At 39.5% G+C, this 144,179-nt stretch overlaps 1 protein-coding gene across 1 annotated transcript; it reads left to right on the top strand.

Moving 5' to 3' along the window:
* Positions 1 to 25,059: 25,059 nt before the first annotated feature.
* Positions 25,060 to 81,042, top strand: UBE2E3 (ubiquitin conjugating enzyme E2 E3). Its single transcript, XM_036386778.2, has 6 exons — positions 25,060 to 25,233; positions 26,495 to 26,697; positions 28,861 to 28,911; positions 75,487 to 75,619; positions 77,353 to 77,500; positions 78,530 to 81,042. Exons 2-6 carry the CDS (start codon positions 26,504 to 26,506, stop codon positions 78,625 to 78,627), a joined length of 624 nt encoding a protein of 207 aa, XP_036242671.1. The 5' UTR covers positions 25,060 to 25,233; positions 26,495 to 26,503; the 3' UTR covers positions 78,628 to 81,042.
* The last annotated feature ends 63,137 nt before the right edge of the window (positions 81,043 to 144,179 follow it).

Genomic DNA, 144,179 nt, shown 5'->3' with positions numbered 1-144,179 from the left:
GTAGGTGGAATAGACAAATTCACAGGATGCATTTGAAACAACTGGAAGTGAACAAGTGACATCTGTCTCCAGCATGTACTTCTTAAATCTGTTTACTAAACTACATTGGTAGAGAACTAAAGTCAAAGATTAAAGCACACTGCTGGGGCATTTACCCATACACAGCCCCATCATGAAGGTGTTTTTCCCTGTGAGATAATTTTAGTTGTGTTCTGTGAAACTCATAATGTACAAACACTATAAAATTTGAATCTGTGTCAAGCTGCAAAATTGTGCAGGGAAGCTGGCACTGAGGGTATGATTTCAATTATTCATCACAGTTGTTCAATTTGCATTGTTTTTGTGCCTGCATTTCCAAGCTGCTGGAATTTGTTTGATACATTAGTTGTCTAACCACTGTATTTAAGTGCAGGATAGTGGCTTTCCACTCCGTAATCCAAACACTACTTGTGTCTCATTTGAACTGTTTACATTTCTCATAATGACTCTGTATTTGTGGGATTCTTTTTTCCTCACTGTTTGTTTTAAATAAAAATTGAATAATCATAGGTGGGCAGATGTGTGCCTTCACTTGCAGGTATAGGATATGCTAGAATGTAAAATCTATTAATTTTTGCTGCTGGTATACGAGAACACTGCTGCTACTGCTTTGAAATTCTTAGAAATGCTAGTATGACATATTTATTTTGAATGTATACATACATTTAATGTCTCACTCAGCTGTAGTGTCCAAACTATACTGCAATATGGAGTGAGTCTGCTTAGTGAGATTCACACTTACCTCCTGAAGTTTGCATAGGAGATTTGAGACTCCTTTTGCATGAAAGCTTGGAGGGTGCAATAAAATATGTATTTTGTGAAAACATGTAACATGGTCTGCAATGTGCATAGCATGGCTCATGATGTTCCAGCAATATAAAGAAGTGCAAGATCTGCTGTAAAAGTGTAATTGATTGTGCTTTGCAATTAATTTTGCACACAAACTGAAACTTAGGTGACTAAATTTGTGCTCTTTCTTGAATGAGCTGAGAAATTTTTATCAGGCAGGTTAAAATCTATTCTGCCTCACACCCTGATGATCTGTTCTCTGTCTATTGGTACTGCATGTATGCTGCTACTCCTGTGAACATTTGTACTTCCCTCAGGTGTGCTGCAGGGCCTGTACTCAATGGTCCACATTGGATATGCATGCTGAGAAATCCAAGCTGCACAATGAGAAAGTTGCACTGGATTTCCTGTGAAGGTACTTATCTCTCTCACAAGGTACTCACAACATATACATACTATGAAATTTTCATTGTAAAAAGGACATCAAATTTTACCAAAACAAAGGTAGCACTGTAGTAAAATCATGCTAAATACACAAAGATACAGATGCACACATAGACAATAAGGTCTTGAAGATACCATAGAATTTTACCAAAACTCTACCTACAGTGGTGGCAAATCTTCCTGATTCTGCATGAAATTGGAAATGTTATTTAACATAAAATATTTTAGGCATATTTTTGTTATAAGCTTTTAATGAACTTGACAATCATAATGAAAGTTTTATAAATTGAGTTTATTCTGAAAAAAATTTACTATTATAATTTCAAAAGCAGTGCTGCTAATCTCCCCAAGTCTTTATATACGTGCTATTTTCATGCAGCCCCAGCTCCCTCCTGCAAACACAAATAGAATCCTTTAAGCTTTAAGTGAATTACTCACGTTAAAATAGAAAAGCAAGAACTGAAAATGCAAGGCTTTATGCACATGGACCAAATAAAAACCAGCCATCACTGGCCACAGAAAACTTTTTTTTTTAATTGTTTTACAGTGACAGAAAAGCCTCTATGGTGGAAATCAGAGAGAAATACTAAATACTAATTTCTCTGAATTAAAAGTCATATTTCTCAATCAAGTTATCCATCTATTCAAAATGATGACTTTAAGAGGATGCTTTGCCATGGATTTTAAAGGGTAAGCTAAAAAACCTGAAAAAATCAAAATCTCTAGGATCATGTAAGAAATGGGTATCAGAGTATATGCAAAATCAGAGTTTAAAATAATGTATATTTTTCCTTACATAGCACTTTGAGGGGTTTGGTTTTGTAAAAGCTACATATCTGAAGCAAACTATTTATTGCCTCTTAATACACTGTGAAATTCTCAGAGGAAATGAGGACATCTAAGTTAGTGTCATATGACAGTGAAAACAAGTGAGCTGTAAGAACTGAATTTACAATTGTATTGGTGAACCCAAGTCTTTCCCTGTACTTGCCAGTGATTTAATTCTTCAGCTTTTATTGTAAAAATTGTTTTTTCTGATTGCTTTAGAATCTAAATCTTCAAATGGTTTTGATCATTAAAACTTGTAAATCTCCTAGAAACTTTTCAAAATATTGATGCATTCTACACTCTCTTTTATTCTGGAGAGTGTAAAAGGTGTGTGTGCAAGCACAGGTGCTTGTGTGTTAACACACTTTCCTCAATGTGTCACCAACAGGTTGAACCGTCTGTCTTTCAAAGTATGACCAGGCTTTTTACAATGTAACTATGGAACAGGAAAGAGAAATAAGATTTTTAAAAAACCCTCTCCCTTCTTTTGAATGCTGTGTATAAACCAATAATTTAGCATGGATGGAGGGAAGAATTTTGATAGATAGGACAGGTTTGGGCAAACCACTTTTTTTCTAAAATGTTTTTTTTTTTAAACTTTTCTTGGCATTATTGCAGCACTAAGTCACCTGTTTGGTATCCAAGACAGAATCTGATCTGGAACATCTCTAACAGTTCATGGGTGAGCATGAAGAGGTGGATACAATGTTCAGCCATGCCATGTCACATTTCTTCACAACGTGCCTCACGTAGAGAAAAGTCTTGTGATGAAATTGAAACATGTCAACGCTGTAGCGGACTGCATGAGTCAAATGGAAATCAGGTGGTAAAAACGTCGTTTAAAGCTGCAAATACACTATTTTTATTTACTTATATTTATTGTGGCAAAACAGAGGCCTCACCAGAAATCAGGCTCACTCTGTGTACGAAACACATTTTCTTGGCTCCAAAGGAGAGGGAGAGCTTGATAGCTTATATTGCATATTCTATAGACAGTTATGTGGACCCTATTGGCTTCTATAATATTTTGAAAATGCATTCACAATAATATTCTATTTCCATGCTAGTAATGTCAGTGGGAGTCCTGGTAGTATGCTATTTAGGCACACTGAGAAAATAATAGGATTTACAATAGCTGGCAATTTGTTTTCTACTGCCACAATGTTGGCTTTTGTTGCAGTCTTTGTAGCTCTTAGAAATTTCTTTCTGGCTATTCTGTTCATCTTTTCCACAGAAACATTTCTTCAGTGTGAATTGCTTCAGTATGAATTGGAGTGGTTTTGCTGCCATGAGTTTTTATTACTAGAACTAATACAAATAGTGCAAATGTTTTTTCCAGAAATAGTCATTCACATTTTTAATGTCTGTGGGGCTGATGGATGGTCTCGCCAGCAGTACTAGCATGCTATTTCAGAAGGCAGACAATATTGCCAAATCCTGGTAGAATGCTTGTTGGTTGTTCTTTTGTCCTTAATCACTTCCAATTATTGGAGGCAGCCGAGCCTCCAGGTCTTCCTTTAACCATTGCCAGGCCATTTTGAGGAGTTGTTTTCATATGTGATAAATTAAGAAGGAAGGTAAAGGGAAAAATAGTATTTGTATATTATATGGAGAATTGTAGTCCTAAACTTCTTTTTGAAAGTCCAGTCCAATCCCATAGCAAACTTACTGTTGCTCTGGTCACCTGCCACACAAGGATGATAATAATTAACTTTTTAATTGCTTACCATTTTCTTCAGGTTGATCAGTCAGAGCTGTCTTTCTACATAAATGGCCATCAGAACTCAATCCAACACTAGGACCCACAGACCTAGCTAGTCTCAAACCCAGACCTACCCAACTCCATCTACTGACCAAAAGATGCTTGCAGCCAGTGCCTGAATCCTAAAGGAGTGTTTCATTCTGTGGCCTCATCACCTGACTCAGCAGCCAATTTTTTCTGATGGACAGGGATGAGTCTAGAAGTGTGAGGCTAGACTCGGGGCTAGCCTAGTCAGATGGCACTTGGGAGGCTCCTAACTGAGCCAGCACCATGGGACACAGCCTTTGGTCCCAAGGCCAGGCTCCAGACAGGGGGCCCAGTGGCACACAAGTCTCACAAGTGCCCACTGTGCACTGGAGAAAGTGCATTTAAATATTCTGTCTTTCCATACTCAAGATAGAAACTCATTTAGTAAAAGATGATTATTAGAAGTCAATTTGCTGTATTTTTTTCTGCCAAATTACCAATTAATGTAGCTGGAAAGAAGTATTTTACAGATGTATAATCAAGCCTTGAAAGGAGAGCTTCAATTGAAGCCTCTAACTATTAATGTATTAAATTATCATGATGTATCTTCAGCTGATTATATCAAGCACTCTTCTAGAATTTGAGGAAGTAGTAATAAATTAAATGATAAATTACTATTGATTATTTTTTAACTTATTATCCTCTAGATTTTGATATGAATATTGCTAGCTGACGGTGAGATATAGTGAACATAGGCAATGGTTTCAAACAGATACTTCTGCAAAATAATTGTGTATTAGGGTTGCATTTTTCTCTATGCTCCATTGCTAGGTCATGATGATTTATGGCAATCCTTTTCAGGCATGAATGTATGCATATGTACACAATAGCAAGTTCTCTTCAGATGGAGGAAGAGAGCTAACTACAAGGTTTTAGTTTAATTTTGTTTATCCAAAACCGCTATTAACACTAGGTTTTATTTAATGCCAAAAATTACTAAGATAGCTAACAGGTTCTATGATACCTAAAAAGTCATATTTGTATTACTACAGTAATTCTAATAAATATTTAACTTATTAATTTTTGGCATAAAAAATTCAATAATTTTACAGTACATAAGGGTGCTTTATTGGTCATTACAAAACACAATTTCCTTTCAGATAGCTCCCTGAAGTTTTGTCTCTCAATCACAGAAATATTTTTGAATGCATTTTTAAAGAGTCACAGGTCAAACTATTTAAAAAGACCATTTAAAAACTGACTTTTGAAAGTGGCCAGCTACATGATTCTGTTTTCCTTAGCAAATTAAGCCTGGAAATGTAATCACAAATCTAGGTTTCACAGCTTGGTGGAAAAATACCTCTGCATGCTACTTATCCTAGACTGTCCATATAATCAGCTTTTAATAGGGAGGGAAAAGCACATGCCGAAGATTATTGTGTCTTGAAATGTCCATATAAAACAGAGATGAAATAATACAGAAAAATACACTTTTCATATGTATGTCTAGATTAATATTTGTATCTTCTTAAATTTTAGCAAATATTCAGAAACTGCATATACAAAGACTAGACAAAAAGGTGAAAGTAAATGCACTGTAGTGTTTGTTGCTTAAGTCAATAATAAAGACCTGTTTTAGCTATAACCCTAAGAATTTCACAGAGAAAAAGTCATGTAGTAGAAGCATTAAAATGTCACAAAAGTAAGGCAAAAATGGCATTGAATATAATTAGTAACATTTGGATTTTAAAAAAGAAACATCTGAAATATTACTTAATTTTATGTAGAAAGCAGCATAAAAAAATCTTCATGAAAAAAATGAAGGCAGCAGAATACAACTCTGAAAAAACTTTATTGAATTATTAAATTATCCAGGAATGCTCAACTTGTAGAAAGCTCCTAAAGTAAATCGGAAGAGTAAACATCAAAAACCACCAGAAGTCCTTCCTTGGTCTCCCTGTCAGCCCTTGGTTACAAAGATACATCACCTTAATGATCTCAGTCATCATCAGTAAACCTTAACTAGCACCTCTCATGATTATTTTGAATTTTAGGTGGGAAGCCATGAATGTAAAATCAAGTATTGTACATACCAGCACTGCTTTTTTCTTGCGATGTGTGATTATCACCTTCAGAAGCCATGTGAAAATGTTCTGGCCAGAAAGAGAAAAAGTAAAGCTAAATGACAATTCCTTAAAAAAAGGTTTGAGAAAAGCAGAGGAGTGATTCTAGTAAAAAATTAAAAGTATGGCAATTTTTAAGAAGTCTGATGAGTCAGAAGAACATTCCTGAAAAGGTGTCCTATTCTACAGAAGAGATTAAAATATCTTCTGGTTAATGTGTAAAATCTTGCAAGGCAAAATTGAAGATATTAATCTTATTCAGTGCTTATTAACTTTTAAAATAATAAGTGGATTCAATGACTATCATCAACACTATAATCTGAATTCCTATTTTCAGTACAGAAAGTGAAAAATTTAATTTCCCTATACCAAAGAGCTTTATGAATTTGGGTAAATCAGTGAATCATGACATCAACAGTTCTTGTCATTTCCCTACTTTTTCCTGTTTGCTATACTCTCTTACACCTTTCACTAAGTATGAAACAGTGGAAGAAATGAAAATCTTGAAAAAGTAGCCTGGCTCACAAAATATTATAATCTAATGTCCACATCAATAAAAATCAAGATTGCAATAGTTCCTGTGAATAAAAGCCTTGTGGGTTATGGAATTAACTCTAAGGGCTTGGGACAGGCTGTTTTTCTGGTCCCAGTGGCCTTATTTCCTTCCTGAAGGAAATTACCTGAAAGCAGTAGTAGACATTCAAAAGGTTTTTGCAAAGAGCATGAAAAATGTATTAACTGCTCATGCAATGTGACACCTTACCTGCTGTTATTCATTATTATGTTTAGGAACATGAATAGGAAGTGCTGTAATTACAAGCCCCAGCCCCCAACAGACCCTTCACCCAAAGTTAGTGGAATATTTTTGTGTTCAATGGTTTGTTTTTGTTCTGTTCCAGGGAGTTCTGTAACCATGAGCACACTGGGAGGGATAAGAATCAGAAAGAGGAAAAAAAGAGCACACAGCATGGAGAATCATTCTGCAGTTGACATTCTAACAAGGGGATGACAGCCAGGCACCATTTAAAGCAACAAAACTGTTCAGGAGATATTGTGCACAGCGAAGAACTGTGTATGTAGTTGATGCATGCAAATAAGAACTGAAGATTACACCCTTTTCCATTATCTATAAAACTTAGATAACCATTTCCTTTAAACAATTAGATAAAATCAGGATGATCCATCCTGGCTTGAGGCAACCCAAAACAACAGAGCTAATGTCTACAGAATTATTAGCTTGTTTCCAGCACTGACATTAAAAAATATTGCACAAATTTTTACAGAGTTTTAAAGGCATATTTAGGTAGTTTTCTATTAATAAGACATTATTACAACATTGCTATAGCAACCTAAAAGTTATAGTTGAAAGAAATTTTTTAAGCCTTTCTACCCAGGTACTTCTAATTTTCAAAGCTTTTTGAAAATCCTTTAAATTGCTCACTGGTTTCGTTTAAATATTTCAAGTCTGTTGTTAATAGCAAACACTATAGAAAAGTTTTTTGAGAGGATTGTCTTGCTTGAAAAATCAGAGTGTATGAATATCACACCTTGCATTAAGAGGTATATTCGGAAGATGAGGCAGTATTCAATGAAATGGGTATAAAGGCAGATATTGAAATTATAAGTAAGGCTGTAACTTTATGTCACCCTGTTTTTTTTCAGATTTTCTAAGCCTTCTGATGTTGACATTCTTGTAGTGAACTTTCTCACACACTTTCTGTAAAAAACTCATTGTTTTTCATTCCTTTATGGAGGAAGAGAGAGTTGATGGACTGTTGGTTTGACCAGTGTCATTGGAGAGGTGTCACTGTCACCCTCCAATCCACTGTCACTTTTAGAAAACTATAAATGTTGGAGTCAGAAAATAAACTTCCCTTTTTTTCTTCACCTTGAGAATAGTGGTGAGCTTGTGTTCTTTTGTGTCCTATAGTGACAACTTTATACAAGAAGTCAGTAAATTAAAACTGTTAAATCCTTAACACCTGCAATACTGTCCTAAGCAGAGAGGTTAACACAGTACAGAGGGCAGTATTATATGACTAAAGCAGGCAGCATACACAACAATACAAAAGACTATGTAAGCACAGGGTTATTTTGGGAAACAATTTCTCCACTTGTGTGTACAAGCCCTTATGCTGACATAGGGCCAGATTTACTGTGGCAGAAATGCAGCAGAGATGAGAAAAAAAGCCCACAAGCCTGTCAGTGGGAAGTCTCCCCTTCAACAAGTAGTTTTCACTCAAAAGTAACAACAGTTTTCACCTACAGACCTGTATGCAGGGCCAAGAGCTCAGCTCTGTGGCTACCAGGTGAAACAGCTGTGCCTTGTCTGAAGGCACACCTGTGTGGAGATTTCTTCTCCTCCTCCATGAAAGGATCCATAGGCAAGGCGGAATAATCTTGAAAGCCCATTATTTTTGTTATCTGCAAGTGTACCTTGAGGACAAATTGGTCATTCTAACACTGTCATTTTCCTTTCTGGCTAAAAGAGAAAAATCTAATTTTCTCATGGATGTCAAATGCTTTAATTTTTCCAATCTTTGAGCCAATGTTGAATTGTGCTCTTCTGGCCACAGGGAGACAATCATGACTGGAATCACAGGAGTATATCTCCCTACTCCAGAGCAGAACTAACCTATTTCTGATAGATGTTTTTCTCTAGCACCTTCTCAGACACAGTCCATGACTTACATGCTTTATTGTTGCATTGCACTTAGGAAGGTGTGGTAATCTTAGGGCTAGGAAGTTTTTCCTGATGTCAAACATAAATCTCTCTTTCTGCAATTATGCTGAATTTATCTCTTGAAGATAAACTACTGTGTTCAGCAGGAGATGATGTGTGGATGATGATGTGGTGACTTGTGAAAAGACATCATCACTCCTCAATGTGCTACTCTTACAAGACAGGTGGTTTATATTTTCACTAGAGATCATTCAGTTGAAAAGACATATTCATCTGAAGGAAATAGTCAAGATTTCAAAGAAATATAATTTGCTACTACTGATTTCTTTTTCAGTTATACACAGGATATATTATACAGTATTGTATACAGTAAAATACAAATAAACAATCTCATGGAGGATTTTGTAGGGAATATTATCTGTTTGCACAGAATTAAAATTAGGTCTTGAAGGAAAAATGCAAATTTTTCTTTACACATTTAAAAACTTTTTTCCATATGTACTGAACAGCCTACAGAAAAAGTCCCTTATAAGCAGATACATGCTAATAGACAATAAAGACTGGAGTGTTCTCAAACATCTGAAAATTTTCAGGGCGTAAGTTCCTTGATTCTTTCAGAATACACCTAGAAAAAATACTCCATTCATAGCATTTGTTGACAAAAAATGATGATTTCCTATTTTAGATAAATAAAAATTTTACATTTCCTAAGGTTAAAGGTTTCTAAACACACCTGTTTCTGGCATAATCAGAAAAGAAATAGATATGGAAGAGACACCAACTAACATATTCCGTTTATTTCTGCTAAGTGAGTAGTTTATCAAAACATCTGACTTCTTTTCTTCAGGAAAAGATGACCACATTTAATTAGTTAAATGCTTTCTGCACAGCTTGTACTTGCTGGATTTTACACCTCTGGATATTGATTTATACCTCTGGCAAATAATGAATGAGAAATGTAGAGAAGAATATACAGGCTAGCACTGTTCATCTGTGGACTGGAAAAGACTTCAAACTTTGGGGACAGAAGGGGACTTAAACTTAAGTAAGCTTTTACATCAGAAACAGTGAGTTCAATTTGGAAATCAGTCCTCAAAGAAAACAGTAACACAGGTTTGGCTGGGATAGAGAGGATGTGATCAAAGACATCAATATGTGATGGATGTGGACTGCAGCAATGACAATCTCATTTTTAATAAGGGTACTGAAGCTGCTGTTGTTGAAGGTCTAAATTCAGTCATTGTCTCAGCAGCCCAAAGGGATGATAGCAGCATGCAACACTGTGAATACAGTTAAGAAAATTAAAGGAGCTATTACATCCCAGAATCACAGCTACATTTCTGCATTGAGGCAATTTGGCAATTTAGTGACACCAAAAGCTGACAAAGCAGGAGAGGCAACTGACACACACTGACACAGAGAACCATTGGCAGTACAACTGCTCTTGGCAGGGAATGTGTATCCAGATCCAGACCTGCTGCAGTGTAATTGCAACTCCATGGCAATCAAACATTTAAACTGTGCAAATTGGGTCTGAATTCAATCTTTCAGGTTTTATACCAATTTTAAATGAGCCTCCTCATTTTTTTTTCCCCAGGATAACAGTATTTGGTCTAAGTACTACCAACAGCATGGAAAGATGACAGTAACAGCATCTGGGATTCTTCGTGGTTCTGTGCTGCTCAAGGAAGTGCTCAATTCATAGAATCATAGAATGTTTTGGGTTGGAAGGGACCTTAAAGTTCATGTAGGTCCAACCCCACTTAGCGGGTCTGTCACAGACATCTTTTCATTAAAAATCTTTTCTTAGGATTTTTCCTTCTGAGAAGCTGAGAGGCTTCAGGAACAAAATGTAAACAATGGTTATCTGCTGCTGTGGAATGTAACAGGTGCATCTGTGATTGGTCACATCTGCTTGTTTGTAATTAATGGCCAATCACAGCAGAGCTGACTCGGACAGAGAGTCTGAGGCAGCTGCCTTTGTTATCATTCTTTTCTATTCTGAGCTTAGCTAGCCTTCTGAGATGAAATTTTTCCTTCTATTATTTTTAGTATAGTTTTAATGTAATATATTTCATAAATAAATAATCAAGCCTTCTGAACATGGAGTCAACATTCTCATCTCTTCCCTCACCTGAAAACCCCTGTGAACACTGTCACAGAGGTCCATTAGACCAGGCAGCTCAGGGCCCCCTCCAACCTGGCCTTGAACACTTTCCAGAATGGGGCATCCACAGCTTCTTTGGGAAAGATGTTCTTTTGCCTCACCACCCTCATAGTGAAAAATTCCTTCCTCAGAGCTAACCTAAATCTCCCCTCTATCAGTCTGAAGCCATCACCCCATCTCCTGTCCCATTATGCCCCTGTACAAAGTGCCACCCCAGCTTTCTTGTAGGCTCATTTAGGTACTGGAAGGTGCTCTAAGGCCTCCTTGGAGCCTTCTCTTCTCCAGGGTGAACAACCTCAACTCTCTCAGCTTGTCTTTAAAGGACAGGAGCTCCAGCCCCCAGATCATCAACTGGTGACTCAACAGGTATCATCATTACATTTTTTTCCTAGCTAAAATAAAAATTCCTAGGGATTCGGCTTTCACAGTAATCTACAAGGAGCTCCATAAAACAGGAATATGTTGTGGGTTAATTTTCCACATGGAATATTTCACACAGCTTTTTACCTAGAGAAATAATCTTCAAAGGAAAAGCAAACTAATGACTGAAGATGCTGGCTGACAAGGGCAGGTTTGTAAAAACAAACTGGTTTTAATTGAAAAGATTTATATTAACCATTTAGTTAACACTGACTCAAAATACAATACATGGGTGCCCCCTCATGATAATCTAGTCATGCCTTTTCCCCTGCAATCCTGTCCATGAAATTCTATGGTGTTCAAGAATTTTAGCAGAGTCAGAGGCCAGAGAGCAATTAAAATTAATAACTAGTCACTTTCTGTGAAGAAGGTTATATAGGAATATGCTTGCTGTCATAAGTGCTAATTTATCACTTACATGACACCTAGGGTATGCTAAATCATGAAAACACTGCACTAGAGTTAAAACATATTTTTTTTCTTCCTTTTCTTCACTCCTTCAACTAAGATATATGATGTTACTACTGAAAACCCATTCATATTTGGAACCAGATCAAGTCTGAAATACATTTAATATATTCTATCTGAGGAAAAAAAAAACTAAATAAGAAAAGTAATTTATTTACCAAACCTATGCAGCCATGGTATAACTTAAACCAAGGCAAAATGTTATGAAATAAGAATTGTGACATTCCACACAGGTGTAAATGAATAATTACACAAGTACATAGAGTGTACAACAGACTGCAGAGGATGCAAAAAATTTTCCCATTTTTGCTCAGATCAATATTTAACTGTCACTAAATCCACCTAAGTACAATTTCTATATCCTTGGTTTTAGTTAAGGGTCTGTGTGTATATGAAAATATCTCACATGTACTCACTGCTCCTATGCACATCAAACAAAATAGGGAGACTTACACAGGTGCATCAAGAGTCCTGCAGGAATGTTTGTGAAAAATTATCTTTATGAAACCCCAGCTTTTTATTTTTAACATGTTTTCTGGTGTTTTCCAACACATATTCCTTGCCAGGAGTGATTCTCCACCATTTTTGTAGGACCTGGGCTCATTCACGGCAAGTCCATTCTACTGCAGACCACAGTGATTTCTCATCATTATGCACTGCACAGCTACTTTACTGTAATTCATGTCTTTTCAAGTGATTTAGGTATTTTCTGCTTTGATTTCAACTGGTATATTACTTATTTTTACTCATTATTTCTAACAAGTGTTTCACACTTGTAAGTTCTATATTCCTGGGAAACGCCTTTATTAAGGATTTCATAGCACCAAGTTAAGACTGAAATATTCCAATAATATGTTAAGGAATCTTCAACTTGCTACCGTCAAAAGCAGTGCAACTGAAAGCATGTGTTTTCTTTAATCTTCCTAAAATATAGGTAACATACAGAAATGTTTAAAAACTATGGGAACCATATTTATAACTATAACCATTGCCTAATGTTCCACTGCAATATAGTGATCAAGAAACCCCAAAGATGATGCCTTTTCCAAAATATTTATTATCTAAACAATACAGTAGATTAAGAAACAATTCCTCAGCAATTCTGTGAATATCAGAGTCCATTAAGTCTTCTTTCTATTAGAGTTGCACAATATGGCTGACTGGTTTTGATATCAAATTTGATCAATAATATTAATGATCTACCATAAGTTCACTTTTTATTGGACACCAAAGAATACCCACAGGAGAAAAAAATTTCAAGGCTGCACCTGTGGAAAAGCCCCAAATGAAACTCTTTATGAAGAGTCCACAGAAGAGAGAAACACAGACTAAGACTATAATCTCTGTAATACCTAATACATTGAGTCCCTCAGCTCTCCGCAGGGATTTTCTACTATCTAGTAAAAATAAGATCAAACTGCATTCTTTCTTTTCAGATTAATATAAATTTTTTTTTTCTGTGTGGCCATCTTCTTTGATAAAACTTAAAGATGCTTTAAATCCTTTATTCCTCTTCCAAGTTTTGCCAAAGGCTTAAAATACATTTGTACAGTATAATCACAGACATTTTGTTTCAAGAACCCAGTCCTAAAATCAGATGACAGAAGAGTTAACAAGGAGCAGTTGGTTTATTATGTTGAGAGGTGACAAGGCTGGACAAGCAGGCACTTAAATGGAAAGAGCTGGAATGAAAGGTCAAATGAGACAGTGAGGTAGGTGGCCAACCTGACACATATGCACTTAAGAATATCAAAGCAGACAAACACAAAGAGAAAGTAAGAAAGATGAAAAAAATCAGAGAATAGAAAAATAAATAAATATATAATGGATGAGAATATGAAAATTAAAAACTAGCTTTTTGGGGAGTAAAGATTGACACTACTTAACAACTAGACCCTCTGGAGGATATAATCTCAAATTATTTGCAAGAACGTTCATTCATCTTCACGCAAATTATGTGAGGAAAAAGAGGAGGGCATCTCAGAGGAGATGTTATCCACTCAGTCCTTCCACTTCTCTGAGGAAACAGCATCTGCTCAGCACTTCCAAAGCAAAGAAGTGAAAACTAGATTTATATAACAGCTGCAGATGTAGTCTGCCAGGAAGTCAAAGTAGTTCATTGCTTCTTCAAGATGTGAGTCTAAAAATTCACAGCTCCTGTGATCCACTGGGAGCATGTTGGGGGCTGTAACAAACAGTTTGAAGAACTCTCCTGTGGAGAATAGCAATTGTGGCAGCACAGAAGAATGATGCAAGCAATGGAACCTACAAAAGGAAAAAAATCTTTCTATTTCACATGGCATAAGAGACGGCAGTTATCAGAGGCTCTGGATGTCATTGATATTCTCTAAGATGGAGCAGAGAGGGCAAAAAGAAAGAATGTTGCACACACAAACTGCAAAAATGAGAAGCTGTTCAGAATAGGTATTTGAACAATGCTGGAAAATAATCTTCAATTAAAGAAGCCTCATGCTCCAGAATTGCTTTGGAAAAGACATCATGGTGAGAGAAGTTAGGGAGCTCTCTGACAGCTGATGAGTAACTATTAATCAGTAAATATAAATAGTCACTGGCACTATAGCTAGTTTGGAAATGTTATAAAAATGTGAATAATTGTAAAGATTACAATTAACCTGATCTAACAATGAAAAGGTCTTGGTTTTATTTAGTAATTTATTGTGAGTTTAATGCTAATTTAAAACTTAAAAATGCAACTGATTTATTTTAATCCATTCCTGACATTGGTTTGATGAGGGCCAGAACATCTCATCAGCTCTTCAGTCTCCTTGCTATTTAAGAACATTGTGGTGGGTAGTGCTGAACACGATGTAAAAGCAATGCTCTCCATAACTGCCCGTGCCCACCGTGCTCTTCACAGCCACGTCACTGGTGCAAGGCCCACCCTGCACAACTGTGGAAAGGCAGACATCAAGAGAAGAGCACAAGGGCTGCAGCTCTGTTTGCATCACCTACCCCTACAGAGCTGAGATCTCTGTTTCTCTACTGCACTTTTCCAGAAAAAATGGCATAGTTTGACCTTCCCTATAACAGCAACAATTGAATAGTTCTCTTTTGGTGGCAGGACAAGTACATGATACAGAGGGAAGAGGTAAGGCTGGCATCTCATTTTCAGCTCTTGAAAAGAAATGAACCCTTTCCTTCAAAAGAAAATGTAAATTTTATTTCCAGAAAATAGTCCCACAAGGAGCCTGGGCAGTCAAGTCTGAGGCTTGATTGTGCTTCATGGAAATGGGGAGGGAGGGTATTAGTAGTGCTCCCCTGACTTAAAATTAGATGTGTTTCAGAACAATCCTTTCTTCTTCTAATTTTAAAACTGATTATTTTCCAACAAACTTTGAATTTTTAAATTCTGTACCTGTTTCTAAAATTACTTTGGCTAGATTACATAGCCATGCAAAAGACAGCCCAGAAGACACAGGTTATCCTGTATTTCCAACTGGTGGTCTCAATAAGCCTTAACAATATGCACTGATTAATGGTTCCAAGCACCCTGAAACATAAATAGGAACTATTCTTATTTTACAGATGAGGGAACTCAGACACAGAACGGTTCTGTGACTCTGGGGTCAGAGTGCAGCAATGCTATCTATCTCATCTGTCAATCTCTGCTGCCCTTCCCACAGTATATGATCTTCTCTCACAAATTAATAACCAATATTACAACAGGCCACAATTCTAAATTCGCTCTTTCCTTTCCCCAGACAGGGTTTACCTGACTTATTTCCTCTTCTCAGTCTCCATTCTGACCTTTTCTGCTTTCCTCTTTTCTTCATTGATGCTTTAAGCTGAGTACACTGTGGGGCTAGCAGAGCTAAAGGAACATGTTATACTCTAGGGTAAGGGCTTTGAATGTTGTGATCATTCCTCTCTGTTTCTGCAAGGGCCTCAGAAGTCTTCAATGTCTTCTGCTGTCATGAGACTTACCCTTGAGTTTAGGAGAAACACTCTTCACAATGTAAAGTAGATGGCAGGAGAGAACATTGAAAATAAGCTGTTCCAGGAAGTGACTAGAAAACAAAGCTTTTAAATTCAATAATGATATTCTGAAACTGACCCAAATTCTGTGGAGGGCCAGCCTACAGAGGGAAGCAAACCTCTTAGATTCCAGGCAGCAGGGTAACTATTAGTGAGCAGGTACACCCAAAGACAGAATAGAAATCTCCCCTTTCTAATGCTTGGCAGAAAAGAGCTATTTATTTTTTAGTTGGAAGCTCTGTTCTCTGAGGAAATGTTTCTAACTTGAGCACGCTTCTGAACAAAATACAAATTTGCTTCTTCAGATATGATCCTGGAAATCTCTCAGCTCCTTTGGCAGGTGCTGAAGCATTCTGTAACAAAGGTGGACAGGCATCACCCCAAATCAGAAGTAGGCATTTTTTACATTTCCATGGAGTGCCTTTTCCCAGAAATCTGTCCATTTCTTTGAAATATATTAAGTCCTCTGAATGCTGCATGGTTACTGCCCACCAAAGAAAGTTGACCTATTCTGCTAAGAATGCTCAGGTCTCCCTACAGTACAGTCCTTCCAGTTTCACTGCAAGTTCTCCCACTCATTTCTCATTTTTGTTTTTTTTTACAGGGGGCAGAACCAGAGATTATCACCTGCCAGCCCTGAGCCTCAGGCACAAAAGAACTTCCTATTCTGCTGGATATTGCTTGTATGAACCACGCCTTTCGATGGTTCAGGATGACCCCAGCAATAGCATAGTAACTGCTAAGAAAGGATGTAAAGAAAAGAAGTTGTGTTGCACTTTTAAAACTCTTTTTCCATTTACACGTTTACTTGCTGTGTAGAATTCTGTGAAAGATAAATTTGTGAATGTAAAGACTTGGTACAAGAAGCCAATGAAAAATAATACGTAATTAAAAAGAGTTTTGTTTGTTTCAGGATTTCTTTATTGAAAGAGATATCAAACAAGTGTTTCAGCCAGGGCTATATTAGCACCATAATACTTCAATGTGAAGATTGAGAAAGATAAGCAAATAGAAAAACATCTATTTTTTTCCAGAGACTTAAAATGCACATTGCAAAATTATTAAATGGATATGCTGATACTTCTGATTAACTGGATCATTTTGGTTCTATATCTCCTTCATCCTTGATTTTATACTGAGACAATAAAGTACCACACCAATGCACCAGATAACTATATATTGAGTATTAGGTGATATCATAGGTAAAGCATTGAGGGGAGTTACTGGCTTTTCTCAAAATAATCTGGCCATCTATTTATATGTTGGCATTTAAACACTTAACTTTAACCTGTGCTCCAGTTCAATGCTAAATTACATTAATTTGATTGACCAAGATGTTCTCTCTTAAAATTTTCACCAGTAGGATTAATACAGTCTGCTAGGAAGAACATTACTATTTAAAATCATGATCAGCCTGACAGCAAAGGCCAGAAGTTCATTCTCACACATGGCTGACAGAGAGACAAAAATAAGCAGACCTCAGGAACAATGAGTTCCATTTAGCTAATTAATTAAAACAACACAAGGTAACTTAGGAATAAGAACACCCCTGAGAGATTTTTGGTGGCTTTCAAGATCATGGATACAGTACAAAGTAAAGCCATCTTTTGATGTTAGATGAGTGGAAGCAGCTTCATTGGCGTACTTTTTCTGCTGTTTTGAAGTTAGCACCATGTTCTTATTTGTTCTGTCATAGCACAGTCCTCTCTATTTTTATTTAACCCAAAAGCACTCATAAAACCACAGTATGTTAATATTCATGTTAAATATGAGTGAAAACATAACAAATGGTAGTAAATAATAACTGTTAGAAATTCCAGTATGAATAGGCAATACTACAGGTAGTCTGATCCAAGCAGAGCTGGCATGAATTGAGCTTGCATTTCCTACACTTTCTCACCAGTGTTGCACAGAACACAGGGGCATCATTTCAGCTCAACTCCAGTTGGAGACATTAAAATATTTTAAATTTAGGCTTTAACTGACACTTTCATTGGGCTAATTATATTTTAAACTTCCACCTCAAGTTCCTGCCTCACTGTGCCATCTTCATGAATAGCATAGTCTGTGATACACAAGTGCAGACATACAAGTCTCCTACCTAAAGAGATGGAGTAGGTTAATTTACATATATTTATTAAACATTGTAAGTAAAAGCACAAACTGCAGTACCACACTGCATTGTGAAGGAGGACTCCAGAAGCAGTTGGGATTACTGCACTGGAAAACACACAGCAGTCAGTCTGCTGACATACATGTGAATAAAGGTAGAGAAATGACACAATGGCTATTTAAGACCAAAAGAATTTGAGAAATACCTTCATTCAGCAGCGCAGCTGTGCTCCACAGGGGCACAGAGAACATCCTTGGTCTCTCATTCTCTGCTGGGAGCTCAGGAGAAACAGCACAGTGGCTGGCCAGGAAGGACACTCATCTACCAGCTGGCACCCAGCCACATGAGCAGTAGTGAAGGACTCCAGAGGACTCCAGTTCTCACTCAGAAAGAGGGTGCTGCTCCAAATTCTAAAACAGAAATTCTCGTTACAAAAAGGAACAAAAGCTCAAAGAAGAGTTTGTTATTGAAACCACGGGACAAGACTAAAATCAGACTGGTCTCACACCTGCTAATCATAACTTCTTTCCTGTGCAACGATTTCTGGCTGGTGATAGTAAATGAGCTACTTGAAGACAGTCACATCTTGACATCACACAGACGGGGTGATAAAAATTACTGTAACATTAAAGCAGCTCAATTCTAAGTTTGCACCACTTCACCACTCAAATACTTCAGAGAAACATTTCAACATGCTGAATGACAAACAGAAGGCCTCCACTTGCCCTGAGGATCCAATCCTTTCTTGATCTTGAGTTTTGCCAGTATATTTCCAGTGCCTGACTTTCCATCTTAGATGGCTTTAGCTGCAATTATTTGAGACCTCACCACTCAGGCTCTCCACTTGTATGCAACTGCTCCAGCACAGGAGGCAGCAGATCAAATATGTGGGAATACTTTAGCTGAGGCTGTCCTCCCCTCGCAGCACCACCATGGGTGGAGATCCATTCTCCCACAGCAACTGGAAACACTGGACACAAGTCCCCACTATGGGAACAAGTCCCACAGGGCACAAAAGAAACTGCTGGGAGTGCAGCACCTGCTGCTATTGCAGAGACTGCCCAGCATGCTCAAGTCAGGGCTGTGGAAGACCAGCCCTGCCCAGTTTTTTGCAGGGGTGATTTACCATGATAGGGCCCTGACCCGACTTTCCTGTCCCTTTGTGGGAGATCAGGGCTCCTGTACACGAAGGGAGTGCAAAAATGCAGATAGCTTTTTTGTTCCTAGTCAAAAAGCAAGATGCCACAAAGCTACTCCACAGGAGTCTTTGGTAATCCTGATCTCCATAAGCTAAAGAAGGTATTGCTTTTCTTTATTGCACAACAACATCAGTCAAGCCAGTCTTTACACAGTGCAGACATGATAATGGGAACTATGTAGAGGCCTTACCCTATAATTAGGGTGCTTTCAGAAGTGTCCCTGGCTTTCCAGGCAGGCAAATGTAAAAGACTGTGACTCATCACTAGAAGGTGTGATGGCTCTCAGGAAATTTGTAAGATCTTATTTAAATGCTGATAGGTCCCTTCCTCGATGGGATGTCAGAATTTGAAGAGCCTGATGGGGACTGAAGTGCCAAAATGCTGATAAGCTAGATAAAGCTATTTGTGCAATTGTCACCAGCCCTAAAGGCTATGAAGGAAATCTTTTACTCACCTAATGCCAGGGAAATAAATAGGTTAGTCAGACTGAGGCATTAAGGAGCTGTCCAGGATCTTTTTTCTTAATAACACACTCAGGACGGGCCAATTTAGTCATGTACTTTTTAATTATTATTTTCTATAAAAACATCCATCAGCTTATGAATAATGTCTGCCTCATGTGTATGTTTCTTTGTGACCTCAACTTGGTCAGGTGAATTTGACTTTATAATTATCTTGCCTTCCCTTGGCTGGCATCAATGAGGATATCAGCTCAATTACTACCAGCCTATTCACTTTCTGCTTTCACTCAAACTTTGGTCTTCTGGAGCCAGAGCTTTTATGGAGCCAAAGGTTTCCATTCTAAGCAGTCTGTAGATAGCACTAAGACATATGCTTGTGTGTAGACTTATACATAATTCAATCTGAGATACTTTAGGAGTGGAATGTCTCTATTTGTAACAGGGAAATGTAACTTTCACTAGGCCTTCAACATTATTCACTATTACAGCTTTGAAAGCAGATTATCACACACCAAGAATGACAATACAATTTTACTGCACCCCGTGAGAAGAAAAGGGGCAGATTTCATACCGAAAGTTTTCAAGAAATGCTGATCTGCCAGGGTTGTATCTGTAGAGCCATGCTCTCCCTAGCTTATGATTTACACACTGTACTGATGAATATACACCACAAAATAATTTTATGGAATTTATAATGTTACTTATAGATCTATTGTTCTCACGCTTTGGTACAGGTGAAGTCTGTATTTACATTTTACTCTACTGTAGTCGAATATTGAAGACACTGCACTAAAAATGAAATGCATTAAAGCAACTGTAACTACACATATCTATACATCAAGGAGAAATTTACAATTAAAATTTCAAGGGAAAAAATCCTCTTGCTTACAGATGGAATAATGCTTATTTATTGAGGGAAATATCCTTATGAAAGTCAAATTACTTTTGTCCAGTAGCCAAGAACAATTCCACTTGAATTTTTCTCTAATTTTTCTTGTTTTTCCTGAAGCTTTTCAAGTAAAATGAAAACTATAGCAATTAAAAGTTGTGAATACAAGCTGCTTTCCACAAAAAATAAAGTATGGATTTTTTTGAAAGCACTGATGCTCATTTGACACACACAGCACTGAATTCATATGAATGACTACAGGAACTCCAAAGGAGCCACCGTGTTTTTTCCCTTGCATCAATGATCCACACACAAGGAAAGAATTTACAAAACAGAATACAAGAACTGCATGTGAACACATACAAACATATCCACATAACTTTGTGCTTTGAAAACATGCATTGATCTGTTATGTTTTTAAGCACCTACTGCTAATCTGCCCATTAAAAACCAATAGCCAACTGACCATTCAGTTTTCCAGTGAGTAAAATACAACTGTCGAATACAATGTATGCTGAACAGAAGGACTTTTGGTCTACTTCTTAGGATTATGATGAAGACTAATTAATACAAGCAGTGCTTTAGTTCATGCTAAGTATTTTTCCATGTATTTAGATACAACAGTATTCAAAGTTAGAAAGAATCCTAGCTAAACAGCTAACTCCTGTGTTAAAAAAAGTCATCAAAATTCTCCTCCTGATTCTATTCAAGCATGCAAGGAATTCAGAGAAGGAAAGATATCCTGAAAAGTCCTGTAAGAATCCCAACTTCCAGGCCTCAGGACAGGCTGCATTACAGTAGTCTTGAGATTATTGCTGAGCTACAGCAGCCTCCAAAAAGTTATTCTTCAAACAAGAACAACTGAAGCACAGCAGTGTTCTGGCTCTTGCCTTCATTTCTTCCTCCCAGCCCCCTTCCCATCCTTCCTCCACCATATTCCCATGCCAAACTTTCTAAGGTGGCAATACAAAACCAACAGATGGGCTAAACACCAGCTGACAAAGGCACCAGGAGGTGGCTTTCTAATGATTGCTTCCTGTCCGTTGTCATATAATTGCAGGGGTTCCATACTGTTGTCTCCTTATCACAAAAGTTTCGTACCCTCTTGGCATTTTCTCATGGGCAGCTCTCAGAGCACTGACTCTTCTTCTTCACAAAGCAGCCAACTGACTCCAGTTCCCTTCTCAACCAGCCACCCCACTCTTTCATAGCACTCTTCCTCTCATTGCTTACAGCTGTGGCCTGTTAAAGTCAGGCCTGTTCCTCATCTTTGATAATTGGCCCAGCTGCAATTCCTTAGGGGTAAGATTACTTTCTACATTATCTTTATTTTCTTATATTCTATCCCCCAACAACTGTCCACTGCCACGTTGACTTTTTTTTTATTTCTCAAAAAACTTACCTCCGCTGTTCTTGTAAATTCTTGAGAACACAAATGAAGTAGGGGGCTTTAGTTCTTTAGGGGCTTATTTTTCTTTCATAAACCCCAAAGAGTCCACAGCATCACAATGTAACAATAATCAAAGTTATGGTGAAGGCACAACAGGATGAGTTGCAGCTACTGTGGGCTTTCTGTACTCCCTTCTGTAAGTCACTACATCCCTTCTTGGCCCAAGATTTTTGCATCATCATCTGCTTTCCTACAACTCTCTGTTAAAAATGTTAATTATCTTGGGACAAGACACACTAAGTATTTGAGAAAGAGCTACCTTACAAGGAGCACTAGTTGTTACTGTGACATTACCCACAAACAAAAACACAACCATAATTTTACCCCATCCACTTAAAAAAAATAAAAATATTAATTTCCTGGTTCTGCAGCTTGTCCGCATTTATCTGTAGCACTGTGGTAGGGTGCTGTAGCAGGGGTCCAACAGGGGCTTTAACACAACCTAGAATGGAACTACACTTAGGACAGAAAGATGCATTTCTAGGTGTCAGGAAACCATGACTTTGTAATTAAAAAAGATCAAGTACACAACTGTAAACATTAAGCAGAATTTTCAGTTGAGCTGCTCTTAATCATGAAAAATGTATGCTGGCCTTTTTACCACCTGTCTGCCCTTAAAATGACTGGGGCCAGGAGATCAAAATGCTTTTCACCTGGTTTTGGTCCCATCATTTGCCATCTAAGAGCTTCACGTCAATGGAGGAGACTCAACTCTAAATTCGTAAACCTAGAAAAATATGTTCAGATGTCTGTGCAGTCCAAGGCAGCTGTTCAACCTCTGTGTGCTAACAGAAACGTCATATCTGTGCTCTGACAGAACAGGGAGGGAGACAGATCCAAAAAGACACTGGGCTTCTGAAATAAACACCTACTTCTGAAACAAACATCTAACCATCTACCACCATTTGCAAACAGGGCTTCTAAACAACATAACCCAAAGAACACAAAAGCAAAAAAACAACAAAGGCAACTGATTGGGAAAAAAATGTAGGCCTGAGACTGAGTGCCCAGAACTTCCTTGGGAAAGCTCTGCAATGCCAGCTGCCCTTCCACAATTTGAGTACACAATAAACTGAGAGAGAAAACACATTCATTATTCTGTACATCAGTTAAAATTACACTGAAGTCAGATTACGAGGGATATGAAAAGTCACAGAGATGTAGATTTGTAACAATGGTTACTAAAATTGGCATTTTTCCCTCTCCTTCAAACTGTACCTTTCAGTGCAGCCTTCTTTCTGTGGATGACAGCACAGAAAGAAAGAATCCTTTCTCTCTGTGGATTACAAACATACCCAAGGAACATACAACCTCATAAGAACAAAGTGTCATCCTTTGAGGCCTGATGTCAAATGCATGAATATTCAATCAAATAAATATCTGTTATGTCCACACATTGCTGTAGTAAATTCATTTTAATATAGCAAAAAATGCTGGGAAAAAATAAAATCTAGAATAGTTTTTCTGTTAGGCTCCATTAAATGGGCTTTCTTAATTTTCACTTTGTATCCTGAAAGCCACAAAAGCCACACATGTAGTAGCTGATGTGGTGTACAACTCTTGGCCAATCTACTTTCATTCTGTAGATGTACTTTCTTCTAGTCCTTTTTTTGGTATGACTGCAAATTTTCACCTGAAATAATTTTAAAGACTTAATCCTGACTTTTAAAGTTCCAGCAAGCTTTATCTTGAGCATCATCAACAGAATGGGAGGAGGGGAAGGGGAAAAGGCTCTCAGTGCTGACTGATAGATTTTTGATATTGCTGTGCTTCCCTTTTACTAATTATGCCCAGATTGCTCATCATGCCAGATACTGTTTGTGCTAGGAATTTTCTACAGCATACCTCAGGGGCAAATTGCCTGTAGTGGTGAGCTGGGAATTCTCTATAGCCTACTTTAACAAACAAACCTCCAGTATTCCTCCATGTCATATCATTCAACCTTCCTGCCAAATCTTCAGCATTCTTTTCAACGGAGTTAACTTCAACTAACTCCAGTGAAGGATATTCCTTGACACTCCAATTGTTTATTCCCTCTAGAGCATGGTATATGCTCTCTGAGCCCTTGATCTTGCCCAAGCTAAGAAAACACAGTAGTTTTAAGTCATTGGGCTGTTGATGATGAAAGCTATGCAGGCAAAAGCCCTTGTGCTGGACAGCAACTGTTAGTCTTGAGATTTCACGTAAATTTCACAAACATTTCTAGTAATTGTTAATTTCTTCTCTGCAGAAACCAGTTATCCACCACCTCAACCTCGTCTACTTTTCACAGATAGAGAAGATCTTTATATTATAAAGAAACTGGATTTTAATGCCAGGGTGATCAGACCCAAAGATTGGAGTATTTACATTCTCTAAATTGGTGGATTGCTTTGGGCACAGTGTGAGAAGCTGTTCCAGCGCACACCACCACCGTGCATTTGGAACGGGCCAGAAAACAAACTACATCTCCATACCACACCACCTTTCTGCGACACCACAATTGCTATCAATTGTCCCCTTTCCTCCTTAAAATATGTGCGATTTGGTGTGCTGGCTGCTCGCGGAACAGCTAACTCTGGTTTTGATGCCGAATACTTCTATTCGGAGTGGTGAGGCTGTAGGGTGGCCGGTATTTTTCCAGTTCCCATGTGTGACAAAGTGCCAAGGGCAGGCGTTTGTGGCGGGGTAAGAAACCACCACGGGTCCCGTACCTGCGTGTCCCTGCCCCGACCCGGGGCGCGAGGCACGAGGTGTGAGGCCGGCGAGGCCGAGGGCTCTGGAGCCCGCACGCCCCCCCGGCATCGCCGTTGCTGGGCACCGGCCCGGCGAGTCCCGCGGCGGCCCGGAGGCTGGAGCCCCTCGGGAGCTGGCTCAGCTGACGGCTGCAGGTGACGCCGGGCCGGGCGGAGCGGCCATCGAGGGGCGATCCCACCCCCCCGTTCCCGGGCCGCCGCTTTGTCCTTGCCCGGCCCGGAGCAAGCGCGCCCCCGGCCGCGGCGGGAGCGCGCCTGCGCGCACCCCGGCGGCCGGCAGGCGGGAGCGAGCGCCCCCTCTCCCCTCCCCCGCTCGCCGGGAGCTCCGCCGGCGGCCGCGGGCGGGCGGGGGAGCCCGGGCGGGGCGGGGAGAGCCCGGGGGCGGCCGGGCCCCCTCCCCGCCTCCGCTCCGCGGCGCGCGCCCGCCGCCCCCCGCCCCGGCCCCCCGGCCCGCCGCGGGAGCCCGCGCCGCAGAGCGGGGCCCGCCAGCGCCACCCGCCGGCCGCGGGGCCGCACCGCGCCTCCCCCCGTCCCCCCCTGCTCCGGCTCTCAATGTTCCACACTGCCCGGCCACAGAGCCGCCGCCGCCGCCGTAGAGCCCCCCGGCCGCCTCCGTCCCCTCCTCGGGCGCCGCGGGCCCGGCCCGGCCCCCCGCCATCCCGCCCCTCCGACCCAGCAGCGGGACAGGACGCCGGCGAAGGTAAGGGAGCGGCGGGCGAGGCGGCCGCCGCGGCGGCTGGGCGAGCGCGGTGGGGGGAGGCGGGGAGGAGGCGGGGGGGCTGGTAGAGGAGCTTTGTTCTTGTTTTCGGCGCTCGCTGCCTGGCGGCGGCCGGGGACGCGGGGCCGGCCCGAGTTCACGCCTCACTTGGTGCACACGCACGGTGCGGAGCGGGGCCGGGCGAGCCGCCGCCCGCCGAGCCGAGGCGAGCCGAGGCGGGCTGGCGCTCCCCACAAAGCGCGGCCGGGCCGCCTGGATCCAGCCCTGCCGCAGCTCCCGCCGCTCCTCCTCGGGCCCCCCCGGCCGCCGGGGCAGCCCCCTCCTTCTTCCCCCCCCCCCCGCCTTTCCCGATCGGCGGAAAAATGTCGGTCTGCCTGGCGGAGCTGCGCGGGGAGCGGCGGCGGGGAGAGCTGTGCAGAAGGTGCAGTTTGAATTATGCTTCTTCCCCCTCCGGCAGCTCTGTGGTGGCCAAATGCAGTTCTCGCTGCTGGCCATGTAAATAACCGGGGCTGCTGCTACCCCAGTGGCTTTAAATGCGTCGCGGGGCTTTTCCCCTTACTAAAAAAAGCCCTACCACCAATAAAAAAACAAACCTCGTTCCCCCCGTGCCAGCCCTTTAAATGCTTAGAGCAAGTGTACATTTCCATCTGAAATCAACCCAAGTGTTACTGGCAGTGTATTTTCTCGGAGAGAGGGGAAGAGGGGGGATCTGGCGTTTGGACCCAATAAAATGCTCTGCTCCAGTGTAAATATTTACAGGTTATTAGTGACTTTTTAAAAAACATTTTCAGTGAGGTCTGTTATTTACAGTGTGTCATAAGTTATTAATGTTCATTGCCTAAGTACCCTGTTAAATCTGTCTCATGCCATAGAACAAAGTCGACAATTGGCATATTGTTTAAAGTATGAAAAAAATGTGAGTGGGTTTAAAAATTGGAAATATCTGTATTTTCAGAAATGTAAATATTGCTTAGTAGCTGTCAAACTCCAGTCCTCAGGCATGAGACAAGGAAGTATATTTGATTAATTTCTCACTGAAACTCACTTGTCACCTATTCAAAGTTTCCTGGAACTTGGGGAATGCCAAGAGAGAGTCCTGCCTTGTATGAACTCTCCCTCTTTTCTTCCCCAAAAAAGTTACACACGATGTCCAGTGGTAGGCAGAGGTCAGTGGAACTTGGGGAATGACAAGAGAGAGTCCTTCCTTGTGAATTAACTCTGCCTCTTTTCTTTCCCCAAAAAGTTCCCCACGATGTCCAGTGATAGACAGAGGTCAGACGATGAAAGTCCAAGTACCAGCAGTGGTAGTTCAGATGCCGATCAGAGGGATCCGCCTGCACCTGAACCTGAAGAGCAAGAAGAACGAAAACCCTCTGCCACCCAGCAGAAGAAGAACACCAAACTATCCAGCAAAACTACTGCTAAGCTATCTACTAGTGCAAAAAGGTAAAGGAGGGAGTGAAACATCCTGCAGTACTTTTGCACGGTATTTGGAGTCACAGTACTGGCGCTGCACTTGTCAGGGCAGAGGCATTCTTCTTGTAGAGCTATGTGGAAGGGAGTGAACTATCAACTTGGGTAGTTGACAGGAGCCTGCTAAGCAGTGTTTCAATTAATCCAAGTCTTGTTGGGGTAACAGTTACACAGAATGGTCCTATGTCTTTTGAAGAGTTGGTACAGAACTTGGTAACTTACAGGCAGACTGGGAGGGGAGCACCTCGGTACGTTTTGTATTTGCAAAAATGTGCGAGAGAGCTTTGGCGCTTGTTTTCTGAGTTAGGTTTCCATGCCTGATTGGTACAGGGTGGAGTCCTCCTGGACTCCATTTTATTATGGTTGGTAAACTGATGACAGGCAATGCTGTCTAATTAAAGAAGTCATAAAACCCCAGTGGCTTCTCTGGGTCTTATGAGAGCTTTTCATGATGATGCACAGGAGAGCCTTACGCACCTTGAAGGAATGGGTTCAGTCTGCCATTCTCCTGGGAGAAACTTAAGTGAGTTTTCTCCCTTAGGATCTGTGGATTTAGACTGTGATGTTCTACAGGTAGCCTCTACCTTAAAGTATGAGAATCTTCAGAAACCTTGTTTGTTATATTGGTTGCACTTTCATTTGCATCTAAGATTGTTGGCAGTCTGGCTCTCAAGATGTATACTCTTAGTAATTTTCTCAAAGATCATCTGTGTGAAATTCTCAAACTTTAAATTCTTGAATTTCAGCTGTCTTTGGAGATGAAACATAACTTTCCAGTCCTTTCCCTGGAGTTGCTTTTTTTGAAAACATTTACAAGTATCCTGTAGCAAGAAAAGTTGTAAAATAGCTGTAGTAGCTGCAAATTTTGCTTATTCAGCGTGACTGTTGTAGTTCTGACTTTTACAAACACTTTAGTAATTTTGTATTGGACTTAAACTTAGTAAATTCTTTTTGAAATATGTTAAAATTGTTGCAGAGAATGGCTGCATGGCTTTGATGACTTTTGAGCTTGTTAAAGAAACCCTTTGAAATAGGACTGGCTAAAGAGAAAAAAGTTTTGCAACTACTATGTAGCACTTGTAATTTGTTGCTACTTGTCTTTATTTGACAAGCCTAAGATACAGGTTTTTTCACACTGAGCTTTCCCATATTGTCTTTATTTCATTTAATTGTTGCAAGTCTAATTCCATGCATCTCAGATAGTTCAGTCGGCTGACTGAACTTATTGGTATTAATGCAAGGACATCCAGAGCAGTTTCTGTTAGCTCACCTTTTAACAACTGCTATTTGCATGAAACTTACAGTATTGCTCTTATGGGTCCTTTTGTGAAGAGAAGTCTTGATCTTTTTAAGAGGAGTTAACCATGTGTATTTTGAAGTTGCACCTCTTATGTACCTGAATAAACTTGAATTGACAGGAAGTTTTCAGTACTAATTTTTCAGATCTTAACTCCTTGTGAATTTTTGTAATAGAGTAAAGTTATGCACAGATTATTTCAAGTTATTGTATCAATTTTTATCACATAAATACATCTACTGTATAAGGTTGCAGGAGGAAAGGCAGCAGAAGGTATGGAGAAAAGCAAAGTTGATCCAGAGAGATTATTCCAGTAACAGAGACAGCCTGGCAGATCTGCAAATCCACTTTTTAAACACACTGCAAAGTAATAGGTAAAATATTGTGAAAAGAGTGTGTCTGCTGCCAGCACGGTTCATTTGAGCCTCAGTCACAGGTCCTGTAGCTCTGGTTTAAAGTCATTGTCAAATCTGCTTGTGCAGGCTCCCTCCCACCCCCGCCTCATTTGCATATTAGCTTGAAAAGAAAATCTCCCTGGTAAGAAGTGCTCGGATGTGAAAAAGAGTTACTTTCCTGAATAGTTGTGGGAAATTTCTACCCAGCTCAGCTGTAAGTGTTCTGTTTACATGCAGCGTGGAGCAGGAAAAAAGCTGCAAAGTTTCTCAGCTGTGGGATTTGGGTTATGCCTCTGAGAACAAAGAGGAAGCAGCCATGTTAGCATTACTGAAGGCAAAGCCAATCTTGCATTTAACTGCATGGTGGTAGAGGGCAGTGTAATTCCCTGATTTATTCTATAGACTATCTCAAATGCTTTGTGTCTGTTCTCATTTCACCAACAGAATCCAGAAGGAGCTAGCTGAAATAACCCTTGATCCTCCTCCTAACTGCAGGTATGTAATGGCTTCTTAAGTTGTGGTCAGTGGTAGGAAATTAATGTGCTCAGGTTAACAAAAGGCAAACTTCATGTTTATGACGGGTGACTGTTAGACAGAGATTGCATACAGAGGATTGAACAAGCACACACATCGTTTGAAACTGAAGTTTGATATTTTGTTTGCATGTTGGATGTGTAGTCATTAGTGATTGATGTACACAGTGAAATCTGTTCGGTTTGTTGTTCATAGCTGGTCCCTGCCTTTGTGAAACATTAATTATATGAATGTCAAAATATGCTGAAGCTTTCAACTTAATGTCTGCATGTAGTTTGAACTCGGTTTTTGAGTGCTAAGTTTCTAGAGTGATCTTTTCATTCTGAAGTAAAGAACTGTATGTGATTTTTATATGCTTTCTCTTAGTATGTTGTTTAACAGATAAACTGAACTATTGCCTCTAAATTTATGTGTTTGTTGGTCAAAGTTGTAGTCTTTTGATAAAAAGAATATTTCTAAGGAAGTTCCCAACTTGGGAGGCACTTCTGTTTGGTTTTAGAAAATAAAATTTTAAGCATGGAAGGCTGAGTGATTTAGTTTTAAAGTGATGGTTTGGAATTGAAGCACTTGATCTGTAGGAAAGTTAGATAGTAGCACAGTTAGACGATTTCTTTAAATCTTTTGAATGTTTTACTTTTATTTAAAGGATATATAAAAATTCTCATTAGCTGTTAGCATCCAGTGTTCAGATTTGCAGTAAAGCTAGCTTTAAATAATGTTGCTTTCATTTGAGGCATCTCCATAAGATTTCTGACTGGAAGGTATCTTAATAACTCGTGTAACAGTGAGCCATGCACATGTTTTTAAAATTTGCTGGAAATGCTTTCTGATTCTGTGTTGGAATTGTTTGGTTTTTGAATAGCTGGTGGGTGTTTTTTCAATTTGATAAAATATGAGCTGTTCCTCTGTCTCACTAATCCATGAGCGCAGGGGCTAAACCAGAGCAGTGTTTTATTGAATTTGTGGTGAAGGCATCTTGTCATGAGGACTGTGCTGTAGATTGCCTGTGGCAGTCTGATGTATTTGCATGTAGGGTGAGTGGCTCTGTTTGTTTAGGGTTTGGGGTTTGTGTTTTTGTTTTGGGGTTTTTTTTTTGTTTTTGTTTTCTTGGTGGTGTGTTTTTTTTGTTTTTTTTGGTTGGTTTGGTTTTTTTTGGTTTTTTTTTTTTTTTTTTTTTGTGGGGAGATGGGTTTGGTTTGATTTTAAATAACTGCTTTAGATAACTTTAAATAAATTACTGGGATCTAGTTCTGTGTTGGTCCTGCACTTTATATTTGGACCATCAAAGGGGCATGGCAGAAGAGAAAGTATTTAAATGAAATAGAACCCTGACGCTTTGCTTACAGTTGCCAAAAAGATAATTGTAGCAGTTTCGGGTACAGCAAGTTACAGCTTTTAGAAAGAGAAGCTTTCACACTCTGCAGCACTATCTGATACTTGGCTCCCTGGCAGAGCGTGTTCCTCTCATATTAGCACAAGAGAGTATTGCAGAGCATTTTGCTTATGAGCTGGTACAGCCAGATGCCCAGGAATGATGTTGAGAATGATGAAAACCCCCCAATGTGTCTAAAATTATTCAAGTTCCTTTCCTACAGAGAGTAGGAAAAAAATGGGGTTCTTTTGCTATTGAGGAAGCCAGTGCTACTGTTCCCATAGGTATTTTTAAGAGGAATTTAGTGGATTTACTCAGTAAAAACTTTATGATGACTGCATTTTTACCTTTTGCAAAATAAAAAAAAAATCTCCCAAGAGAAACAAGCTTCTGTAACAGGAGATCTGGGTTTTCATGATAAATGGTTTGAACAGAGTTTCAGTGCCCTAAGTATTTACTGTTCCATTGAAATTGATTTGTTAGAAGGAGCCTTTCTGGTACCAAGAAGTAAATGCAGCTGTGTGTTATGTGCAGAAACAGTTGGCACTTTTACTTTCTTATAGGGTGTAGTAGCACAGATTAGGCTACAGACAACACAGCAGACTGATGAGACCTCTGCACTGCTCGTCATGCAACAAGCAGCAGAATGTTACTTATTGCATTTCTTGTGAAAGAAAAAGAATTTGTAAAAAAAAAAACCCAAAACATATAAAAGTCTGTATAATTTGGGCATATTTACATGTACTTTAAAAATAAAAACCTGATGTCTAAGTTCTCCCAAAACCAGTTTTTCATGCACAATTGTTTCTCTTCCAGTTCTAGAGCACAGTCTTATCATTTGCAGTCCACATATTGCAAACTTCACAAGAATACAACTGGCAACTAATGCTCTTGGATGCTGATAGTCCTTCTGCTTACTCAGTTACATAAGTGATGAAAAATTAGCAATTTTTAAAATGCAGTAATGGCACATATAAAATGTTAAATGTTACTTTAACAGGATCTAGTACAAATACTAAAGTAGAAATATGTTGAGCTCTCTCATATCATGTTAAACACTGATATCTGCTGCCACTTCTCACCTGGCAATGCAACTGCCCAGAGTCACCCCATGGGAGTGACCCGAGGCTGATTTATCTACTTTAAAATGACACCGACTGGCTGCACTGTGATTCTCATGCAAAAGAGGTGCAGATTTCCCCAGGAGTTGTTTTTCCTGCAGTCACATCTATTGCTTTAACATCTGCTTTATAAAAATGTCAGAGCCCCAAGAAAGCCCCGTTCCTGGATATGCTGAGCAGGCCTGGGCTGCACACTGACTTCTATTTTAGGCACTGGAATAGCAGAATGACAGGCACAGTAAAACTGACTTAACAGTAGTTTTTTGCTTGCCTGTCTCAACAAAAAGGATTGATTTCTGTTGATTTTCTGTTAATTGGACAGTGAACTGTTGAAAAAATCATGTTGTCATGTATCATGCTGTCATGTTTGTGAGCAGTGAAGACGAGCTGCATCTCGGGGATACCAGCTGTAAAACTTAGTATCTTCATGCTGATAGCTTTACACTTTAACATGAGTAGTACTAAATTCCTGTGATTTTGGTGTGATTTTCAAGAAAGATAAAGCAACAAAAGCAATAAAATTAAGTTCAGTCTTAGGCCACTAAAGATGTTGGAGAAAAATTAGGTGCTGCTTTCCACTCATGTTTTTTCCTGTTCAACAGAGCCTGAAACAAGTCAATTACTGTCCAACATACACCATAGCACTAGGACACATAGGTGTAAACTGAGGACAGGTATCTGGTTCCATTTTTTCTTGGTTTTGCCATCTTAACTCAAAGCTGTGCTACTTGATGCAGTGTGCTGTATTTAATTTCTTTTGTGCTTTTAATAGCATAAAGCAAAGCTAAAAAGATCTTGGCCTTATTGCTCCTAGGCAGCTCAGTTTCAAACCATGGCCAAGCACTTATACACACTTCAAGGTGTGGAAGTGTGCCAAGCCCCACTGTTACAGACTCTCAGGTAAATGTTGCAAAGATTTTGCACGTAGTGCATGGTAAATCTGGGCTGCAGAGATGCTCTTAAATAAGTTTGACATATCTGGAATAACTATTTTCAGCTCATAGCATAAAACTGTTTGGATCAGAGGTCACTGCTCTGTAGTTAAGGTTTTGTCTGAGGCTGCTGTTGAGACCTGCAGCTCAGGTGGAGCAGGGGGCTGCTGTCTCCAGCTCTCATTGTATTTCCTGGATTTTAGGGCTGGCACAAGTGCGGCTGTTCCCAGGAGTGTTGTGATTTGTAGCAGCTTCCTTTAGCTGTTCCTGGTTGCCCTGCTGATTTGCAATAACAAAAATGTGTATTCCCAGTTTTCTTTGCTTGCTCTTCCTCATTTCCATTCCTAAATTAAATATTGTTCTTCTCTGTGGAAAAGTTTTTGAAGTTCTATTTAATAACACTCATGTCAGCTTAGTTTATAGTTTACAGCCCATTTACAACAAATCCACTTTCGTGTAAACTTTGCAGGAAATGAATGCAAGCACCAAACTCAGTGTATCCACTCAGAGCTTAATTCATGTGGTTTAAAAAGTGGTGAGTTGAAATAGTGCATTTTTCCCAGGCAAGCGGGAGAGTGTAAGTCTTTTATATCCTGTGCTGTAAATTGGCTTTAATCTCTTCTCTTTACTAAAGTGAAAATCAGATATTTGAAAGCAGATGGTTAAAAAGAAAAAAGTAAAGTGGAAAGGCCAGGCATAACACATGCCTTGGAGCACTGGTCAGAGAAACAACTGGTTTCCTTTGTAGCTGCTGGGAAATGGGCCTTAGTGCTAAGGGAGAGCTGCTTGGATCACCCCAAAAGCTCCCTGCTCTGTCTCATTCTCTAGCCAGTGAGTGCCTGACCTTATAGGTCTGTTGGAAAGATTTTCCTTAATAGGGATTGCAATATTGATTCCTATTTATTTTTCAGGCCTTGTATGCTAATACATACTAATGTGATTTCTTGAGCAGTACTACAAAAGGTGGCAGTTGATGATTTTGCTGTTTGTAGCCTCTCCTAGACTTGCAAATAGGTTGATGGTTTATGGGTAGTTAGTTTTGAAATTACGTATATTAAAATAACACTCCAAAGTGTGTGGACTAAGAACAAATGGAAGGAAGATGTGTAAGGGGTTTGTTTTAACACAGGATTTTTCTGCTTCCTAAGAACTGCATTTGTCCCTTTCATTACTGCCACATCTTGGGCTAATTCCACCCTGCAGTGTTGCCAATGCCAGGGTCTGAGTTTGACACAAAGAGGAATGCCTGCAAAACCCTGGCAGGCGAACGCTATTACTGCTTTGGTTATGGACCCATGAATCCAGATGTTTGTAACTGTCGGACTGCGCTTGTTATTCCATCAGTGTGGAGCACTGCAGTGTGTTTAAAGCAATATTGTGAAGGTATTCCTCAGACCAGCAATTTAAGCTCTTTCAGTTGAGCTGTCTGAAACAATGAGGAGCAGTGAAAAATTGTGCTGGTGGTGCAGGCTCCTCCACGTGCAGAGGTAGCGCTGGATTTGAGCTAATGCAGCGCTGTGTTTGTGAGGAAGCTGCTGCAGCTAAGCTTGTAGAAGCATTCCTTTTGTTAACATACTTTGTCTGCAGTAAGGTTATAGGCAAATGTTTACTCTGCAAACAGTTGGGGCTGTTGAAGATGTTACTGCACAGCTGTGGTTTGCTCCAGTTGTGCCACAGAGGGGACTACTTCAGTCAGAAAGTGAAGCAGATTCATGTGATTACTCTGCAATGCTCCCCAGGGAGGGGAAAAAAAAAGAAAAAAAAATCGTCCAAGTTTGCTTAAATGGTTTAAATAGGTGATTCAAATGAACTCTGCTGGGTTTTTCCTCTCTCCTCTCAGAGTAGGAATTGTTCACACAAAGCTTTTTGCCACACACACCAGGATATGAATAAGCCAATCCATTCCTTTGTCTCTCAAATATAGTAAGTTTCCATCTCCTCTTTGTCAAAACCAGGCATTCTGTTGCTTTTATGAAATCAGGAGGAGAAAGAATATATTGCATGCAGCCAAATAGCAGGCCTTTATACAGTAGCACAAGTGTGTGCCCCTCTTCACATGCATGTTTTTCTCTTCCACTCAAGCTGGTGACTTTCCAGATCAGTGTAAGTCTCCCAGTTTTGTGTTTATTCTGTTGATTTCTCGTTGGGCAAATGTCTTCATAGTACTAAATACTGAATCCCAGTGGAAAAAAAAAAACCCCTCAATTTTTCTGGTTTCCACCTCTGCAGTGAATACCCAGTTGTGAGCACTAAATGGTTCCCTATAGAAGAGCAGTTGATTAAGATGTGTAAAAGATACTTACGTTTAAGAGTATGTCCCCAAATGCTTGTGCTGAAGCTGAATGGGCAAAATTTTAAAAACTCACCGAAACTCTACTTGATAATGTATCTTGTGACACATTATGCTTTTTATTGTCTCTCCCTGCCCAGCACTGTCACCACTGAGTGCACTAAATGCATTCTATGTGAAAAGACAGCTGAAGTTTGCAGAATGGTTTCGAGAATACAACCCACAAGATTATTTCTAACACTTCCTTCCCTATACAGAAGTTTACAGTTAAAAAAATACAGTGAAGAGGGTTCATGGCTCCTCTCCAAACATATTTGAAGTAACTCTCAAATGAATATTGAAATTCTACTTGTTAGTATTGCCCATATCTGATTTATCTAGAATTATTTCTCCAAGCATTTTCTTCCCTTCTCCTTCTTCCTTCCTTTTTTCTAACCAGAAGACTATAGTCTAGGTCAGAGTAGGAAAGAGTGGTGTAATTTAGCCCAGCAATCACAAGTCTGGTGTTTTTGTATTACTGTCCAGTTGTAGAAGCAACCTTTATGTTACAGAGTGGCTTTTACCTTATTTGCTGGTAGTGAGTGAAACTGCTTAAGTAAGAGGGATGATGCAAATTTAGAAAGGCATTTCAGTAAAATATTTAAGTGTTAAGTAAAGCCAGACTGCACTGTTATTTAATATACTTTCATTTAAAAACTGCACTAGTGAAAGATTGTGTAACTCCTGAACAGTTTGAATTGTGAGAATATTTAAATTACTTTCTTTTCAGTTGATACTAGATGACAGATCTACTAACTCAAAATGCTTCAAGTTATGGGGTTTTTTTTCCCCTCTGCTAGTATTGACCTCCTGCAAGCTATAAACCAAGGTTTTTTATCAGCCCCCACACAGTGAATTTCTCATGCAAGTATTATTCTCAGTAGCATAATTAAGAGAGGGTTATGCAACACAAATCAACATATCTGCTCATGGGAGTAAGTTTTCGTGCCTGCAGATTTGCAGGTTTGACACTTGTGTGAGCAGTGTCCACAGTACTGTCCTACCTGCTCTGAAGCCTGTGTGTTAGTCCAAAGATTGTATCGATACTTTGCTAGTTTATAATAGCACTACTGTCAAAATGAAAAGAAAATAAAATTTATGGTTTTCTACCTACTTTAAAGTTGCAGAAACACTTTGTCATTCAGCTACCGGTGTTAAAGAACTGATGCTCATTATGTCTTAACTTTTATCTGGAAACAGTAGAAAAGCCTGACCAGTTTTTTAAACACTTCTTTAAGTATTAGTGCAAAAATTTGTGAAAATGCCAAGTAATGGATCTTAGAGTTAAGGACAAATCTGCTTTTTGGATTTGTATAACTGTACAAAGGCCCTTCAGGCTCTGTGATAAAACTGACTAAAATATGCCATGTATATGTATAGTTCTTTCTTTTTACACTCAAGCTGTGCATTGCTCACCCCTGCCAGCCTGTCATACTTAGTTGGTGATCAATAGTATGTGTGGCAAGGTCCTAGCACTGAATGCTTCCCCCTCACACTGACTTGCCTCTGTGTATCAGTTTCTCTACTATTATAGACTTGGGAGGCCTACTTCAAATTCAATTTAATAAAGTGCAAGTACAAGAGAATCAGCTAAACAGCATCAAACCCTTTATGTAAAATTATCTAATCCCTATAAAACTGATGTGTGGAGGTTTCCTGGAACTGGTGTAACTCGGGTTTGCATAGATGTGGAACATTTTGAGACAGGTAATACACAGATCATTAAAAATACCTTGAGTGTATTTTCTGAGTTCAGGGCTGGATAGGCAGGAACAGGAATATCCAGCTGCCATCTCAGACAGGGGCATGTGTACCATTAAGCTATCCAGGAGCTGTGCTGTTCCTTTACATTGATGCCTTACTTTGAGCCAGTAACTGCTGGTGATAAATGAGTCCTAGCCTGCTTGCATTAATTTGGATTAATTTTCCCTCTGCACAGAGTGCACTATACTGTTACCTAGCTCAGAACTGTGGCTGGAGCAGTTGTTAATTTTATAGCACTTACAGTAAAACAGACTGGCCAGACCTTTTAGGAACTCAGATACAAATTCAGTTGACAATGATTAAACTACCATTGTAAGCATTGCTTTCAGAAACAAAGGAGGGATAAGATTTTTTTTGATGAAACAGCAAAGTGACCTGTAGTTAGCAGTGAGTCACTTTTGTGTTGGAAGAATCTGTAGAGGGCCATCTGACAGTCCCTAGTAGTTGATGTTTTCCTTATTGATGAGGATACTGCCCTAGACCATATAAATACTGCCTTTGGAGTTAACAGTGGGGACCAAAGGGTTGTAGCACATTGGAGGACAGGACTAGAATGCTAAGTGATGGGGGCAAATGTAGGAAGTGACCTTAAAAATATTGTGTAATTTAATAATGAGAACTGCAAGGTACAGCGCTTTAGTAGGCATAATCAGCTGCACAAATCTGTGGGAAAAAAAGCCTGGATGAGGAGAAGTTCTTCACAATAGGTGTAGCCTCTTTGAGGATCATGTGCTTTGAAGGAAGAAGGAAAGAAAGGAAAAGATCTTCAGATATAGAAGAAAGTTGCTGCAAAGGAAATAAGGCAATTGTTGCTAGTCCGGGGTTGGTAATTATGACAAGCAACTTCAATTGCCATAATGAAGACCTAATATCAATGTAGGAGTACCTGGGCATAAAGACAGCATGCAAAAGGTGATGGGTCTGCATTGCCAGAGGTTTTTAAGAAACAAAGGACTGATAGGAGCAGTTTAGATATAGTTTTTTCTATTTCAAGCAGGAAATAGACTAAGTGACCTCTTGAAGACCAGTTCGACCAAACTAGCATTAACACTGGATTTAAATTATAATGCTAAAGGAAATCTTGTGGGGAAGTGATTTTCATTTCATTTAAAAGCTGTAATTTAGTCAGGGTTTTGTAGTATAATCATCCTGGAAGATATACAGGTGCTATGATTCCAAGAAACAGCAACAATTATTTAAGAAGTCATTGGAAGTGCACAAATTTTGTGCTGCTGTCAGTCAAAAAAAGCAAATGTCCTGTGATTTTTCTGCTGATTTATTGTTCCCCTCTGTCTGTCTCACTCCCCCCCCCCCCAATTTTGGCTTTAATTTTTACCTAATCTTACTTTAATTGCACAAAGTTGTTACCTTCTGCTAACTAGAAATTAACTAGGCACATGTTCTCAGTTCCCCAGAAGTGTGTCACCTTTGTGAGAAGCAAATAGCACAGTAGATCAGTAGATCTTGAATTTTGATGCCTCATACGCTCTGTGCTTGGGTGCTCTGTGTTTGCTCCACAGGCCCATGAGTATCTCTAACACTGAGCTAAACAAAATCAAGAGGCATTTTTGTCCTTACACAGAGGCAGTTTGCAGTAGCTATGCAAGCACTAATGCATGTTGCCCAGCACCCCAAATGGATCAAGCACATCAGAAAGCAGTTGTGTAGTGCTGTCTGTGCCCATGGATCCTGGCTTGAGGCACGCTCTGGAATCAGAGCTCAGACGATTGTAGTGAAAATGTAAGCAGCCTGGCAGGTTTCCAGCTGATGAGTTAATGCTGCTATAAACTTGAGTAGTTCCTCTCTGAGGCATGCAGAAGGGTGCAGGAGCTGGGAAGGTAGCCAGCAAAGTCAGAGAACAGACGGCAAAGCTAAAGGCCAGCCTCAGGGATTCACAGTGAATTGTCTTGGAGGTGAGTTCCTCCCTTGCCAGAAACCCTTCATGTATCTTCAGTGGCAGGGCTGGAAATCAGTAAGAAAATTAAGGCTCTCACTCAGTGCAAAGCCAGCCTGCCTTTTGGGAGCTTGTTTAACATAGCTTGAGCAAAGGTAGCTGTGCCCAGCACTCAGGCCACCCTGTGACTGACTTAGCAGTACAGGTACTGCAGAAAGCCAAGGGTTCTCAATCAATGCTGGCTCAGTTTGTTGAGCTTGAAGCTGCAGTGAGGTGGTTTAGGTTTGAACTCAGGTTAACACTTCACTCTGAAGCCTAGACATGGAAGTCACCAAAATGTGATAGAGTGAATCAGTAGAGCATCAGCTGGTCAGATTTCATTGGACAAATGAAACATGGGCACTGTCCTTTCTGTAAGGGAAGGTTAGCAGCAGAAAGCTGGTTTTGTTTGCAATTTCAGTAAAGCATTTATGCTGTAAATGCTTTGAGCAGAGTGGATTTTAGAGGGTGTGGAAAGTGTTTCAATAGATCAGTAGCTATGCAATAGGAAAGATGTTCAGCTGATAGTGATTCTTGCTGTGAAGGCTGCTATTGTGGCAGACTGGGCAGGTTCCTCCCCAAATAAACCTTTTCTGACTAAGGACCTGTCTGCTGTGTCCCCACTGCCTGGGGTTTGCTAATACTTTAGCTGCTGTTTGTCCTTCTCCCTGGTATCCCAACATCAAAGGCTTCATCCAGGCTGGAGGATCTGAGGGATGAGTGAAGGGTGCAGGGATGGTTAGCTTACACAGAGCTCTGTGTTGTCACTGTGCATCAGGGCCTGTCATAACTGGTTCATAGATACCTAGGCCATATCTGTATCTACTTCATTAATAGCAATGGCAAAAGCTGTAGTTGGACATTGCAGATTTAGCAACATCTCCCTCTACAGACACCCTGAGGGCCCAAAGAACCAACATCCTTATGCAAATACCTGGTTTTCTGTTCAGAGCTTTGGACTTAGAAGGAAAAGAATGAGTTTTGGTTTGATTTCTGTAAAGCTAGTGCAAAGAGAGGTCTTAAGAGACTAAAATCGACTTGCATTGAATACCCTAAATCTATATTCACATGGAAGCAAATCTAAGTGATCTAAGTTACACAGCACAGCCTGCTGCACATTAACCACTGCTCTAATGATATATATTCTTACGCAAAAGGTAGAAATACTGTAGAACCTAAAATTCTACAAGCGTGATTAAAAACATTAATCTGAGAGGGTGGTCTTCACTTGATAAACTGTTTGAAGCACAGTCCATGGCTGAAAAAGTGTTTCTTGTCTGGAGTAGAAATTTTGTATGATACCCACACAAGTTTTATACTGCCAGGTAGTGCTAGCTCCACCTTCCCCTTCTTCTGCAGAGTCTTGGATAGCTGGAGTAGTATGAAGAGTTGCAGTAGCAACCTGGCTGTTGTGTATTTTGAGTGTGATTTGCTTCTTCCTTTTTTTTTATAAGCCAGAATTCCAGGTGGTGTACTTAGTTACACCAGAGCAAACACACCACAACTTGTTTTATTCAAAAAGAAACAAGTTTCTGAAGTGAAAGGGACCTCATCAAAACAAAGCAGTGATTTGTTTGATAATACAGAGTAGCAAGCCTTAAATAGATCCATATGTGGAGAAGTCAGTTACTTTCAAGGTTCTCTGAAAACAAATGCAGTGAAAGCATTTTACTTTCAAGTGTTTTGTTTGGTTTATTTTTCATGGTAATACTGCGGACTAGTGTTATTTAAAGTCTTTGTTTTCTGTTAGACCTGCTTGGGGTTTTTTGTTTTAGGAATAGAAGAAGCAAAGTAATTTCTTATCAGTTACAAAGCCAGCTAACAGTAGCAGCTCTCTATACTAAAACAGCTGTTGTAGGCTGAGCACTATGTGGTTCTCCCAGATGTAAAGGGCATTCTGGCAAAATTCCTGTTCAGTGACCAGTGTGCCTTACTAGAAATTAGAGAAGGTGGGGTCAGAGATGGAGAAAATAGGGACTGATGTGAGCTGTACTACTCTGAGAAATGACTTTTCGTCCTTCTGGGTGCTGTTTATGCTGTTTGCATTGCCTCTGAATTTCTCTGCAGGCTGTGCTTGATATTTTTGCTGTAGATGGTTACTGTCTACTTTTCATTCAGGCAGGACTGTAAGAGAGATTTTGATAACTCTGGGATTTTTTTCTGACAAATGCAAGTTGATGTGCTTAATTTTTCTTAACTCCCAGATTCTGACCTTGGAAAAATAAGTATAAATAAAATGTCTTATCTGGATTGTCAGACTCAGCTGTGCTTGTACTCTTTTTGTTTTCAAACATGCGAGTAAGGAGACAGGAATGACTGTGAACACACCTCTCTCCACACCTGAGATAAGCTGGATACCTCCTTGCTAAAATCATCCATCCAGGCTGGGCAGCTTTCCAGTAAAGATGACACGTGCCCACCAGTGTGATAGCAGCTGGTTCCAGGAGGTGGAAAGATAAGAGTGCTGTTTGAAAAAAATGCACCAATAGAAATATAATTTGGGTTTTCTGCTTCTTGAAAGTGTGCGAAGAACAGGTAATTATGAGAGACTGTATTGCCCGAGGTCCTAGTCCAAATCTATTTATGCCCAGGAGAGTTCATGTTTGTTAACTTTGAAAGAGCCATTGGCTTTTGAAGCCTGAATGAAAAAAAAAGGTAACTCTAAATGGTTCAGTGAGCAGTCCATGGAGTGCACTGAATCTTATTTCTGAAAGTAATTCTGTTGGTCTTTTTCTGCAGTTGGTTGCTGATCACAGACCAAGGGGTCAGTTCTGGTTAGCTTTGCAGTGGATGCCATAAGCAATGAATTCTTGACAAGTGTCTGAGAGATGCTGTGCTGCATCTGCTTGTGCTTTCCATATGCAACTCTCTGTTCCCTTCAAAGTCATCTGGCAGAGTGCAAAGCACCATGAGTCATCCTGGCACTGCTGGAGTGTGTAACTACAGTCTCTTAGCTAGGTGCAAGCCAGAGCCTGGCTTTTATCCAGTTTGGATGCAGAGCAGGACAAAGGAACACCCATTGTGCTGTTCTGTCTTAGGTGGGTGGATAAACTGCAGTATGAAATTGCACCAGCTGCATGTGTTCCTAAGAAGCTGAAACCTCTGTTAGGAGTGAGCATGTTCCTGGGGCACCCCAGCTCTGCTCCAGGACCAGACTGAGCCAGGGCACCTCTTTCCCCTGCCAAGGAGCAGTGCTGGGCTCAGTGTGCTGGTGGTGCAGCTGTGCTCTGCTTGCAGCGTGGCTCCAGTGCCTGTGCTAACAGGCACTGTGCCTCTCAGTCTGTCAGTAGTTTCTCTGAGTTTTTTTCAAGCCTCTGAAGTTTTAATGGTGGAGTCTGGATCAGCACTGGAATAGAAATTTAGGGAAAAAGGTTTTCCTGAGGGAAGTTTGAAAGACAGAAGCTTTACTATAAAACCTTTCTATTCTCATTTTTCAATCTGCAGTAAGTTGTTCCTGATAGCATTAATTCTTCTGGCAAGCAGAGTTAATTTAGGTGTTAGTCTTCATGCTGCTGTATGAATTATAGATTTAATTATGGTCCAGGTGCTCAGAGCTTTGCCATTCTTCTATATGTTAAATATAAAGAAAAAATAAGTCTGAGTAATTTTTTGGCTTACTGAATAAATGTAAACACTTGGAAGCTGTGCCAAAGTATAAATAAATAGAGGATTTACTTCACAGAGAATGTTATTATCTACTCCAGGGTATTCTGCTTTATGGGGAGGATTACTGCTTTGCATTATACTGGGACACACCTTTTTACAGCTATGACTCTGCAGCAGAAGATTAAAAAGTTTTCCTGTAATTCCTTGTATTTCCAAATTTACTTTTGCAATTACAGCTCATTACTAGGGGCCAAAGGTTGATTTGAGCTAACATAGCCATAACGAGAAACACTCTCTGATTCCCTGGTAGGTGTAAATAAACAGCCTACTTGTAGTATTCCTCTCTTCTGAGTTACTCAGTCTTTTCTGCCTTACAGTTTTGTCAGTCCTTGAAGGTTCTCATACTGCAAAGCTACTTAAGTATGTTTGTTTCTTGTCCTAAACCAGATTTCCATCCTCTTTTCTCCTAGCCTATAAGAAAATTTAATTTTTGATTGCAATTTAATTCCATGAAACTCTTTCCATAAAAGTTTGTTCAAAATCAGGCTGCTATGAGATTTGTGAAAAACCCCTTTTTTTTACTGAGATTTCATAGGATATTTGGGCAAGGGGCAAGTATATGAAGTATGTTAAATAACTGGGACTTCTTTCTCTTCATTCCTCTTTTGTGTCTACATTTTTAATTACTGCCTTTCTGCTTTGTGGCCCTGAGTCAGAGGAAGCCCACCTTTCTCACCTTTTCCAGGAAACTGTGTATGTGTTTAAATGCTTTTCTGAAGGGAATGTGAATTGGCTTTGTTTCAGCTGCTACTAAACATCACTTGACAGAGCCTGTGGGATAATGTGCCTGTGTGTAATATACCTGCTGCAGCATTGGGGACAAAAAAAAATTTAGACTATACTTCTTTAATATATTTCACTATTAGAATGCATGCCGTTTATGGATGCAATAATATGAAATTTTCAGATGAGGGTCAACTAATTTATTCTTGTAATTGTCTCCTTATATTCCTTCTAATTTGTGAGTCAGAAAAATGTGTGTCATGATTTCATTTTTCTTTTGGGCACTGCAGCTACCCTCAAGAGTCTGCTCTTCCTTAGACATGAATAACATATTTGATGCATCTCCTGAGGAAGCAGCCAAAAGTGCATGTTCTGACCTCATCTTTAAGCCTTTCCATTTCCTTTACTCACACTTAATGAAGTTACTATCACAGCCATTAAAGATAATTGTGTAAAAGTAGATTATGTAATTATTGTAGTTGTACTGGTTTAGTATAAAGTCAAGTATTGATTCTGATTCTTTATTTTGGCCCAGTATGGAAATGCTAGTTTGCTCTGATTGTTGGATTTGGAAGTCTGTGTTGGTTATTTGAGGTAGCTGGGGAGTTTGTTTCTGAGGAAATCTGAATGGTTTAGAGCATTTTGATACTTTTGTTTGAGAAAAGAAATTAATTTGCATTGAAGAGACCCTGTTTCAATGTCTCAAAGGTTTTTCCTCTGTTTCTTTGATGCTTAGTACAGGGGATCATTTACAAAGGTTTTGCCAGTATCCCTCAGGTCAGTTGTGATTCACTGGTATCAATGCTATGGAGAGCTGTGAGTTGTCTTCTAGATATCACTGGTGTGAATAGATCTACAAGTGGGTTCTTACACTTTTTGTAAGTTCTCTTGATGCACTGCACTTTTTGATTGGGGAAGCTACATATGCAATTTCCTTATTTGAATACACCTCTAATGTGGTTAAGTTTAGACTTAAGATCTGGAAGTAAACTCTTCATAGGGATTTTCCTGTAACAGAGCCTAAATTTAGCCTTCTTTTATATGAGCATAATTTAAGATCATGAAGAACCTACACTTTGTGGGAGGTTAGTGAATGAATGGGCTGGGGGCTGACCATGTAGAGGCTTTCAAGTCCTTTACTCAAGAAGGAAATGCAATTGATGTCAGCATGTTAATTTGATGGAGTACATTTATGGGAAGCTTTATATAGCTGTTGGGTGTTAACTTAAAACCATGTCTTCATTTGCTACCTTTGTTTGCTGTGTCCTTAGGTTATTTAATACAACATGAAGTAAATCACTAGAAAAATTCCGGGACTTTGTCTTCCAAACAGCTATTGTTGTCAGTGTTAAAGGCCTTCATGTCTTAAACAAAACAGTCATTTTTCCTTATAGCAAAAGCATGATTTTGAGAGTAACTTACTCTTCATGTGTTACTGTGTATTTTTATTTTAGAACTGAATTATATCAACTGGGTCTTTTCTGGATTTTGAAGTCAAATCAAGTCACTGTGACTTCTGGAAATAGAACTGCTACTGTACAAAATCCTAATTCGTATAAAAAACATTCAGAAAAACATTTCAAGTCCGTGCCCACACTCTTCAGATTCCCTTTGTTTCTGAAGGCCACTGTGGGTTTGACTGCTGTATTTCTGTGTCTATGGTAGATCAGTGCATACAGTGGTGCAGTGCACGAGACAAGGTTGGCTTGGCACCACTGAATTATCAGCAGTCCGCTCTTGTTACTCGTAAACTGTGCTTGGCTGTAAGCACACTATAGATGCTCCCTGTTTAGTGCTCAGGAACTCTTTCCTTGGAAATCGTGTGCCTTTTTAATGTGTCATGGCTCAATTATCACATTCATTTTGGCTGCCAAAATAGCCATATATATTGTCTAGCAAGTGACAGCCTGGGCCTTTATCTCTTTCTGGCTGTTTGCCAGCTGTTTAATTGCAGCCCTGTGTTTGCTGTGTGTCACATCTTATGGTGGTCTATTATACCCAGCTAAAACAATATTTTGAAAATGTTTCAAATGTAAACTAATTCTGTGAGACTTTACATCCTGTTATTTACATGATCTGCTAGGAATGTAATGTAGGTCATTTTTCCCCCTACAAATACGAACATTTGTACCTCGGATCGTCTTACGAATTTCCAGGGCAGAGAGAAGACAAGATGGGGATGCAGAAATGCTTTCTCATCCCCTTGAGAGATGTAATTAAAGCTGTACACTTGTCATGCAATTTTTCATTTGTAGTTTCTAAGATGTTTTTAAAGCCAAATATTCTCTTTGTTCTGCCTTTAGAAAAGAGCAAGCATACAGAAACTGAGCTGAGATCTCAAAAGGAGTAGCAAAGCCTGTGAGCCATATTTCTGCCCAAATGGATACTTTGGGTGAAGGTGATGTTGGAGTTTGTGTGAATGGTGTCTCACTGAGGTGGAGAATGGTGCAGGTGCTGTTTGCACACAGCACATTTGGTTTGGCAGCCGCCTGCTTCCATCGGGAAACACCTAAGGCAGGACGGGCTCTGTGTCCTGCCACCCCACCCCACCTGGGGGATGGAGCCACTCTGTGTGAAATCAGGATATGGGGGGGCTAAGCACTCCACAGCACTTAGGTGTGCAGGGAATCCTTGGGCTAAGTATGAGTCCAGTTTTAACTACCTCTCTTGGTACAGATATTAGTGTCTTCCTCGTTTTTTGCCTGTAGAGCTGTTATCTTGAGAGTTTCAGCTCCTGGATGGATTCCTTTGTGGTGCAAAATGATTTAGCCTTAAGAGCAATGAAGGTACATTAGCTAACAATCTTGGCTATGTCGATTTTTTTGGCAGAAACTTTGCTTTTCCACTGCTCTAAGAGGAAATAAGGATTTCTTCTATTGCTTGTTTAATAGGAAGAATAACTGTTTAACAAGAAAGACGTGATAAGAGTCTTGGTAAACAGCTTTGCAGTTCAGAGGAAGACAGAACAGAAGAGCACTTAAGAAAGATCCCATTTTTGTACAAAACACTAGATTTATAATTAAGTAGTAATGATTAACCTTAAAAAAAAAGGAGAAAGAACAAGCTATCCTGTAGGCAGGATTAGACCTACAGGATTTTTTTCTTCTTAATTGGAGGGGAAAGGATCCCATCTAGCTAAAGCCATCTAGCATTCTGGAAGAGGCTTGCTATTAAAATGGGCTTTTTAAAAAGGAAATAAAATTATTAAGAGCGCTCCCAAACCTTTTGAAAAATCCAATATTGTGTGAGGATAATGTACTCAAACATGTGCATGTATGTTTTTTCTGGTTCATCTGCTAGAAAAATTGTGGTAAATAACCCCCTTTTAGCATATCTTTTTGAGAAGCTGACCTGTTACCAAGTGAGCATTCAAAGGTATTTGGGAGAGAGTTGTACATATATGGGGCAGCTGGAGTGAGAATGGTAGTAGCAGTTCTGCTGTGCTGTCACTGCATGTCTCCTCAGGACATGCATCAAAACAGTCACTAGTATAATTTTTTTTGTAGCATGATCTGTGTAATTCCAGTAGTTTACAATGTCACCAGTCTATCCAGTGTCAAAAAAGGCCACTTTGCTTGAGTTTCTGCTTGAAAAACTCCTCATTTTTCCATTAAGCTTTTGTGTAAGTGCTGTATTTAGCATGTTTTGCATGTGAGTTTCTTACATAGCCTAAATCACTTTACTTTCTGGTGAGTCTGAAGACATCATCAGCAAAGTTTTGTAGTATACAGATGAAGTGGGTGCTGAAAGGCAGCCTGCAGAAACCCTTCCTCTCTTCGTGCTGCCTGGTTCGATAAGGCAGGTGTGCCTGTGTGCCATTGACACAGAGGTGTAGATTTTTACTTGATTTGTTAAGAAGTTTTTGTTTCTGAAGAGAAGTTCCAACACTCAGTGAATAGATACCCTCTCATTGAAAAACACTTATGTGTTAGATGTGGTCATTGCAAACTACTAATGGTGGCTTTGGGGAAATGAAATTTCTTTACTATTTGAGATCTTCCAATATCCCTGGGAGTTAGATACTAGGAAGTTAAATCCCAGCAAAGCTTGCACAAAGCCCAGCTGGCAAAGCAATGATGCCAATTACTCATCATGGCTGAACATTCACTATCTACTCGACAGCAGATATGAAGGACATGATCAGGACAGGTCACAAGATGCATAACCCATACACCACTACAGGCTGATCAAGCCTGAATCTTGAAATCATGAAATATGAATCAAATGCAGGAAACTGGTGGGAAGCAGGGTGAGAGCAAATACCCGTGCTGCATTTGCTGTGGAACTGTTGAAAGGTGCAGTGTGGTGCAGCCGGGGTGCAGAACTGTCACAGACCAATGGTTCAGACTGAGTGTGGACCAGCTGCAGTACTGGTGCTTCAGGGTTTTGCTTGGCTTTTCATGTCCCTGAGCTTGCTGTGCTTCCTGTTTCAAGTCCTGTTTCACACGCTGCCTTCGTTCACCATTGGTGACTTCTTGCATTCTCTTCCTCTCCCATCTCCACAGCTGTGATTTCAGTAATTGAGACTAAACACTGGCCTTTCTTCAGTGGAATATTTCTTGTATAATCATAGCTACTTTCTTTTTGGGGATTAAAAAAAATAAAACCAACAAAAGAACGGAAAAAATGATACATCCTTGGCAGAAACATGCAGCATGTTCAGGGTTAAAGCAGACCAGGAAAAGGGACACTTCCCTTTCTTGTCAAATTAGCTTTGGTTTCTAAGATCCATCATGCTGGAATGCAGCCCTGAAATGCCAATTTTCTTGTAAGGAGGAAGCAGAGCCAATTGACTTAAACTTTTAGTTGCATCTGCTGGCAATTTCCACCAGAAGCTAATTACAGCTCACAGCTATCACCAGCAGATGACTGACTAGTTCCACCTCACAAAAAAAGAAAGTTTAAACCCACACAGGGGTTTCTTTTTCCTTGATATTGTAAGACTGGGATAGCATTTTTCAAGCAGGTATTTTACACATACAAAGAGAAATCTTCAAAATTTAGGTAAATTATTTTATCATCCAAATAATATTTCTATGTCTTTCCAAAGCTGGAGGTAATTTTTTGGGCTTTGCACTGCATCCCAATATCATATCAACACTACACATTGTCTGCATTTTTAAATTGTGATGTGATTAACCCAGCTCACTTTCTGTGTTGTCAGTTCTGGAAATTACTTCAAGATAAACAAAATAGCTCAGACCTTTTTGCTTTGTTAATGCTGCAGGTTTGAAAATGCTCATGGGTACTGAAATATTTGCACCTCTTGATACTGTGGTTCCACAAAAACGAATTTTGCAAGAGTGAACCTTTTCAAGAGTGATTCTTTTCAACAAATAATGGAGCATGACTTTTCTTGGCTAGCATCACTAGATGGCGTTGCCTGGTAGTCTAACAGCTGAGAGTCTGAAAGTAGATTAAATTAATGTAAATCTGTAGAGTAATTTAAACATTTAAATTTTTCACTGTGTATGTCTTAGGTGTTTTTTCCCCTTTTCAGTCATGCTTCTAATTGTTGAAGAGAGGGTGTTGTGCTGAAGTGTTACTTCTGCCTGTTGCAGCTCTTAAGCAAGTAGTGAGTGTGCTGTAGTTTCTGCTGGTTCTGCTCTTCCTTGGCTTGCTTGAGCACTCCTTGAAGTCGTGTGCTGAGGTATTGAGGATCAGCCAGAGCTTGTGCTGCTGTTTCATGCATAGTTCTCTGTACACAATTAGCCTCTTTTAATGGCATGCTGAAATATTAGCAGAAGGACTGTTTCGAGGATGCCAGAGCAGACAGGCAACAAAAACTCTGCCAGTATGACTTTATAGAAAGCTCCTGGTGCAACATGTGTTTCTAAAGTAGGATGTCCACTGTTATTACAGACAACATGAAAAAACCCCAGAAGTGATGTTTGGGGCTTTTATTCTGTTGTTTATTTTGTGGTTTAGACACCATGCCACATTTTTTTCTTCCTGGCTGGTTTCCTCTGTTTAGTCAGTGGTCAGTCATGCTCTGGCAGCAGCAGTAAGGTGACACTGCTGTGCCTGCACGTGGGGCATGACCATGCCTGCACACTGTCCTCTGGTGTGCTTTTTCTCAGGCGAGGCTGGAGGAAACCTGCCTTTCACATAAGTAGTGTATTTAGCTGAAAGCAAAAAGATGTCAGGTAGGTGGATTTATTCAGGGAGGATGGTAAGGTGAAATGATGAACCAAGGAGCTTTTGTTCAGCTCCATCACCTGCCTCTTTTAAACTGTAAGTGAGAATTTGGCATAACCTACTCCCTTTTCTTAGTTCACTAGCGCTTTTAATTTAAAACATCTCCTGCTTGACATTGGAGTTATTTTAAAATTCTTTCTTAACCCATTGCAGATGTCTTTATCAGTCTACTAAAAATCAAAGAATTATTGTTGACAGAATTGGTATAACTCACTTGTTTAGTTTCTTAGTTTAAATAGTATTTCTAGAAAATGTCAATCAGTTTGCCTGTAATTATACATTTAGATGTAGGGAGTGTGCACACCTCTGGTCATTTTAACACTTGTATTTACAAAACAATATTTTTAAAGACTATATGGTAGAATCTTAGTTGTAGGATAATGTTGAGGATTTACAGTTTGGACACCTATAAAGCAGTATCACATTTCACAAAAAAATGAGGAATAAAAAAGCCAAGTTAAAGCAACCAACAAACAGTAACCATATACCAGACACTTTTGATGAAAGTTGGTAACCAAAGCTTCTGTTTATAAAAGAGATTTAGAATTTGGTGCTAGACCTTATTTGAACAACTTTCTGGAAACCTGTGCAGTGTATTTCTGAATGTGAAGGTAGCTCTTTGCAAAGCCTCACTTCAGAGAAATGTCAAATAAGATCTGGGGAGAGAGCAAGGTTGTTTGAGCACTGCAGCACAATGCTTAACAGCTCCTCGTGTGCTGGGGAAGCAGTGTAAGAATTCCAGGACAGGAAAACTCTTAATCTTCTTTTACATATCCATGTTTTTAAATCAGAATAATGTGAGTAGCTATAAATTGATCAAGTCACTTATGAGCTTATTTTTCATTGCTTTATATCAGGGACTTGATAATAAAGGTACAAAATTTGGTACAGGAGAGCACTGGTGGGAAAGGTATATATTTGAGCACCCCAGCCAGTAACATACTGAATGAAGCACGTGCTGGTCTCCCGTTGAAGGCACTGGGTTTTGAGCATGTGCAGAAACACTTTCCTGAGCTGGGTCTCAGGGAGGGGAGTCAGTTAAGCAGAGCCAAACACAGAAAGAGGAGGGGAAACCAGCATGGTGACTGCCAGTGGGAAATAGCTATTCTGTTCATTATTTTACAGGGAAAAGCTCTACCTGTAGCCGTGCAATGCACTGCTAAAATTTGTACCAGACCTCAAAACCTTATCTTCAAATGCATCTGATCCCCAGTGCCTCCACAGGGGGTGTAGCCCAGTGCCAGGTCAGTGCATTTAGAAAGCATAGGCCTTGGTGCCTGAGCAGGGAAAGGAAAGAGAAAGCAGGGGAACTAGGGCCTGCCTGCTGTCCCCTTGCTTTGCCAGCCTTCTTGTTGCAGTTTCAGAAACATGCCATTCAGAGGGATAATATTTCTGCCACACCTCCATCCCACTGTGCTGTCTGCAAGCAGGAGAGGCAGAAATGTGGAGCCAGTAGTTTTGAGGAACTGCTCAGAACATTGCTGTTTGGAAGGACACTGTTTCATGAGCATAAAATCAAAGTACACATTCAGTGCCAGTCTTTTCACCTAAATTTTACATGAGGGCTGAATGCTCATTTAATCCTGTTTATTTGGGGGCATTCAGCACATAATACTAAATGTGCTTGATTTTTTTTTTATTTGCAGGTCACCTTTTAATGGAGCTGTAAAAGTAAGTGTAAACTGCACCTTCTTTTGTCATCAGTAAGTGCTGAAGGGTGTAATGCTCAGGGCAGGAGTGGCTCTGGGCTCACATGTGGGACAAGGATGGGCAAACCCTAGCACTACCCAGTAAGTAAGAGGGTTGAAAGGCATCTGGGCTCTTGTTCATTTGCACTGTGTTTGTACAGGCCTTTTCAACACTACAAATACTTCCTTTTGGTTTCTTACTTGGGATACTTCTCAGAGGCCCTGTTGTGCTAATCCTAACAAAGACATGTCCAGAAGGACAGTTTTTGCACTGAAGGGTTAATCTGCAATAGCTAAAAGTTCTCCTGCTTGGTTGGAAAAGAGATCTGGATAACTTATCTTGATGTCCTCCAGGTCAGACATAATTAGGAAACAGAGCTCAGGCTGCTGCCCTGCTAAGGGAGGTAGCACATACCCCTTTCAGAGTGTCTTACAGAGGAACTTTGTCCTTGGTAGAAGTCAGTTAAGTACACTTTCCACACAATGGATGCAGGCAATTCCTGTGTTCCCTACCTACAGTGAAGAGAGTATGATCTGGGTGCACTTTGCATGTATGCCAGAAATCCAGGTATGGGTCAGATGAAGCACTCATAGATCTCAGACCCCCTTTTCTCCTCCCTGATTTGCAGCTATTGAATTCATTAGTAGTGCACATAAACAGGAAATCACCCAAAGGAGGCTCAAATTCACAGTACACTGTGAATGCTTTGGGCTGTAATCTGGATGCGTGGTGGAATAAAAAGTCAGGTCAGGAGTCCGTTTCTTTCTGAGCTGCCCTCTTCTGTCACAGGAGCAGATTATAACCCTGCTGCTGCAGATTCTCCTCATTCACTCCCTTCCTTGGCAGCTCCTGTGGTTGAATAGCAAATGTCTGCAAATCTGTGGTGATGGGAGGAGATGAGAATTAGGATGTCTCACCCCAGAAGATCATCAGTCCCTTTCAGGCACCAGGCAGGAATGGGCAGTGTCTGCCCAGCTGCCTCTGTTCTGTGTGTCTGGTGGGCCTGGGTGCTCAGTGCTGTTCCTCTAGCACTTGTGTGATCACTGAGATCAGGATTCTCATTTCTTAAAGAAACTGTGTGTGTTTATTTTAAATCACAACTTTTTGGAAGCAAACCCAACTATTTAACCATGGCATTTTCAGAAAGGTGGGAAAAATGCCAAATGGAAGCAAATGTAGTTTTTACTGGTTGTGAGAAGCAGACTTGAAGATCTGTGTTACACGTGGCTGCCATCACTGCAGAAGTTGTCTTCCTCAGCACAGGACTGAGCTTCCCTATGTAAAGTCAGCATTGTAGGAAATCATATAAAACAGATCTGTTGTCTTACCTCAGCACGAGACATGGGAATTTCTTTGTTGGCTTTTAATCAGTTGCAATAATAAAAAAAAACACTTTGGCTTGTCCTCAGCACCTGAAACACACCTTTATGATTGTCAGTGATTTCATCCCAGCTGTCTTTTCAGTTCCAAACAGTTTGGGTGACTTTTGTTGAGTCTGTTCTGTGAACATGGAAGAAAGTCATGTTAAGTGCCAGAAGCTGGGAGCTGAGAAGGGCCTCAGCCCTTGTGCAGGCAGGGCTGTGTTGAGGGTCACTGTGGTGTCAGTGAGCTCTTACATGGAGTCATGTGCGTATTGGAAAAGTAGAGACCAGACTTGCAGGCAGTATCTACCAGGGGGTCTGTCTTGATTTCCTGCTGGCTCTGGGAGCTGCTCTCCCTGTGAATGGGGGTGTGGCTGGCAGCATTAGGAGCAGGGCTGAGGCAGTGCTGCAGTGAGCTCCCCTTTCTGTGCTGCTGGCAGGAAGGCAAGGAGCACGAGGCACAGGTGAGCTGCCAGGCCTGACAGAGGATGCCAAAAGGCAGGTCTCCACAGAGGCATGAATACTGTAAGGGAACACCAGCTGGCCGAACTTCATCTTGAAGGCTGCCCTTCAGTACAGAACTGTCACTGGATCCTGTGAGCTGTGTTAATGCAGCAGAGTCTAGCACAGCAAGGGCAGGATGGCCAGGGCGCTTGAGAGGGACTCCCTCCACACCCTGCACTTGTGTGGAGAAGACAACAGGAGCATCGTGGAGCAGGAAGACTGGGAGAGTGTTTTCTCAGAAGGAGCTCTTCCCTTGCCTTTATCTTCCTGTGCTCCAGGAAAACATCAATACTCGAGTAAAGGTTTTTTTTCTTTTTTTTTAATTAAATAAAAAAACCAAAAAAACATTACTTAAAACAGAAGGTTCAACTGGAGCTTGTCAGGAGGAAATACTCAAGTCTCATGCAGGTACAGAGAGGTTGGTGCAGGACATTTTGTGTGCAGAACAGTGTAATGACACTTGCATAAGATGGTCTGCCTGTGTCCCAGCTTGGACCCACTGTGTTGTGGCTTTATTTTTTTTTCAGACACTGTGTGAATCAACTCAGGAGCAGGAGGTTGAAGCAGCAAGACAGCTGCTATCCTCTCCTTGGAGACAGGGAAGTATCAGCATGCCACCAGACCTGCTTATATTACATGGGCAAAACATGCTCCGTTCCCTTCTTCTGTGTGTTTTTCATCTAAAGGTTAGAGCACAAGCTGAAAGAATAGAGACTTTGAAAGGCAGGGCCCTCTGCCTAATTATGCATTAGACCCCTTACAGTAAACAAAAAAGGAGGCTGTCCCCTAAGTGGTCTAACTGCTATTGTACAAACCGACAAAGGAGTTAATGGTGCTCAGTTCCTGCCTTCCCTTGATGTTCACAGAGCTCCCAAGCACTGTCTCTGCCTGGAAGCCTTCTCTGTGGCCAGGGAGACACTTGCCCTGTTAGGTGTGAGACAAGGAGGGGGAGGATCATTGTTTCCAGGGAAAGTACTTTTGGCAGTTTTACCTGTGAGAGCCAGGAACAAGCTTGGGTGCCTGCCAGTCCATTCTGAACCTGTGATTTGGCAGATGTGAGGTAGTAGGAGGGAGAGCGCCCAACAAAAGTGGAGAAGCACACTTAAAAGATCAGTTTGTTCAGCTGTGTCCTCTGTGTCCATGGGTAGCTGAGGGCCTAGCACTTCTTTTCACGTGCTGACCATGCTGCAAGGAGCAGCAGCCTGCTGCAGAGGGGAAGAGCAGATTGGCAGCCTTCTCCCTGTTTGGCCCCTGGCAAGATGTGTGCCCTCAGGAGTGAGCTTGGAAAAACGCTTCCCTAGCAAAAGGCTTGACAGCAATTTAAATGGCTGTTGAGGACCAAAGGAACCTGCTTTTGCTTCCAGCACTGTGTGTTGGAAAGCAGCCCACCTCTCCAACAGTCTCATCCTCTTCATGTTCTCTCTGGCAGCTTCCACCGTGGTAACTCTGCCTTGAAACACATCTCATGATCCTGCTTTAGACCAGAGAGTGGCAAAAGGCTGGTGTGGGTGGCATGGCTCTGCTTTGCAGTTAGCTGCAGTTAGTGGCCACTCATGAAAATGGCACCTGTTTCAGCTCTTTCCTGACCCATTCTCCAGACAACTTGCTTTTCTGCATCATCCCAGAGTTTCTTGAATCTCTCTTATAACCCCTGGCTTTTAGTTGGAGGCTTCAGGATTATTTTATTTTTTACAGCTTTTCAAATTGTCCAGAAGTCCTGCTGGAATTCTTGGTTGGCTTCCAGGTCTGGCATAAAAATGAGCTGAAATATCCATATTCTCCACTGTCTTCTTTTTGTTGCTGGACAGGCAAATTGTTACTTGCCTGAGCTCTTACTTCCCTGCAGAGACCCTGGAGATGCAGGAAAAGAGCTCAGCAAGGACCTCTGTGTAGGTAGAACAGGGGACAGAAGTGTCCTCCTGGCTGCTAACAGTGACAAATGTTGTGGGGAGAAGCACTGTCTGTATTTGTTTGCATTAGGAGGACAAGGAGACATTTACAGCGAGAGGAAGGAAAACACAGTTTAAGCATATTTAATATTCATTTGAGTTTAAAAACCCATAAATGTTTATAATCAAATAGATAATTCAAATTTACTGAAGTATACCTTCAACAAGGAAATATTGCAAGCTAAGGGCTTTGTGATTGCTTTGTTGATGGAGGATGGACGTGGCTGAGGTTATTACAGTATTGACTTGAAGAGGATGGATTCGCTAGCAGGGTGGGTGATCTTGTCTGGCCTCAGCCAAGGGAAAAAAATGAGGGGAGTGAAGAAACTAGTGCCAGCTTGTGGCATTGGCTGAGTAATCTCAAACAGCCATAAATAAATTGTAGCTTTAAAGTTATAGAAATATATGGTAAGGAAAAGGAAGGTTTCATTCAGTAGACAGGATAGTGGCAGTCAAGAGAATTAGTTTACATTTTTATTAGGCATTCTTATTAAGGGAATGGGAGAGCAGGATTTATTTGCTTCCTGACTCATAAGGCTTATTGGGGATGTTTCAGTACTGTGATCCTTAAGCATCTCAGACTAATGAAAAGATCATTTCAGGGCTCTTGAACTGCTTTATAGCTTGTGATAACAGAAAAGATGTGTTTATTTTGGGAGAGATTGTTTAACTGGTAAAGAAATGTTCTTAAGCACTGGCAGAGCAATATGCCAGCAGTTGTCACATGCATATGTAACACCATAGCTGAATATGGATCTAATCTGTTTACCAAGAAAGTAAATAATAAGATTGTGGGGTTTACCCTTGCTCAGGACAACAGTGAAATAACCTGAAGAGATTTTGTTTCTTATGCCAAGAGATTGTATCTTATTTGGAGAGATTGTAGAGGTTTTTACAGATTTTTCTGTAAAACAAATATTAATCTGAAGAAATTATAAATAGATTTTTATCTAAAGCACTGGAGGTCTGATTCATTTTTAGTTTTATTGCCTCTTTTTACATTGTTTATTAATTCATTGACTAAACCAATTCATTAGTTATACGTTATCAATATTAATAATTTAGTTGTTAGTTGTTAAATGCTAATTATTGTTCATTTATTAGATATACATTAAAGTATACTTTATGCCTTAGATAAAAGCACAAATTTCCATCTTTTAATGAATTTTGAACCAAGTAAATAAATTCTTACTAGCATTTCCTAGTGTCCAAAGTGTGCATTCGTTTAAAGCAACTCCACTGACATCAGTGACATTAGCTGAGCCTCAGACAAGACTGAGAACAGAATTTGGTCAAAAGGACTGAAATCACTTGTTCATTTTAATAATTCTCTGCATAGCCTATGCCAGAAAAATATTTCCATACCAACTAAATATACCATTATAGACCCTGCATGCATCCTGTGATATGCTATAGATTAAAATAGCTTTGCTGAAAGCTTCTCAACCTCCTCCATTAAACTTGGGAGGAGTATCTACCCAGAAACCCTTTAATTAGGAAGATGTCCTCAGTTTTGGATCTTCATTCACCTTGATTGCCTCCTCTCTCCTGCCCTGTTGCATGTTTCTTGGATTTGCCACCAAAAGCCATTCACAGCTCAAGAGCTAAACCTGCTCATCACATTGACATAGGTAGTGAGTAGTCCAGCTTCAGGCTGAGAAATCAGCTCCTCTACCTAGATCTCCCTGGCTCCCTGAGGCTAGTCAAGGTCTCTGGTAAATCTTCAGAAATGGGGACAATAGGATCTCCTCCTGTAGTGTGTTCTGCATGGAATGTTTCTAAAATTGTTCCAGACAATGTAAACTCTTTCCTCTCTAGGAACAGAAGGTAATACTGTGTATTTTGCTGATCTGATTTATCATTTTAAGGCTCTATTTAGTCGACCTCCTGCTGCTGGCATTTGTTACATTTCCAGGATAGTAAAACTGAGCCTGGCTTTCATAACCACTAGGAAAAGGGTCCTCTCTGCTCCACTCCTCTCCACAAGTTCCCACTGACCCTCTGCTGACAGCTCCTCAACTCTCATGTGAATTCTCCCCCTAAGTCTGGACCTGAGCACACAGCTTTTGTTTCATTTTTGGACACGCCTTTGTATGCTGCTCTTCTAAGTAAGAATCAAGATTGCATCCAGCTGCTCCAGACTATTTAAATTTTTCTGAAAGCATGTTTGTCCTGGAACAGCCCCACTGAAAGGAACAGAGGAGTGGGACATGCCAAGCATCTCCTTGGCAGCTCTGAACAAATCCTGCCTGATAACATGTTTCTGTTTGTTGTTCAACAGTGGAGTAAGTTTATTGAATTCTCAATGATCATAATTAGGCTTCAAAAGTTAACGTTGTGTCAGCACACAGAAAAGCCATTGAATGTTGCCTTGGAGTCAAATTTCAAGCTTGGTGTCGCTAGTTCCTGTGTGAGGGTACATCTGCCAGGGCAATGACATCTTTAATCTCTTCTTCAGCAGGTGTTCCCATCCAAGACCAGTAACAGCTCTAGTATAGAGCATCTTGTCCATTCTTTTGGTGCAGAACATACAGAGGCAGGCCCTCAGGTGCTGAGGAAGTAGTACTGACCCCTTTCCAGCCAGATTTTACTTTCTTTAAAATCCTGTGTGAATAGCTTCATTTGATGAACAGCTCCTTGGAATGCAGTGAGTCAACTGATAGAGTCCAGTTTACTTCATCAAATACCAAATTAGTCTCTACCTCAGCAGAGTTTGTTTTTGGTGTTTCTGTGATTAAAAAAAAAAAAAAAAAAAAAAAAAAAACAACAACTGAATAAAAACCAACTAACCACAGAGTTTGAGGGTTTAGTTTTCAGTTGTTGGGTCTTTTTGGCTTATTGTTGTTACAACACCCGTGGGACCTGTTGAAGTCTGGAGATGGAATTTAACCTGGAAAATGCCTCACTGTTACAGAGTAGGGCACAGCCCAGAGGCCAATAAACACTGTACAGATAGCTTGAACTTCTCAGCATCACCTGTCTTATGCCAGGCAGGATTGATGTAGCACTCAGCTGGCTTGTTTCCAGACTTCATTTATGGAGTTGCCATGAAGAAGGCCTGCTTCTCCCTCCCTCAGCACTGGTGTGTCATATTCCCAGAGCAGAGTGTGGCACTGAGGTGAGTTTTGGGAAAAGCAACTTTAATATTTTTCCATAGTACTTGTGTGCACCACATGCCGGTAGAGTTTTCCTGCTGCTCTTTGCTCCTTACTCTGATTGCTTATTTCTGGAGATGGCTGCTGGAGCCTGATCATTCTCGAAGGATCTTGAAGGTCATAATTCAGTAGCTGTGCAGAAATCTCTGAGAATGTTTCTGTAGGTTTTAACTGTGTTGTGTGTGCCTTTGCCAATGTGTCTTCTGTGGGTGTGTCTGAGCTTCAAGGCTGGGATACCCAGCCTCAGGTGTGTGAAGAACTTTCTTTGTCTTTCAGGGAGAGTTGGTTTAGTTCAGATGTGCTGCTGCTGGGATCATTTTTTTGTCTTCTTCAGTAATGCAGCTATGTTTTGAATCAAAGTCCTCAGCTAAAGTAAAAGTACAGTATTTGAGAAAACTAAATCAAAAGAAATCAAATGTTTCTGTTATGTGTTTTAAAAAAAGTCTGTTTACAGTTTTATTTATTGAGATAGAGGGTGGATGAGATAATGTCTTTACAGATGAAAACCATTCTTACAGATGGGGGTCTGCAGAGTAAATTATTCAATCCTTTGTCTTTTTGTAAATATTTGAGTATTGCCATGTATCATCTCAAGCTCTGATTTAGATACAAGTTGCAGAAAAGTAACATCAGTGTCATGTATCTGAAAGAAAGCAGGAGGCAGGGAAGCGGCCCTGTGCAGGGCAAGCGTTGTGGTCAGGGAACTGAGAGCAAGCAAGGAGACTCTCAGCATATTTGGCTGAGAACTGACTGTGGAGAAATCAGAGGATTTTTTATGTCTTACCATTTTTAGGCTTTCTTACAAAAAATGAGGATTTGGAGTACTAAGCTCAGAAGGAATGCAGCTGCTGCTGCTGCTTGGACAACTTTACAAATATTCAAGTGTAAAACAATTGCAAATCTGAATGTGCAAACAGGCTAATTGCAGTATCTCTAAAACTGTACATACTACTGTCCCATACAGTTGCTTTTTCTGTTTGTTTTTCAAATTGAGGATGCTGGTTTTGCCTGTTTTCATGTGTATTTAATACATCCTGTTATATATTTCTTGTATATTTGCCTTATTCTTCTGTTATGACAGTGGCATTCGTTTGATATCTTTCCTAGCAAAAAGGCCTTGCTATTCTCCAAGACTTTTTCTTCCTTATCAAAGTTAATGATTGTATAACATGTAATTCCTTTTAGCAGTGGAACTGTTGCCCTCATAACTCTCTCAAGGGATATTAGTGGTGAACTCAGCTTGGCATGTGAGCCATAGCTGTTCTCTGGTATTTCGACTGGCAGGAAGCTGGGTACAGACAGTTTGCTGTATAAGTTATAGGTACAAAATATTTGTCTTACTAATAGGTGGTGTATCTGAAATTGTGAAACATTATCTAAGACAGAGTGTACAGTCAGGTAGTTAAAGGGAATGTCAGGAACTTGTAGGAGAGTTTAGACTTAAAGTTGTCATGTGTAACTTTGAATTTAGCATTACCTAGTTTATGAATATTTAATCATCTCCTCTAATATTTCCTTGTCATTTTCCCTTTCCTTTTTTATTCCTTACTATTGAAATATTTCTAGATTTAAAAGAAAGACTTTTGAGGAGAAATAAATGTTGACAGGAGGAATATAAGCACTGTTAACAGATCAAAGTATTTCAGGTAACTGCAGCAAATTTGCATTGATATAATTTTGAGATTAAGATGCAAACAGCTAGAAGCTGTTTAGACTCATCATCCTCTTTAGACTTAATTTATAGTAAAAACATTATTATTTTCATATTACCCAACAGACGTAAACCAGCTAAGAAGTATTTTGCCAGTATGGGGAGGGAAGGGTTGAAAGTGGAAGAATGGCAAAGAGGATGGTAGATACCATCAAGTGACCTTGCAGCTGGGAATGCCAAGGCCTGGAGAATAACAGTGTAGGAAACCATATATTATGCCTACTGCTGTTTATCCTTTGTTTTTTTGAGAAGAGGAATTTCTGTGTAGAGATAACGCAGGTGTTTACAGACACTTGGAGGCCCTCTCCCACACATGCTTGAGCTCCCTGTCTTGGGAGGGAGATCAAAACAGAGATCATAAAAAGCAGAGAGGAAAATCACAGCATGGTGTTAACCCATGTGTGGCCCTTTGATAAATGGGTGCAAACAGCAGCCCTGGTGCCCTGTCTGGGACTGGGCTGAGCCTGAGGGTGCCTGCGCCCTCAATTTGGGTGTCTACAGCCCAATTTGGTTTTGGGATACTCTAGCCAGTGAGGTAGCAAAATAAATTTACTCTTTGCATTTCAGCTGTACATTTTTGGTTGTCCTCAATCAGCTGTGTGTGTTGATTCACACAACCATGTAAAAAGAGGGTCATTTGACTAGAAACTCAGGAAGAAAAAACACTCTAGTTCTCAGTAGTTGCTTTTAGTTGTATGGCATGCTCAGAAGTAAAGCTTTGTAAATAAAACTCCTCCAGTTTGAATATGAGTCTAAGGTGAGTAATTCTAAATCTAAGCAAGTTGGAATCAGTGATGGTGGATGACACTTTGGTATTGCTGTGTGTCTGATATGTATTTTCAACAGATAGGAAGCATGTAACTATGTCATTTATAATTAATGTTTCTTCCTTGAATCCGAGGGATTGTCTAGTGAAACGAATTTTGTCCTCATGGGATAAGGATTGTCTTCATTGTAAGAAGAGTAACAGAAGGATTATTAGGGACATATTCAAGGAAAGGACAGAAGATCTATTTGGAAGAGATGGGAGGCATTCAGCTGAGCCAGATGGAGGAAGAGAGGTAGAGAAAACGTATGCACATTCTGGGAGAGCCGCAGTCAGTTTCTGTTGGCTGAGTTTTTAGTGAAGACATACTCTTTTTTCTTGCATTCCTGAAGGGAGGTTGAGAAGGCTGTGAATAGAGTGGGAAGGTGTAAAGAGCTTGAAAATTTGAACTATAAGGAGGCTGGAAACATACAGTCTGCAGAAGCGGTACATTAGTTTTGTGGACCAAACTTGTCAATACTAGTCAAACAGCAAATAGATAAAGCTGGAGGCAAGTCAGTGTTTAAAAGCTGGGATTTATTTCTCTGTTGGCTGCTTTCTGATGCCAGATAGACAGCTATGTTTAGATTATTTGTGCTTGGCATATCAAATGTACCATGTTGTTTAGATACAACCCTTAGCCATTCCTGCTTCACCTTTTTCCTTGACTCTATGATCTGCTGCTTGGAGCTGTGCCCAGAGACCATTCAGAAGCTAAAATCCAGCCTGTGCCTGTTTGTTAGGCAGCACTTTATTGGAAGTGCCAGCAAAATTGCATCCTGGCTCTTATTTGGATTTGCGGGTGGAGGCTGACCTTCAGAGCATTAGGGATTTTGAAGGCTGGGATATTTGCAAGGTGGGTCCTTGCTGCTCCATTCCTGCCGCCTGGGGAGGGTCTCCAAGAGGCATCCCAATGGCACTCTCTCTCCAGAGCCTGGCAAGCTCACCCTTTTCAGTGCTCCACAAAGTTCTCCCCACATGACACTGCAGGTCTGGTCAGGATCTGTAGCTCCAATATAATTGAGCTGAGTAGATTAGTTTATGACTGTGTAGGCAGTAGATTTTTAAGTGACTAATGTAATTCTTGTTCGTAGGAAGGCTTGGCAATAACCACTTAGTTGATCCAAGAAGCACAGAAATGCCAATCTGCAGAGTATATATAAAGGTTTCAAAAGGGAAAGAAGAACACAAAGAAGCATCATCAAAAACATATCACCATGACATGTTCCACTTCATACTGCTAATTGCTCTCTTTATACCTTGAGTGGTTTAGCAGCTTTTATAAGGCATGGATTGCTGCATCTTCCATGGCTCAGATGAGTCAGTGGTTATTGGGGTCATGCCAGGGGCTGGAGGTCTCTCCAGGGCAGATCTTGAAAGGGAGATGCAAGTTCTGAAGTGTTTGAGAGGCCTGTGAAAGTGTTATAGATTGACTGCTTCAGAGCATGCTAGGTGATCTATCTTTTCAAAAAGCCACACTCGTAAAATTGCTGTTATAACAACTGAAATTTGTTAACATTAAAAAAAAAAAAAGAAGATGCATGAAAGTGCTTAAGGCATTCAGGATAGCTTGGGGAGCCAAGTGCCCTGGAGGAAAATGGTGTAAATCTTTTCTTTGTTTTTAAATATGCAAAAACTTAGGATGGGCTCCTGAGAGCTGCCAAGGATTGCCAAGATTGACAAGGAAAGCTTATGGAAAAAGTCAGAAATGACTGATAGATCAGCTCAGCATTGACTGTCGTAAGGAGAATAATACCACATTTTGCAGTACTTCTCTTCATAGAATATATTCTAAACAGTTTTTTACTTTTAGTCTGATTAAAAAAAAACAGTGTTGCTGCTTTAGCATTTCATTTTTGACACCCATCTGGAAGCTCACGTGGGCCTCAAGTTCATCACAGCCATGTAGCTCAGGAGCAGCACTGCCTTGAATGAATGAGACTTCTTACTTCCTTTCTCCCAAAGGCAGAGAGGATGTAACATGTAGTAGAAGGGGCCAGACATTTCCAAGTTTTGCTGCTTGGGCCATGCCAGCAACAGAAGGATTATGTCATTTTGTGCCTGCTAAAAGGGCAGCTTCATGTCACCACAGTCTTCCTGAATAGTCATCCACATGTGACCACAGCTAATTCTATGTTTGCCACTTACTTTGAGCCACAGAGGTGTTTTAGTGAATACTAGTTTTGCTTTAAAATGTAGCTCAAATTAAGATCATGATTTATGTGTCACGTTTGGGACTTTACTTCAGTTGAGTGTCAGTTCTTATAAACTTGATGTTTCTGAATATTTTTGAATATCATCTACTAAGAACTATATTTTAGGTACTTAAGGTAGTATTTTGGAGAAGGGAGGTAAGATGATGCTTGCAACAGATGACCTTCAGCCCTCAAGAAGTACAGAGTATTGTAGGCTTGCTTATTACCTAAAGTGCATGCATCTAAATACATTTAAAACTGAGTGCTGATAAAGGTTACTTATTTTTATAGTATGTAATTGACAACATCCACAGAGTAGAATTTGTACAAAATAAAAGTGAAAGTATTGCTTCCAGTTTTAGTCATGACAGTCTTTCTGCAGGTGGCATTCAGCAGTCTTGGTATTTTGCCCAAGGTGAAAACTCTTTTGTCCAAAGAAGTTTAAATAAAGCAATGCTGATGTTGAACAGGACATTGCCGCTGTCCAGCTACCAAAAATCTGTATGTCACCCATTTCTCTTGGCTCTGGGCATAGGATACATTTCCTACCATGGCCCCTTCCATAGCACAGTGAGAGCATGGTCAAACATTTGCTTTGCAACCAGCTGCACATACAGAGATGCTGCCAGCTGCTTTCTATGGTGTTTCAAAGCCCTCTCAGTCATGCCAGCTGGAGGATTCATGTGAATGGGGTCTATACTGGGGTCTATATTCCCACTTTGTACTGAGTCCATCCAGTTACTTGGTAAGTATCCCTGTGGAATAGGTTGTATCAAAGTGACAGTCTCCTGTGTCAGCAGTACCGCAGGAACAGAAAGACTCAACCAACTCTTCATCTTTTTCACTGTATCCCCCAAGAGAAGACATTTTAAAGTCATTTCCATCCTTGTAAATTGTAGACTTGTATACTCAGTGCTCTGCAGAGTATATATCTTGCATTGCCACTAGCATTTATTTGGAGTAAAATATTGTGGACAAAGCTGTTGCATCTAAGTAAATGTCTGACTTGGTCCTTGGTTCTCTTTTCATCCTCCTATAAGATTTTATTTTAGGTTATTCTCAATAAGTGCAGCACTTGATTGGCCATATGCTTGGCAAAACACAGATAATTTACAACTGTTGTTTGTATTAATTTGTGTAGTTCTGAAGTTATTTTAAAAACACAGCCTAGAGGACTTCTTCCAGAATTAATGTTTTCACATAAAGCTGGAAATGCCCATACATCTACTCAGATCTCCAGAAAAGTGCATTTAGTTCATTGGTTTCATGCTGAAGTGTTAACATTTTAGGTTGTTTTATTAGGAGAGAACAAAGAACTCCTGCCTTGTTGAAAATTTGGTACACAAAATAAGGATGAAGAGGTTCCAAAAGAGCTAATGCTAAGCATTGGAAACTGGATGAAGCTGTGCAGATTGGAAAGATTTCCAAGGCATCTGGTAATTAGCTTCCAGTTCTTATGAAGTCCTGCCCTATGAAAGCTGCTGCTTGGAGAAGGAAGAACAGGAGTGAGATGAAGCCTAACTCTGAAAAGCTGGATCTTTGTGATCACAAATTATCAGTGGGCTATGGAAAACTCTATGACTACTCCTTTGGAAAAGTAACTCCTACAAAAAAAATGTTCAGTAGTTCTCCCATTGCAGGATTGTCTTCTGTTCTGACATTTGCTTGGCACAATGGGGAAAGGGAACAAGCTATCAAAGAGTTCTTCCTGGCTTTCCCTGCCTGAGCCAATGTGCCAGCCTGCCCCACACCAGCTTGCCATGCTCCCCAGCAGCTGCACCACAGCTGGGAGTTGCTGGGGCATGACTGGCTGGTTCCTCCCCTGCCCAGCCCAAAATGCCAGAGAGGCTTGGCACTGCTGTCAGAGCTGGCACCTGGCAACCTTCTCTAGGCAAGTGAGGTAGCATGTGCAGGTGCAAGGGACCTAGAGCCAGGCCAGAGCCTGAGCCTTTTGTTATTATTATCATTATTGCTGTTGTGATTAATACTACTGCTGTTATTACTATTTGGGTTTTTTTGGTTTGTTTGTTGTTTGTCACATTAAGGAAAATTTAAGCAAGAAAGAAAACTTGCTAATTTAGTTAGTTTTGTAAGTTGTCTCTTGGGAGTACTTATCTACACCTGATAAAGGATAAGGGGTGTTTGTGGGGTTTCTAAGTTCATATGCATAAACCTTCAAGCACTGAATGGGAATTGCTGAGACCTAGTGCTTTGGTTACTTGTTAGAGACTTGGGAGACTGCTTCTGTACCCTGTTCTGCCCCTTTCCTGTGCAGGTACTTTCATCAAGTCATTGCCCTGTCATGTTTATTATTCTTTATGCAAAGCAGAATATTTATCTTGTCTGCAGTAAAAGTGGTTAAAAACAAATTATGTATTTACTACTTCTTTTTTTTACAAATATTTTATCATCTAAACATCAGCAGGCAGACCCAGCACACTCACTGCTAGTAAAAATACTAGTCTTTTCAGCTCTGAGTCTATTAAGTGCAATGAGCAGACAGCCTGTCTTAAGCTAATTTTATATCAGTGCACTACTTAAAAATTAGGCATTTGCAGCAGAAGTTCTATTGAGATTTGTTATCAGAAAGAAAATTATTTTTCCTAGATTGCAAATGTAAGCCAATGTGTAGTTAATGGTGTTCACTAAATTATACTGACTGAAAATATGAAGGAAGTAGAGTTATGTATGAATATATAATACTGGGACATGTTGGAAGAGATTATACTTAATTTGTATATAACCTGATGAATTTTGCTGCAGTAGACATTATCTCCACTGATAAATCATGCTTATAGCTTCAAATAAAAACCATACACAGTGTGAGCCTTTTTTTCTTAAGATCACAGCCATTCCATGTCTGTGTTGTAGCAGTATCTAATTCCTGAATGTGGTGCAACTTGTGCAGCTGCCTGAGCTATTGGAAAGAAGGATTTAGCACCCAGTGTCTGTGCTGTCCATGTGCTTTTGATTTGCCCAAGGTTGAACTTCTGTATCCTGCTGCAGGCAGTAAAATGACACTTCCCAACAGCTGCCTCGAGTCTGGGCTGTGAGAGAAAATGACTTTTCTTACAATGGAGTTCCAGCATATCTTAGTCCAGGGGTACCAGTGGTCCAAGCTCAACAACAGAATTCCGTGGGGGTCGCAAATTCCCTAGCTTGTCCTAAGCAGTGGCAGCTCCCTTAGAGAAAGGTACAAAGCCCTGCTCCCAGGGCTAACCCAAACACTCTCTGCTCCTTACACTACAGCTATATCCACAGAGAACATTTGCTTTGAATATTAAATTATTATTGGTAGAGGAAGCAGTAGCTGGGTTGGATCTGGCTTTTCAATAAACAGATTTTACTAGGTGAGACTTGTTTCACTCAGGTGTTTATTCACCTTTAGTTCCCCTGAAATGATTATTATTTTTACATTTTCTTTAGTGAAGTACACTTTTGTGGAGTAAAATAAACTCATATCAGACATTGATTTATGTGCATTTGTATGCATGATGCTTTCTCTATTCCTTTGAATTGCTCTGCTTTTGGAGCTAAAGTTGGTATTCCCAGAGTGTTTTAATGCTTTTTATCCACAAATTATATTTACATATTCTCTGTACCAAGTGTTGCTTCATCTGTCTCCGGTTCTGCACTACACAAAGCAGATTCTTATCCTCAGCTGATTTGTTTTGAGACTCTCCAAGCACTCATATTTAACTAGTGAAGTGGACATTGTTGGGCTAATGTTTCAGAACCCAAATGGAGCCTGCCCTGTCCTGGTACAGGGTGGTTAATGCCCATAATGTTAGATCACTCCCCAGCTGCCATACTAAATGAACATTGTGGAACAGTGTCAGAGAGAGGATCCTGAGCCCTGACTTTATCCCTGCTGTAGCTCTGGAGCTGCACATGCAGAATATAATTCCAGCATGTGTTAAGCTAGTTTGGGTTGAGCTGCTGCAGCCCCCTCTTTTGCCCTCCTCCCCACTGCAGCAGTTCTTGTGCTGGTGCTGGCATCTGAGCCAGTCTGCAGCCAGCTTCCAGGAGTCTTGGCAGCAGTCACCGGTTACTTCTCAACTTGCTCAGCACCACAAAGCAATTAATATCAAATAATAAATTAGATATGTAAAAATTGTCAGCAATGATAAACTTGCCCCCTGCACGGAATGTGAAGCTTGTCATCATTTTGCTCTAAGCAGAGTTTAAAGCTCGTAGCCAGAGTTCTGGTGTTCATTTCAGTGGAAAAAGGAAAAAAAAAGTGAAAAGCTCATTTAATCAACCCTCTGTGTAGGAAATTTTGTTGGCCAGTGTGGAGACATAACTAAAGACAAACCTTCTGAACATTGAACTGTTGTGCTGAACAAGGTTCTTGAGTTTTGCCTAATCAGATTCATGCCCCTTCAAAACAGGTAACTACTTTCCATTCACCTAGTCCACATGGTGACCCCAAGCACGGTTGTAAAGGGGCTGGACTGGAGAAGGTGTCCATATTGCATGCAAGGTGGGGAAATTCTTGGTGTATGAACTGGGAAAGAGCAATTTTTTTTTGAGAAATACAGCCCGTTTCTAGTTACAGAGATTTGCATCAGACTTTATGGCTTCAAGGTAGGCATGTGACACAGGGAGCTATGGCACAGCACTTTCTGGTTTGTTATGCTGTACAGTCTGATGTGGAAACAGATAGAGGCAAGAGAAGAAAGTATTTAAAGGTAATAATGGAATTACATTTGGCAGAAAGCCTCTGCTAGAAGGTTAGGAAGACTGGACCAAGAACTGACTTAGACGCTGAAAATACAGACTTCTTTTGAATGAAAATATTCAGTGCTCACTACAGGTTAACTTTCAGGAAGTTAATATGAAACAGCTCTAAGTACAGAAGTGATATGCATGTATTAGAGTTCATAAATCCCCAAGCAGGTGCTTCTTATTCAGAGTATTAATGTGTGGTAATGGAGGCAAGGTTATCTGACTGACTGGTTTTGACTTTACTTCTCTGGGGCAAGCTGGAACTTCTTAGCTGAAGTTGAAAGCTGATTTTTTAGAGGAGGGGGAAATGCAACTTCTAGCTCTGTTATTATGAAGTGGTAGAGAAACCCAATCCTGGGCACCCTGGAGGTGGAGGAAGAGGCTCCACTGTGGGAGCACCAGGCATGTTGGGTGTTTGCCTTCTTGACAGCTGGGTACACACACATTTCAGTGAAGGTAACTTCTCAGCAATTCTCTCTTTCTGGCCTTTCATGAAGTACCTGAATAAATCATGTTCTATAAATTGCACTTTATCCTTTTATGATATTAGAATCAATTTTTTCCACAACATTAACACTGTTCACAAGTTTAATCACAGAGTCTGCCTTTGGGCTTGAATTATCAGATGATGGTGATTCTCTAATTCACCAGTGTGCTTTCTGTCTTGAAAAACATTGTTTGTAGATGTTCCTTTCAACTTTTGGATGAAGGTACCTTCCTTAGAAAACAAAACATCATCTACAGAGAGGTAGAAGATTTTTTTAATACCTTGGTCACATTTTTAATACATTTGGAATTGCCTAATAATTAGGTATTTGGTGCCACTGGATAGCTGGAGATTTCATTTGAATAGCTTAGTTAACTTGCAGGCTTAGTCTGTTGAAAATTGCCCATTTCTTGTTCTTAGGCATGAGTATTTGTAAATTTACTACATTTTTAAAGCCAGTTGTATTTTTAGTTTAATTAGGTCTTTTAGTGAAATTGTTTTAACTTCTTTCTTCCACCATCTGAAGGGTGTGCATAAGGGATGTTGGGAACAATATGTTTTTCTCTTTGTTGACATTAAAAGTGTTACTGAAAATATTGGGAGGAAATCCTAAACTGGATTTCTCAGTGTTACTTAGCTTTGTGACATGAAGATATTGCAGTGAAGGGTGGAGGTGGCTGCTATCTGGGGAACACGTGGATGCCCCAGAACAGCTGAATGACTTACTAATAATGTAAGCTCCTGAGGGTGAGGTGGTGGTCTGGGATCTGGGAGTTGTACATTGCAGTCGTACTCTGCAGCACACATCTTCTGGATGTATTTGTGGGTGGACGCCTTAAACTAAGGCTTCACAATTTCTCAGGTACCATGTGACTCTTTCAGTGTGAATTGCTAGAATCACTATGGAGGCTAAACATACTGAAAAACAAAATATGTGCGTATCCCAAATGAGTTTTGTTTGTGTTAGGAAGTTGAGAGGGATCCTCTCTCACAGAAGAAAAGCAAAATTTTCCATGTTTGCTAAACCCAGGTTTGTCAGTAATTTTGAGTGGAAGAAAAATGGGAACTGTGTACCACTAGATAAATTTCTTCAACGAAAGAAGTTCTTCAATGATTTGGCCCTAGTACAAATTGAGTTTTATATCAACAGCAAGAAAAAAATGTTTTGACATTAGCACTACAGGTCTTTCAACAGTGATGAAAGGGATCTGGTCTTTTACTTTATGCTAAATTAAAGCTTTGTTATTATGAACACATGGCGGAGTAGCAGGAAATGTTTCCCTTTACTGACTGTCCTGCTCAGGGTTTTATTAGGTAGTATGGATAAGTTCTCCAGTGTAGGCATATGAGAGGGACTTCTGTGCATATTACAAGTTAGTTCATGCTGAACATTTGGTTTATTTTAAATTTCTTCATGCCTATGAGATTTCTGTGTTCAGAAACAGCTCACATTTGGTTGTCTTTTGTGTATTGCCTGGGTACGACTGCTGTCAAGAGCATAGACATAGAAAATCTGATGTGTTTTGTTACATGTTTAAGTATTTCTGTTGTAATTTAGCAAACTGTGTTCTGGTATTTAGTTGCCTTTTCAAAAGAAAAAATACAGGAATTCTGCCTCCATAATTGGCTTGGTTTGTTCTGGAAGATGGAAAGGACCTGCACAGATTTCTAACTACAGCAAGATAAGTCCTAGGAACTAGCAGGAATACAAGGAGGAAAGTAATCTAAAGCTATTGTAGCAATGAACCAATTTAATGGGGCTTTAGGCAGTGGAAATACTGTCAGCTTTCCAAAATACATTGCTTGGGTTTTCTACATATTACAGCTTTGATGAAATTAACAAATGATTTGTTACTTAGCTTCCTTTGGTAACATGAGTGTATATTCTTCTAGTAATGGCAAGTTAGCACTGGAGGTTCTAGTGGTGTAAAACATGTCTTTCCCTTCAGGGTTTTTAATAGCAGAGCTGCACTGGCTGAGGTCCCCTGATGATACAGTGTCACCTGAACCAAACACAGCCCTGTGGTTGCATTTCTAAGCCAGAGCAAGCAGCTAAAGTTCATGCCCTACTCTGGCTGCAGGGGGGCAAATGACACCTGATTAAGCATAAAGCTAATAATCCATGGATGGTTTGTGAACATGTATGGTTTGGCCAAGTTAGTTTAGGCTGGATCAGCACTGTGCTTGGAGTATCCATGCTGCTTTTGAGGAGCTCTCGAGTTGCACTTGCTTTGCATTGAACCATGTCCTTGGGCACAAGTCCTGCACTGCTTTATAACCAGCTGAATTATCAGGGGATCCATGAGGTAAAAATGGGTTCTTTTTTTTTTTTTTTAATGCTGATTTCTAGACTTCAATCATAAGGACATTATAGACTTTAGGGAAGTGACACAAGGAAAGATTTGTACACTGAACTAGATCCTTAAATCCTCAATTCCACAGAGCCTCAGTGGATCTGCTAGAAGCAGTAAATAACCTTTTCCAGCAAACAAATGTAGCAGGTAGTTCAGTGGCAGGTAAAATAAAAACATTTGTAGCTATATAAAGAACACAATAGACTGGAACTTTTTCTTTGTAAAAAATTGCACATAACCTATAAACCTTAATAATAGTGAGCACCTTATCAAAATGTGTTTTCTGCACAGTTTTGATACATTGCCATAGACAGCCCTCATGTGTCCAACCTTAGAAAAATGCTGTAATCCTAAAATTAGGGCTATAATTGTAGCTCCTGCCAGTGAAAACAGAATGTTTTCTGTGTCTACAGGATGTAGTACCCAGATTCTTTAAGTAGAGGTGCTTAGGTACTGGTACTGATAATATGAATGCTGAGAATAAGCACTGCAGAGAGCCTTGTAAACAAGGCATTGAAAAATAAAGAAAACATAAATAGTTATCCATGCTTGTCACAGGTCATAGAACTCAAAGCCACACACAGACATATGCCTTTTAATTAATGTTCATTTCCTTTCTTGCACTCTATAACCAAAACCACAAGAGTGCCTCCACACTTGGAAAAGATAATTAAGAGAAAGAAGGATAATTGACAAATTTTCTTCAAAGTGTTGAAAATATCAAAGCAAGAAAATATTTTGAGCATTTTTTATTCCCATGCTCAACATTAAAACATAACTACTGGTAAGTGGTTTGTGCTCTCTCCAAGCCTCACTGAGCAAGTCAGACAGCTTGCAGTAGATAAAGATCCTTTGGTTGCTTGTGAGATTATTTTTTGTTCTTTAATTACCAGCAGCATGATAGTGTGTATCTGTAGCTAGATAAAAAGGTAGTGTGCTACTAGATAGGGTTGTCTAGCTCTGTTTTCACTCACTTTCTCATTGCATGGAGGGGTGAGGAGGATTTTCTCAAGTGCTGAGTTTAGCGGCTTGAGTTAGGAGCCAGGCTCCCCATGCTGTTGGTGAAAGGTCACCAGAGGGAGATGGAGCCACGTTGGTGTTAGGGAGCATTTAGATTTTCTGGGGGCTGCAATCACTCTTCTCTCTGCCCTGATTGTCTGGGTAGCCTGAGGGGCAAACATCACCATCCACACTAGATATCCTGCATGGTATACATGAATTTCCACCTCTGTGATAAGTTGAAGTTACTTGAGCCTGGGGCACTTTTCTTCCACTGGAAATGAGTTCATCAAGCTCAGAACCTGAGATGGTGAAGCAGGCAGAGTCCCTACAGATGGAGTCTGTACATTTACTTGAATTGTATATGCTGGTGGGATCTGTCACAGCCCCTTTAGTATCTCGTGGTGTCCCACTGAACTAGATATCACAGCTTTATTTGAGACAGTGGTGTCCAAAACACAGCCTTTTGTGCTGGTAAGATCCTGAGTGCCTTTCTTCCAGAAGGATTTGTAAAAGTCAATTTCCAAAGCTGGTTGAAGATTTCACAGAGCTTCACTATACTGTAGCATTATGAAGTGGATTTTTCAAGCACAAGGTTGTGGAACATGCCTGAGGGCATTTTTCTTTCTTTACTTACTACCTCCAGTTGAAATAAGAAAAATCAAAAGAGATATCTTATCCCTCTCTTAAAGCACCGACTTCACTTACACTGCTGTAAAAATTACATAGTGACAGAGTTGTGGCTGAGCAGTCTGTGAAGAACTTCCAAGAGTTTTACTCTGGCTGAATCTCAATTTGAAATAAATGTTTGGGAAGGATGAAGGGAGGTCTTTCCTTACATAATTCTCACCCCAGGTGCCCCATTTGGTTTCTTAGCTGCTGCCTTGGTAATAATGAGTAGAGATCTTTTCCAGCCTTTACAGTTCTATGATTCTGCCAGCTTGGGTATCACACCTGAGGGTGGAGCCTTTGAGAGGAGAACATGAGGAAATATTCCACCACTTAAACTTGTGCTGTGTAGACACCCCCAGAGGTTTTTTTTGAGGTGTAGACCAGTACCTTTAGTTCTGTGATACCAATCACATTTCTCATAAGGCTTTTAGAGTCAGACACACTTCACTGTTGGAAGCTTCCAAAAACAAGCACACCTACCCCCCAGTTTGCTATATGCTGTTGCAGACTCATATTCTATATCATAATAAAGCATAACACAGATTTAACATCAAATTTACCCAAATTACATTTTCCTTCATCCTTTTTCTCCTCAGCACAGTCTCAGGACTATGAAGTTGCATTCTGCCGCCAAACTTAAAATCTTGTGTTTTAGAGGAGAGCTGTTGATAGCAGTGCATTTAGTAAGTGCAGAAAGCAAAATGCTACCAGCATCATTGTAGATTGGAAGTTTCTTGTCCTAGTTTCTTGTCCTGCATTTCGTTCCATATGGACAGCTTCAATGCATTTTGATTTAATAAATTGTAACAAAAGCTGAACTTGGATTTCTGTGACCACTGCATTGGGAGTCTAACAGGCTTCTTGCTGGTGTGAATGCTGCTGCATCCACATGAATGCTCTTAACACTCTTCTGGGAAAGCTGTCCTTCATGTTTGGGAAACTTGAGAGCCAGGGTTCAGCAGAGTTAGGTTTGACAGACCTGCTGTGAACCCATGGGCCCCTCAAGTTTAACCTCATGTCTTTTCAAATTTACCATCTGAAGTCACACTTGTAAATTTAATCTGTTCTGTGGACTAGCTTGGCTACAGCATGGTCATAAATCCTTTGTCTTATCTGAATCAGGTATATATCCCTCAGTGAAGTGGCATAATGAATATTTGCTTAGGAAGCAGATGCAGCCAGTTAACTCTAATTTATTTTTAAAAAGCAATCCATCTTTAATGTATGAAGTAAACCTCCCTAATTCTGCAAATAATATTTTGTCATTTCAATTAAATTGCTTTGTTATTTTGTCTGAGATTTTTTTAGCCCATATTAAAAAAAATAATCAAGTGGGTTTTTTATTGAGAATGAAGTATTGGTGCCTTTACTGAATTTGTAATGTTCTGAAGCTAATTTATGAGGATAGCAGGCTGTTAGCAATGGCCTGCACTTGTATGCTCTGTAGCCAAAACACTGAAGTTGTCATTCAGACCTGTTTCTCCATCAAGATTTTGTGTTTTGTGGCTACCAGCTTATGGATGCCCTGGCTCTGATTTGCTAAGTGATTACCAGAGAGTTTGACCCTGGACTGGTGCTGTGCTTAATCGTGACTGATTCACTGGGCTGGAACATGTCACTGATTTGATCCATCCATTTCATTAATTTGATTGAAATGCATCCAGCTGTTGGGGGTGTATGAAAGAAAGGTACCTGACATGCAGGGCAAGAGCACTAACCTCTGCATTAAACTATAAAGCAATCATTAGGACATCTTATGCTGAAATTGATTTGCTCCACAGAAATTTGGTTTTCAAGAACAATATTAATTAGCTGTAAGCTTGATGAATGTCCAGAATTAATTGAAACATTTCAGTGCCCTGTGTGGGTTTTAAATGTTGTCATTACTGCCCCAATATTTTCAGTTCTTACACTAATTGGTTTTTAGGGAGTGTGAATAAAATTATCTTCTGGAGTGACTGAAGGTACAAATGGTTCATTGCTTTACCAAAAATGGACCTGTTTGCTTCTAGATTTCCCTTTTTTCCCTTGTTTTTTTTCCTTAAAACGTATTTAGTGTTTTCCTTCCACTTTTATGTATGCATTGCAAATAGAAAGAAAGATTTTAGACCCAAACTTTATTTTTGACAGCACCTGTAGGGTTTTTTTTTCCCCAAGCTGTGCTCTGGAGGCCAGCATTCTATTGTTATCTACTTTCATTTTGGCAACAGGAAAATAGCTACAGCTTCATAAAATATTTTTTGTTTTTAATTAAATAGGATGTCATCCAAATTCCATGATTATTTTGTCCTGTTTATGAAAGAACTGCAACATTTGGCACATGAAATGTCTACAAGATAAAAAGCATCTTGGAAAATTATGAATTGAAAGTGAATTCATAATCAAAATTAGCATTTTTTTTCCTCAAATATGATCTTAATGTAAAAATAGCTAAATTTGGGGGGGGGAGGGGGGGGGGATTGCAGATCCATAGTGCAGACTGCTCATATTCCTTGTCTCTGATGAGTGTCTCCATGTTTGGCTACATAGTAAGGATGGATGTCCAACATGTTGTGTTACAGACTGCAAACATATGTATGACAAATACATGGGGTGACGTGGCATAGGAAGAGCCTTTTATTTGTTGGGAGTTTCCTCTGTGTGTCGAGCAGTTCCAGAAACCACAAATTCCCAGACTCTGGTGCCATGCCCTGTCACTCGCTTCATGTGCAATTCACGTGTGACAGTCCTCAGGGCCTGGTCCTGGGCACCACAGAGGGAGAAGGATGGGGCTGCTTCAGCATGGCTGGGAAATGGAGGTGGTGCTTGGGAAACTGCCCAGGTGGGGAGAACTGAAAGGATCTTTCACAGTGCTGTGTTATTGGCTTATCTGCATAGATGTGATCAAGCCATTGTGTCTGCATGAGTTCAGTGCTGTTGCTCTCCGTAGCAGTCAGTTCAGTAAGTTTGGCTCTCAGCAGGGTGGGTTCAGGACCCTTTGTGGAAGGTTAGGTTAATTTTTATCCAGGCTTGCTAAAGATTTTTTTTTTTTTGGCGGTTGTTCCTTTGGGGGACAAAGGGGAGGGGTTTATTATTTGTTTTTTTGTGAGGAGGTTAGATGGTTACTGTGTGATAATAGCATTAGTGACAGCTCAGAAGTTGAGAAAATACTGGATCATTATCCATTCTTCCAAACCTTTACTTTAATAATAATCATGCAGTAACCCTTTCCCTAGTGAGAAATGCATTCTTAAAATAAAATATTTTTGGCCCGTTGTCTCATTGCCGATTGCCCAGAGGCATTACACAGATATATCCTGAAGAAACAGTTATTTGGCACGACTGCTGCAAGAAGCTCAATTCCTTGTTACTTGATTCTCTAGCCCTTCCCCAGTTTTGCTGCCCAAGGGTGTAACATTTCACTCTAGCCTATGAAACAAGTAGCAATAAGTGTGTATCAATATACTTGAAAGCCACATTTTTTATGAAGGTGTGAACTGCTAAAAGCTTGGAGAAGACGAATGTGGTCAAGATGTAAAACTCCTTTTGTGTACGAATATGATGGCATCGAATGGGTGGTGTAGAAAAGGTGATGAAAGGGTGATGTGGAAGCTCAGAGCAATGACATACTCAAGAAAGTAGATCTGGGGATATGTTTTGGACAGTGAAAAACCAGTACTGCATGGTCATTCTATTTCATTGCTGTCTCTCCAAAGGGACAGCAGAGTACCCAGCTTTTGTGCCAGTTTAAAACATCTAGCCCACTGAAATCAGCTGGAAATTGGGCAGGTGTTAAAAATAATCAAAAGGTTTCTATTCAATAAAATGAATGTGAAGGAAATCCATAAAATGCCTCTCTCAAGGGTACATCTGACTCTTTCTTTTCCTCTCCCCTTTTTTCTTTACACAGTGCCGGTCCTAAAGGAGATAACATTTATGAATGGAGATCTACTATACTTGGACCTCCAGGTTCTGTATATGAAGGAGGCGTTTTCTTCCTGGATATCACATTTTCTTCTGACTATCCATTCAAGCCACCAAAGGTAAGGGTAAGGTTTTTATTGTGCTTATCATTTTTTCATGTGAGAAGAATGCAGCAAGCCAAGTGACTGCACATCACTTTCTGAATATCAAATCTGTTTATGGTCTCTTGAAAACTACAAGGTCCAAAATCTTGGCTTGCAGTCTCAGAAAAATCCCATCTAATTTACCTCTTGATTACCACAGTCAGTACTGATTTCCAAACTTCACCAAGTGATAAATGAGATGATAATTCTGATCAATCAGGTAAGATTCAAGAAATTTTAGTTCTAGTAGAAGACAACACAAGACTTATGTTTCCTTATTCTCATTCTAGCTACTAAAATATATGTATAATAGTCTTTCTGTATAAGCCAGATTCCATATTAAATATTATCAGTAATTTTTTAAAAAATGAGGAAAAGCTAAAATAAGTTCACATAGGAAACTGGAGCATTATATTGTGACTTAAAATTGGGTAAATTAGTGTGATGAATTTCAATTATTTTAAAATGTCTATTTACTACTGCTAAAATCAGCAATCTTGTTTGATAATGTTTTTGAGCAAAAGCTCTTTTTATTAAATTAAACTCACCTTAAATTAAAATGTCAATTCCTTGCTCAAAAATAGTGTGGACACCTAATAAATTGTAATTTATTAATGGATATGAAAGAATTTAAAGGTCATTCCCTTTTCCCCTCCCTTACTGCCAAATAACAGCTCTTGACCAAGTCACCAGAAAAGACACTGCAAAACTCTCATAACTAAATATCTTTTGCCACACAACATTCCATGACTGACATCTTTGGCGGCTATAACTATGTTACTACAGATCTAATATCTTTTCTCATTCCCAGGATGAATACAACATAAAGAATATACATTCTGTATTTCATACTTCTCTTTAACCCACAGCATTTAATATGTTCTGAATTAAGAATGTTATACTGAAGTGATGCACAGTTTTAGACAAATTCTTCATTCAAATCTTGTAGGTTTTTTTAGATCATGATAGTTTTTAAATTTTCAGGGTACATTGTGGATTCTACTCCCTCCCCCACCAGTCAGTATGAAAAAGAAAAATGTCCATATATTCTTGTGCTTTGTGTTAAAGCAGTTACATATTAAAAGCAGTTACATATTTCTCACTTCTTATTTGTGCAGAAGGTTCACATGCTCTATCAATATTAGTCTGAAATAATTTAAGGATGGATTTAGTGAGTGTAATAGCATTGTTTTGGCTGTATATTATATTCTGCCTAATGAAGGGTAAGGACAAAGATTTCATTGTTAATTTAACAAGACTAATTTTCATGGTTTGTATTTAGGCATTTGAAAGAAAGAAAAAGATCAACTAATACTGCACATGCAGACAAATTCTGTGTACTTCCTCACCTTCAGAAACTACAGTAAAGTTACATTTGTGATTAGAATGTTCCTGACATGTGGTATGTTCAATAAATAGCTACCATACTATAAAGTAGGTCCTTGTTTTTGTGGGTACCATGCAGAGAGCTTGTGTGAAAGCAGTTTTATGCCCCTAATCTCATCATGGTACATTTGTTAAAGGCAGCCCTGGCTTCAGAAAATAGTCACTCTTCTGTTAAACAATTGTGGTTTGGAAGCCAAGCAGAGAGGAGCTGTGTCTGCAGAAGCTCTGCAGAACTGGGAGTCCCCCAGGCTGCTCAGAGCCAAGAGGCACCATATCTGGGCAGCACTGAATGACTCTTTGTGTCTCTTATGCTGTGATTTCAGGTTACTTTCCGCACCAGAATTTATCACTGCAACATCAACAGTCAGGGAGTCATCTGTCTGGATATCCTGAAAGACAACTGGAGCCCTGCTTTGACTATTTCAAAGGTTCTGCTGTCTATTTGTTCACTTCTGACAGACTGCAACCCAGGTGAGGAGCTGATAGTTCATTGAGAGACTCTCAGTCGTTTGACTTAGTTGCCATGGAATGTAATTTGTATATTTGATTGCATGAAGATTAAATAAAATTTAATATTTTTTTAATTTGTGGTGAAGCACTCCATATTAGATGTAGTCCCTCTTTTATTGGTGTTTTTCACTCCTGTGACACAACAGAAAGTAAACAGCACTAAGTCCTTTTTTTTCCAAGATATGATGGAGAAAATAAGCTGATGTCATTCGAGGTCTGTATTGAAGGAGGTTCAGTAAAGGAGTGTTCAGTCCAGGAAAGGAGCAACATTCTCCTGAGTTATAAATCCTGCATGTCGGAAGAGGCTGCAGGAAGTCTCTTAAGACAGCAGTTGAAAGGCTTAATCTTGCAAATGTGAGGGAGGTGATGCTCAGAGACAACTCTCCCTATTTCAAAGAGGCTTCCTTGATCCTGTGGGGAGGGGAGGAGCTCCATGGAAGCAGTACAGATTCTCAGCAGCAATGTGTGACCAGTGTCATTAGGCAGTGGATGCTAATTGCCTGCGGTCAGGGCAGGAACTGAGCAATCGTGCTAAGGGACCGTTCATTTACAGAAAGTGGTCACAGTTAGGGAGAAATGGATCAGCCTCTTAGCTACAAAGGCTTGATGGCTCCTGAAGGGTTCCCCTCGGTGTGTCCTGCAGCCCAAATGCTCTAACTCCCACTAGTCCTGTGCACCTCCCTGACAGGAAGGTGCTGGGCAGCTGTTGAATGTGTCCTGCAGGCAAAGGGCTGAAAGCAGGGCACCTGCCTGAGGCAAGATTCATTCATATGCAGATAACCACAGCAGATTTTTCGGTCCTCTTTTTCTGCTTGTTGTGCTTTGTTCATGTGTGCTTTCTTGGAAATGTCTTATATGATGAGAGCTCCACTATAATTCTGGTCTAAACTATATTTTGGAATGGATTATGTGTTTTAAAGTATGTTTTAACTTGGGGATTTCTGTTACTCATGGGATGGATTCTGATGCATTTTCCCCTGCCTTTTGCAGCTGACCCTCTGGTTGGAAGCATAGCCACTCAGTACCTGACCAACAGAGCAGAACATGACAGGATAGCCAGACAGTGGACCAAGAGATATGCAACATAAATGACAAACTACTTGTGCAGTGTGAAGGTGCAGAAGGCAACTTTGCAGTGTGCAACAAATCTTTATAGCCTTTACAATACGGACTTCTGTGTATATGTTATACTGATTCTACTCTGCTTTTATCCTTTTGAAGACTGGGATACTGCCCCCCCAAAAAGGTAAATGCTATCAAGAGTAGAAGTTTGTAGCTGTAGATTAGTTATGTTTAAAATGCCTACTTGCAAGTCTTGCTTCTTTGGGATATCAAAATGTATTTTGTGATGTACTAAGGATACTGTTCCTGAAGTCAACCAAATATTATAGTGCATTTTAGCCTAATTCATTATCTGTATGAAGTTATTAAAGGTAGCTGTAGATTACTAGGAATTATGTCATTTGTATTAAACCCAGATCTATTTCCAATATGTGGTACATGCTGTTGTGAAAACTGTTTTAACTTTTACCTTTGTCAGTTTGTAATGAAAGGATTTCCTTTTTCCCTTTGTAGCTCAGAGAGCACCCAGTGTATCATCTCAAACACAATAAACATGTTCCCCAAGGAGTAGTTTCTTTGTTTTCCTATTTTAAATTAATATTTTAATAAATTTAGTTATAGTAACAAGGCAAGGCCAATGTATCACAGATCCCTGTGGATAATTTTTAAATTAATATGCATAAGCAGAGGCTTGCTATTAAATATTTAATGCACACCTGTGGATTAAGTTTTCCCTGTTTTGTTTTTAACAGAACAAGTGAAATTTCTAAAATTTACTGAAATTTAATACTTTTCAGCTCTTTCTCAAGTTGAAATGATCACATTTCATATGCTTACTCCAGAAGTCTATGTAGCTGGTTGCTTCAGGGCCAGTCCTGCTCTCAGAAGAGGCTGCCTCAGTCTTGCTACAAAGGTTTTGCAGGAGGATGGCCAAGTTAGAGATAGTCTGGTGCTTTTTTTTTCTGAGTAAAGCAAGTTGGACTTGCTGACCTAGAGAACTGAGTTATCCATTGAAAAAGGTCTTCCAAAGCATGATTGAACACTGTATCATCTACCCAGAAAAGAGAGGAGTACAATGAATTTAATCAGATTTATATGACATAAAAACAGTTGTGGGGGAAATAACCTTTCTTAGTAAAAATGAAATCTGTAAAAGTGTTTTAGACTACCTTTTCCCCCCTTCACTTCCTGCCTTGGAAATTTTGTAACATCTGTAAGTACAAAAATACAGCTTTATAGTACATACAGTTTAAAAGGTAGAGTCACTAATAGTTTTATAATTTAAGCTTTTATAGTTTGTCAGTCACAGTATGGATTATAAAAAAATACACTTGATTCCTTTAAATGATTTTAAAATTACACTTAATTTTAAATTTTACAGTCTCCCTTACTACCTGGTGTTTTTGAAGATAACATAGCACTTCCATCCATAAGATGCTCTGCTCATTTAATATATGAAAGCTGAATGTTAAGTTTAAATATTAAATCAAAACAAAAGATACTAAAGATTTAGATCTAAAATTAACCATTACTATACAGGTCCCTGGTTTTTGTATCACGTAACCTTTGACCATGAATTGTCCACCCTACTTTAAATATTTCTACAGATGCCTGAAGGTGGCTTGAAGAACTGTGTATCCCAAATATCTCAACCTAGAAGCCAATCTCTCTTGGTAGCTACAAGATAGCTTTAGATTTCAGGTTAAAAAGTGCAAAAGGGAATGAGAAACAGGATCTGGCAGGTGAATATGCCTAAGTCAGGTAACAGACTAATGCCAGGAGATGAAGTGCTGGAAATCACTGCTGAAGGTGACCAGAATTTCTTGTCATGTCATTGGATGTGTGAGAAATAGCACAGATTGGCAATGAAACAAGGGGCTATCACATCTGGGCTGCGCGTCTAAAGTCTGCTCCCTGCTGACCATTAGTGCACTCGTGGGCCACAGGGTGCTCCTACACCGCTCCAGTGACCTTCCAGTGGAGAGCAAACTATGGAGTTCTTGCACTAACTGTGTTGCCTACAGAATTTACTGATATTTATATCATAAAATATTCTGCTATAAAAATACAGGTTTTAATTCTAATTTTAATGTATTTTGGGTTTGTATCGTACCTACAGCTTCAGATACCTAGGTGTACAAATGGGATGCCTTGTTAGTGTTGCCCCATCTTGCCTTCCTTGCAATTGGATCCTTTACACTGAATTCCCATCCTCTTTTTTTTTTTCTGTTGGTTTGTCATGATTCTGTTCTTTTTTAATGTAGATTTTTTTTGTGTGTAAATTTTATATTTACTGAAGTAAAGGTTGTTTTTGTGTAAACATTTAAACTTTAAAAGAAAAAGAAAAGAAGCTAATTTTGTTTCTCAAGTTCTCTCTGCTAAACCATGCAGTAGAAAGAAATTTGTATTGTTAAATAAATCAATTAGTTGTTAAATGAGAATGTGTGTCTGTTTTCATGGGGAGGGAAGAAACTCCTCCTGGAAATATATCCAAAGCACTGGTTGTGAACAGCATCTGTTGTTTCAAACTATTTCCTTCCTGGCTGTTCTGGGGTGAATACTACCAAAGAAAGGCACTAATACTCTTTTACAGTTTTAAGATAGAACAGAAAATTATCACCAGTCACTGGGCTCGGTATTTGGGAAACAGTGAACTGAAATGACATTTTCATGTAAAGCTGAAGATACTGCACATGCCCTCTTCTCCATTTTGGATGGGCTTTTCTTTTTCTGTTGTCTTTGGGATTTGAATGGGCAATGCATGCATCTGGCTGGGAAGCTGCCCAAACTGGGTTCCATGATGATCTGGCATAAAGAGATCTGGTGTGGAAACCAGTAGTCCCAGCCTGAGGACACACCTGAGGAACAGAGAGGGCAAACACCTCTTCAGCTGAGCTGGTGGCTACATTCAGAGCAAATGAGAAGGGATGGGTAAATGTAAGTGTTTAAAAAATAAAAATGCTGCATATAATGGAGAGGCTAATAAATACCAGCCTTGCTGTTTCTGCAATAACATGTTCTTGGTGTCTCAGTGATGTGGGGTGTGCCTGATGTAGAGACAGTCTCACTGATCAATGCTGAGTAGTGATTGCTCCAAGTCTATAGCCAGGAAGGGGAGGGAGTCATAGAAAACAAAACCACAGGGCAGCCCAAGCCATGGGCCAGGCTTGTGCAGCTTGGTAAGGAAATCAACTGCACCAGATCTGGTTCATGCTCTGCTCCCTTCCTACCATTTGGGGGAAAAGGAAACTCTTTCAGGCTTTGTGGTACACCAGTTCCTGTTCTGTACCAGCTTATTTTTGGTCATTGGTATTGCTGAAAATAAGACCAAGCTTCTTCCTTTCTTCACCTTCATGTGTGAGAACCAGATTTGTGGCCTCTCAGGGGTGTTCTCACCTGCGTGGGCCATGATAGGAAAGCTTCAGGGCTGAAGTAACTATGTATGAAGTAACTGAAGTAACCATTTGCAGTGGCTGGGTGCAGTTCTGAGCCACAGGGCAGCCCTGGCTGCGTGGCTTCCCCAGGGCCCTGCCTGAGTGCCCTCAGTGCTGGAGGGGAGAAAGCTGCAGACCACAGCAGCTTCTACAAGGAGGTTTTGTCTGCATGGGCAGAAGCACCAAAGGAAGGATTCCTGACTCCAGGCTGAAGAGTGAATTCCACCTTGCCTGCATTTTCTTCAGCAAAAATCATCAATGTACATTTATGTGAAAGCAGGAAGGCTTGTGCAGGAATTCTGGACTAAAGCAGTTGCAGAGGACAGGGACAGTAGCGTGACTAAAGTGCAATTTGATTCAGCCATAAACCAGCATTGCATTTTGGCAGCCTGTGCTATAGCCAGGGAAACAGATGCATTTGAGAACTTGGCACTGCTTTATGCACAGCGTCCCTTCAACTCCTCCTTGGTGGCACCACTGGCATTTGTGTTGCACAGTAACTTCCAAGGCTGAGCTCCCACTCCTTTTCCTTCACTAACCACTCCTGACTGAAGGTGGCTGCAGACAGGTTCCAGGGCAACAGGAGGGATTATGTAAGAGAGCACTGGTTCCAAGAGGAGAAGCAGGGCATGGCTGCCTGTACTGCTGCCTGACCTTGCAGTGAGAGTTGGACACATTCAAGTGTTCAGCTTAGAGGAGAGAGCAGATCATGTACTTGGAAAATAGTGGCTGGAATATTTGCAGCACACTGGGGCTTTTCCTTTTTTAATCCTTAAAAAGGGAAGCCTGCTTCAGCTTGTCTCTCCCCATCTTCTCTGCATGCATGTCTCTGGAGGGCAGCTATGACTTCCTCTGTTGCTGGGTAGAATAGATGGCATCCAACATACTAGCAACAATTTGGGGATCTTTAAAAATAAAAACTGTAAGGAATAGATGGAAGAGGCACAGTATGATATATATATATGTATATCTTCTCCCTTCATGGGAGGCTCTGCATCTAGAGGGATCTAAGATGTGGTGGGACCACATGCATGAATATAAATGCATAGAGTCTTCTCCTTGCTATCGCTCTTCCACAGCTGAGGTGTGGATGGCCCTATCTATTTATATGGTGTTTCCAAGTTTGTTCTCCTGGATCCCATTGATGATTTTATGTGTCATCATTATTATCAGCTCCTAGTAACCTCTTTTTTTCCAGGTTGGAAAGTCCTCATTTATTTAATCTCGGCTTATATGGAAGATGCTCTAAGATCCTGGTCACCCTTGTCTGTACATTTTGTAATTCCACTCTAGCTAATTTAAAGGAATGAGAGCTCCACACTGCATGCAAAATATGAACTCAAAGTTCATCTGGAACAGTGTTTTCTGTTTTGGTCTGTTTGCCTACTAGTTCAGAATGCTTTGCCTCTTTGACCCTTATTGCTTAGCTAATGCCTTCATTAAACTGTTCAGAGAGGCTGGGATCTCTTTTCTGAGCAATAGCTAATTTAACCTTTTATGTAGATCTAACAAATGTCTTTCCCAATATCTACTGCTTTATATTTATCAACACCAAATTAATATCTGATCTTATCTCCCACTTCTCAGAAACATGAAATCCTTCATGACTCTTGGCAGTAAATTTTAGCTTAGTCTGCTTTGAATATTGACTCTGTGTGCGCTACATGCACCAGGGGTGGTAGGTAACAGCAAAAGTAATAGCAAAGTGCAGTGGACAGGTCTGGCTGCCAAGAAGTGATGGGTCCCTGAGGACAAATTATCATCTGGCTTCTGAATGGCACAAATGAAAGCAGCTGCCAACCGTTTTCATCAGTCTGGGCTTTGTCTCCCTCTACAGAACAAATGTCAGGTCATTATTTAAAGAGGAACTCAGCGTGGGTAAATTTCCAGAGTGCTGAATGAGCTGTCATCCTGGAGATTAGTTTTCTGGATATCATATAGGTAGACGGGGTGAATCACAAATCTTGTGGGAGACCATTCCTCGGAACACAGCCATTGGATGTTTGTCTGAAGGATACAGTTGGGTTGGAAATCTGCAGCCTAGCATGTGTTCACAGTGCCAGGCAGCAGTAGTGGGGCTGCAAATGTAGAAGTGATAAAATGGGAAGGGAATGAAGCTACTGCTGAAGTACAACAGAGTGTGATGGCATTTCTTACACTCAGGAAGGCAGCTTTGTGCAAGTGCAGAAGTTTAGGGTTGTGTTTACGCATTCCAGCATTTTAAATGTGTGTACTTTTGTGACAATTTGCACCAAGTAGAGACTGTTGACCACATGCCACTGGTAAATAAAGTTTACCAGTACTTACAGTTCCTAATTTATAGGCAGTGGACTTAAAGTGACAGACAATTTTAAAATTGTAGTCAGTTTCTGAGGAGAAATATTAATACACCCTATACTATTCTGCTCCTACCTAGGTTTCCCTGTTAACTGGGAAGCAAATGTGTTGCCTTTCACTGGAACAATAAGTCATCACAGAAAAGTGACATTTTTATTCTACTCACTATTACATGTTTCTGTTTTCAAATAGCTTTTTTTTCATCAGTATGGATTTGATGAAGAACTAAAAACATTAAGGCATCAATTAAGCTTCATTCATTGATTCACTGGATATTTTACTGCATAAATAACCTGAATTACATTTCTTAAATGAAAAACACTAGTGTCTGGACCCAACCATATAGAAAAACTGAAGTTAGGACAAAACAAGTCCAGTGCTGGCCTTGTTTATTCCAGCTAATTTCCTACCTTTCCATGTGGGAAGAAAAAAAAAATAAATAAATACCGAGCCAGGGAAAGAGTCAAACCCTGTGAGAAGTTTTCCCCCGAGTCGCCTTTCCCAGACGCAGTTGTAGGGGCGGGTCGGGCGCCGCGAGGTGGCGCTGCCGCACCGGCTACGGCCGCCTGCGCCGGGGCCTTCGGCCGCGGGCTGACGGAGCCCGCGGGGTGACGGAGCCCGCGGGTGCGCTCCCGGGACGTTGCCGCAAGCCCCGCAGTCCGGGCCTGTGCGGGAGCTGCGCGCCGGGCTCCCCTCGCCCGGCAGAGCAGTGGGAGAGGCTGCGAGCCCGCACCGGCACCCTGGGTACCCGAGGGCAACACCCGCGGCTTCCCCTGCCCGTGGGGACGGATGCCTGCGGGAGCGATTGCTGCCTGTTCTGCTCAACAGCCACCGCACGTTGCACTCTAAGGACAGACAATTCGCTTTAAAATGTACTTTTACCCCAAAATTGTTAAAATTAGAAGCTGCAATAGATTAAGTGAAGTAGCTGCTCCTAGCCCCACACTGCATCTCTCTCAAGTTCATTAATCTGCCTAGCTCCACAAAGTTAAATAGCACTTACGTAAATCCAACAGCTCTAGGGAACACGAGGCGTTGGTGCACTGACCGGTGCCTGTCAACTTGCTCATTCTCTCGGAGTGTCTCTTTCTCCTCAGACAGACGGACCACATATTTAGAATAGTGGTGCAGCTGCACTTAGATGCCACTGCTTCCAAAGAGCAGGCTGTTAAAGAAAATAAACACACAAGTTGAGATATTTTCTATCTCTATTAGCTATCTTTCAAAGTTAAATCTTTGCAGATGGATAGATTTAGTCCAGATGGAATACAATATCATGTTCAGTTTCTATTTTGTTTAGGAAATTAAATATTAGACTCCTGGCATCAGTAAGTTATTTTCTCTTTTTTATCGGCCATATTCATTCATATGTCCCACTCTAAAACCAGGTCTTGCTGTCCACTGGTTTTCTCTCAGTAACAAAGGACTCTGATGGTGCTGCTTCCTTTCCTCCTTTGCAGCCCATTCTGCTGCTCGGGCTCAGAGTTCATCCAAACCTGTGGCATTTGTAGGGGGACTACTGCTCTGTAGGCCAGCAAGGCTTTTCCAAGATTTTGACATGTATTTGGCCACTTGAAGGGTAACGTCGGCTAAACATGGTAAATCAGGTAAAGCTCACAGCGGTGACTTGTGTCTCTCTCAGCTTTCAGCTCCAGTGATACACTTGCCTACTCAGCCATAGTGCCTAACGCTGTTCCTGTTTACCCCTCCGGCAGCAGTTCCCCAGTGTAACAAATGGAGTTGTGCTGGTCTGGCACTCTCTGTTTAAAAATGACGTATGGTGAAGTATTTTAAATTTACCAAATTGCTAATGATTTTCAAAGGCTTTAATTGAGTGATTATAGCAGCCATTGATTTTTCAGGCTTCAACCTACACTATAACTCAGACACTGCGCAAAGGAAGTCATGCACAATCAGATTTAGCCATCATTCACAGTGAGGCCTGTGCAATTACCACTGCAAACATCAGATATTGTGCTTGCCTTTATTAACTTACATCAGGAACCTGTAGTGAAGCTGTGAAATAGCAGTTGTCTTAAGACATTTCCTGTGGTAGGGTTTTTATTAAAGACATTTACATAGCCATAAACTGCAAAGGAGGATGTTTGATGCAAATTGATGAGATTTATGTTTGAATGTGTTGTATCGTCTGCAAATGTGCTGGAAATCCTACAAAAGTACTGTGACATCCACAGACTGCATTGAGAGGAACCAGCACTGCCTGGCTGTGGGTCTTTTAAGCATTTAGCAATTTTGACAGTCAGCAGCAGTGCTTGAAAAGCTGGTTAAAAATGACCGGGTTTTTTCCAAACAGGCCAGGATTCAGGATGGAAGTTGGGCACAGAGTAGTGCTGTGGGAGGTCTCATGACACTATATCTCTAGGCACTGCATGGCCTATCTGCCCCATCTATCACCCTGATAAGACAATTGCTACTACATGAGAAAACTTCTTGCCCACTCCCTTAGGGTATTGGAGTTTCCACCTACTGTCAAGGCTGGCTAGACTTTGGGAACCTTCAAATTTCCAGTTAGAGGAGGCGTTACAAAGAAAGAATGAGTGTTTGGCAACCCAACTCAGCTTTTTGTATAATGGCAGTCATTCAGAGCTAAGGAACATTTGCCACACAGTGATATAAAAACACTCACAAAATTATGTGCCAGCATATATCGCAGTTGAGATAGCTACAATACACAGAGTACCACCGTACAATTTCAGAAGGCTTTAAGCATTTGCCCACACAGAGTAACATCATGACAGTTCAGAAGACTTCAAGCATCTGCTCTTTCTCATTCTTCAGCACAACCTTTTATACCCTCATGGTTCATGCATTGCACCTGTGTGCCCTCTGTTCCCTTTGGTGATTGGTCCATGCCCCTGGGCACTCCCTGGCTCATTACCTTCAATGCTGGTCACCTGCTTTTCACAGCTGTAGCCCACTGGGGATGAGATTCACCCACAACCCCACTCCCAATTACCACAAACTGTGTACCTCTAAAATGAGAATCAAATGAAAAAGGTATTTGAGAGCAATTTGACAAGCTGTTCTTTGGTATTAAAGCCCCAGCTCTTCAGAGATGGTGGATGAGGTCCTGGCAGTGTCCTGGGATGCACACATGTGTGAAACATGAAGTCTGGACTCAGGAAAGTTTAAAATTCCACAAGGTTACTACCTGCTCTCACCTTCCAGAACTGACTTTTACTGTGAGGATCTGACTGTCCCTTGGAATCTAAGACTAATGATTTTTTCATTGTAGTCAACTGAGAGAACTGAATTAGCTTTTTTCAGCTCTTGTCCCCCTGTTATTTTCACCCTTAAATTTACAGTAGGTCTTGCTTTCATTGTTGTACAATTGACTATGTCATTCCCAGCCATTTTTAGTGATGCATTGGGAAAGAGGCTTTGGGAGCTGCTTCTGCTGGTTTAAGACCAACTAATTTACTGTAGCAAGTGCCAAGCAGGCTGCAAGCACCAGATGAGTACACCTTCCTCGTGGCATATGCACCAGTACAAGAGATTTTTCTCCCAAGACCATCCTTCCAAGCCTCACTAATGTTTTCTTTACTACCCACTTTAAGCATTTTGAAAGAAGAGTTAATTTCCTTCAATTTGTTATTATGAAATACTAACGTGAAGGTAGTGCTTCAGTCTTAAATTAATATAAGGTTAACAGTCACGGCGGCTGAGTGATGGGGAAGCAGAAGTGGCTCTGGCTGGCATGCAGAAGGTCCCTGGAGGCCATCACACTGGCAAGAATTATTGCCTGAAGGGCAATTACATTGGCAAGCATCAGCTGGAGCACAGTTCACCCTACTTTCTCACCTCATCATGCCAATTCATGCCGCCAGCTTTGTTCTGACACCCATCCTCTATCACAGGAGCAGGTGGCAAGGAGCCAGCTCTGCTCAGCATGGGAGTCTGTGCTCCTCAGAGGGCCCAGAACTGAGGGCCAGCTCAGCCTCGACTGTGGCTACAAAAATCCAACACAATGCAAAGGGCAGAAATAAAGCCCAACTGAATAAAACCCAAAAGCTTGGACTAGTCTAAAGAACTTTTATGTGAGTAAGAGGAGCAAGACAGTGGGAGCGAAGAAAATAAAACACATTCTGGAACTGGACCTGACTAGTGAAAAATTGACAGATGGACAGCTCTACTCATTCTTCTCCTAGGGAAAGGAGTGGTCATTCAACTGTGAGACAAAAGACATGGACAGGAAGGTGCAGATTTCCCCATCCTGGCTTCCATCCTGCCACCTTCTGAGACAGCTGCGGTCCCACTGGGCTTTTATTGCTCTCATCCCATGAGGGTCAGGGATAGGGTTGGGAGGCAGACGAAGCCTGGCCCTGGGTTGGAGAACTGTAGGATGGAGGCCACCAAGGGAGAGGCCGTGCTGCCCAAAGACTGCTCTCTGCATGAGCTTATCCTCTGGTCCCTGCCCAGGTGTCTCAGGCTCAGCCTGAGACTAGGGTTAGGGATAAAGGACTAGGGCTAGGGATAAAGCTGATTCTGAAACTGGATTGGATTGGATTATTTATATTGGATTATTGCAATTTTTGTTTAATAAATTAAGAAATTATGGGAAGACTGGAAGTCTAAAATTGAGTGGCCACAGAAAGTACCTGTAAATGAAAAGGAGAAGTACCACAGCTCGACTTGTTGCAGACAAAATGTTATTTTTGCAGAGCTACCCTGTAGTAGTGCCCAAAATATGCTTTCATTTTGCTCCAGAAACCAAGAATATTTTGAAAAATAAAATAAATAAGAATCAATAGCACAGTTAAGTCATCATCCCTAAATGTTTACACACCACTTACTGGCACTTTGCTTGCCCTATACATCTTTTTAAATACCTTCAGCATTAAGAAATGAATGTTCTTTTTCTGCAAGACCTCCACCTTAGCTGAAAATAGGGAGAAAAAAAAGTGGTAAGAACAGAAAAAATAAGTGTTTGACTTTACACGTATGTGCAGTGAATAGCCCAGATGTCTTCCATGAAAGATTTGAACATCACCATCCAAATTTTTCTCTTGGCCCTACACCAGTTGCACCAAACCAAACAGACACTGCACTGCTGCAGATGTGGGGGATTTGAGCCTACACTAGATGAAAAAGCAATCATTCCACATATGTCAGGCATCACAGTGTTGAATCACGATAGGAAGCCCTGCCAGCCCCACTCTGCCCCACACATTCAGAGGCTACTACCATGCACTGAGGACTAAGAACTCTACCCACTGAGAACTGCAATTTCCAGCCCCTCTAGCAGCTGACAAATGAATGACAGGCCAACCCAACTCATTAAACCAGCAAACAGGGAACATGGGGAAAAAAGATGTAGTTTTGTGCAGCTGCCTTACATTACATCAGCTCAGTGTGGAGTCAGATATGTGCTACAGCTGGGTGAAAATGGGTGAGACTGCATAGCTGTGAGCAGGGGCAGGGACACAGGATGGGTAGGAAAGTATCTGCTCTTCTTAGCAAAGTGAGCTGCCCTCTTCCTGCTGAGTGCTTAACTGCTTGCTTAAATATAAATCAGTCCTAAACTGGGGCCTTTAAGCTCTTCAAGATGGGGACCCTATCTTCAGATTTGAAAGTGCTCTGCTCCTGTCAAACTGTGGTTATTCCTTTCCTTTCACATTGCTTTCTAGTGATATTCAGTTGCATTCAATTACAAATAACCTTGGAAATCTGGCACCGGTAGATCTTCCTGATTGGTTATCAGGAATGTCGTATTAAACATTACATTATCTCCACTCCTTTAACAGATAAGTCCATTATCTCCTGTAGGTCAATTTTCCTCTCTACTGAATGCTTCTGTCTCATGATGGAGAGGCACATGCTAGAGCAGACCTTTCTAAGACCTTATTTAATACCTGTCTGTGGTGCTTTAGCTCTCTCATTCAGACTTCATGACTTATAAATGGACTCAAGACACAGGGTGAAATAAGTTGTCTTTCTCTTCAAATACAAATCCTGTTTTATTTCATTATTTCTATATTAATGATATTTATTTGTTCTTATTCAGACAGAGTAATGTCAGCAGGGCTTACTAATAGCTCCAGAAAAGTGCCTTTTTCTTTCCAGTCTTTAGTAGACATATAAAAACACAGCTGCATTTTTTTCTAGGCTGTGAGTTGCATATTTTTTCACAGCATCAAATATTGCCTTTTTTTTATACCTGTAGCCTAGAAAAAAACTAGCAGCATAGTCTCCCAACCTATTTTAGCTCCATATATGCCTCTATTACCTAAAAGTGGATTTGAATGTGTACCTGCAGCACATGAAAAGGCATGATTTCTCACTCTTGCTCACTGTGGATTGGAAAATATATTCAGCGTCTGTTCCCCTCACTCATCACTTCTAGGTACTGGATAGTGAGTTCCAGTGGACAGTGATCAGTAATACACACTGCAGCTACCCTTGGTTCGCATTTCACTATTTTTGTTTCCTATTTGTCAGGGGACCACAGTGCCAGGAACTCCAGCCCCCAGCACAAAGTGTCAGCTACTGTAGTGACATACTCAGAGATGCTCAGCACCAGGATATGAGGGAGAAGCTTTCCTCTGAATGCATAATTACAAATTAGTTAGGCTTCTCACAAAAAAATTCATGCTCAAGACCTGTGTGTTCCCTTTGGGAAGAATAGCACTGCAGGAGCTGAGGAGGTGGGAAGGGAAGCATGCAGAAATGAGCACATTAAGGGCTGTGCAAATAGAAGTCAGTACAGTTTCAGATTCTGAGAGGACTTGAAGATTAAGTCATTTGGATAACAAACATCAATTAATAAGTAGCACCAGGGCCCTTGCCTAGAATTTCAAGTACAGTCTTTCCCAATGTTCACATTAGTATGTATTTTTTTCTCAATTCTGAATAATCTAGCTCCAAATGATCAAATTTTATGTGAGGTCCTGTTCCAGCCTATTTTTTCAGATGCATTCACACCAGCTAATTTGGGGAATGATCTGGTCAGTTTGGGCTTTTGAACTCAAACCTCCATGCTCCTGAGCATGTCATCTACTCCAGAGTCAATTCATTGCTAATTAGCACAAATCACAGGGACACAACCTTTGGAAAATACTGCTGATGCACAATGCATTTCAACACAGTATCCAGCACTGAGATGTGATTTGTTGGGAACACTGTTATAAATATTCTTTTGCACAAGAAGCATGGCTAAGAAGAAAACCTTATCTAATCCTGTTTTATGCCACATGCCAGATTAAATGTATCAATTGCTATCATACAGGATCCAGATGTAAACATGCTGTCAGCTTTAAATGGTATTTTAATTTTATAAAAATATAAACCCTGTGGCTGAAATGTTTTTTCTGGTTTCTCTTTCCCATGTTGAATTAAAACATCAACAGCTGTGAAAGAATGTTTCCAACTATGCTACAGGATCTTATTATTAAAATGCTTTCCATAAATAATGTCCAACAAAAGAAAATTTTAAGTCTTGAGCTCTCTGCCTCTGCTGCACACACATGAACAAATATCAGGCTTAACATTTCAGAATTCCCTTTCATCACAAAACAGAATTATTGTTGACATTTCAAAAGTAATGGAATAGGAAAAAACCCACAAACTTTACAAATACCAAAGGGAATTTTATTGGGCAGTGGGCTGAGAGAAGATCAAGATTTTTCATTTTGGTGTCTCCATTTGCATGTGTGCCTTCCAGGGCACCACCATCAGCATCCGAGCAGCCAGAACAAAAGTGGCTTCATCTGATCAAAAGCACAGAAGAGATTTTCAATAATTTCCATGAAAGATGATATTGATGAACATCATGTGTTCTTGCAAAAATTTGGTTACATCAAACCTATTTTTCTTCAATGAGGAAAAAAAAGATCTTTTCTGAAGATAAAGCAGGGAACAGTTCATAGTGCAGGGATGGTTAGAGACAAAAGGTTTTGCAAATTTTGTGAACAATGCAAAACCAGACCCATAAACCTCATATCTCTGTGAAATTTTTCAGTAAATACATATGTACACTTCATAGGGCGTTTCCCTTCACCACTGTTTTGTTCTCATCCACACCTATGTGAAACTAGAATCACTTCCCCCAAGCTGTTCTGCTTTAGACATTTTCATTTTTCTGTGCATGAATTTCTTATTTCCTCTCTTTACGTTTTGTATTTATCTATTTCTTTAGTCCCATTTATAGAGTCCTCCTTTCAGTCCTCTTTCAATTACACTGGAGATTTATACACTCTGCCATTTCAGTGGGGAAAAGAAATATCCTTATTCTATTCTATTCTATTCTATTCTATTCTATTCTATTCTATTCTATTCTATTCTATTCATGTTGAATTTATAGCTCCTTTGCAGTAGGATGCTTTTCATGGTTCTTTTTAGCCCAAAGAGAAAATATAATTAACCAAGAAGAAGTGTCAGGCCCTGATCTGCTGTGCATTTGAGGGAACATTAAACTTTGCTGAGGAAAAAGACCTCCTCATCTCTACCAAATCAAACATGCAAGAGTTTTCTTCCTTTATAGGCTTTCCATATCCCTCCCACATCTTCACTCATCAGATGAGAGCTTGTGTTCCAGGCATAGCCTCTGATGTGTTCCCTATTTGGTAGAGCAGAGCCCCAGCAAACTGCCTCAGGACATCTGAGCTCTCTCTGTGCATGAAGTCCCCTGGGGAAATCCACCAGCACACCTCATACTTCCATTGAGCATTTACCAACTTGCTGCTGCCTACAAGGCAGTTAATAGCAGTCTCTTACCCACTTGGTGCTCTTTTGTAGGATCCCCTTTTCATGGTGCAGCTCCCATTTCCAATATAAGTTATTTCAGCTTTTGGGTGCAGCTGTTTGGGAAGGGCGCATTTTTTTTAAACTATATGTATGAATAAAATCTGGGACAGTTGCATTCTGGACCCTAGAGAAGACAAATACTTTAATTATAAGAAAATCTTCTAGCTCATCTTTGCTATGTTTGGCTCTCTGAACAAATGTTACTCCAAAGAAGTGAAAATGCTCTCACATTTCCCTTCAGATTCAGGATTTCAGTATCTCCAGCTATGCCATTGATGGCAAATCTCAAAGTATACTGTTCTCACCAGAAGAATCTGTTGCAGATAAGGCCTTGTGCCATTCAGTGAGCTGCTTCCCTGACTTCTCTCATTCCATGATGGCAGCCCTGAGGCTGCCATGGCTGTTTGTACCTGTGTGAAAGTCCTGTCCTAACTTAGAGGAAAAGGGACACAGCATGCAAAGAGAAACTACTGATAGTATCATCTGTGAAAATGAGGCCATTTTTGGCTCTGTGCATACGCATATATTCTTCTTCATTTTAATAAGCAGAGTATTTCTTACCTACTAAATATTTGGGGCTGGGTCACAGTGGCAATTATGACAGACATTAGTGTACTGTCAAGAGAATCCATGTACCAACATAGCTAGCATGCAAATACAGACTTTGGGGGAAAAAAGGACATCTTAAAGCCAGAAGTTGCTGACTTTGAATTGGCTATTTGGACTAAATTGGAAAATAAGCACAGAAATGCCCCTCCTGAAGATCTGTCTGGAGATTTGCTTCTGGACAACACAATCCAGAAGATTGTGTAAATCTCCAAGTCCTGTTCCCTTGCCATCCCTGTTTACAACTCATCCTGCAAAGGGAAAATTGTACGTCCACTTTGTGATGTGTAGGGTCTCCTTCTGACCTTCCCCCATTCTGCCCCACTCACACAGCTTCACTGTCCCTTGGCCTTTTTAAAGACAGAAAGAGGAAAAAGCCCCCTCTCAGCTTTCCCCTCCCCTTCCCTGGCAGTGTCCCAGTGAGACACAGAATATCAGCTCTCCCAGACCTCTCTTGGGGCAGCAGCACGCTGGTGTGCAGGGCAGCCCTCACCCCTCAGGCACCGGGCAGCACACAAAGCCCCCTGGTCAGGGGCAAGATGGAAGAGCAAACTCAGGCTGGGTTAGGCTTTGGATACCCACAAAGTGCTCATCCCTCTGGGAGGCTGCCAGTGCCCAAAGTGGTGCAAGGCTGCTCTCATGCTGCCTCTGTCCTGGCAGCAAACCCCCTGCTTTGTGTGCTGGTGGGGCTGCTTGAGCAGTTTCATCTTAGAAACCAGGGAATCAAAATTAATCCTGCTGCTTCATGGTGTTATATTATTTGCCTGCATTTGCATGTTTTCCTATGTGTACCTCCCTATAAGCAGACAGAGTGTAACTTTCTTTTAAAATCGGTTTGTTGTAGATAATAATTTTTAGTAGATGATAATTTGAATAGACTCATAGATATTCAGATCAGTTAGGGCTGGAAGGGGTCTCCAGAGCTGGTCCAATCCCACCACTGGCTCAATCTGGGTCAGCCAGAGCCAGTTGACTGTCCACCCAGCTGGGCTTCAAGTATTTCTAGAGGTAGGGATGCTTCAAATTCTCTGGGTAACCTGTTCCTGTGTTTGACCATCCTCACTAGGTGAAGGTTTTCTGTTGCACTTAAGGGGAATTCAAGTGTTCCAGTATTTCAAATAGTGTTCCTGAAACATGTTGCTTTCAGTTGTCAGCAGAGTGTCAGGTGGAAAGGGACGCACACCCTGAAAAGCACAGCTGTGATTCACTCAGTAATACTGAGTGAAATATAAAAGCTTTACTACTGAGAGCTTTCCAAATTGAATGTGGTGCATTCATTCAAAAGTTCTTTGTGTACATAGGTCAAGAGGAGGATATTTTCTTTACTCTGTCTTCTATCCTTTGTACAATTCCTAATGCTCCCAGCAGCTCAAAATGATCTTAAGGTTAGATACTGCTTCTGCTTGTTATCAGGCCATTACCTTGTCATTCTGTCACAGTGGCAGCTGAATAACTTCGACATGACTGGTACAGTGCTATGAATATGAAGATGTTTTAAAACATTCCATTCCACTTGCATGACATTCTGTTTCTTTTTTCTACAGATTTCATAATAATTTGAGAAAAAACACACATTATTTCCCTCAACTAAACTGGCAGAAATTACCTGGTCTACCATAAAGTACAAGTACATGTCTCAGCTAGTTCAAAAGTCCTTAATTTTCCTTTTAGATCCATCTTACACCATTTTATCTCTTTCCTAACCATCACAAACAGCCCTGCAGATGGATCAGACCCACTAATTCCACCAGAGAGGTTGTGCCATGGCCGTGCCCAGTCACAGCTGTCCTAACGCACAGAGTCAAGAGCATCTGATTACTTTATTTCTCTGGGAAGGATAATAAAGCTTTCCTGAGCAGCAGTGTTTACAGCAAGTGAACTATGCGAAATCTCTCCCCTCAACTGCTATTACACAGCTTGCAACCTTTCGTTCAGGAGATTAAGTTTGCATCTCTTCAAATTATCTCTTTGTAATTGGAAAACTTTCGTTTTGACAGAGACAATGTGGCAGCCTCCCTGCGAGCCTCGCTACAAGCCAGTGCTGAGTGCCATCTGGAGAGCTGATGCCGAAGTCAAGCAACAACATCCTGTCATATTTTATCTGGAACTTTGGAACAGAACAACTAATAGCATCTTAAGCTTCATTTGTCTGGCTCTCTCATGCTCTTGGCAGAGGTCATAAGCAATGGTGGCTTTGCTGATTTGCTGCATCAAAACTAATTAGGTTACAGTGCTCACTGACAGAGCCTCTCATAATGGCATAAAAACCTCGGGCTTTAACTTTACTCATTATGTCAAGGTAAAGTTTCACACTCATAAAACTTGCACCTGTATCATCTTCTCAGTCATAATTTTAACATCCATTAAAGTCATAATTTTAGCATCCATTAACAGGGCTTATTCAGCTTGACAGGCTCCTATATTTCACTTATCAACTCCTAGATTTCTCTTTTCTCTTCCCTTTTTAAAAATGCTACTGGTGAGAAGTGGGGCTCATGGCACAAAGGCACGTGCCTGACGTTGCAGATGCAGAATTCCAAGCACAGCCTCCTTGCCTTTTACATCCTTGAGAGCAGCAAGAATGCCCCAGTCTGACTAGATGGGGCTTGTATGTCAGTACACTGAGAATGACTCCTGCTTCCTCTGAAGAAAGCCTGGTAAGGTGACCTTTTTACCGAGCTTATAGGAAATCTATTCTTTTACCAGACACTTTCAGTTTGACATATTGAATGAGTCAGTTCCAAAAATCTGAGTAAAATTAAGATAACCGTTGCACAAGGTTAAAATTAGGGCAATGCTCTGGGTAAAAGTCAGGGCACATCTTAACGGCTCTTAGTTCAAGGGAGAAACCAGCAGGAAAGAAGATTTCTGTCTGCACTGAGGGAAAAGAGAGAAGTAAGGTTTAACAGTTTCCTTCTTCAATGTTGTAAAACATGTCAGCGGGGGGCTGTGGCAGTAAGAGGAATTGTGCTTTCTCACAGCAGGGAAGTGCACTTCACTAGACTGGCTACATTGATTATCAAGTGAGGCCGTCTTAAAGAGCAAGCACAGCACTTAAACGTATTATAATGTGAGGAAAAATCATTATTAAAAAAGACAGCACTGAGTATTTGCTCTAAGACTTTCCACCTGCTACTTCTTGCAGGGGCTATGGTAGTGGGAAGAGCCCATGCAACTCTCTTTTTTACTTGTGTGATAAAAATATTAGCTGAGTACTAGGGAGAGCTGACAATTTTGCGCAGCCTGGATTTTGCTGGACATTAATGCCAGATTTGAGAAAGACATAAGAAGTGTGTAAGAATGAGGTTTAAATAAGGATTTATTTATATATTTCTCTGTTCAAAGTGATTACCATGCTGTTACTTAATATTTCTGCACTTCCTATTTATTGATTTATTTACTTTTTCCTTATGCCTTTTTTTTCAAATGTGGGAACACCACAAACCCTTGAACTTATAGTACTCTTAATTTCCTTTTAATTGAGAAAAAGGTTCTGAATTACATTAAATTGATAATTACAGTTCAGAGCATTTTAGATAGCACTGCACCTTTAGACCTGTCTGAGTTGCCTTAATAGAGAATGCTCTGGGTAAATGAAATCTTCATACTCTTTCTGTCCTATTTAATGTATTTCATACATTATTTTTTAAAAAGCATGGAAAGTTTTTGAGCAACATACATTCCAGTGTCATCAAATGGAATATATGCTGTTCACCCCCAGGAGCATTTCCAGTTGGGAGCTGTGTCTTTCTGAACATGGATGTACATCAATGGTTGTGACCAACCGTGTGGATGAGTGCTATATGCTAATGAACAGATGCAAAGAAATCAGACGTGGAATACTGTGTACATATTAGGATACTTGATTACCTGAAGAGAAAGGATATTTAACAGGGAAAAATCAGCACATGATTAATGATGTGGATGGACTGCTTTCAGACAGGAGACTAACACAGGCAAAATGTGTAGGTTGACAATGCAGCATTTAAGGAGATTGTAGCCATCTGAGTGAAGAGATATTTGAGGATATTTACATCCCCAACATCCTATACACATAAACACACTCATTGCTTTACCACCTTTATCTCATATGCCTTGTGATAACAATATTAATTGTATGCATAAATATGTCCAGGACTACAGCCACATAATGGAGAGAAAGTAGTCAGTATGACATACACAACTCCAATTAAGAAGTAGAAATTAAAGGAATGAAAATTAAGACTGAAAGTCAAGAGAGCTCTTGTCATGGAAATGTTTTCCATAGTTGTTGAATAAAGTTTCATTGTTTGGCTTTTAAAACCAAAACAAAGCAACCAATTTCTTGATGAAAACAAAACAGCAACCCACACACCCTAAATGGATCAGGCATTCACCAACTGTAACCTCTACATCCTGTGTGTCTCCAGACTGATGTTTTGCACAATCAGAACAAAAACAATACCTTCACATATATGCTTGGTAGGATCTACAGGTACGGATCATTTAGTCCTTTGGGAATATACGAAGTGCTATGTTGTCACAAGACAGTACAGCAGCTAGCACTTGTGAATAGGGAACTTAGCATGAACTGGTTATACTCCCTATCTCTAGTCTGAAGTTTTTTATTTACTATTATTTGATATAGGAAACTTAAAATTCCAAGACTGCTCTCCTGGGACAGAAAAAATGAGCTGAGAGACTGCATTGTGGACTAATAAATACGGCCTTATTTGCATACATGCAGTAATATCACTGAGGACTTGGGGGAAGAAAAAACCCAAGTGGCTGTTTTATCTTTATTTTGTGGATTTTTTAAAATGGAGTTTTAAACCAGAATGATATAATGTGAACCAAAATATATACGGCCTAGATTTCAAAAATACGCTTTCAGAAGAGAGGCATACTTCATTTCCTTTTTTCTTAAATGGCTCAGCTGAAATATAAGCTTTAAATCTGCTTACCTCAGGGAAAAGGGTGTTGTCTAAATTTTCTTACCACATTAGAGGGGTTTGTTGTGACAACACATGAACAGAGGCTGAGTGAGGCTACTGCCTATTACTCAAGCCTGCTTCCAGTGCAGGAGTGCTGTGAGGACCATGTGTTACAGCTGCTTTGTCCTATGAGGTAACTTAAAGAGGGACATAATCCAGCCATAAATTCACAACATGAATTCCCTGCTGTAGAGTAGCACTGCTGGATATAAATGTGCCACAGTCAATCTGTGCAAAGGCATAAAAGCATGTTGGAAAAGAGGGCGCAGGACCGAGACACAGTGGGATCATGCTGAGGCTCATCCTTGCTGCTATGTGTGCACCAGGGTTTTCCCTCTGCCTGTGTGCCTGGGACCACACCATAGCACATCCCACCCAGAGCTGCCCTCTGCTCTCCAGTGGGCAGAAATTACCATGTGAGAGAATGGCCCTCTGAAAGACTAAAGGTCTGGAAACTGAGAGGCTTCTACTCCAGCTGTCTTTTCCCTTGAGTTCTCATGTTACACAGGAACAGCTCTTCCCATCATTAATGTAGTACATGCTAATGATGTGTGCCAAAACTTGTCTCTTTCGGTAATGGTTTTGTATCTCCCAGGTGCTGCAAATCTGTAGGAAAGCTGAGTTCTTCAGATCATTGTCCTTCATGGTGGCAGGATTCAGTTCTAGCATTCATCTTCAAATTAAAAACCCCCAAACATTAAGAAGCTGATAGTGGTTACAATTTTGACACCACTAATCAAATCCAGAGAGTAGTTGCTGTCACTGACAGAAAGGCACAGGGCAATAAAAATGGAACTGAGAAACGGAGATGTGACTTAGACCTCAGCCTTTGGGGATGGAGATCATCAGGTTCCCTGCATGACAGCTGCAGTCACCTTCTGTTTCTTATTTTGCTAAGTTGTTTTTCTGCAGTTGGAGATGGGTGCTGAAGAGACATTGCCAGTATCCAGCCTTTCTGCCAAAACTGGAACTGTCACCAGCGTTGTGCAAACTTGATTTGGCCTCTGAGCATGCTAAATCATGTTTGTTCTACATTGATAACATTCAGTTTATTTAACTGCCTTCAAAAGTCTGTCTAGATTGCATTCTGTTGAGGGATATCTCTGTGTGTGAGCATGATAGGAAATCAGCCAACAACCCAGGGTTCAGTGCTGGAGAAAGAGAGGCCCTTGTTCCCCAAGAATTCATCACATACTCAGGCAGCCTAGATTAATATTGGAGTTTCATGCTTCTTATAAGGACTTAGTTGGGACTGCAGTGAGTTTTCTAAACCCGCTCAGCTGGCAGCACTACAAAATGAAGAACATTATAGCCTAGAGAACATACTAATAATCTCCTTAAATAAAACACATTTTGTTTTCAAATGTGTTACTTCTATAGTCTGTTAGCCTGGTTTAGAATCTTGTAGGCTGTGTTCAGAGTTTGGTATTTTCCCATCCTCAGCAAGAACAAGTTTTTTTTCATCTAGTATGTTAGTATGTTTGAGAGATATGTTCTGTTAAACAAAGGACCGTGCTCCCACACCCTGTAAGGAGAGGCTGTTCAGATTGCTAACAGTACCAGAAATGTAGAGATATTTCTGCTGTATATCTTCTAAAGAGATCTGAAATAAACATCATCTAAGCCAGCCCAACTCTATTGCTTGGAGGGAATATGATGTCTCCATCTGTTTTTATGTTCCAAACACAGAGTGCTGAAGCCTGTAAGATTATGTCACTAAGTAAGATCCTGTGGCTGCAGTAGGAGACCCAGTCATTTCGTGAAGGGAGGTTTTATTTAGCTCCTGGCATTTCCAATAAAGACCCAATTGTTTCAAAACCTCCATCTTTGGAGGAGATTTCTTCTTTACTTCTGTAGCTCAGCTGCCAGCAAGCTCCTAGGCCTGTGAAGAGGCAGAGTTCAGTCAGTGTGTTCACAACATGGAAAGTCACTGGCAAGGCAGCAGGGATTCTGTTGAGCACAGCACCCTCTCTGCCCATAGAATCAACTGTCACTCTTATCAGGGGCAAGCATTTGTTCCTATATTTTTGCAGTGCAATGTGCATTTTCAAAGGCCTTGTTCTGAGAAACTGGAGGGCAAACCAGAGATCTTTTTGTCTCTGTTGTCTGATTTAAAAAGTAACTTTCACCCTTTTTGAACCTCCGGTTGCTTTTAGCTGCTCTCCATCTCTGTAAATAGTTGACAAGGTGTAGAAACAGAGTAGAAACAGAGGCCATTGAATGTTGTTGCTGTTCTTTCTGCCTGCATGAGAGGAAGCAGGAGAGAGGCAGCTCTGAAGTTGTCACGGTTTCTCCTTTAATTTTTTGTTGCACTGAAGAAGATTTGGGAGACTAAACAAATAAATCTGTGTTAGGGGAACACATAGGTAAATCCAAACTAGACCCACTTAAATGCCCTTTATGTTGATAAATGAAGTTGCAGTCTGCTGCTAAAGCTTTATCTGCAATTGCCTTCATTCCCCTGTGTGTCCCTCTAACACAAGAGCTGACAAACTGTGCTGGAAAGCCACATATTTTGCCTTCAAAAGGCAAGTGTAAATGTCACCATAGCAACATAGAAAAGCAGAATGCTACTTTTTAATAGTGGTAGTGGGGAAATGAGGAAGAAATAAACAGAGGGAGAATTAGGGGTTTACAGAACACACAAAAACAGACAGTTCTAGGATGACAAAATGAATAGAAATTTGCCATGAGACACCTGAAGCTTCTTGCATGAAAGTTTGTTTGAAAACACAAACAACTCCAGTGAACTAGGTAGCATATCTAAAAAACTCAGAATTGTTTCATCTCCTGCGCATTATATGACAGAAAATCTGATTAACCAGGGGTCAGACAGACCTTGGGCTTACCCAGGTCTATTACTGGAAAAAGAAACTTCTAACTAACAAAATCTTTCATTTTTATAAGCAGCTTGGGACATCCCACACCGCTGTCAAGATTTGAAAGTTTCCACTGAAACTGCTAGACATTAAATATTATAAATAAATCCAGGAGAGCAGATGCTAGCATATCTATCTCTGACTAGACCCTTTGGCTGAGAAGTTTTTTCTTCTGTTTGTGTCTACTCTGGTGATGTAAAAGATGTCCTATTATGCTGTCTCAAGGACAGGTTTTCAGTGGTTTTATCAGTGTTCTGAATAAAAATGGTTTCAGTAAGATAAAGGAAAATTGAGAAGGATCCATTAAAGAAACGTAACTGTGTTAAAAATACTCCATGACAATTTTGTTCTCATCTCATAAGAGAAAGCTGTGCTTATTTCTGAACTACTGTTGAAGGTATTTTACTTAAAATGTTTTGTGTACATCTGTTTGAGTAGGTGGTGAATCTGGGTGCTGCAGACTTGAGAAGCTGCTGTCAACAAACCCAAGGAGACAAGAAAGAGCCCAGGGCCCTTTGGTGATTGGCAGATTCAGTCACTTAAATGCTGAGCCCAAAGCTGAAGCCTGAGCAGAGTCTGTTTCACAGAACCATGTGAATGCCATTGGAAACTTTTTTCGTTTTAACTTGTTGTTGAAAAATATCAGCCATCTGAGGACAATTCATTTCCAGGACTTTATATAACATGCAAAGTACTGTGAGGGAATATTTTTAATGTATTTGCAGTTTGCTCTAGTATCATAGAGCAGGGAGAATGTCTTAGCTTGTTTCTTTCCATTCCTGTAGCCTATACTGTAGATACAGATAATACCATTCAAGAGGAAACAGAAGGTTGCATTTTCATTTGGAGTTGACAAGTGGCACATTTTTTCCCAATTTATGAATATGAAAAGCTGTACAGAAATAGAAAAAGTTCTGGCTGCCATATTTACAAAACTAAAATGTTATTGCTAAATGCCTTAAAAAAAAGTGAAAGAAATATCTATATAAAGAAATCTTTCAGGCAGCTTTTGCTTCTGTATTTCTGTCTTTCTGGGGGATTTCTGCAGGTCATCTGAATGACCCACAAGAATCTTTCTAGACCTTCCTCTTCTTGTCCTCCCCTAAGTAACAGATACCCATAAATGCAGGGAAAGTTCTAGCAGCCACAGCACTGCAGGTATTTTGGCTAGAACAATTCACCATTTCTTCCCTTACTCTGCAGCTATTGGCTTATGGTTAGGGTGGCTGGAAATCACAAAACTAAGATCGAAACAAAGCTAACACAATGAAAGTTAAGCACAAAAGTCATAGCACAGTCTTCTTAGTCTCTTTCATAAACATGCTGGTGGTTGTAGCACTAACATTGGGTAAGAAGTCAGGAGCTTTGTTCACCTAGCAGGAAAGAAAATGTTACCCAGTTCTCTATAAAGTCAAGAATTTACTGACCCATCCTATTTTCCTTATATAAACAAATTGATTTTTCACCAGCAGCAAAATAGCTTGAGGCAATTAATTTTTACTTAATTATTTTCTAGTGTGGAGAAATGCAAATTTGCAAACCTGTCCTGTATCCTAATCACAAAATAGGCATTAGTATCACATCTACTTGCTGTGTTTCTAACCACATAACCCTCCAGAGTGCCTTATTTGCCATGTTCAGTGGCACTGGATGCAAACAAGCTGTGGTTTTCTGGGGAACAGGCAGACTTAGTGACAGCCACTGCAGCTCTAATCTGGTTTTTAGAGCAGAACACAGCCCTGGAAAGCCTTTTTCATGTAAGTCACCCTATCCCAACAATGTTGCTGGGTTCCCAAGTCAATCATAAACTATTTCCTGTACACATAAATAAACTGTAACCAGTGTTCCCTTTCTCTTCAGGAAGTTCCCCATCCTGAAATGTAGCTGCAGTTATTTCCAGTGGGAAACCTTGCTCACACTTTTAACACTTGCCAGCCCCTTTGGGTAAGGGCAGATCTGGAGCATCCGGGGCATGGTGCCTGCTCAGGAAAGTCAGTCATGATGCCTCACAGCCTCAGGGAATGTTTTCTGACTACTTTCACAGGTAGAAAACACAAAAAATAAACCAAGGAGAAGTGAAAAACAAAACAATCCTCTGCTGCTTCCTCTGCTCTAGCCTCAGATTGTGCCACTTGACTTCCATTTTAATATTGGGAAGGCTGTGGATAATTTTTTACTATAGACTATTTAGTTCTCCTGACTTCACAGTATTGAACTTGCAATCATAAATTTCAACTGGGGTTTGCATCATGATATTCTTAATTCTGAGTCCAGTGAGGGGAAGTAGATATTTAAAAAGACCTTTATGAAAAATAAAGGGTTTCTTTTAAGAGCATTGGAAATGGAATCACAAAAGTCTAAGGATATTTTTGAGAATGTCACCTTGGTTTCACAATATACATCTATGTGCTGAGGGATGTCTATGGCAGGTAGGTAAACACATAAAACAAACTGTACATGAACATAGCTGTATGCATGTTTTTTAAGGCTTTGGAAATATGATCATGTCAAGAGAATGTGTCTCTTCAAGAAGGTTAAAAATGTCTCTAAAATTGCTAAGAAAATGGATCTTTGAACCAAAATCGTAAGGCTGAAGCAGAGATAGGAAAGCAAGACTGTATTGCACAGTCCCCTGTGGAGGGGAATATTCCCAGGCAATGTAAAGCAAACATATTTTAGTGCTGCTCCTTACTTTGTGGCACATGAGTGCTCTGGCCACTCCAGCAGACTGTGCTGCCATGTACTCCTGTACTCCTCACTACCACATGGTCCCAGGGTCCATCTGGACTACCAGCACAGCACTGGGTGACACAAAACCATTGGGAGTCTGGTACACAGCACAGAGACAGAGCACTGAAAGAACCACAGCAGTGTTTGCAGCAGCTCCTGCAGCCCCCAGACAGGCTCACTGGGCAGAATGAGTGGGAGAAAATCCACTCCTCCCCCATTAGCTGCATGAATCTTAATTGCTTTCTCTTGTAGAGATACCAAATATCTTTGTAAGCAGCATGTTCAGACTGTTACATGCAGACATACATGTGATACCTTTATGAAATATGCAAATATGATGTGCTGGGCTATGATCTGATCTGCATGTGTATTTGAAAGTCTTTCCCATGCTTTGGTTCGTGTACTGAACATTTCTGACAGTTTGTTTAAGGTAAACAGAGCCAATCTGTCAGCATGATTCATTACCAGCACATCTGATAAGTATGACTTAACTTGCAGTAGCCTTGTATGTTTTTAAAGCACTTGCCTGCTTTGCAGTTAGCAAATTACCACGAGGCAAAGCAAACACAAAAGGAGATAACAAAAGGAACAATGGATTCGATCACATTACAGAGGAAGTGAGATGATGAAGACATTGCTTTACTGAGCTCAGACACCTGGAAAGTAGAGTGTGTGTCTCAGCTGCTCAGAAGTAGTGTGATGCAGAAGCCTCATGCTGTGCACAGGCATGGCAACAAGAGGCTGTCATCACATACTGTCCCACATTCCCTTTTATATGTATTTCCCTGATTAAGTTTCTGTTGTGACAGCTTTTGAACAGTAACACCTTTCTCTTTTTTGCCTCTGAATTTTCTCCCTTGAAAGGTGCAAATTATGGTTTTACTGTGGCCTGCTAGAGGTGAAAATAAGCACAACATAGCCAAATTGGGACAATCTTGAAGTAGTAAAATATCAGGGCTGAGTCCTGGTGAAAGCTAATATGTATGTATTGATACACTGGGGCTAAATGGTGGGAAATATGTGTGTGAACTTCTTCCTGTAGTGTGAAGTTCTGTATTTGCACAGCTTGGGATAGCGGTAAAACCAGCGACAAGGGAGACACAAGCAATGTAAGGATGGTTAAATCCTGGGAGCAAAGCAACTTTTGGAAGCAATTGCTACAAGAAAGTTATATCTGTGTCCTTTCTTCACTTGGCTGGGGCCAAGTGTGCCTTGCAGAGTAAAAGGTATAACTCTCATTATTTGCTTCTGAACTTACTATGACTTCTCATTCTTAGTATTACAGAAATTCTCTGCTTGACTCAAGCAGCCACTCAAGTACCACTTGTACCTGCTGTTGTACAGAACAGAAACCACTTCCTCAACCACAATTTATCACTAGCTGTTTGTCACAAGCGCACATGAAGCTCTCAGTATTGTATTGCAACTTCTGGTGCTGAGTGCAGAAAAAGAGAGACAGAACCACATTTGCTTCTGTATTTTCTTTTCTTTCTATTCATGGAAATAGGCTAAAAGAAATTAATGAGTTTTTATGGCTTTGTTTCTATATATATTCACATTACCAAAACTAAATCAATAATGGTTAGAATTCTATAAGAACACGTGTTTTCTGATCTGCACTGTATGTCCTATTTTCACTTGCATGAAGACAGAAAAAAATCATCCTTCAGGATAAAGCTCTTGATGTTCAACTGCAAGTGAGAAGAAGGATTCTTTTTTTACTGAAAGGAACACCTCTTTCAATTCCACAGCAAGAGCAGTAAAAGTCTCTTCTGCTACAGAATTAAAAAGGCTTATTTCACCCACAACTTGAAAAAGTAGAGCCTTTTTCTAGTGTGCCTGCTGGCAGAGAAAAAGAGAGCCTGGTTGAGAAGGGAACTTAATCAGCCAATTAATGCTTTCAGATCATTGAAATATGTATTTACCTTGATTTTTTTTAAGTTTATCATCTTATTGGAATACCTGAAAGAAGTGTTTAAACTATATGAAAATAGGCAAAATTTCAGGATGTGAACCCTTCTTTGGGTTTGGTTAACCTCATGTTTGTATGCTTGAACACAGATGCATTCTTGCTTTCTTTATTTGGTTGGTCTAACAAAAGATACCTCCTCTGCCTGCGAACAATCCCTGCTTCTCCTAAATTAGCAACTGTCCTAGCTGCTCCCATTACCACTTCAGGAGTTTTATTGAAGAGCTATAAAGTTATTTCTGTGGCATCAGGCTGTCTTTTATTCTTACACCAAGTGAGAAGCCCACAGGTCTTCAGCTGAGCTAGTTGTATGCAGGAGATTGCTAAGCTTCCAGTGTAACCACTCTGGAGAGTCTTTGCAAGTAAAAACTGCTTGAAGATTAGCAAAATAAAGATGTGAGTGAAAGAAGAAAAATCCACAGAGTATTTTAAGAGTTCCTTCCCTGTTTTAGTGTATACATGGTATAGAAGATATCTTGGGCATAAGAAGGATGTGTTTTTGCCACTTAAAAGTCACAAATATAACTCAGCCATAATATATTGCTCTTTAGTTCTGCCATATAATTCAGCCATTTTTAGCAGTTCTGCATATTCCTGTACCCAGTCATTTCATGGAGATATGAGCCTTTGCGGTTAACTGGATCTTTTAGATATTTCTAAGATTCTTTTTCTTTTACAAAAATGCTGAATGGAAAAACAAACATCATTCTTGTTTGAATTCAAGTTTTAAAATCTAAACAATATAAATTAAATTAAATTAAATTAAAAGTTAGGACTTTAATACTATATATTCAATGGTATAAATTTAACATTATTTTAGCAGTAGTGAAGTATGAAAGAATAACTCCCTCTGCAGAAACATGCATTTATACAAGTGTGAGGCAGCCAAATGAACAATTTGAAAAGTTGAAGAAGTTAAAAATCTCAAAAATCTCAAAAATCTCAAAAATCTCAAATATCACAAATCTTTGAATTAACAAAGTATTAGTTCTGACTGATTGTTTTCTTTTCCCTTGCTTAATAAAGTTCAGCTCATCACTTCATAGATGATATAACTGAGGCAAACTAGTTGGTGGTTTTGCTCAGGATGTATTTCTGTGAGCAGAAAAGTCCCAGCTGGCATGATTTCATAGACTAAAGTACAAATTCTGCTGGGTCCCCTGCCTTGGAAATTCTTATTGAATTTTTCTCTCTTGTTCATTTTAAGTCTGTCTTGAGTATGCTATTTCTGCAGCTTCACACACATTTTCAGTGCCACCAGGTTGATATTTTGATATTTTAATCAAAAATATAAATCACTTGATCTTGTTGCCCTTTGACCATTTGGCAAAATAAGTTCACATATATACATATGTAAGTGTAAGCAAACGCTGTGCCTGTGTGTTTGCTGTTCCTGAACAAAGGGCATTGTCTTCAAGTAAATGGAGCCTCAGTCCTTCCCTCAGATTTTATCAGCTCCACCACAGCTATTTGAGTTGCAGGGAAGAGAAGTGATGCTCCTCTCTTGAGATCTCAGATAACCAAGCCTCTGGCTCCCCTCTCCTGCTAGTTGGTGGTGCCCAGCTTATCCACACACATAAGCTCGTCTGTCTGGGCTCAGTGAGACTATTAAACAGCCACTTCTGAATTGCTCAGTGTTGGCAGGTTTTCATACACACTTTTGTATGTACTTGTGAAATAAGCTCTAGCACAGTTAGGATAAACTTTAGTCTCTAGTCTGCTGTTGATTTGAGCTAGGTGAAAAGTTTACTATACATGATTTAATATTTCAAAATGATTGCATGTGGACACAGAAAAAATTCATAGAATCATTAGGGTTGGAAAAGACCTCTAAGATCATCAAGTCCAGCCATTGTACATTTTGAAGATAACTGTTGTAAGAAATGCAAACCAGCCAAAAAATTTCACTGAAAAAAGAGAATTAGCTAACAGAAATGCTATAATCAGTATGAAAGCCAAACCTAGAACCAGTAGACACTGAAAAATGTACCCAGCCATATATAAAACTTTGGGAACAAATTTTGGAAATACACAGGATAAAATCAATTCCTGTAGAAAGAATTTTCTTTTCCCACAGGAAGTAACACCAGCCTGTAAATCACTTCTCTGCTCTGAGATGTTTCCCATATGGATCTGAAGATATATTCATTTCCATATGTCCTAAGATAATTTCTCAGCCTCTCATCCTGTAGTAATCCAGGATATCAGATACAATACAGCCAAATGTTAGATGGGATGTTTGTACATTTCTGTCTTGTGAAATTCAAGGGAGCTTTTATCTAAACATAAAAATGTAATCCTTTGCTCCAAAGCAGTTTCATTTAATTTAGCATACCAACTTCTTTCTGGATTGAAATCTTTTCCATGTTACTCAATGGACCATTTCAAGCCTCACAAATGAATTTTTTTGAAATATGTACTTTCGAAAGTGGACGAACCTCTGGAATTTTGGTGGGAAATTAATTATCTTAAATAATCTTAAATATTCTTCTACATAAATATGTTTTGAGTGATGAAAAATGAACACCAATGCTACAAATTTCAATCATATGGAAGATGACCTTCATTAGACATTAAAAGAAATCAGTGCCTGTCAAATTTTAAATTAAGCACCCAATTCACTGTGCTTGATCTACAGAGCTAATATAAATTGACAAATAATTTTGAACAAACCTGAAAAAAAGCTAATGACAGAAACATAAACTTGAAAAGATGTGTAGGTCCAGTTCAGAAAGTCTATTTTTTTTTTTTCTCTAAAAGCGGTGCTGGGTAGATATTAGAAATTTTAACTTGTAACAGACTTGAGCTATTCTGGGAATCTGTTTCAGGAAAAGAGTCTTATATTTTAATGTCACATCTATTGAGATAAAACAATAAAAAATCTCACACATCCAGCTCTAGAAGTTTGTCCAATAGAAACCACAAAGATGGGATGGAGGTCAAACATTCTTAGGACATGGGCCTTCCTCATAGTCTGTGACCTCTTGATAGACATATGAGAGCATGAGTTATCAGAGGATAGTGGGGGAAAGTGACATTTAAACAAATGGAGATGAATGATTGTTTTGATCTCAGTTTCCCACTAGGCAGCTGTAGAGATCTATTGACCAGCATATGGTGGAAAAAGATTAATTTGAATTTTTAACACCCAAAATTAAAAAAAACACAAAGACAAGAATTGACATAATACACATTCAAAGTATAGGTGATTTTCCGTTCTAAAATCTGGAGCAAACTCTTACTTTCACCAGAGCTCTTCTCAAGAATCTAATAATCATCCTCATCTTGTGAGACATTTACAGCCATAAAGAAATCACCACAAAACCTAATAAATTAAATGGAAATTAAAACTAAACCATGATAAAATTCTCCACTAATCAAGGAGTGACCTTTTCACCAGTCTGTGCTCTTTTATAAGTAATCAGAGTATGACCAAATATTTCCTGGAACCTTTGCATGCTCTATATGCTGTTTTGTAGTGTGAAAGGAGTCTGTCATGTCCAGTGCCTTTTATCTAGCTAGTCATTGAGAAAATGAGAGAAGCTACTCCAAAACCAATTTCGTTTTTCAGTCACTGATCCATTTACTCATTTATTTTCTGCTCCTGAACTTTTAATTACAGAAGAGGTATCTTTTAACAACATAAGTTTTTTAAAAGAGGGATGCTTCAAGTGTACTTGCACCAGTGCAGCTTCCTCTAAGAACACAGAAAAGCCTCAGGGGCAAAAATGGCAAAGATTTCTCCTGTATATAGATGCACCTGATTTCTCCACTGGTTCTGAGGCAGTTCTGCTGGTGGCCCTGAAGGTGCCATTGTGCCTCCTGTCTGATTGACCTAGAGATGGTTGTTGGGACTCCTTTATCTTCCTAGTTAAAATTGCTGTTAGTGTATCCCAGATTCACTAAAACTTAAACACTTTGGAAAAGAAGATATAGTTCATTTTTCCTTCAAGAAATCTATCTTGTTCAAAGAAATTCATAAACGAAAGGCTCTAGGTGTATTCTTAGCAGGATTTCAGGAGCTGGCCCATAGAAGCCACAGGTGGTGAAGACATATTTTGCACCCAGAAGGGATCACATCAACAGGGGAAGTTAGCCAGGTTCATATTCAAAGTCTGTATGGTTCCCCTTGGGTCAGATATGTGATATGTGATATATTCTGTCCAAACTGTGCTATGCAAAAGAGTTAGGGTGCTTGGGGCTCAGTCATAGTGAGTACTAGCGGTATCTCTGCAATTCCAAGGTCTCAGTCTTCATCAAGAGTGTGGTAAAGGCTAAAGGAAAGGAGCAGTTCAACTTTAGAAAAGTCAGCTGGACTTTTCCAAAACCTCAGGAAATGTTTGCTTGAGTTTCCTTTATTAGGCTTTGAGTTGCAACCCCAAAGTTGCTGTTCAAAAAGAATCTCAACACATTCATTATGCCATTGTACACTGTGCTGATAAATATGTAGAAAAATGCTATCTGTTTAATCTGTGTGAGCATTCAAGTCTTCTTAATACTTGTGAGACATACTGGGCTGAGAAATAATTTGCAGTGCAGGAAAATAAAGTAATTCTCACAGCAGCTGTTGCAATCTTCATAGTAAAAGCAGGAGAGCTTGTGCAGATGCTCCAGTCTTAGGAGCCATAGAGGCAGATGTATCAGAGGAAATACCAATACATGGTTTTGCATATTTTCTTCTCAATCACAGCTACAGTAGCATCAGTTTTCCGTCCAACACCCTTTTCTTCCCTACTGCTTCCTGTAGTGCATCAACACCACCCAGCTTCTCGCTTTCATTAGCTGACAACACTGTACAGAAAAATAGCTGCATTTAAATATATCCACATCTTTCCAAAAAGTGAATTTTGCTAATGAATCTTTATTTCCATAAATAGGACACCAGCAGTTCCTCTATCTTCTGCACTGGGTTCATATCTCAGCTAAAGAGATATGTTGCATATACTGTTGTTGATTGCCAGAGCAAGGAGGACAGAAGCAGCTTGCTCTTGCTGAAAGAGAAAAGAAAAAAAATCTCCTCAAAAGTGCATAGGTGGCATTTGTTTCACGTTTCATAGGCCTGGGCAGAGATGTCAATATCAATAACCTCCAAATGGTGATATGAGTTGGTTTGGAAATGTGCATATGAATGACTATTAATTTCTTCAACATAGGAAGTTAATAGGTGTATCTTCCTGTAAGCAGACAGGGGGCAACTAAATAATCAGCAAAATACCATGCCCTAGTGGAGCAAGACTCAATAGATTCTTCTTTTCTTATCTGTAATAAATGATAACTTATGAAAATTATCTATTGTCAGATATAGTCTGCTCTCTTATGCTGATCCAGCTTCTCATGATTTCCCATTTGAAAGCATCTCGCAAAAAATTTATTCCAAGAGAAGATATTTGAGGATGGTGATCTAAGTTAACTCAAATCTCCAGGAGAGGGAGGAATTGTTAAACAAGACGTGTATGCTGGAATTCAAAACAAGAGAACAGTAGGAGAGTAGGAAGTGGGGTAGGAAGAGCAGAACAAGAAAGATCAGGAGGAGGGAGGACAGCTGATCCTGCCAGTGGATAGAAATTATTGCCATGCTCTCCTCTTGGTCTAAGTTCCCACTGCACTCCTGTGATGACTTCTCCCACACTGTGTCTCACTCACACATTTTGTAAATAGAAAGAGCATTTAACACACCCTTGGAAAATGTTATCAGAAAAACATTTCTGTGTCCATTTTCTCTTATGAGGTGAATTTGCAAAACAGATGACACAAGCTTTAACACAAATGGTGTATTAACCACTTAGTCATACCAGTGTACCATTAAAAGGGCTGCAGCATATCTGCAAAAAAAATCTTCAAGTATTTCCTTCACAGTTCAGCATGACCTCTCTTCATGAGGTTTGTTTTCAAGAAGCCATTATTTTCTTCATTATCCGATCTTCCAAAGACTGAGACTGACTGTAATTACTGGTATATGATATCTTCTTGTCAAATTGTGTTTACAGGAATATTGCCAGTGCTTGCTGTCATGGCACCCCATGAGCTGTCTTAGGGGCTGCTTGAAGATGTTGTTATGGACTGGAGAGCTCACTGATCATTGTGAAACTTTGTAAAAATACTCATGCCACTAGAGTTCCTGGTGGTGGTGAGAAGTATATTGAAAAAAGAAACACCTAGGGCACCTGCAGTCACCTCAAATTGGTTTGCTTATTCACTAGACTGAATTAAAGGATAATTGAAACTGAAATGCAGCATAGAATATAGGCCTTGGAAAACCATTAACTGTGAAGTAGTCACAGACAAAATAATGTCATTGTCCTTGATCCCACTCCTGGCTCATACTCTTTTCACTTGGGAGATCCCCAAATCTCCCAGACAGGGAAGCAATAATGCAGCAGAGGTTGATGGGTTGGAAAGCACTCTTTCCATGTGTGTCTAAACTTCTTCTATTTCCTGTGTTGAAATAAGCTCTCAAATAAAATTGCTCATAATAAGTATTTCTTAGATTTTTTTTATATGTTATTGTACTGCTTAGCACTAAATACAGGGGAGAGAGCACAGGGCACACCTAATTGTTACACCATTACATGAAATGACTGCCAAAAATCAGGGCTTCCAGTAGAAAGATTAAGAAGCATACCAGTTTTTCAACTGCTTGGATCCATATGTTTTGTCTGTGGTGTGTTGGCTAGTCAATGATTGAAGAGTCAAAAAATCAGTTATCTTTGGAAGATGATCCATTAAAAAGCGGTTTTAGTTAATAAAAAAAGAAAATGTGCTTTTCTTGTATTCTTTTAAAATATTTTCTTAAATAAGAATCCTGTAATTATGTAAGTTAACATAATAAAATGTAGTGGAATAAAAAGCCTTAAAGTCTCGTAGCTAAAATCTGAAGTCATAGACTTCTATTTTTATTTCAGAAATGACTAACAGCTCAGTTCATGTGTTTAGCAGCTGTAGTTGTGCAGCTGAATGGGGAAAAAAACCAGATGTTCACAATATGAAAACTTCCTCTCATAGTTCATGAACTCATAAATGTGTATGGTAGGAAAGTTGTCTGTTTCTATCACAAATGGGAAACATAACCATCAAATACAGCTTGAGATCCAGGCCAGAATGTTTTTACAGCAGAACAGTTCTAGGGGCACTTCCCAGGACACAGGCAAATCCCAAGATATAGGATAGTATATTTTCATTGAAAGCTGGTATGATTTTCATTTTAAAAATATATATGTGTAAATGCCAGTTTCTCATAAACACATCATTAAAATGTCTGTGAAAGAGTTTTAAAAACAGTTGAATTATACAATTATATTTTCTATTATGGTTCAGGAGCAAAAAAAAGGAATTGGAATTAAAATAACTGCCCCTCCAAATGTTTACATACGCTGCCTTTTGGATAATGTGGTCACTTGTGTGTAATAGTGACTTGAGAATTCACTAAAGTGGGCTGCTAACAATGTCTAAGTAGTATCAGCTCAGATGGTTACTATTCTTACACATACTGCTTACTCTTCTAATTTGAAAGTAAAGTAACCCCAAAATACAGAGATTGTCTCTGTTCTCATGTACTTTCACAGAAACTTTTCCAACAATAACATTTTGCTGATTCCTCCTCAGTGATAGGGACTTTCCTGGGTAGGAGCTGTGGATCTCCTGCCCCAGCTGCCCTTGGCCAGACACTTTGTTCTTCCAGAACCATCAAAATATGGTTCTGTCATCACGGGGATGCCACAGGTGCACCATCACTTCTGATGGGGTGGAGATGTTCCCCAGGGCCCTGCACCCTCTTCACAGCAGGCTAATCTCTGTTCTCCTGCCAGACTCTCCACACAAGCCTGTGCTAGGTTCTTCATGCCACAGATACTGGACCATAACAAAATATCCTACACTTGAGTTACCCCTTTCCACTTTAGGTGGATATGGGCCTGCTTTTGTGTTTCCTTTAACACATTTTCCTCAGTGCCAATTCTGGGTCACTTATTTCTTCAGTTCCCCTGGTTCCCCTGTTATTACAGACCAATTGAATATTTTCCCCAAATATGAAACTTATAGTGCTTTACATAAATGTTTCCCCACACTATGAGGATCTGATTTTATTTCCAACTTCCAACTTTCTAACTTTCCTGCCCTGGAGACTTTGCTGCAGGCTACAATCAAACGATAGTAATGATTGCGTGTTCTACAAACCCTTGACTGAAGACTGAAGAATGTAGAGAAAGATAAGCTCCCACTGGACCTGAAAGGTGATTCAATTCTTTCCATACCTCTGTGAGTTTAGTTTCTTGGGAAAGTTCTCACACTGCAATAAGTCATCTATATTTCTATAGGCTGGACATATTTCCATCCCTCTAAATGAGTAAGATTAAAACTGAAATTCACAATGTATCGCCTGGTATGACAGATTTACATTAGTAGGAAACTAGAATAAACCTAAAAATAAATGCACAAAACAAGAAAGCAATTTTCATCCCAAACTAACATCTGCTATGGTTTTATCTCATGAAAGGAAAATGAAAACCCCAGGTTTTAAACATATTTTGCACATGCACAAAGCACTGCCTTCAGATATGTTTTGGTTTGGAACTACAGAAGTTCTATTCCATTATTGCCTATCTTATCTGACTTGTCTATTTTACACTTAATATTTGTCTCCAAAATTTTTCTAATCAGGTAATTGCTAGCTTATAATGCAGAAAATATATCCTTGAAAGAACAGTAATTACATCATTATTATCCACAGTGGGCTATAAAAGAGCTTTACAAAATGAATAGGCAATGTTTCAAACAAAGCATTTATGAAAGTTCCTTTATTTACAGAGAAAAATACCCAGAAGTTTTAATGTTTGTTTGCTCTCTGGCAGCCTAAGGAAAATTTAAGTGGGTGTCAGTTTAAAAGAGCCACAGGAGACAGGACATTGGTTTCCCTACACAGATGTCCCTTAATCCCTGCAGTTTTTCTGTGGGAACTGGAGAAACAGGGTCATGCTCTCCACCCACATTTTATTAGTAATTTTCTGAATAAGAAATTTTAATAAAATAAAGAAACAAATGCCCAAACCAAACCAAAACTCTAACAAAAGTGTAGCACACAATGAAACCTTCCAAGTTAGGAGGCATGTACTTGTGTTCACTTATAAAATCATTCCCTGTATAATCTCAAAATTAATGCTGCTTCATCTCCTTCTTAAATTGAACTTCCAAAGCTGAAACCTTAATGCAGAGGAGAAAAACCTTTGGAAATTTCTGGTTGGAGAGAATAATACTTGACTAGACTTCTATAAGAGCTATTTGAGTTTACCTTATTTGCATACTGCACACAGAGTAAAAACCCTTGTACTGACTGACTTAGTTTTTATACATTATAAAGCAGATGATACTGCTTGATTTCTGTTAAACAAATATTCTCTTTAAAAGGTTTTCCTATTTAAATAGCTTAGGAATTTATTATATTGTCATTCAAATTTTAATGTTTGTGAGGTTTGTCTGTTTATTTTAAAACATATTTTTAACATCAGTTCTTTACTATTTGTGGCTAGTACTGAAATTTTCAGAAGAATATGTGAGTAAATGATAATATTGCGAGTTGAGAAAACTTTGTCTACATGCACATGAGTATTTACTATTTCTCATCTGAGGAAAATAAAAAAAAAATTATTCAAATAAAATGAAAATAGAACATTTGCTTTACTCTGCGAATTAAAAATTAAAATATATTTTAAAAGCGGCCATTAAAAATAATATTCATGGAGTATGAAAACATACTAGCAGAAGCAAAAAAGTTAGCAAGCTGGAAAATGTTAAAAGTGGCAGAAAGAAGAATAATCTCTCTTGCCAGATTTCTCAAAGTAGGCAGGAAAACTTAGAAATTATTCAGGAAAGGCAGAGCTTGACAAATCATTCTGCACCAACATAGATGTAACAAGATTTGCTCAGAGAGTTGATGTACTTTTCCTATTGGCAGGTATTTGTTTAGACTTGTGTAATAAAACCATCTGAGATTTATTGATACAGTGTAGTGTTAACTCTTTATTTGGTACTAAAGCAGGAGGTTTTTATGGAGTCATTTCAGGGAGTTGCAGCCATCCTGCCCAGTACTAAATATTCACATCAATGAACTGGAAAAATTACAGTAAATAAAATTTGCAGACAACAATGGGCAGAGGGTGAATCCCGGCAAAGTCAGGCTGGGAAAGTTGAAGCAAAGTGTATTCAGATAGAGTTAAATGCAAAATATGTCTAGAGACTGGGAATGCAAACCCCAGCCCAGAATAATAAACTAAATCTTGGAAAGCAGTGACACTCAAGAAGAATGTATATTTTAAAAAAGGTTTTGAATTAGACAGGCAATGAATTCAGTTTGTTCACTGCAAAGAATACTGTGCACAAGTATCTGCCACAAAAAAGGAAGAAATGTGTTGCAAATTCCTTAACCTAGTGGAAAATCCGTGAGAAGACAAGTCCCTGGAAGCTGAAGCCAAGGAAATTTAAATGAGGCATGCTAGAGCAACCTTAGATGAATATTAGGTGTTATTAAATAAACAACTAGAATGAGCTGCTTTTAAAGTCATGTACTTATGGTCACACTTGTCCTTCAAATAAAGAACTGATGATCTGCAGCAGGATAGACTCTACTTAAATTCAAGACAGGTATTAGTAATTGTCAGAACACTGGGTTAACAGGTGTTTAGCAGGTCATGAAACAGCAGTATCCGTTGGTCCTTTCTGCTTTAAACTCCATGAATACATGCACAAAGTTGAATTACTACCTGAACATATAATTAGCCTGTAGTTGCCAAAAAAATTCTTGCATGTTTCAAGATCCAGACATCATTAAAAGATCTTTACAGAAGGGATGGTACCAGAAATGTGATGTGCAATCATTAATTCTGAATTTATCTGATTTGTCACACATATAGAAACACCTTTGGAAGGTAAGGAACTCTCATGGATCTATTCTAGACTCATGTTGCAGCCCTTATCTGCATTGATATATTAGTTCTAAAAGGAAAAAAAAAAGTATTTGTGAATTTGAATAAAATATTTACTGTATTCAACCTTTCAGATGCTGCAATACGTGTCCTTACAAAACGTCATGGCTTGCGTGTGCACTTCCTTGTGGGTGATAGAAATGGGACAAGGGAGGTGCTGCAGCCTCTCCCCAGCACCAGAACAATATCTGCTTCCTTCCCTCTGGGTAACGCTGCTATCGGACTCCTGGGGACAACTTCACCTGTTCTCACTTTGGCTGAAACACCCACGAACACTCACAGGGCTCCCTTTTCCATGAGTTTTAAATTCCCAATCAGAGGGTCAGTGTTCTTTTCTAATCTGTTCTGTCTGCATTTCTGTACAGGCTGACTCATGCTTTTCTATCTGAAATCAGTGTTCTGCCATGACCATCTGCTCCATCACTTTTTTCTGCTTCAAAAATATGAAAGAGACAAAATAACTCAAAAAATAATGTTAAATGCAAAAGGAGAGATTGACCTAAGATTATTCTGTAAGACTCATCATGACATAATAAAGTAGAAATTTAGGGTCACTATGATTTATTATATCCAGCCAACCATTTTCAGGACAATGCCCTTTACATAACTGTTAACTAGCAATAGAATATGAGCTGACATATTATTTGATAGCAATTGACTCAAACACATATAAAGTGCAGCTTACTGCCTTGCTATACTGGGGCTTTGCGTGTTCTGAGGCCTGTCTATGCCTTGTCCATACTGGGGCTTTGCGTGTTCTGAGGCTTTCTGTTCCTCAGCTGCACATCAGTGCTAACACGTTCAGCAGCATCCTTGTGTTAGAGGGAAATCTCAGGGGGCTGAGCCTGTCTGGGCTCATCGATTTCCTCAGGGCCAGGATCTCACTCAGTATTAACAAGAGCTTCACATCTGGCATTATTGTTGAACATGGTTGCTGATGTGCAGGTTTCCTTGTCTCATTTCTTGACAGACTGGGGCAGGCTCTGATGCCAGCAGCCAGGGTTTTCATGGGAAGTTTTCAGTACTAAACACTGCTTGAGTGAAGCAGTGTATCAAGAACAAATCGGGCTATGGAGTTGGGATGCACGTGCAATTTGTGAACTAAAAATTTAATTTAATGGACTGCCTTTCCTTTTCACTTCAAAATTAGAACAGTAAAGTAATAAAAAAACCAGCTAGTTAATAAATAAAATAGGTTGTATTGTCATTCATAAGCCACATATATATGTATGTCAGAATTTACCTGCGTGATTCTCAGATAACTTGAATTCAATTCCATTACTCCCAAACTTATTTGCAAAACCAAACAGTTGTTGATAAAAGGGAATACAAAAGCTTTTGCTTCATTTTAGTTTATTCCTTACATCTGATTCTGGTCTTCACTGAGATATCTTGCACATTGTTTTTTAGCACAATTAGTGAAATTCTGTATTTATTGAGAATAGTCCTTTCATTTTGGTGGCTGTTTAGATATGCTGACATGAAAAAAAAAATGGAGAAGATAGTTCTGGCTCCCAATGAAGCAAAAAAAATCTCACTTAGTAGAATCTGTCTCCAACCTATTCCTTTGAAGAGAAGGTTTTGGGCTGTTCTTCATCAGAAAGAATGACAGACTTATTGGGCTAGGATACTGTGTGTGCAGCTCTAATGGATGGATGGGTTATCTCTCAGCTCATGGTTTCATAAATTGATATATGCATGTAGATATATATATGTGTGTGCATGCACATGTATATGTATATATAATGATATGCAAGTCTACACTTACTGTTATTAAAATAATGGGTGGTCAGCCTCACAATTGTACCAAAAGTTCCTGCTAAAAAATCTCAGTCTCAATCATTGGCTCTGTTTTGAAGAAATTTTTGAGAGATGTCTGTATTTGTTCAGCTTTTCTGTTGTTTTCTGTAACTGTACAAACTTAACATTGCATGCAGAACAGTCGTGGTTCTGAGCTCAGGAGTTGAGCTCTATTGGTTTCACACTGCATTCACATGCAGTCCTCTTCCTACAACTGACATTCATTTTATTCATCCTACACATCCTCTAAAAAAATCTGTTCTCTTCATAAACTCTGGGAAAATTGTCACTAGGGAATTCCTAATCATGTAACAGAATCAGATATCCAAATTATAAAAAAGGAAAGCATTTGAAGATGGTCATATTGCTGATTTCCAGGAGGTCCAACAAGTATTTCTGTTCTGGATGGAAAAAGATCAAAATGCCATTTACATGACTGATGTTAAACCTTCTATCTTGTAGTCTTATAAATGAATTGCTGCCTCAGAGGCAGTTCATGTCATAAAAACATTTTACATTCAACTGGAAGAATTGCACGTTTAACTTCAAAGTTACAACCTGCCTCAGGTATTAATTTGTCAGGTCCACACTGGAACTGTAGAAATGTCAGAAGAATTGGCTCAGGATAGAGCTGTCATGCCCCACAAATTATTCCATCTTGTCTGTAGTCTGTACTGCAAATATTGAAACAAAATTTCCCATAATTCAGGTAAACCCAGACACCTGAAAACCACTGAAGGATGTTTAGCTTGCTTGAGTGAGACTTCTGGGTGGTATTACAAAATGAGGAGCTATTACGTTATACTACTGCCAGCTTGCTCTATTGCTTTTAAATCGGTTTTGTATGCACAAATAGCTACAGAGCTAGGGCATGTTCCTCAAACAGATAGTTATTTAATCTCTTTTAAATTAAAAAGAAGGCTGTGAAGTTGGTTTATTTTTGAATCACTGTGGTAATGAATGCTTGCAAAGAGATAAAGGCTCCGGTAATACAAGCATAAGTAATGCCCAAGTGATTTAATTCACTGACTTTACAATGTTCCTGCTGGTTATAGAGCCATTTGGCATTAACACTGCCATTGCTGTTAGGGACTGCTGAGAAGTGCAATAAAACACCTTACATTTTATGCCAGTTTCAAACGTTTGTGATTCAAAATCAGTGAAAAGGATTTCCCCATTTTCCGCCTCTACTTTTAAGATACTGAATGATCAGATGATGTGTGGGGCAGGTTAAACAAAGCAACCTGAGGTAAACCTGATGGATACCTGGCATCTGGGGGAAATCTGCTGGCAATTGCTGGATTCACCCTTCAGGAGCTTAAGGTAGCATTGTCTTTATTTGCCAAGAACTATTTCTTGGCAAACAAACAAAACTCATTGATTCAAGTAATGTATGGGTGATCTTTTGATCACAACAGAAACTTGATTTTGTTTACCATATTTTGCTACTGAAATAATATTCCTGGTTAAAATGCATGCAAAGAACTGATTTGAAAATAAAAGTGAAGTAGTGATTTATTCTCAATATTTATTGAAAAGTTCTTCTTGGAATTTGGTGACTTATCACTTCAAATATATCTTTACCTTAAAAATTATGATGGCATAGGAGTTGCAGCTAACTTTAAATCCTATATAATCTCTTAAAACTGTGATTAAGTTTGTTATGTTTGTTTATAGCAGCACTGCTTCAAATTATTTAATTTGATCAATCTTTGCATTTTACAGATTATGTTTAACATTTAATAAGATGAACCCTTTTTTCTACAAACTTTCCCAACCTAAATTGAAAAGGGAAAAAGATGTATTAGTAATTCAAATCTTGTATTTCTGATCATTGCCATGCAGTTTGTCTATAACAACTTGATACTATGTGTGAGATAATTCTGAAATATCTGTGGGCTAAATATCTCTGAAAACATACATTAAATAGGAACCTGGCGCTATCACCATTATTGGAGTAAAATATTCTTGTTAAATGTTTCCAATAAATCAGTCAATGAGGTGGTTATTTAATTTCTATGATCTAATGTCTTCTGCTACTTTTAATTAAAAATGTACCTAATCATGTAAACATTATTACAAGCAAAACATTTTCTACTAATGAGATTTTAAGTGTCAGCAAACACATCTGGAACTTTGCTTTATAGATGATAGAGTGTCCAAATTTGCCAACAACAAAAATATAGACAGCAAATTTAAGGAGAAGGATAGGGTCTTGTGTTTGCTTGAAGCAGTCTGTAGAGGTGATAGTAGCATATTGAAGTCGTCATTTAACCACCAGCAGTAGACCATTAATTTAGCAAGGTAACTGCTTTCAGAAAATGCCAGATATTTTGGAATTCCAAGTGACCTGATTTCTATATTTTTGGCATTTTCTATAAAAAAGTGCATAACAAAACCTGCTGTACAAGATAGCATTTAATGACTATGTCTGAAGAGAACTGAGCAGCTATTACTCAGTGCTAAGAGACCTTTACTGGTGACAACCAGTCAGAAGACAATGCTGACTTCCCACAAGGTTGACTAGCCACTGCAGCTTCTGTTCAGAGACACAGACATACTGAAATGTATTAATCTGGAAGTGTGCTCCAGTGGGACATAAAAAACCCAAACTCAGGGAAAGACCTGGTTTTTGGCACAACTGTTGTGCACCAGAGCCCCAGCTCCCTGCTGTTTCCTGGAGCCAGGGCAGCAACTGGGTACGTGTTGGGGCTTGCTCAAGGTGGGTCTGAAGCAAGATGTAGAATCCATACCAATCAATTCACCAAGGTACGGAGATACCTCAACTAGCAGGAGAACTGGGCTGTAGAGGTGGATGAAATGGTGACTTGGAGAAGCCAACAGGGAACTGCATTTATTTTTCTATGTTGTAGTCTTTGAGGTATTAAAAAAGTTGTATTTGCTATTAAAAGCAAAACTGGATCTTTGTTGGATGCTGCCCTTAACCTGTCTGCTGGTCCTACTGGGGCCAATGAGGACCTTGCCATAGTTTCTTTTTCTTTGCTATAGGGTTGAGCTCTGTGAAGTTGAGGGAGAAACAGAGCGTGCCTGTTTGTCAAGAATCAGGAGCACAGTTAGATCAAAGTGATTATCTGGCTGGGCTTTGGCTGGAAGGACCGCCCCACCATAAAAGAAGGCACAGATCAGTCACACTCAGCCTCTGTATTTGAGAGGGAGTTCCTGAATTAAGCTTTGCATTTCTCTAAGGCTTCTGTACAACTAATAGATGAGAGAGACATGTCCAGAGGTGATTAAGCTATTTCAGTAAATTAGCTAATCCAGATCTAAGCAACTCTAATGTTCAGCCAAATTGCATTCATGTAGGTCATGGGGAAGTCAGGATTAAAAAAATACATGTAAAACAAGGTTCTTAAGTATCTTTTCAACCTTTTTTTCCTGTTCTTTTGAAAAATTCTCATTTAAGTAATTGTTTATATGTGATGTCCTTTATCAGCTGAGGATAACAGCTTGGATACCACTGAAAATTTGCTAGAAGACAACTCAGTTAAGGTCTATTAATAATTTGAGAAATATTTTGAATGGACAATTCAACAGATGATTCATTGCTGTCATGTCAGTCTTTCTTTCACTGTCCTGAACAGAAGACCTTATGTTGTTAGCTAATGTTCATTTTGTAAAGCTTCCTTGAAACTTGCTGAATTCTTGCTCCTCAAATTGGAGGGTGCAATAACAACTGATTACACCTAGCAGAAAAAAATAGAATTTTCATTTAGATATTGTTTAGATTGCAATGTGACTGACTGCACAACAGTGTCTCTGTGCAAATGATGTTTAATATTTAACTAGAAACTGTTAAGAAATTTCAAATTTGGGTTGTAAAACTCAGTGTTTTGGGAGCAACTTCTAAAATACTGTTTGATAACCTACTATTTTATTCCTGGATTAATAATGCATCAGCACTGTTTTCAAGTGAAAAAATAGAGCTTTGTTCAAAGCGCTGATAGGCAGCACGGTATGGGGAATGTTGTCAGACTTAAGGCACGCAACTTTATCAAACAGAGAGTAAACCCATGTTGTTACTGCTCTGCACAGGAATGTCACAATGGGAACCTCTGTTTAGAGAAAGGCATCTTAAGGGCATCAAAAACGCTTTGTACACCAACTTCAAAGTGAAGCTGCATTTAATTTAAAGGCCTGTTTCGTTTTCTAGAACAGCTCTTAATCTGTTTCTATGGGATAGTCTCCTGATACACTGCAAAGTGTTTTCTGCCTACACTTAGTTTATTTGTGTTCAGTAGAAGGATTGCAGTGAAAAGATTAGAAGGTACTGGGTTCTGCAGGCAAACAGTGAAAAAAATTCATGGGTTCATATAGATAGTTGGAGAATGACATCCTTTTGCAATGTGTACTTTCTGCTCCTCTGCAGTTCCTGAGGAGTGATCTTTGACTGGGTGGTGACAGTTCTGGTCATCATGCCTGTCTGTAACAGGAGCCACCAAGGTGCTCTGACAAATAATCCCTATTGTGCCATGGAGGGAAGTCAACAGCTCAGCCCCCACCTGGCACTGATTTGTGATTTAGATGATGGTTTCTGCTTTTGGGTCCATGTTTGAGCTGCGGCCCTCCCTGCTGGCATCTTCTTTGGCTTTCAGGTCTCTCTAGTTCAAATGCACTGGCTTCAAAATTAACATCATTTGCCCTAGATACTCATGGGGATACACTCCAGTGTACCCCCATGAACTGCATGAGCAATATGCAAGCAATTTTAATATTTTTATAGTATTGTTATGGGTATTTTTCCCTGGGGCAGAATGCTTACTGTCATATACCAGAATGCAGCCTTACATCTAGTGTGATAAGTTTTCAGTGAAAGGGCTCAGAAACCATGGACATACTATTTGCTGAAATGAAGTTTCATTTTAGCAGGCAGTTAAAGAAGGCTGTGAACTACCTACTCTGAAATTACCCTGTAGAGAGATGGTTTTATACATAATAAAACTCTTTTACTAGAGGAACATGAACTTTACTCCTAATCTACAGACCAAGTAGCACATTTTCATTGTGAATGGGAGTTACTGAGGGAACAGGGGACCTAAGGAAACAAAACTCTCAAGTTACTTCTATTGTTGACCTATTGCAAAATTAAATGATGATGCTAAATCTAATCTGCTTCAATAACAAGAAATCAGAAATACAGACATCACTACATTCCCTATGAATTTAATAATAAGTACTACAGTATTTATAAGTTTACACTGGTGTAAATATATGCTCAACTGCTGACTACTAAATTATATTTGCTACTATATTTAGCTATCAGCTTCGTAGAAATAAAAGACAACTTTGTATGAACAGGAAAACCAACATCATAGGGGTGTTTTCTGTCACTCTACAAGTGCTCTCCTGCAAGTTAGCTTATGAGCATCTGACTATATATATTCTTAATTAGTAATTGTGCTTTCAGCTGATAATATATGGATTTTCTAGAAAATTTACTTGAGTAAATGGCCCCATTTAGCAGTCTTATCCTCTCAAATTCTTTTTCAAGCCATGGGAATTATTTCTTGCTGTGCGAAGGCAGCAGGGTTTTCTCTCTTAATTCTTATCATTCCATTAAGTAATCCTGCTGAGCAAATAGCTGTTATTATAATAGTGTAGATTTTCTGCTGCTCCATTGGAGTGAAAATAAAGTTGATAATTGACCAATGTGTTATAGCATTTATCCAGCATCTGAGGTAAACCAACCCTTATTCAGGTGGTTTGTTTTTTGCCTATAAAGACCAAAGAAAAAGGAAAAAAAGTGACCATATCAGCAAGAAATTCTTGTTAGACAGAATGACCTGCACAGGCTGTGACTTACTAGTCAGCACAACTGTCCTCCCAAGCACAGTTTCATTCTTACTCTCAGAGTTTCATTTTGTTGGATGTTTCTCTACTTTTTAAAATTTCTTTTATATATTCTAACATTGCTGATCACTCAATGATTTTTAGCCAAGGCTTTCAAAGGAGTCAAATAAATGTATGTACTCAAATCACACTGATTTTTGTACTATCAGAGTGAGGCTTTTCCTCACTGGAATTTTCATGTTTCTCCTTAAATCAGCAAGAAATGCTGACTTCTTGGTGTAAGAGCTAGCCAGAATGAACCTGGTTTTTTTCAACTCAATATGCAGACACTACAGAAGAAAGAGGAGGAAACACAGTGGAATAGACACTATGGTTTTCCACTGCAGAGTCACTGAAGTGCAGAATAAAATTCCCTGTCAGATTCCTCACTGAGGACTAAGCTCTGTAAGAGATCCTGCTACCACAGGGGCTGTTTCCCTATATAATTTCAGCTGCTAAGAAGGATTAACTTTTTTAATGACAGCATTTGCACCAGCTTTTCAATACAAGGCCATGGATATCAATCCCTTTTCTGTCTTCATTCAGATAATGTCCTATAAAAAGGAGAAGACTGCTGTCCTTTGATTCAGAATTTCCTTTGTGATGGGCCCTTCAGGAATTCAAAGATGATTAGTATGGTGCACTTTAGAGGACAAGCAAAAGTTAAAACAAAAAGCAAGGCCTTGGGATTATTTAAATCCTCATTAACTTTAATAAAGGCTTTGGGTTTAGATGTCTGATGTGTAAAGTTTTGGATTTATATCTTAAGGGACAAGAGAGGAAGAGAAAAAAGCAGAACTGTAAGAATGCAACATTAATAAATGGACAACATTTCAAAACAAGGTTAAAAAAATATGTTAATTTCAGACCAAAATACAGAAAAATGTTAGAAATTCAAGAGGTATTGCTTTCACATTGCATAGACAAAAGATAAAGAAATTTTTTTTCAGAGTCCAAGTCAATGGCCACTTTCTTAAAGTATCCAACATTTCAGTTCTTCACATCACAGTGAGAACATATTGAGCTTACCTAGCTGCTGGTTTTAAGACAGAAATAGAGGCTGAAAATATGTTTTATGTTTTTACCTCCAATGAGTTATTTGGGCTTGTTTCATTCTTGCTTTATTTCTGTTTTGATCAGAGGACATTTTTGCTTGGAGCAGCATAAAGGACTGACAAACACTCTATGAGCAGAAATCCTCAGATTCTTGATGAAAAACTTATATTAGTTTTTCATAGATCAGTACTAAAGTAATGAATTTATGTTCAGTGAATAAATTAAAATAACTCTGAGAAAAAGAAGTATGTGTTATTATAATCATGAGAGAGAAACTATGTTGTTTCTTTTAAACATCTTGGCTCTGGTCTTTGCTCAATGATCAAGGTAGCTCCCTTAGATAAGACTGTGTTGGGATGTAAACTCCCTTTTCATCTTTTAATCATGTGCTATTTTTGCATACCTTTTCTTTCTTTCTTTCTTTCTTTCTTTCTTTCTTTCTTTCTTTCTTTCTTTCTTTCTTTCTTTCTTTCTTTCTTTCTTTCTTTCTTTCTTTCTTTCTTTCTTTCTTTCTTTCTTTTTTCAAGTGCTTCAGTTTGCTCACTATTTATAGTTACCACATTCAGCTATGGGAAGAAACCAAAGCTACATCCTTTTGCTACTCTACAAGAACTTCAAGGCCTTTCTCAAAACAGAATGTAGCTTATATTTTTCCAGTTAACATTTTCTTTATTTAACATGAGACTTCCTGTTACTAAAGAGTGACTTGTACAAGGAAACACCAAAGTAAAAGTTCAGCTCATTAGGAGTTCAGTTTCTAGAGCTAAGTTGATTCTGCTGAAGTTTACCATCCCTTGGGAGATTACTGACTAATCTGTAAGAAATGAAAAATAACAGAATATATAAGATGAACAGAAAGCTGCATATGGAAATAAAGAGAACAATTTTTATATTCCTCTCCATTTGTCAGCCTTACTATGTTATCCTAACACAACAAATAGCTAGGATGTGGGTTGTGTTTTCAACCTCTTTGCCTCTATCCCTCAACAGCACACATAGCTGGACACACCACTATAACCACAAATGTGTCTTAGCAGCTGGTACTGTAAATAGCATGAATGCAGATAACATGTAAACCTAGTTTCTCAAGGAAAAATTGAACATGGACATCTGGCCCAGACACTGATGATGTCTCTGGCCTTTCAGAGAATTTTTCAAATTCATTGGTTGTTGGGTTGGTTGCTACTCTTTTTCCCTGCCAAAAAGTGTGGTGGAATGTTTTTGACCACCGTATATGGGAATTGTATATTTTCTTTATAATGACTGAATGCAGTCAAAAAGTTTGGAGGAGGCCTATGCAAAGCAAAACCTCAGTGCTTAGGTTTGGTGGATGCAGTCTTATTTGCTTTTCAGCATTACAGGAAAAATGTTGTGAATGACACTGGAGACTGCAGGGGCTGTGAAGGCCACCAGCAGCAGCAGGGATTTGGCCAAACTGCCCAGTCATGCAGCCCCATATGCCTGAGCCCTTGCACTGCCCTCAAGTACAAATTAAAAATCTGCAGGTGATTTCACCTGGTTCACATTGGTTCTGGCTGGAAAATCAAGCTCTAAACTTCTGTCCCAATCCTATGCACAATGTAAAACTAGGAAGACCAAATCAATATGCTTGATAAGACCAGAAGTCATCATCATGTGGGTTGTGGAGAAAAAAGGTTTCACAGGGGGTCTTGCAGACCAGAGTGATTTAGCAGCAGACCAGATTTCCCAAGGTAGAAGAGTGAAAGCAGGCCCTAAGTAGTGGTTTCAAGTGACTCCAGTACCTGCTGACAAGGCAATGCCACAACAACTTTAGGCTGAGCAGTTCCTGCTGAAAACTACGATGTTGAAGGGAATTAAGAGGAAACACTCAAAATCAGGCACAGGTTTTCTTCCCTCCTTCCAGAAGAAGTCAGCTGACCCAGAGATATCATATTTGAGTTCCAAAGATGACCCAAAAGAGGGGCACCATCAATTTCTAAAATTTTAAAATCCCAATACAGTGCAATCTTGCCAGGTTGTCCCGGAAACCTTGTCCAGTGCTTTCCTTTCTGCAACTTAGTTGACATTTCCATTCAGAAATATTTGCATTAGGCAAGGAATCTGAGATCAACTGATGTTTTTCATCATGTCAAACTCTGAGACAAGCTGCAGAGATATTTGGACTCTTTGTTCTATGAGAGCCAAAACTAGGGGAAAAAAAGCTTCTTGTGAATGTTCTGTTGAAAAGCTAATATTTAAACCTTTTAAAATTCATTTGTTTTCAGTATAAAATGTTTACACAGCTTGTACGAAATCCATTTTTGGGATTCATAACTGTCTCTTCCTATAGTTGTTTTATCTTATTTCTTCCTCTTCCCAAGCAACCAATAAAACACAAGAATGCCTATAAAAATAGCTGTTAGAATCAGTAGAATCATTTATTTACATATATAAGATGTTTCATGCAAGTATTTCTTTTTTATAGAGTATGCTGTGTGGCATGCAATATCATGTCTTCTTCCTCTCAATGGCAGGAAGATGTCTGATCTAATTCAGAAAGATCATCAGTCAACAATTTTTAAGAGTGGCATTGTTTTCACACAGACAGCATTGAAAACATATGGTCTTTCCTTTTTCTTGTCTTGTGCTTTCATCTAACAGATATTTATGTTTGAAAGTACTGGAAAGCAGTTAGCTTTTGAATCTATCCCTACCTTCTGGCACTCTGCTTATTTTCCAATTTTTTCATCAATGAAATGAGTGTTGCAGCATGAGAGTATTTTTTGTCTTTCTCATATCTACCTTCCAAGGTAAGTGTTCAGTGCTAATGATAAAACAGAGCAAGCTGAGAATGCACTGAAAAGAAGCAGATTTGTCTCAAAGTTTTTAAGCCCTTTTAAGTGAACCGGTACCTTGGAAAAACTTTCAAAAGCACACCTGATTTTTTAGGAGTTATGCAGAAAAAATGGCAACAAATGTATGTTAGATGGTGAAATAGCTTTTTTTTTTTCTGGAATCATTCCAAACTTGAAACAATTGAAGATATCTTTTATGAACGAGCAGATGATGGAATCTATCTGACTCAGCAAGGAACATGCCCACACCTAAGTACAGCTCATCTGGAGAAAAGAGAGTTAGATTGGTCTTGTTTACTTGCAAATCTGGTGTGTAATCAGTGTTTTCTGGGGTTGGAATGTGACTGATGGTTCAGCCTGTCCTCTCTGAGCCAGCAGCTGCTTGTGTGATATGTCCCAGCGGACGTGATGATTTGCACTTTGTGCAACAGGTGGATGAGGTAATCCCTGTGCCCCAAGGAGAAGTTAATCTCAGCTCCAGCCGCTGTTAGCCAGTGCGCAGGTTAAAAGGAGTTCAAGATGTGGGCAGTGAATGAGCACATTCAGGAAAGTCTGAGTTGAATGATGATCTCCTTTGTGCAGATGAATGCTTGTCCGTACATTCTTCCATCTGCTTCTGATAATCATGGGCATGCATCCTTAGGGACCCAAGAAGGGGCAATCATCATGCAAGAACAAGTTTGTCTGTGCCTTCTTGCATTGTTTATTACATTTGCCTTGTCAAAATGTACACAATAATCCTCACTGGTGCCCTGCAGGATTAAGTTCCTTCCCTACCATTTATTTCCTGGTCTTCAGCAGCTTTAATTTCCCTAAATTTCTGAACATGGGTTACAGACATCCTTGTGGATTTCAATTGCTACATTTTGGCCTTAAATCCAGCAAATTCAATATGCAATGGTGCATCCCAGCTCTAAAGAGGCAGTGGGCCACCCAGCAGCAAGGGGGAGAGGTTGCAGGGGAAGTGAGACACATCAGACAAACAAACAAATAAAACCTGGCAAGGCAATTATTCAGTGACTGAGCTGAGTGCTGCATGCAATGAGTGACTGTGCCTAAATAAAAAGTCACAGAGAAGGAAGAGAATGTGTGGAGACAGTTATTTATGATTATTTCTTGTTTTAAAGGGGTTCAGAAAGTTGCATTTGTGCACCTTCTGTCTGCACAGCTCTAGCATGACCTTTTAAGATGTTTACCCATCACAAGTTACATACTGTTTTTATTTACATTTTAAATTGTAGATGCTTTTCCTGACACCAGGCAAAGCTATTTTTTCTATGACAGACGGCAACATTCATCCAGAGGAAGCTCAGTTCAGACACAGTGTTCTTGTTAATGCCACCATCATGCCATGTACCTGGCATTTATGTTTGAGCTCAATGATCTTAAGGGTCTTTTCCAGCATAAATGATTCTGTGATTCCATGATAGGCCGTGCCAACAGAGTTTGAGCAGGTCCCTGGTAATGGTAATGTGAAATGGGTTCATTGTGCTAGAGCTGCCACTTCTTTGGGAAAACACTCCAGAGTTAGCCTATCTGGTGTTGAATTTTTTTTTCTCTTTTTGCAAATGCAAAATTTGGATGTTTAAATAAATAGAAGAGGTTAAAAATTATTTCACATATTTGGAAGGCATTATGTGTTGATCCCCAGAGAAAGAGATCAAAGAATCAAGCGCTAGAGAAACATTTTTTTTCAAAGACCTGGCTTCAAAGAAAATAAACATGTTGATGGTAGAATAAAAAAGTTAATTAGACTAGCATACCACTAAGCTATAAGATATACATATAGATAATGCTAAGATAAAAGAAAAGTTGCACGTAAACCTTAGCTGCACTGAAGTTAACCACGAAGACCAGGAGGGCGTTTACATCTGCAAGCAGAAAGTTCAGCATAGGCCTGAGGTGAACAGCCTCATTAACCACCTGTCTTTACAGAGATTAGGTGTGAGATGTGACAGCCTTGTATTAATTCTGAGATTACCTCGGTCACTGAGGCCTTGTTCCCTGTGGTCAGTTTTAACTCCATGGGTAAAAATTACCTGTGCACATGACCCTTGCTTTGATTCTTTTTTCTTCAAAATCTCTTTTTTTGAGCAACTGAGGATAAAACCTCTCACATTTTCATGTAAAGATCTAGAAAATGTTATTAGTTTCCCTTGGGATGTCTTTATATATGGTACCTTACTATTGGGGTTGGAAGCAATGTTTTGTTTGCACAGCAACCTGCACACAGGGCTATCGGCTGGCCTCTTGTTTTGTCACAAGGGAATCAGGGACTGTTCCCTGTCCCCCAGTCTGCTCCAAGGCAGGAGCTGAGCATGGCTGTCAGGATGTGCATCCTGCATGGCTGTCAAGTGAAGCAGCTCATGTTGGGGAGCTCTCCCACCCAGCTGCTCCTCCCCTCTACTGCTCTCAGTGCTGCTCAGGGCCAATGCTCTGCCAGGTGCCATGGGAACAATTCTAATAGAAAACAGGGGGAAAAAAGCCACATTGCAGGCAGAGCAGGAAGGGGCTCTGGTTCATCAAGAGCATGCACAATGACTGAGTTTTGATGACAGAGTATGGGTATAGATAGTATAAATACTGCTCTTCTATATATTTATTTCATGTCTGACTCCTGTCAGGTGATTTGAAGTGTCTAAATCTTGATTCTACTGAGAACATAACAGAGACTCCATGAAGACAGGATTGTGGATGTTCCAGGGGTCCCTTTCTGGAGTTGGCTCAGAGGTCTGCCAAAGCTTCTCTGTAGAACCAAATGGCCTGAAACTGGCTGTGTGATGCCAGTTAAAGATGCTACCTTGCATACAGAGCCAAAACATTTCCACAGTAAGGAGAAAAATAAATAAATTGCTAACAATTTGGGAAGCTTTTTGAAACTCTTTCCATATAAAGCTGTTCTGCAATCTGTTATCAATCTGCAGTAACCCAGTGAAGAAAAATAGAGCTATGGTATCAGTTTGAATAGCAGGTCCAGTTGCAAAAAGCTGCTAAAAACATACAAAGCCAAATTTGGAAGATCTCAGTTTCATATTCCTGGAAAAGGATACATTGGCAGGAACATGAGCAGAATTTTTAATTTATACAAAGAGACTTGTCTAAAACATGTTTATATTCCATATTTGACCAGGCTTTGGAGCTTGAATTATCATATTTTTTGCCTGAGCAGGAAGATTTGCTTTCACAGTATGAGAACTTTTATTCTGCCACTGGAATGATTAAATTTAGGAGTATTTCTGAGCAATCCTCCTCTAAAACTATAAAAAATTTTGCAAGGTAAATACTGGGAAACTCTCATTACTAGTGATTAAAAACCCCCAAAACATTTAAAAGCCCATCTTGGAGCCCGTTGTTGTGGTCACTTTCCAAAGATTACCTTACATGCTTTAAAAGACACTTTGTACAATCATTTCATGTAGCTGTTGTCAGTCTAGTTTTGTCTTCTCAAATTGTTTTCTTTTTTTTATGAACGCGTTTATTTCTGTTTCCAGGATCCGCAGATAGACTCCTCTTTTTTCCTACAGGACATTCCTCTCCCCCTACTTTTTTTTTTTGTGTTTATTGGTTCACTTTTTGGGGGAGGGGAGTTAGGTGGGTCTCAGGGGTTTTTGAGTGCTGGTTTTTTTCTTTTTTCACTGGAGTTCACAAAAACAGGGGCACAAAGGAAAAAGGACTTTTTGTCACATGGAATAAATTACGAGAAATAAAATTAATTTTCTAGCCAGCTCCAATCATTTCAGTGACAGAAGAGAATCAGGATTTCTCAACCTTTTCTCTTTTTCCCAGAAATTCCTTAATCTGCTGCGTAGTGCCTTTGAACCACTGCTAGTTAACAACTCAGCACAGTCACAAATGCACAGATCAGCACAGATGAAGATATTTTAGATGAGGGATTCCTTCATTTTTCAGAGGTTTGTCTCAACAAAGCTTCAGAACAAGACGTAAAAATGCTCACAAAACAGGGGAGACTCAAAACATTTGGTATTTGTACAAGAACTAAGTATATTGCTAAGAAAATAAAGGCAGATTATTTTTATTCTGGATTCAGATTAAAATGAGCCATGTTATAGGGAACTTTCATAGAGTCAGATTCAGTGGTAACACATCATGTAGCAGATGTGGTGTTTCCATTAACACATTGAGCTTCACACCCAGGTAGTGCAGGTGGACATTAAATCTTAAACATCAGCATCTGGAGAACCATGAGGACAAACAAAAGAGCAATACAACTAGAGTTTAGATGTTTTGTTCAGGCAGAGAGAATGTGTGTTTTCTTTCATTTAGTCATTTTGAAGCATCATCACAATGACAGAAAAATGTTTCTAAAAAGAATGAGACAATCCAGATTTCTGATTACTCTTGGTTCTTTGAAACTGGACAAGAGATTCTCTTGTTTGACATTTATGCAGTTTGTATTTCAGATTCAAAATGGATACCTCCATCTCCTGCTCAACTTATGATTAAAAGATTAAGTTATTATTTTATCACCAAAGAAGTTTCAATATATTTTAACAGTTTTTTTGGTCAGATAGCTTTGAGAGTTCTCTGGCAGACTTCAAACCAATTAATGTTTAAGGAATGTTCTCACAAGACAGCATTGGTCAATGTTTCTTGTTTACATATGGTATCATAAAGATGAGGAGTTGGACAAGTTTTGTGTTGAGCTATTTCTATGGATACCTAAAATTGTAACAAAAAATTATTATAGTCAAAAATTTGGCAGGAATAGAAATACTCACACTTGAGAGAATTGTGCTGCAGAACAACTGTAATGGGGAAAGTGTTTTTGGCCAGCTGCAAGTTTGGGCTGTAAGTTTTCCTGTACATTTTCCTAAAGAAAATGCTATTGCAATATTGAAGATAACATTATTTTGTTTGATTATTCATATTCATTATTATAGTAACATTTTTTAAGAACTAGGAATAATAATTATAAGGAGACAGAAGATAGTTCATTGGAGTCCAAGACTCTTTAATATTCAGAGTGGCATTACCAGCTCTGGCTCCTTGTAAATGGAAAACAGTGGAAGTGAACAAGCATAATTCATATGTATTGGATTTCTTCCCAGTTCCTAATTTTTCATTTCTGCTGAAATGTAGGAACTGCTCTCAATCCAATTCCCATGGCATTTGAAGAACTGACTTAAATACAGATATATTTGTTACTACATATTAAGAAGAACATGTATACGTAGAAAAAGATGACCCACAGGAGATGAGAAACACTGTACCTTCTTGAGATCAGAATATGAATCTTGGAGGGTTCAAGCTGGTCTGCCTGCAAGAGCTCTCCACATACTGAATCCCTGGGAGGATAACATTGGACGCTACTGTAGGATTATATAAACACCAAGAATCCCCATACCTAAACTTGAAAAATAAGTAAAACCAATAAGATGAGGATATCTGTCTGTAAGAGAGGCAGAGGACAGAGAAGTGGCATGAGTTCACATTTTGCCCTTCCACATAGGTTCTTGCTATGGTTTAAGGCTGTGGTATATTTCTGTCTCCCAGGGATGATTTTCCGGATACAGAAACAGGAGGAAGACTTTGTAATAATCACATTGAACCTTCAGTGCTTCTCTCCAAGTTCTGCTTACATCCCTCCTTGGCTTTATTTGGTTGGAAGCACAGTGGTAATAGTGCTTTCAGCATCAGAAAGCTTTAAATTGCTGATATATACTGGGACGCAAATCTTCCTGCCATCACAGACAGCTGTGAATTTCCATGCTAGAATTAGCAAAATAAAGAAAAAGCTAATCTAGAGTTCTACTCAAATACCACATAAGAAAGTATTCAAGTCTTCTAAAAATGAAAATTTAAAACTTATAAAACTTGTCCTTGATCAGTTGTGAAGAAATCAGAAACTTTATTTTGATATTTCTAAAAAACTTTGAGAATTTCCTCTATATTCCATTGGCCAAAGAGCCAGGAAACTGAGTACTCTACAGCCAGTGAAGCAGATTAGGGTTAAGTGAAAACTCCAAACTTATGATCTTTGCTGCATTTGTCACTGCATGGGAAAAACAATGTGAGGGATATGGCCTTGATCCAATAAATACTAGGGACTCAATCATCTTAAACTGATTGTATTATTGCTACAACTTTTTAATATTTTTTTTAAGTAAGCAACAGCAAATGGAGTATGAGATGAGGATTCCAAAATCACAACTTCAATCTGGAAATAGGGATGATGGAGGTAAAAGCAGTTTCTTCAGTGTACCTAAAATGGGGAGGCAGATCCTCTGAGCTGTGCTCTTCTTTGCAAGAGGTATTTATCATGAGAATCAGAGAGCAAAGTGAACATACGATAACTAATGAGCTGCAAAATGCAGTATGCCAAGTAGAAGAAAGCAGAAAAGAAGCTGTGTGAAGATCAGACTGCTTTCCTGGAACACTTCCTGCTGTCTCAGTTATCTCTTATTTTTACACTGGTATATTAGTTCTGACTGCGTGAGTCAAAGTGTCTGGCAGCTCTCATGCAGAGAGAATTATAAGTGACAGTATGGAAAAGAAAGAGATACTAATTCTGTTATTTTCCTATTTGTACCTGTTATGTTTAATACTAAAAGCAGCAGCAGAATACTATGAAATATTTCTTTCATACAAGAAATTCTCAAAATAGCAGTGAAATACAGAGAGGCCTGAACATGAAGTCCTTACAGTGGCAAGGTCTCCTGTTCCATTCCATGAGTTTTACCCTGCTCTGAAGCTGCTCTGATGGCAGAATGTGCCAGGAAAGCTCCTTAGAATGTAACTGTGGCCTTGAGAAATGAGCTCACTCGTTTGGAAAGCAACAGATTTTTACAAAGCAGCACTGGGCAGAGTGAGAGACCTTGCTCTTGGGTTGACAGTAGACACTCTGTGCTGTAATTCCTCCTCTGTCAGTGGCAGAGGAGGAATACCTGGTTTTCCAAGCAATTTATTGTAATAGAAATAACCTGTTTCTTGTGACTACTCACCACCCTTCCATCTGCTAAACATTTGGAAAAGGCACTTTCCATCCAAATTGGATCAGATACTAACTGCACTGGCACAAATCAAATGCTTAAGCCAGCTATTCCTGCTAGGCAAAATTTGTCTCAGACAAAGCTTAAAATCTTCTTCCGCTGACGACATTTGACATGCTTTGTTTGTTACAGCAAAATAGGTTCCATGTAATAAAACAGGATTTTACAGAGACTAATTTCTACTGTTCAAACCCCACAGGTCTGATTTCTTGAAGCTAAGCAACTTGTGAAGCTGTGAGCACTCTCAGTGACATCCCAATAAAAACATGAATGATAATAGCTGGAAGTATTTGCAGGATTACAAAAAATGCATTTTAGCCCTTAACAAATTTTACCATGCTTTCTACTGTCTCAGTGTACTTTGGCCTCTGAGCCTCACTTGCTGCATTCCAGGTTTTACAGTAACTCACTGATTTTAGGTGCAGTTTTTGCAGAATGCAGATAGTGCCCGCCAACCTCTATATACCCCCTAGAAAAACTGTTTTTCTTTTAAATGCCAGTTTACATGAGTAAATATCAGTTCATGAACTTGTGGATTTCTGTCTATTTTACTTCCAAGCTTCTTAAGCTTTCCCTTGATGATGATGAAAGAACGGCATATAGACCCTATCCTTCCTGGTTTGATGAAACAGCAAAGCTGCATTTTTTTTTTTTTTTTTATTTCTGCACCAAATAATGAGATCTATCTATAGGGTGCACATTCTGATATTCCTCAGGGGAACAATCCCAGCTTTTAAAACCTGAGGACTTTTAGTTACTTTTATAAAGACGCAGCAATAGTTCTTGTGATTATGTTCTACAATGAATGAGTATTAGAGCCCCTCCTTTTGCCAAGAAGGATGAATATTTGCCTCTTCTTTTTCACCCTTGTATTTTCTAGCTAAATATCTTCCTTTTTATTCGAACTTCATAGAAAATGTGATCCTGCTATGTACCACTCATACACATTTTAGTATTTAGTATTGGGACTTAAAAAAACAACTGTGTCTTTTATTGTGATATAGAACTGATATATTTCTCTTTCATTGAGTTTTAATGCAAAATATAGGATTTTATTTTTATTTCTGATCCTCTTTTATCCCAGTGGGGATACATCTCACTGAAAGTATCTATTTTCTAGTAATGACTAACATGTATAAATATTAATATAATTTCTCATAGCTCAGCACCACTAGCTATCGAAATGCGCTGATTTTGTTGTTGGTTTTTGTTTGCTTGCTCTTTTTTTGTTATTGTTGGGGTTTTTTTCTATACAGCTTCTTAGTGCTAGAGTAAAATGATGAGGTTTGGAATCAGCTCGGGAGGTTTCCTTGTTTTTATCAATACTTGGCACTGCAGGCTTTCTGTGGCAAGCAGTTTTCTTTTCACTCCACTCTTATTTCCTTCCTTGCTGTCTTAGAGCATATGTCTTTACCAATGCCTAATTCCAGAAGCCTTCCTTAATATATCTGAAGGCACTGACCAGGGAGAATGTGCTTTGCTACTAAACATTCACAAATGCAAAAAATGAAAGGCTCATATTTTTAATTTTTCAGACTTGCAGAATTCACATTGATTTAGTGTAAAATTTTAAAATTCATTAACATTTTACTCTTTTGCCTACTATTCTGTTCAACACAAAACTTTAGTTTTTTGGCAAAAGAAGTTCAGGATTCTAAAAATTAATTTAAATATTTGCTCATTTAATTTAACAGTATCTAATTATTCAACAGTACCATTTCAGAATTGTTTGAGCTGTGCTTTTTTTCCTGAGAAAATTTTTATTTGTATTTTTAATTATTCATGAGATCCTTGAATTTTACAAGGTGAATAAATTTTGGTTCATCTTCTTTAATTATATTTAAAAGATTCCATAGACCCTGAAATTACATGCAAAGGTTCACGTATGTTAGTTTCAAGGGATTCCAAGAAGGTGGAGATATAAAAGTAACTTTTCAATAGCACAGAGATAGGAGCCAGAACTCTTGGTAGTTTATGTCACCCAGGAGGGAGCAGGGTAATAAGTATTTGTCCAGCAACATCAGATCTTTGTAAAGAGTTCTGTGATAAGAAATGACACTAAGAAGGGCTCTTGGATTCCCTTCAAGGCCCATCTAATAACCCACAGCTGTTTGAACAGTGCTGGATGTGAGAGATGCTGGGAGCTGGGCTGAGGGGGCTCAGAGGCCATTTGAACTGCCTCCTGTGATTTCTTTGGAGAACTGCTCCAGTGCATTGTTAGCCAGAGTGGTTTATTCCTGGTCTCTTCTCAGTTTTTGGCTATAGATTTTTTTCTGTCCCTGACATGAAAGAAACTCTTCATGTGGAAAGAAAGAGAGGTAGATACATGGTTTCAGAATGACACAGACATACTGTGATAAAGATAAGCATTGTGAAATCCATTAGCTACACAACTCCCGATTCATGTGGCTTCTTAGACAGAGCAAGTGTTTGAAAGACTACTACACTTCTTAATTTATGTAGAACACAAAATGAGTGGAACAAGGCCATGGGTATTATTCTTAAATAAAATTAGGGATTTAGCTGGAGCATATATGCCTGAAAATACTCAGCTAAGGTGAGCAGATTAAGGTTAAATATATTAAGAATATTTTTAGTTTAATGGAGGTGTAAAAATTTGTACTTGATTATTGCATCATAAAAAATGTGTTAGAAGGTATGCAGTAATTCTTCCATGTGATTTTTATGTAAGAGTAAGACCAGAGAAAATATGACTTACTGTGGAAGAAAAAAATTAAGGACATGTGGCTAGACATCACAGTGGAAAAAAATGGTTATTTCATATTTCTGTACTGAATTAAATGTAAGAAGGAAAAGGCCTAGCTTCTAAGGTAGCCTCTTATTCCATTGCATAGTGTGATATGCTTAACATGGTAGTTAATTTCTTTGATGTGTTTGCAAACTGGCATAAAAATTCATTGCTTTAAAGGGCCTAGAACTTCTTCTCAGCCTTCAGATGACAATCTTGTGTCATAACATGACCATATTTTTGAAAGGTAATAACTTGGTTGGATAAGTATTCTTGTGTGTGTGGTCTATTTATTGTCAGTTTACCATTGTTTTAAATGGATTTAGCAAACTGTAGCAAAAAAAGGCTGTTACTTTTTTTTTCTTGTTAAGCTGCTAAACAGGTCATGCAGCAAGTTTTTATGAAGTTTGAAATTCAGCCTGTATTGCAGTGGGTGAAATTTCTGCCAGACTAAGTTCACATTTAGACAGGTTCATGCACTTCACATTATACAAGCTAAAAGGCTGCCAGAGAGCACACTCCAGTGTGTTCCAGGATCTCTCTCAGAAGAGATCATCCTAAGAATCCATCCACAGTGTGGATCCACATGCCAAAGGAAAAACTGCAGCCCAAAACAAATTTTTCACATTTACTCTAAATCATCATCACAAAGAAACTCCTTTCAAACAGGAGATTAAATGTTTTTACCCCAAATTACCAATTTGAGTTGAACATAGCATTTTCCATACTCATTTTCATTGCTTTCAATAAAGGAAAGCAGAACACCAAAACCATCCAATATTGAAACATTTTGCTGCAAAATTTTAAAGCAAAGTGTTCTACAATCAAAACAGCTTTCATTGTGGGAATTGAATTTCTATGTATAAATAGATAACTCCTGTTAGCTTTTTGAAATGTATCAATATGAAACAAAGTATTCCATTTAGACATGAGGGAAGTATTTTTCTATATATAAAATTGAATTTACAGGAATTCCAGCCTGTCTTAATAGTAATCTTTTTCCAATTCAGACAATCAATAACATATTCAATTATTCATAGGGCTGTGATTCTGTTTACAACTGTTTCTTGTGTTATTTGGAAGAAAGATGTAAAAATCTAACTGCAGAGGAATACAATACAATAGAAAGAACAGTTTTCAAAAGGAAAAGAAGGTTGTGTGATGAAGGAAACAGACCAGAGAATGCTCCATTGGCTGATACATCAGCCAGTGTTACTGGACAGCCTGAGAGAAAACACCTGGTTTATGGAAGAGCCCATTATCTAATTTACAGACAAAACACAAGAGACAAGTCATTTATAGAGGAGCAAAGATCAGACCAAGTCCCTCACTTTTTCCTCTTGTGCTCTGTTCACAATGTGTAACCCCTCCATGTGCAGATCTCCATCCTGCAGCTCCAGTACTGGGAGATTCTTGGCTATGATACAAGTTAGACTAGTGACCAATGTAAATTTGTTTTCAAGCTGATTGGATTTACAGCTGAAACAGCTGTATGCAAGAAACAAAGGTGCCCCATGCACCAATTTTCAATGGCAAGCAGTTTGATGCAGGGCCAGGAGGAAGGGCATGTGGGATCTTTTGGGAAGCTTTTATGGTGAACAACAGCATCTTCAGCCCCTGAGTGAGCAGTAGTCAGGAAAGACATCATCAAAAGGTGAGGAGTAACATCTTCTTTTTTCCTTCTCCCAGTCCTGGTGGGCTCCCACAAACACATACATCCCAGGTGGTGAAAGAATAAAATAGAGCAAAGATGTCAGCCTGACAGGCTGTTGCCACTATCCCCCACCAGAGCAGGGTTTGCAGTCTCCATAGGGCTTCCTGCCCATTTGGCATTTCTCTGACTCCAGCTACAGTCCTCTGGGATTCTTATCCTGAAATGCTCTTCCCCAGGGAAAAACAGAGGCTGGGGCTACCCAACACGAGATCATTCTTCAAAAAACGAGTAGTGGAGCAGGGCCAGGACCTAGCTGCCTATGTAATACTTACTAAGGTATTAGCATTTATACTTTCTTTCAATTATGACATAAAGAAATGTCCTTTCATAGCTTATTCAGCTGGAAAAATTAAGAAGAAACAATAGCATGACATTTTCTAATCAGATATTTTTCCCACTTTTCCAGAAGACAGTGTCCATCTGTTTTAGCATCTGCTCAGTGTAGTTCTAAATTCTCCTAAACCAACAAGCAAGAGAAATGGCTTCACTGCCTTCAAAACTGCCTTCACTGCCTTCAAAACTGCCTTCACTGCCTTCAAGATCTAAGAATTTCTTGGGGGAAAAAAAGTTGCATAAGTCATGGTTATAGCTGCAAAAAGTGTCTCTGACCCCTGCTCTCTGCCCATTTAAATAGAATATACAATCTCCATTTATTTCAGCAGGTTTGAGAAAGTACTTGACTGAAAACCTTGATTACAAATAGAAATCATTTTTTAAAGTGCAAGAATTTTCCCTGTTGTTAAAGGCACTGACCTTTTGTTGTCATTTCTACAGAGCCCTTACAGCAATAAGGAGGGATCAAATGATGTCCTTGAAGTATCACTCGTTACATGAAACATTTGGGTTTTTTAAGTAATAAAACAAAGTACACAGTTTTTGTTTCCACATATCTCACTATCTAACCAGAGAACACGGGAAAAATTCTGGAAAAACTTGCTTAAAACAATCAAAATTTTAAATTTTCCTGTAATTTCTACTAAAACTTCCTGGGGAGTGAGATTTGGATCACATTTTCACCCACACATTTCTTCCTTTTGCAGATTCAGTGATCCAGAACACTTCACAAAAGTAATGTGGTATCAGAACTCACAAAAAAATTCAAGCTGGAAGGGACCATTGGAGGTAATTCAACAGTTTTCTTCAGTTATCAACTCACAGGATATGTTCATAAAAAAATTTTGTCTTGGCGGTTGTAACCTGAGAGCATATTGGATATATGTCTGCCTGGCATGTGAACACTTCTGCTGAGAGTTAAATTTATAAATTAGCCTTTTTTTTTCCACACACAGCTTAGTCTGTTTTGTCAGATTAAATTTATACATACGTTTTGATATGACAAAAATAATGCCTAAAGAACTGGAGGATCTTTTCCCTTTGGAAGCCAGATGAGATTCCCCATAAAGCAGACAATAATAGATCTACAAAAGACTACTCATGCTCAAAACATGTAGCAAACGTATTTCTAATCAGAATGATTCCCACAGCCATGTTACCCAGGGACTTTAGATTAGAGGAATGAGACCCTCTTCCATTTGCCTTGCTAACACTGCCCATTTTATTGAATGCCAGTTGCCCATGTTGAACATAGAGCAGAATAAAAGGCTTCAGTTTTGTTTCTGTTTTTACCACTGGGTGAAAACAAGGTCGGCAAGCAAGGAGATGTTCACCCATGTGTACTGACATCTGCATTAGTTAGCAATGAAATCTGATTTATCCCTCGTATTTCTGTTCCTTCATTCCTTTATCCCACAGTCAGAGCTGTTGCAGGTTCTGATTAGCATTTGTACATTTCCAATGGAAATTGGTAGATTTTTAAAGAAAAGAGGCTGGAAATAACAGGAGATGACAGTGACTGGTGACTGATACATGAATTGTGTTAACAACACAGCTATCCTACAGACAAATATCAGGATGGAGTGCAAAGCAGGGTGAGAAGCATCATGAAGAGATGAAATACAGTGAAATGAAATATAGATGACACACATATCAAAACCAATATGTCTAAATGGCTGACCTTATTTAGACAAGGAATGACATTTACATGGCAAAAGCAATGAAATTTAAATTATTACCTTTAAATGGCAGTAATTAAAGAGTGTGAGGCTACAGCAGTTTTCTGCAGAAATAAATAGATATATGAGATCATGCGTTAGTGATGGCAAAGCCTCCATTCAGCACATAATTCTCAGCAGATTTTCTTTATTTGAAAGGAGTGTTACAGCGTTATCATCAGAGTGACTAAAATTAAATGAATTAAAATGTCATCTGGAATTAAGTAAATCCTTTCATTATTATTCAGTCTATCAAAGGAATCCTTACATAACAAGGGGGAAAACCCCACAGTTTATCTGATAAAATCAGCATGATCAGTGATTTCAACCTGAAATGTTTATTTTTTTTCAGTAAAATGTTTAAAATTAGTTGTATTAAGGCTTCCTACTTATTTATTTTTAGCCCAATGGACAGTTTCATTGAATCTGGATTATACTTGCTTTAGAAAGTGTGGAAGAACTGGTCTGTATGTAGATTTTAGTGAGAAATAGTGGTAACAAAACTAGAAATTTTTGTGTAGATATAGTTAAATTATATTAAATACTTATTTACTGTGATATAATCAGTACATATTGGTGAATATAGAAATGCATCCTTTCCTTTTAACATGTTTGCCACAATACAAATATGAATAAACACTCTTTGATAGGTCAAATTCTACAGTCACAGAGGCAGTTATATTTATTTCCTTGTACCCTTCATTGGTTTTACCTAGGAGCACTTTGAAAGCCATTGCTGTGAGTTTCTGAAGCTGGCCAAGGGTTTGCATGTGGAGGAAATGTGGGGCAGTGATGTCCCACACCACACTGCTGTTGTCCACCCAGGACACAGAGCTCTGCAAGCACAGTGACAGTGAATTGCTTAGGTGCTTGAACTGATGAAGTGGCTCAGAGCTTTCCTTGTTAGGGAAACGGCTTTTAAATTAAACCATTTGTCTCCAACATGTTTAATTTTTTAACAGGAAGGAAAGAAAAAAATGGGGAAAAATGTTTGAATTTTTCCTTAACACTCCTGTGACTAATAAGAATAAATCAGGGAAACTCCAATCAGGATCCCAGTTTTGTTTATCCTGTAGCACTGTGTTCTGTTCTTTGTAGGATCTGGTGCTTCTGTATTCCAGGTATGCAATCCTATATGTTCTGTATGAGTTGTTTAAAGAGATCTTATATACAGAAGTATTTGCCTAAGCCTAAGCATAGATGAAGTATAATGAACAATCTGTTAAATGTTAATGCAATTTATCCTTCCCTAATTTACAAACATGACATATTGCATGTATTTAGTGTTAATCTCTTTTAGACACTCATTTGTTTTGACCTATGTCCATAATATATTATGTTCCTTGAGAAATTTATCTTGTCACTTTGAAACAAGATTACAATTAATATGACACACATGAGTTTAAATTATTACTCCAACTAGAGATGTGTGAGTAATGAATTAGCCACTGTCTTGAACTGTTGGCAGACAATTTAAATTGCCTGACTCTGATGCACGATCTGGAATCGCTAAATACGTACACGGTCTTAAGTCAACATGTTTTTTCAATCAGTGACTGAGCAGTACTCTTCAAACACTTATTTTCTAAGGGAAAATAGCTAAATAAAAGTTAGCTTGGGACTGAATAGTCAGATGTCTGACTGCAAACAATTCTTCCACAGATTTGTTTTGTCACACCACATTTGGTTTGCGATTGTAAGGTCAAGCCTAAAAAGTTAAGTGGTTGCCTATAGGAAGCAGGACTGTAATTGTGATATCATTAGAAATACTGAATTGTGGATAATACTTTATATTTGTACTTGTCACTTGTCTGGTTTTTGACAAGAGGAGGCAGTTTTGATGGGCTTCCTGTGGTCCTTGTGTTTTTTAT

The sequence above is a fragment of the Molothrus ater genome, chromosome 7 (assembly GCF_012460135.2).
Source record: "Molothrus ater isolate BHLD 08-10-18 breed brown headed cowbird chromosome 7, BPBGC_Mater_1.1, whole genome shotgun sequence".
Lineage (NCBI taxonomy): Eukaryota > Metazoa > Chordata > Aves > Passeriformes > Icteridae > Molothrus > Molothrus ater.
This window is presented reverse-complemented; position numbering and strand designations above follow the sequence as displayed.

Excerpts from the sequence above, each read along its gene's own strand:
- UBE2E3 (XM_036386778.2), top strand. The coding sequence starts at position 26,504 with ATGTCCAGTGATAGACAGAGGTCAGACGATGAAAGTCCAAGTACCAGC. Across the intron at positions 28,912-75,486 it reads GATCCTCCTCCTAACTGCAG|TGCCGGTCCTAAAGGAGATA; the intron begins GTATGTAATGGC and ends TTCTTTACACAG. Across the intron at positions 75,620-77,352 it reads ATCCATTCAAGCCACCAAAG|GTTACTTTCCGCACCAGAAT; the intron begins GTAAGGGTAAGG and ends CTGTGATTTCAG.